The sequence below is a fragment of the Ceratosolen solmsi genome, unplaced genomic scaffold (assembly GCF_000503995.2).
Source record: "Ceratosolen solmsi marchali unplaced genomic scaffold, CerSol_1.0 scaffold30, whole genome shotgun sequence".
NCBI lineage: Eukaryota > Metazoa > Arthropoda > Insecta > Hymenoptera > Agaonidae > Ceratosolen > Ceratosolen solmsi.
In genome coordinates, this window is record NW_011948421.1 from 7,113,162 (window position 1) to 7,257,340 (window position 144,179).

Consider the following 144,179-nt stretch of genomic DNA (forward strand, 5'->3'; position numbering starts at 1 on the left):
ATCTAATAACTAATTATACTAAGTAATATAAATATAATTATAAAAAACTTCAAATTCAAGAAAACAAAAATTAATTGTAACATATACAAAATACAATGTTATATAATCATTTACCATGAAAGTATTAAATGCGTAAACAAGAGTAGAATGTTTAAAATTATTTTATATATATTTAATTGAATTATCTATATCATTTAAATTTAATAAATATAAAATAAAATATATATTTTATACTTATAATATTTATATTAATAATTCTGATTGGACACACTAATAAGGCTAAATCTCATTGGCGACGCCATGATCAACAAGACAGCTCTGATTGACAACACCAAAAGAGAGGGAATTCTCACCGACCACCGTGTGGTCGAGAGAAGGCTTTAAAAAAGGTAACACCGGCACGGCACAATCACTTATCTTATCTTATCTAACAGAATAAGAACAAGTCAATTAAACGCAAAGGTCCAAGATTAATCTATTCAACACAAGTACTAGATAATCAAATCATACACTCGCAGCAGTGTAATACAAAAAAGGGAATCGAGAACTACGAACATTAGTCCGCACAGTATACACAATTAAACTACAAGGAGCCCTACGAGGCAATACAAAGAATAAGACAAAACATAGCTATACACAACGTGCAGACTCACGAGGTAACGTTCCATTTCAAATTAATTCTTAACTATATCAAGCTATACACGCCAATCTGCAGATACGTAAAGCTATCTGCAAAACATAATACAAGCAATTCAAGCGACGCCACGTGCTCATATACAAGGAGTCGCGGGGGTTTACGACCTCGCTCTTCTGTGTGTATGATTTCATCTACACGTGTGTTACAAATAGAGGACCAGCAAGGCATCAACTTCTTCCTGTGTATGCCACGTACGTGATAGCTCAGTGACAATAAACATACAAATCAAGAAAAGCAAAACTCAATTATAAAAATAAAACTAATTAGAATTCAATTAGTGCAATCATAAAAATAAAACAAAACCAAATAACAAAACTACTCTTTATTGAATACATGTACTATCTTGTCTACTAGCCTACAATCCTCCTATCAACATCGGGAGCTCACACCTAATCTTAGTTACTTGGCCCTCCTCGCCCGGTACACTATTTTTAGACACTCATGATTTTGTAAACTTTTTGGGCGAGAATTTTCGTGTACATATTATGTTTTGGTTTTAAATAGCTTAGAATGTTATGGTGTTCGAGCAGTAACGTCGCTTGGAGTTCTCCAAACTTCTTACATCTTGTTTTTTCTACAGATTCCTTTTTAGTTTATGCCTTATTGTTTAGCGTTCTACAATATTTCCACATAGCAACAACGATTGAAAATTATTGAACTGTCCAATGTAGTATCCTTCTAGACTTCTCGAATATTCTGTAGCCTCGCTCTGACGTCATAAAGACTTTCCACTTATCCATAAATCCAAGCACTGCTAACAGCATTGCAAGCTACCACGCTAATATTTAAGGGCAGCTCGCCACGCGCCGGTGCTCACTGTATCTTTATAAATCATTTACTCAATCAATCAGTTATCAGTTATTAACTCTGCCACGTACCAATAAAGTTGTCACAATATACGCACATAATTCTGCCAAACTCTGAAATAATAATCTAATAAGCCAACAGTGAGGCCATAAGAATTTGTAATCATTTAAGCGCGCTATATATTTAAGAAGACACGAGTGCTAAGTGTAATTCAAAGGTGAATAATAAACTAGAAGAGCATCACCTACACATTCATCACAAAATTACGCAAGGCAAATATATTTACCGTGAAGTCAATTTGAAAGGAAAACCATATATTGAAAGCGCAAGAGCGCCAGCCTCGCACGACTCTACTAAGTACTTATCAGTTCGCGAAGATCCCGCGAACAGCCTTAGGCGACATACACATCACGGCTACAAGGGACAGATGTTAGCACGTCACTAACACGTGGCACTATTCAAAGAAGTACCAGAGATTTATACCTCTTACTGCTGCAGGTACTGATTACCATCACCGCGTGAAAAATACGGAAAGGATTTTACAGATTCCAGCACCACCTTAGAATCATATTCATTGTAGTCGGTAAATAAAGAGAAACCCCAAGATACGCTGTGTGTTGGCATTGAATTAATGCGCCTCCCTCTTCCACTTGCCAGCAATCCTCCCACCACACATCATTGGGGGGTTTTTTAGTCTGACCCCAAACACTCATATACTTTCATAATATCGTAGTTTATAATTTTTATACTATGGTGGTTATATACATTTTTATTATATAATTATATAGTGATATACATTTTAATTATATAATTATATAGTGATATACATTTTAATTATATACATTTTTAATATTAAAGAGAATTTTTAAACTTAAAAACGTCAATATTAGAAACCTTAATCAATGGACATAAGATATTTAAAATCCGAAAAGGCGGAAACAAAAGAAGCATTTGGTACTTTATTTATCAACTAATATATGAATTAAAGAAAAATATATATTATTATTATGATTATAATTTTGCTTTAAAATTGTATTTAAAAGGTATCTTATAATATAACTAAGCAATACCAAGTATTTATAAAGAAATAATAAAAAGTAATTAATTGATTCATATATAAAAAATACAATAAAACAAAATAATAAAAATATATTTATTATAGTTAATAAATTTGAATTTCTATAATAAGAAATAAAATGATATATAATAAAAATTAAATAATATGGCACCGTACATTTTAAATACCATTAATTAAAATGTTGTCAATTCAGTTATTTATTTAATCAAATCTTAATTTGAAAAATATTTTATAACCATTAATAATAATCAAAATATAACTATGAAAGCATATTAATATTGTGTCTTAAATAGATGAAAGTGTTCGAAACTGTTTTATTTCCTGGCTTTTCTATGACCATTCTGGCATTTTCTTGATATGAAGAAGATAGGATCAACACCTTGTAATTGCAGCACATGAGAATTGATGTGTCTTTCTTCTATCGCGATCAGCTGGTTACTGAGCGACTAGTCTTCATAGGTAAATAACATGACTGACTGCATCAATGAGTGAAAGTCTAGAAATGCGCCTCGTGGCGCGCATGTCCTAAATAGCCAAGCGACAGTTTTGTTAGCTGACAACAAAGAGCCGATCATAGCGCTAGAAACAATGGGTACGACTATGGCACAAGAAATAATGGAGGTGATTGTGCACTTGAATCATTTCGGATGTACCGACTTTTCCGAACCTCTAACGACCGTTGAAGAATTTTCCTGGAAGTTATGTCCATTGAATCATTTCCCCAAAATGATAACCGTTGCTGGTATTTTTTTATATTTATTTTGTATCATTTTGAATTTATATTACAAAGAATATAATAAGTAAAGCAAATTGGTAATCTAAATCAAAATATTTAGATAGAAGTATGTGAGTTCAGAAATAAGATACCCATTTCTATTAAATATTCTTATATTATTTTAAATGTCTTTTTATTTTATTAAATAATTCTGTTAAAGTTAAATATGTAACTATAAATTTTTAGTTTATTAAGTCATTTTGGCTATATATCGAAACATTTCTAGATGCTAAGTATTAATATATATATACAAAGTTTAAATTCGTTGTTATTTAAGACGAGCGCACTATGAGGCGCATTAGTAGACTTTCAGTCATTGACGCAGTCACTCATGCTATTCACTCACGAAGACTAGTCGCTCAGCAAGCTACTCACGATGATAGAAGGAAGACGCATCAATTCTCCTGTGCTGCAAATAAAAGTTGCTGACGCTATCTCCTTCATATCAAGAAAACGCCAGACGACACAAGATGTACTCCTTAATTCACAAGCGTGCATAATCATTGCTGATCCTTGAAAAATCAGCGATAATTCATAACAATCAACAGGGAGCATTCGTGATGGTTATCTACTCATTACAGGATCGTATCAAGGCTACTGCATCACTATGAGTAAACAAATTCTGTGCACATAATTGCTAATCCTTACAAGATTAACGAGGGTATTCTTACATACTGTAAGACACACTCCCTTATGGGTACGCGAATTTGTCTTTGTTTTGCACAGACGACACATCGTAATATTTGTGATTTTACAGCTGACCGACCTCCCAGTATCCAGTACTGTTGGCGAGTGTATGCTAACGTGATTTGGTTACCTCCGTGAAGTGTTTTGAGGTGTTCTTGATCAATATTTGTTGTCCTCTGTCATGAAGCGTTCATTAGTCTTCCACCAACTCTGACGATACCTTGTGCATCGATGTAGGCAGTGAGTCGATGGAATGCAAGTGAGGAGAGCAACTTTTTTTTGGGATTTCAGTAGTTTTAATTCATGGGAGAAGTATGTGTCTTGTATCGCTCGTATCCACTGAATTCTTGCTTGGTCTATCTTAATGTGTGTCAGCTGAGCCTTTGATGGCTGTTCCCCTTTCAAGCATGCAATGAATCTGATGCGTATTGCTGTTATTCACAATACGTTATTGAGTAATGAGTATTTGTAAATGATGTTCCAATTACAGTGGGGCTTGTCAATTGTTGCAATTAATGAGATACTTGGGCGAACTTCCTGAATGCATTTTTTATCCCATTTCTGTCGGTTGTGTTGGCCATGAGTCTGGAGTGGTTATCCATGGTGGTCCAGTCCACCATAGTGGATGATCCTTGAGTAGCTTAGTTGTTAGTCCCCTGGATGCGCAGTCTGCTGGGTTTGATGCTGCCGGCACATATCTCCATTGTGCTTCTGAGGTAAGTTCTTGAATCTGGGTGACTCTGTTGCAAACGAATTCCTTCCACCGTGACGCGTGAGATTTAATCCATGTTAGCGTTACTCGAGAGTCAGTCCATAGGTGTGTAGCCCTTACCTTCATACCTAGTGTGGTCTTGATATGTGCCATGAGCTTTGATAGTAGTAGCGCAGCTGCTAATTCTAGTTTTGGGATTGTAAGTTCTTTGAGTGGTGCTACCTTCGTTTTTGAGCATATGAATGCAACATTCGTCTTATTCTTGTTGTGCAGCATCTCACACCTACAGCTACATACGTTTTCTGATGCATCCCAATTGGAAATATCGGCAGTAATATACGTATCCGTGCACGAATCAGATAGCATTATGATTGCATTGTTATAATCCTTGCAAAATCAGCAATAATTAATCGCCATCAACAAGGAGGATTCTTGATGGTGAACTAATCATTAAAGGATCGTATCAAGGCTACTGCATCACTGTGAGTAAACAAAGTTTGTGCATTTAATTACTAATCTTTACAAGATTAGCAAAGCTATTATCATATAGCAAAAGACACACTTCCTAACAAAGAGTGTGTGTACACAGTTGTTGATTCATATAAAATCAACAATAGCAACATCTCCCTGGCCAGGAGTATATGCTTAATCAGATGTTGATCCTTACAAAATTAACAGTATCATCTCCCTAATACTGAGGGTTCACAATTATTGCTAGTCGTTACAAGACTAGTATAACGCTATTATTAATAGCACAAAACACTCACTAATAATGAGTGTGTCCACTCAGTGGTTGATTCTTACAAAATCGACAAAAAATCATCATCATCAAGGAGCATCTTTGCGTAGGTAAATCATTCACAACAGTATCAGTTCCAAGCAACTGCATCGTCATGATTGAATAGGATACACCCTTCCATCGAATAAATCCAATACAACAATAGTGTAATTATAAATATAATATATTTATCGAAGAAGCACATACTGTATTTCTACAACCTTTTCACTAAACTCCTTCCGAAGCATCCACTAGTAAATTAAATTAAAGCTATTGAAACATTGGCAGTTCGAGCCAAGAAATAAAACAGTTTCGAACAGAATACATACACTATATATTGGCAATCGTATAATTTATATAATACATATATATGTATATAAATGTACTACACATATATTATATAAACAATATTCGTAAAAATTAAATGCTAATAATAAATTTTTAGATAGTTTAAAGAGCAGTAAAAACCACTGTTATCAAAATTGTATAAATTAGTTAACTATTACATTAATAATTTATATATTGAATTAACATTATCAATATTTGAGTTTAAAAAATTTACTTTAAGTTTATTTATTGTATATATATATAATGAAATTAATTTATATTATATACCCTTTATTGCATTGATATCAATAAAATATTGGTAAACCATATACTGAATATATATACTGAAAAAATTAAAATCTTCTTTTCATAAAATTTAATAATCTATTTCTGTTTAATCAGTATTTTATCAATCAATGTTCTATATAAAAAAAAGACTGTAATTGAACATGAAGAATCAATGTAAGAATGAGGCGCGACTAAAGTAACTACCGTGATGGTAGTATACGCAATATCAGAACTAGTAGTAGTAAAGCTTTCATCACTAATAGCATCTCCCACCCCAAACATGCAACAGCGAAAATGGGCTCTAAGATGGACGGCGCCCGCGCGCTAGAGCAGTCTGTATTGAACCACCTCGGCTCGCGTAATACCTAGTGTGCGGTGGCCAATGACCGGTGCGGCACCATTGACCGCTTGATTGCCATTCCGCGCAGGCTTGGTGACAAGCAACCTGCAGAAATACATTATAGGAGAAACAGAACAAAACTGTAAGAGCACTGATGAGGTAGAGAAGAAAAAGGAAAACGAATAAAGTAAAAAAGGCTGACTACTTGTTCACACAGATGGGATTTATCGCACGAGCGCGACGAGATATCGTTACTCCCAGGTACAATCGTAGAAGGGACTACTGTATGTTCTACTATATCCATTTTTAAAAAAATTTTGCAAAAAACTGTCTTCTTTTTAAATAGAAAAAAAACAAAAGTTAACGATTTTCAAAGTCTTATAATTATTAACGATATTTTTTCTTGTTTTCTTCACTCAGTCCATAGCATTATTAATAGTGCAAATTCTTTTTGTCCATATGTAACTCTAAAATGGATATATGAAAATAAGTGTAAAGCATGTATTAAAAGAAGATTGAATGATATAGAAAGTGAAATTGATAGACAAAATAAAATCGCATATTTCTGAATAAATAAGCATATATTTCTTAACGTGTGAGATGGTTAAATATCATTAATTAAATAATGTACTTACATAAAAAATTTCAATTAACTTTTTTGAACTTAACGCATATATCGAGTTAAATTAAAATTTTTTTTTATTAATTTATTATTATTAATGATAAATATTATTAACATTAAAAAGTTTTTATACTTTTGATACCTCAATTCCTAAGACTTTTCAATGTTTTTAACGAATGTGCAGGTTGCAAGATTTATTTCAACAGTAGTATCATTATTTCATGACATATATAGAAATTATCGCTTTATGCTATTTTTTAATTTTAAATAAACAAACCACACTCATTATTCATAAAGATTTTAAAGAATTGTTAAAAAGTTTAAACTGGGTTACTTTCCTTATCTTCAAATACATGGTATGTTCGTAAAAAATATTTTATTTGAAAATTTACTATATAAGTTATCTTGATTTCTTAGTTTACTATTTAGCTAATAAAAAAGGTATTTTTATTAAACATAATAAATAATTTTATTATAATAAAAAGTTTATATTGTTATTCATTTTTTTTTAATATTTAATTATTGTGAAATTTTTAAATATTTAAATTTGTTTTATTCGCTATTTTTCTATTTGAATTCATAAGATACTATTAAATAAGAAAATATTAATAATATATTTTAGCTACATAAATGTTCATTTGAATTACATTAATTGTTTTAAAAAGTATATATTATAAAAGATATGGAGTTTTTTTTAATTAAAATTACATTTTCTTAGTAGTGAAACGATAAAATACTATTCATGTATCTGTGGAATATAGCGAAAATTTCGTCTATAATACATGAATATTAATTATCTAATATTTAATTCAGCATTCATTACTTTTTCTTTATATTCTTGAAGTTATATGAAATATTATATATGATGTGGTAACTAACCTAAATATACTTAATATAGTAATAATATAAATATTATACTATATAATACAAAAATACGCATAATACAAAAAAATACGCATTAAATTATGTACGCACTAATTCCTATATATTATACAATATAATCGACTACTATACCTAATCTAAGGCAAAAAATGATTTTATTAATAAACTATTAATACAATTTGAAGCTATTAACAAGAAATCTAAACATTAATTTATATATTTTTTATAAATTATCAATGTCTAAGCAATTTTTATTGTATTATTAAATGTCTGAATTATATTTAAAGTCTTGTTGTTAAAAAGTATTGTTATAATATTGTACATAATTCAAATTAACATTGTTTTCTGTACTGAAGTATACATTTGTGGTATAATTAAAGATTATACTTGTATATATTAAAAATCTTATCAGTTATTATTAAACATTTTACTAAGTGAATAAGTATTAAAATATAATGAAGATAGAATTCCAATTTTATTGAAATTTCATAAATTGGTGAATAGAAAATTTCATTTTATGAAATATTTAGAGTAAATAAAAGTTAATAAAGAAATATAGATAAAAGCAAAATTAAAAAATGAATAGTTTCAAAAATAAATATATTGTTTATATTTTTATTTTTATTTTATCAATAATAACATTCATTTTAATATATAAATTATCATAAAACAAAAATGAAATAGACAATACATAAATATTATATATGTATTATAACATTAAAATAAATATGTATATTACAATACTTAGTTACTATTTTATAACACTTCCAAAGATTTATTATACTTCCAAAAAAGACAACTGATTACATATGTAAAATTTACAAGTAATTATATAATACATTGATATAATCTTAATCAATTATTTAGTAGATATTTAAATTATTTAATAAATGTACTAAAATTTTATACACTTACAAAAATAATTATATAACGAATATAATATCTTCGTTCTTTTATTTTATCTTTTTTTTAAATAATAATACACGTAATTAAGATAGACAAAAATTAAAAAAAAAGAGCAAAGAGAACGTTAAGTTACTATTATTAAATGAGAGAAGACAATGTTCAAACATAATATAATTATATTAATTCTGATTTAACATAATTTACTCTAAATATATTTCAATTGATTTTTCATATTCTTTATCCTCCTCCTTTAGATTATTAGTCTCATTAAAATTTAAATTTAAATGAAATAATAAAATTATAAAAATGATTACAGCAAATTATTAAAATTTAGTTGTGCAATTGTTTTTGGAAAAATATATGTTTATTTTGAATTTGATTTCGTTTAAAATTGAGCAATATTATAAGTATCAATTATTTTAATATAAATGATATATTTATTTTTAGTACAGATTCATTACTTTCAGGTAGCAGTTATTAACTACTATGTACGAAAATTAATTAATTACTGTTGTATTATAACACTTGATTTATTTATATCATACTTATTGTAAATTTTATGAAGAGTGCTAATTTCAAGCATATATTTTTTTAATATATATCTTTTTTTCTATTAAGAATTCCTTCCACCTATTAACTTCTCTTTCAAATAATAAAATTTACTTTATCGTTAGATAAGGAACATAGTAAATCTCATCTATAATAAATGATACGTAATAATATATAAATCACATTTGATATTTTCTAATAAATATCATTTAAAACTTCAAAAAATGTTTTGTAGATTCGCGAGACCTTCGGGATATTAAAGTAAAATGGTAGAATATTATAATTTTCTTATTTCACGATCTATTTTACTATTTCTATAAATTATAACAATCGTTTAATGCAGTTACAACGAAGCTATGTACTACCCGATTGAAAATCTTATTTTTTTAAATTTCATCTGAGTTTCAAGAAATTTTTATTATACTATTAATATTTAGCTATGCATAACACTAATAAAATAATGTAATGTAATATAATATATATACAATGTAATTCCATTATATAATGAAATGTCAAATCTATTTGATTAGCACTTTTAAATTATTACAATTATATTTATTTTATATTCATTTATCGTGATCATATCATATATTACTTTAAATGCCTTTAACGACTTACAAATATTAATCATATTTCATATAATAAATGCCTGTGTTTATGTTCAAAATATTTTACTGAAAGAAAGTGGATAGGTTACGCATTTTTTTATTTACAAAAGGATATGTTTTATTTTTTAAACTGTAAAAAATAAATAAAATTTTCAAATATATAAAGAAACTTGTGTATCCACATATTTTGTATTAGTATATCTTAGTATAAATATAATTTACACTATATATTTTTTTAATTCAATCAAACACATAAGAAAAGAGGTCTTTGAATATTTAATTAGTAAATAAATAAAAGTAATTTAGTCAATGTGAATCAAATTCATCAAAGTAATGGAAACGTGCATGTTATGAAAAATGAAAAAATGATAAAAAAACTATTTTTAAATTAAATTCTAAGTTATACATTAGTCTAAAATTCTTCACTTCTAAGTGTTTTCAAATATTTACGTTTAGTGAAGATAATATTTTTCCAAAATATTAACAAATTAGAGTAATTTAATATATATATCTTTAATTTAACATCAATATAAAAGAAGTAGATTTATAAAGCTTTCAAGCAAGTTCTCTTCGAAGGTTAGAGATTACGATTTACTTTACAAGCGATATTACATAAATGTATGTATCTAATCCATTTCGATAATGGCGCATACATGTCGATATGCATGTACATAAGTACTTGAATGTCCTTGTGATGACTGCCCTACGCAATTTTCCACGTGGATATTAAAATTGCAATCAAGATGAAATATAAATCACGATTAAATCTGTTATTTAATCTACAATTACAGCCTGAGTTGCAATTAACCAATGATTAATAATTCATCGATTTAACTTATTCCATTTGCTATTTTCTATTTTTTTATCTATATAAATAAAAATTTAAAGGCGATTTATATCATATATGTCCATAAAATTATCAACTACTGTTTATTTTGAGAGACTAAAAACGTCGACAAACGTATTGGTTATTTTAAAACAATATAACTTTGTACATTCTTTATTTATGAAATATAAAGCCAATTTCAATTACAATTATTATTGATTATTGATAAATTCCATTGAAAAATGAAGTGAAAAATAAGATGTTTAAGTTAAGCATGCGTGATCAAAGACTAAGAAAAACACAAAAAATATATGCTTTTTCCTTATACTTTAAATAATGAATGCGATATAAAATAAAATTTAATTACATATATTATACTACTTTTTAAATTAGATTTCTTACTAATTTTATAAATAATCTCAATTTATAATTCCTAAATAAAAAATTCGTTCGTTGCTAAATAGTAAATAAACTTCTAGTACAAAAACTGACTTCCCAAAATTTTCCAATATGTAATTTGTTTGTTCATCGATTCATTTATTTAATTACGCTTTTTCACTATTTCAATATTGGAACATTTTGATATATCATAATAATAATATATTGTAATAGATATATAATAATATATAACAATGTATAATTTCTTTTTTTAGTCATTACCACCAACATATTATTATTATTGCTGAAAGTGTATAAATATAAAAACACTTTTAATAAAATCATTTTAAAGCATACTTAATATTTTATCATTAAAGTCATTAATTGCGTTTTAAAATAACAGGTGAAATATGGTGTTAAAAATTTTACCAATTTCTAAAATCTATATGTATATACATAGTATAAATATTATAATAGTGATACATAATTTTTTTTTATTTACATTTAAAATTAATTATGTTGTATAAATTTCTATAAAAAAATTCTATTCAAAATCGTGTTTTAAAATTTTTTAAAGATTTAAATAAAGCAAACTACATTTTTAAGTATTTGTGTTAATAGTAAATAAATCAATGTTAATGTATAATACCATTATATTGTATTGATTATGTTATATTTATATATTTTATTATGTATTACAATTTTTTATTGTAACCTTTATTATTTAATATAAAAAAACTAGGTGATTTTAAATATCGTACATTTGTTATTAATTTTCCGATAGAGTTTTAGTATTTATATATTTTATTCTTATTAGGTTATATTATATATAACATTGGAAATATATTGTCATTTTGTTCACATTAAATAAAATAAGTATTTTCAATTAATTCAAATATAAATATGAAAATGTGAATAAAAAAAATTAAGATTAAAACTATACAAATTTATATTATTTATAATGTAAAAATATTATTATTAAATTTTTCGTATTTTAGTTAAAAAATACAAAGAATTTCAAAGAAATTTTTTAATGCATAATATATGGAATAATAAGTAAATGAACTCAAAATGGATAGTGGAATTGGACAATGTAAAAAACAGATCCGTGTGGGTTTCTATGATATTGAAAGTACTATTGGTAAAGGAAATTTCGCTGTGGTCAAATTAGCAAGACATCGAATTACGAAAACAGAAGTAAGTTTAGATTAACAGTTAATTATAATTTCTTAGTTATAATTATCACAACTAATTTTGTACACAATAAAATTGTAACTACATCATATGACTTCAAAATCAGTGTACTTTATATTTATATTAGTCAAATACATAATTTTTTAATAATTATTGCTTACTTAGAGATAGTAATTTTTATGCCTATCAAATTTTTATTGAATGTTTTAAAGAATATTATTTCGAAAAAATAATTTTAAGTATACAAACAAAATTTAAGTATGCAAGATAAACATTTACAATTTTATAAATTTCTTATATATTTTAACACGATCTTACGAATAATTAAAAATAAATTAAAATTCTTGAAAAATTATATTTTTATAAGATCATTTTATTCAATAAATTATTAACCTTACATTATATATTATATGTTGATAATAAAAGTACAAATATAAAGCAACAATACAAAAAAATATAAAATGAAAGATTACACATTTGATGCTGAATCGTCCCCATTCGTAATACGTGAATTTAGCATCGTCGATAGATAAAGCAGATGAAGATAAGTATAATTGGAAACACTTATCAATAAAAATATACAACATGTAAATAAAGCAGATTTTGATGACACTTGCGTTGTAGTATAAATTTCTTAGTTAGTGAAAACATTAATTTTCAACTTTCCTTTTAATTATATTGTATATGCATCTTCCGAAAAATTATTATTTGAGAATTTATTAGATACTATAATATTATTTAAAAAAAAATTTATTTATTGAATAAAAAACATATGGTAAAACTCTAGATAATTTTTCAAAAACAAGTTATTTATTAAAAACTTTTTTATACTAGATATTTATAAGTGAAATCTTTTTATTTAAATTATTTACTGAAATTATTTTCAATTCTAATTTTATTGAGTATTTAATGTTTTAAAAACCCGTATAATACCATTTTTGTAATGATATATTTATATTAATATTAATAATATTAATTATATTATTGAAACAAACTATTAAATTTCGTATCTTCAGTTACAAATTTAAAAAGAACTCACTGTAAAAATATCTTTTTATTCTTATGCATAAAAATTTATATTTTTTTTATAATTTATTAACTACGTAAACTATTGTAATACAATAAAAATATAATTATATGTTTTTCTTAAAAAATATTTATTAATAATTAATAAATTAATATATTATGATTCCTCTAATTTTTAAAAGCTTATAAAAGTGTCATTATAAATCATCATCAAACACATTATATAATTTTTTCATTATTATAGAAAAATTATGTCTATATTTGCTTCGTTGAATGATTAAAATAATTTTTTTTTTTAATTAGCTTGTGTTTCATATTTTGTATAAGCATACCATTACGAAAAACATTTTCTTGTTTATATTCATTTGCAATAAAAAGATATTTAAACTAAAAAGGAGGCAATTACATTTATATAAGCTGTATTTTTATTTTGATTATTGGTTTAGGTGGCTATTAAAATAATTGACAAAAGTCAATTAGATTCAACCAACTTGGAGAAAGTTTACAGAGAGGTTGAAATTATGAAACAATTAGAACATCCTCATATCATTAAATTATATCAAGTAATGGAGACCAAAAATATGTTGTATATGGTAAGTTTCATTCTTTTAAATGGAAATTGAACTTCATCATATATTTTTTATTATTTTATTTATTTTTACGAAAAAAAATAATGAGATAAAATTTTTAAGTATAAATTTTAATTGAAATTGAATTAATATTGAATATTGAATAAAATTGGTTCAAACTACAGTTTTATTGCTAATCGAAGTTTCTTATTAATGCAATTTAAAAAATAAAAATGATATATATCGATTCCTATAATATACACATTTAAACTCATAATACTAAATTTATAACATTAAATTTATATAAACAACATCTATATCTAATTGCATATAAATTTTAATATTTCAAACAATATTTATAACAACAAACTTTATATTTTTTTAGTTTATATTGACCTTAATACTAGAATATATCGAATTTTTTATTTTTATTATAAAATAATATATATTCATTCAATTGTAAAAATAAAAATGTTATTATAAATGCATATTTAATATTCGTTATATTAATTTTAAATTTTCAACTATTATAATATAAATTTATTAATCTATTACTTTGCTTTAAAGGATAAATAATTATTACTTATCATATTAAAAAACAATAAATAACTTGATTAATATTGACTAATAATATAACTTCTTAAATATTATAAACATGATTAAAATATTAGTACATAGTACGATAATAATAATAATTTTTAAATTAAAATCTTTTAAAAATGACTTTCTATTCACAACCTTCAAGGTTGATAAAAAATTTTACTTTACGAATGCAAAATTAAGAAAACCGAAATCTAAAGAATCATTTAATTCATAATCAAACAAATCTATAACGTATAGATTTTATAATATTTCAAAATTTTAATCTTTTCAGAAAGTAAGTAAATAAATACAATTTTTCTGTTATACTAATAATGATTATAATTCATAAAAATTATCGTTCTTTTTTCTTTAAAAATGGTTTTACCATGTAAATATGAGCTCCAATTAACACTAACTCTATTTATTTTGCTAGGTTTGTGAATACGCAAGTCGAGGTGAGATTTTCGACTACATAGCCAGGTACGGTCGAATGAGTGAACCACGGGCTCGATCGACCTTCGCCCAAATCCTCTCAGCAGTGGAGTATTGCCATATAACAGGCATTACTCATCGAGATCTAAAAGCTGAGAACCTCTTACTCGATGCCCAAATGTGTGTAAAAATCGCAGACTTTGGATTCAGCAACCGCTTCACACCAGGCGAAAGACTGAGTACCTGGTGCGGGAGCCCGCCCTATGCGGCACCTGAGGTCTTCCGTGGCAAACACTACGCTGGGCCGGAGATTGATGTCTGGGTGAGTGTTCGATGCCACATCTGCCACGAGAATCGGGTGATAGCTTGAAAGGGTGTTGCTTTCGAAACCAGGAATGCTTTAGGTGCTTTCAACAATTTTGAACGCATTCGTAGAATACAGGCTGACTACGGTTTTTCATTTATTCGACACCACCAACAGCGAGATCACCGTTCTTAACTAATTTTTGAAAGAGGTAGATATTTCTTTATACGTTTAAACTGACAATAATTAAGTATTTATTATATTACTAATTAAATGTTTTTCGTTTTTATTAATGTATACAATATATAAAATTTCTTCATTTTTTTTTAATTAATAATTGGCTAAATAATCATAAATTTGTTTAAAAATTTAATATAGTAACGATTTTAAAATTAGACAAAGTAAGAATTAATCCATTATCGTTACCATTATAAAATTTATACTAAACAACAAAACTTAAAACTTTATTTAAATTGTGTAATAGGCATATTTTGTATTCCAAATTTTATATTATTTAAATATTGATATTGATATTACATTATTAGTAAAATTATTAGTAAAATCAATTTGTAATTAATTAATAACTGTGTAAATAATATTGAATTTAATTAAATATTATAATAAATAATATATAATATATAATATATACACACAAAATTCATGTAACCACAAAATTAGAATTACCGACAGTAAAGTTGTATTATATATATATTCTTTAATTATTAATTTACAATGAATATTACTGAATTATATTCAATTATTTTATTACATAATCATTACTTCACTATATTCCAAATTTAATGATTTATTCAATTTATGCAATCAAAACGTAAAATTTAAGTGTATTTAATTTTTCAAATTAAAAATGTATAATAATAATTTTTTAATTAAATAGAAGAAATTAACTAAACGTTTTAAACACTGCATTACGACAGAAGTAAATTAAGATAATTTATATCAATGCATAATAAAATATATAATAATAATATTTTTAAACATGAAATTCTAATTCAATAAATAATTTTAAGGCATTGCAGTTTCGATACAAATTTACATGAGATATTAGATCATTTAAAATTAAAAAATATTCAAAATAGAAAGTTTTTATACAAGGCGCATGAGTGAAATATTTAAAAAATCGAAGATCTTATTCCATTTTCAGAGTTTAGGAGTTGTTCTTTATGTCCTCGTTTGTGGTGCTCTACCATTTGATGGATCTACACTGCAATCACTGAGAGATCGAGTACTTAGTGGCAGATTTCGTATTCCATATTTCATGACTACAGGTGCACAATACAAATAATTAATTTTAATTAATTAAATAAATGTAAAGTAAGCAGAATTGTCATTGTACTGGGAATAATATAATTGAATTGTAGTTTGAACTGTTTGTTGTATTTTGTCTTAATAACTATTAAGAAAATATTAATAAAGTATCTCTGAATATTTTATAAACCGTAAAATATAAAAATTTGTTATATTTTAATTAACATTAATAAATAAAAAAAATAATAAAACTTTTAACAACGGAACAAATGTCTTGTGATTTACAGATTGTGAGAATATTATTCGCAAAATGTTAGTTTTGGAACCAAGTAAACGATATACAATATCACAAATTAAAAAACACCGATGGATGGCTGGTATTACAGACTCGTTTCGCATCGTTGTACCCACGATTTCACCTTCCCTTCAGGAACCAAATGAGCAGATACTTAAACTCATGCATAGCCTTGGCATCGACATCGGTCGGATCCGAGAGGTAAAACCCTGCATTCTTTTAACAATTATTTTTTAACAAATTAATCTGTGTGTATTTTTAAAAATATTTTATTTAAAATTCGAATCTTATTATTGTAAAGAAAAAATTTCTTTACATTATGTCAAAATTGTAATTAAATATAAACAATAAATTTTTATTTATTTTATTTTTAGTCATTGAGAAATAATAGTTATGATCATCACGCTGCTATATATTTCTTACTTCTTGAAAGACTGAAACAACATCGAAATCGTACAAAAGATGAGAAATTCAAATCAAGGTACTTTAATACCTCCATAGTTATTTTACGTATATAAGATGCGTATGATCAATAAAAGAACATTTACCATTAATATGCTCATAGATATAAAATTGAAGATTGTTGAGAATATAAAAAAAATAAAATTGAAATTAATTTTTAAAATACATAAAAAATAAATCTGACAATGATTATCCCTGTTACAATTAAGTAGAAACACGTTTTACTAAAAATAAAAAAAAATTTTAATTATACTAGAAAACCATCAATCTTCAAATTATATATACTGAAGAATTACATTTTCTCCATACACATTTTTAATTTAAATTCTTTACATTGATATCTAATTTTGCCATTAAAGTCGGTAAAACAAATTTAAGTGCATTAGTTTTAGAAAGCTGATTTTTCTAAAAATATAATATATTTAAATAACTTTGTACCACTTAACTGGAATCTTCTGACATATTAAAATATAAAATACTCATCTCACCTCTACTATTTTTGTATAACTTTTACTTTTATTTACTATTTATCTTAGGAGAAAACATTATCAACATAAAATTAAAAATTTAAAATAACAGAAAAAGTAAGAAAACCTATGGAAAAGAAACAAAGAAAATTACAAAGAAATTTTATTTTTAATCTTTTTTATTTTGATTTTTATTTGCAGTGATAGCATAGCCTAATATTGATCAGATTGGCTGAGACAAAAATAGTAATGAGGAACTAACAGATAATTGTTGAGACAAGTCAAATTTATGGAATATCGCGGATATCTAGTTCAGTTTTGTGGTAAACTCTTTTTCTTAAAATGACCATCCTACTTCCTTTTTCTTCATAATCCATTATTTTATCTTTATTACAATTTTGAATATATTTTACATAATTATTTCTCTGTTTAGTTTCTACTATATTATCATTTTGTCTTTTATATTTATGATAACAATTCAATAAATAAGAGATTAATATTAATTTAAAGAAATATACTTTTTTTCATGTGTCCTTCATTTTCTCAGAAGTGATATATTTTTTTGTTTTTATAAAATTATATTTATTTAAAAAATAAGGCATATTTAAAAATTTAGACATAAGAGTTATACTTAAAGAACATAATTACACTATATTTAAATACAAAATTTTGAACTAATAATGACAATGAACTGAAAATATATATAATTTTCATGTTATATAATGTTATTTATGAAAATTTACTTATTTATTTTTAAAATTATTCATAGTTTATACGTTTAGTTATTTTTAAATATCGCCATCAAGAATTTTATTTTCACTGAAGCTTCGATTATAAACCACTTCATTCCATTACCTATTTAATTTCATGTTTTTTAATTAATTACAATTTGCTAATAGAAGTTTCAAATTAAAAATTATAATTGAGTTCTTCAAATTTTATAATTTCTTATAAAATTATACATAAAATTTGTTGATAATTGTTATAGATAAATAATTTCATATATTCAAAAATGCGTGGATAGTACGCTTATAATACTTTCAGTTTTTTATGTATAAAAGGATGTGTATTCTTGTCAAAACAAAATTACATATAATATTTAAATTTGCGTAAATATTAAAAAATATATATAAGGACTGGATTAAACTTAGAATGGTCTAAAACATTGAAAATGATATAAACATGACCATATATGTATATTTTAAAATCTTTTTTATTTATTTCATATTTCACCAAAATATAGAATATTATTTAAAATATTATGTTTAAATACATATGATATTGTATATTATTTTATGTTTGAATATGCACATATAATATTTTTATTTATAATGATTCATGTTTTCCAGAATATAATAAAATTATCAAAAATATTTTCACATATCCTAATATCCCTACTATAAACATTATACAAACACAACGTGCCTTCAAACGTACGACTTTCACATAAACATTAGGGCAAATTAAAAAATAATAATTGCTTTAACTACCATAAAAGTAAAGTATGTACTTATTATGCACTGTTTACAGAGTTCGTGAGGAATTAAGTCGTAGCGGAAAGCGCTTTAATTCAACAAATTCATCAACGGATGAAGGTTGTTATAGCGTAGATGGTGAGTTTGAAGAGATGCCTTCCGGGGATGAACTTCGTGAAGCCCAGATAAAACTAGAGGAACATCGACTTGGTCTCGATCGTGATATCAGTCAACGTATTGATAGTCAAATTGTGAACCGACGGCTCAGTGACTACCATCACCAACATTTCAATGAATCAGATTCACCCATACTTGAGTCTATGGACCAATCAATATTAAAAACTTCGACCAATCACAATTATTACAATCATCAACAACTGCAACAAAGTCAAGGCACTGGATGTATGCGAACTGGTAGTATCTTCGGCGGAATAAATAACGATAGTAGTAATGGCGGTAGCTCCTCTTCGGAATTTTTTGAATCAAGCTTTGACTCTGGCTGCCCACCGGATTATACTACCACGTCTAGTTGTTTCACAAGTAGTTTACCATCGTGTACACCACCACTGCCAAAAACTCTTTCACCAGTAACAAGTAGGATATTAAAGATCGAATTACAAGGTAGAAGAGCTTCTGATGGAGGACCACGATTATTCGTTCAACAAGGAGGTGGCGATAGATCTGTTAAACAAAGAAGTATTCAAAGTAAATATCTATATAAAAATGTATGTAAATATCTAAGTGAAAACCATCTATTAACTCTTATTAAGACTTTTATATTCAATTTTAAATGTTAATAAGAAATCAATATAATTATTCATACATAAATATTAAATGTAACAAAAACAATATTCCTTTTGTTTCTACCAATTTTTATAAAAATGTAAATTTATGGTGATATATGTTTTGATTGTAAAAATAATTTACAGTAAACATAAACAATATTAAAAGTCTAAATATTTATTTGTAATAAATAAAAATCTAAAGCATTTTTATTATTATTAAAATTATAACACCATAGCAACCATTAATAAACACAGAATTTAAAAAATATTTTTTACAAGTTCATACTTTGAACATAGCTTAAATCATTATGATTAAAAAACTTAATAAAATATACGATCTGAATTCCAGATTCAGGAAAAGCAAAAGGACATCTAGATCTCGTTCACCTTCGCCCACCAATAGCTTCTCTCCAGTCAGAATCACAATTTAAACTTCGTAGCGTTGATTCTGGAACCCATCTACAACTTATTTTTCAGCAACGTATGCTTCAACAAAAGCGCAGTCTTTTTCACCGACATCGAAGCGGAGGTGAAAGTGGAGGTAGTCCTACACAATTTGCTGGATCGGAATATAATTCTATTTCCTCATTTTCTGTAAGAATGAGTGGTTCTGAGCATCCCCCACGTCAAGAAAATTACAATCTCATGTACCGTACTCCTGATTTTCCAATAATGCTTACCAGTCGGACACCACGCATTCCAAACAGTATAAGTCCACATAAGTATCAGCACTTTCTTCGCCATCATCACCATCGTCGCATAGATGACGATTTTGAAAATAAAGAACACGATGAAGATCGTTGGAAGAGTCTACCTTCAAAACTAGCAGCTGATTGTCAATTAGCTGAACGTACACTACTTTGGAGTCAAGAGGTAACTTTCTTTGTCTCTTTAACCAACTACTATGATTAGTATAATTACTTTTTCTATTCTTAATACTAACGCTATTAGTCAAAATATGTACAAATATTTCGCATAATAGTCACAGATGTAGTAGTCTGATATAGTCACATAGTAATTACAGAGAATTAATAGGATATTGCTACTAAGCTCTTGCTTACTAAGCTCTTATAATGTATCTAGTGAATTTGTCAGAAATTTGGAAAAATCGTCTAAAAATACTATCTCCAACAATTATCTATAATTACTAACTAGTACTATTAATAATATGTATATAATTTCTTATTTTTTTATTGCAATATGTTGTGTTTTATTTTGAAAATTACAATATTCATTTTTATTTAAATATAAAGAGAATTAGATCTACTAGTGAATTATAATGCAAGTATTTTAAATTAACTTAAAAATAAATTTATTATATTTTAAACTTACAACATAAAATCAAAATAGTTATGAAGTAATTTTTATTTATTTATTAGAAGTAATAGATTTACTTTGTTGGATAAAGTAAATAGCTACAATTATATAAAGTATTTTTTATAAACAATACTTCATAACCCATCTGTACATAAAATTGTTCCATAAATAATGATTATAAAAAATCTACCAATTTTTTTTATCAACAAATATAGCTATTATTTTCAATTTTATACAAAATACAAAATAGATATTTTGATTATTTTTTAAATAATATATAATTATCTTAAGCAATTGTAGTTAGAATGAAATTATAATCGATTGGTTTGCTATGCTTAGCAAATAATTAATATATTTAATGTTTATCAAAATATATATATATAATACAAAACACAGATGGATATATATTCGCAAATAAAATCATTTTTATACACGCTAAAGAAATTCCGAGTTTTGTTTACAATTCATCTGCGCGCGCACGCCCACATACTTTTTTTTAATTTAAATAGCTTATAAAGACATGCTTTTTAATCCAAATTATGGAAACATTTTATAAAATTAAATAACTCTTAAACAATTTATATATAATTATATTTTACATGTTTCAAAATTAAAAAATAATTTTTTGTTTACAATGATTTTACCAGTTTTAATTATAGAAATAATTATTTGTACAAATAATAAAAAATTATAAAATATAGATTTTCCATTATAAAATTAGATTTGAATTTTCATTCGAAACTTTATTACTGCTTTCAACTAAGACTATAATAAATTTATTATATAAATTATACATAGTACCTATTGCAATTAATATGCAACTTTTAGTGATCATAAAAAACTGCAAATGAGCAGGTAACAGACCTCAGTGGTGGCGCTTCGTACTTGCCGCCAGATAGTGTGGGAGGCTTTCCGTGGCCGACAAACAGCAATCCTCACTCAACAATTTTTGAAAATAGTGGAAGCGATACAATGGAGTAACTGAGAATGTCAGGGAAACTTAGTCAACTACATAATTAGTATTAGAGAAATCAACAATTCCAAGATCTGCAGATTAAAGAAGAACCTTTTACATCCATAAAATTCAATATAATTTTTAACGATAAAATAAGTAAATATAAAAATTTTATTATTATCAAACCTTAAAATTATTTATTTTACCAATAGATCTTAATATTATTCTTTACCAACTTAGTTATTTATTGCTAATCGGCAAATTGTATCTTTTTAAAAAATTGAAATGATTCTATACTATTTTTTTTTAACTTATAGTCCATATCCCGGAAATGTATTCTTAGTGAATTACTATAATTATTATGAATGTAATTTTTAATATAATATAAAAATATGTTTCAGTTTTAAAAAGAAAAATTTAGACCTAGAAATATTTAGTATTTGGTCTTTAATTATTGCTATTATTACTACAATAACGTACCATAATATCTTAATTAATCGTACATTAACTCAAGAAATATAAATAAAATCATAAATGATTTCCATTTATTAAAAGCTGATTAATTTGAAATTTTCTTAGTGAAATAAAACAAACATCAATATATTAATACGTAATAATAATATTCTGATTGTAATTTTAATTAATTATCGATATAATATTCTGTAATCATAATAAAAGAAGAATATTGTTTACATTATTCTAAAAATATGTAATCAATTATTATCATTACACTTGCTTAGTAAAAAATATGTTATTAGGAAGTTACAGTATCTTTGACGATACATTATATATTAGATACCTATAACTACATATAATTATCATGTAATCCTTATAAGAAAATTATTCAGTTGATTATTTCCAATTGTAAAAGATCAATTTCTATTACCTTAAACTCCAAAGGTGAGCAGTATTAATAAATTACTAGAAGTACAACTTCTAATCACATAATATATTTTCAAACATAAGAAATAGAGCATGTTTTAAAATATGATCAAAGTTTCAAAAGGTATAAATATAATACAAAGCACTATATAATATATAATTTAACTATTAATTTAAATGTATTTTATTTTTTTTTTTAGTACTTTATAAATATTTATTATCATGTTTATAAATATCTTTAAATTTTGCAACTTATTAAGTTCAATAATAAAAGAGATTACAGGAAAACCCATGTACTTGCTCACCTCTTCACAGTATACTATAAAATCTGTTTAATACATATATGCACAATAAAAATACTTAATGTTATAATAAAATCCTAAGCATATTTATATTTTATAATTTATAAAAGCTTCATTCTGAAGACTATTAATGCATCATTTTATAATACATGAAAAATTAATCTGTTTTAGCAATTTTATTATTTGAAAAGTTGGTTTTATTTAAAAATAACTTTAAATGAATTATATAATTGAAAATATTGTTTATAATAATATACTAACTACAATGCCAACAACCACAATTCTTATTTACAATACAGTTTCTTTATTTTAGACATAAAATAATGAAAAGGTATACAAAGCAGTTCAATTGTTTAAAATTAGATTAATAAAATTATTTGTACTAGGCATTATAAATATTTATTTACGTGAAAAATAAATTGACTCTTATTAGCATTGATTAACATTATTTTATCATAATGACTATATCTTACATTATAGAATTTGTAAGAGAGCAGATTTTTCTATGATATACATTGCTTACGTTATATATTCCATCTATTGAACAATTATATTAAATAATTTTCATATATCAATTCACAAATATTATTAACAATGTGAATTCAAATGTTATAAATAACGTTAAAATCACCTAAACATATTATAGCTATTAGTATTATACAAACTACTTATTTAATTATATTATTTTTATATATGTATTTATTATTAAATGATTGATTTATTAAATTATTTTAATGATAGGCAAAGTGTATAAAATAATTTTAACTATATTATATGAAATATTTACTTATTATGTACAATATGTATAAAATATTATATTTTTAAAATTTTAAGTGTTTGTTTTTAAAGTTGATACTGATTCAATTTTCAAGAAAAAAAATGGCAAGCGTCAAAGACTGGAAGAAAAGAATTCTTTATTTAATTACATCAAAGTTAATCCAGCGAAGTAGAAAATAAATGGAAAAGAAAATAAGAAAGCATGTTAACAAAATTCTAAAAGAGAAGGGAATATGTAGAATAAATCATTTAATATTACATTTCACATTACATTATAAATTATATATTAAAAATATTATATTATTATACATTAAAAACGTTGTTTTAGTTTTAGAATCACATATTAATATTAATCAATATTAATTTGTAGTAATCAAGGCAAGTTCATATTGTAAGTCTATAATACAAAATTGTATTATTTTTTACATGTGCATTCGTGCGTGCAAACCCATTTAATAGATTTACAATATGAATTGCAGTGGATTAATGAGATATCGACTGAGTATACTAACTTAATATAATTAATACATTTTAGAAACCATAATAATTATATCTAATAATTATTTATTCTAATAAATAATAAATATTAAAAATCATAGTTAAACATAAGATTCTATTTCTTATTTCATTTAAAGAAATTAAGGCAAATATTTATAAATTCTCTTAATTTTAGAACTTATTTATATTTTTAAATATAATTAATGACTGTATAAATTTTTGTTACATTGTATCCAGGAAATTAAGTCAAATTTAATACTATTCTAAAATAATAAAAATACATATAATATAACGGGTAAATTCAAGAGCATAATTAAATTTATAAATTTCTTTGCTTATTACTACGAACTTTATTTAAAGATATTATTTACTACAAATATAAACAAAATTATCTTAATATCAGTAAATAATATTTTTCAAAAAAAATAATTTTTAAAACTGTGTTTAAACAATATTATGGTTAATAAGTTTTAAAATCTAATAAATTTTTGTCCAAACATTGCTTTATCAATATAACTTTATTGATATAAAATAAAAAAAAATATATTAAAAATGCTATATTATGAAATATACCGTATAATGTTTTTATTTCTTTTGCATATTTATAATACCATATGTAGTTTTTCCATGCACATATAACTAGTAAAATAATAGTATAATATAATCAAATTAAAGTGATTTCAAAATTATATCAAGAGTTGAATACAATAGGAGATTCTTTTCTTGACTTCATGTGTAGCAAATAAAAGTCCCGTATACGTTTGTATTTTACTACAGCAGTGTTTCGACATTGTATCAGAAAAATTAATGAAACATAGCTTACATTAATTCAATTTCTTAAAACTATATAAAAAATGAAATTCAATATATACATTTTATTGAGTCCATGGGATATAAAGATAATGATGCACTTCAAACTTTTTAATTAAAGACTTAAAATAGGATCTAATTTCTTTTATATTTCAAGAAAAAAAAATTTTTTTTTCTATCAAATATATTTTAAAGATATATGTATATTGATAATAAATGTTTGCAACTTTGATTGATAATATATTTAACAATCGTAACATATAATAATATTTATTTTATACTTGATGAATTACGATACCTTTGAATCTTTATATACGAAATGATACTAAAATTTATATAAACACTTGATACGATTGATTATAAATTGATGTCAAAGTTACGGTAGATTATGAATGATTTGTGAACGTTTGTATTCAAAACTCGACATTGTCTCAAAACTTTTTCTTATGTATTTATTTTTAACGAAAAATTATGGAAAATTATAATTTAAGTAATACTTGAATTTAACATAAATAATTATAATAAAAATGATTTTTGTTTGATACAAATAGGCTTTTGAGCTTTTTTCTGTTTTTGTGACGATACTTGATTATTATATTAATAAAATTAATTTTTAAATAATTTGAAAAAATTTATTTTATTTTTAAAAACTATATTATTAACTTAAGAAATTAATTTATAATTTACAAAATTAGTATAAATTCTATACGTTTTCATCGGAATGCATCGTCATGTAAAATCATTACATTAACATTAACTATTAAAAAGGAGTACCACTCATGCATAATTATATAATTCATGTAAATGTAGATTATATATTAACAAACTTAAAAAATGTAATATAAAATAACTTAAATGTTTAAAAACATTTGTAGGATTACTTTTAAAAATAATATTTTATATACTTATAAAATACCATAGCAGATATAACTAAATTTATAATTTCTTATAGAACAAAGATGAAACACTGGGAAATTCAATACATTTACTTTCAATACCTGCTATTTTAAATATGTTTTTATAAATAACAATAATATTATTTATTAATATTAGTTTTTAATAATCAATTTAGTTAATTAAAATCGGCTTTACAGTAGAAAAAAAAATTATTTGTTAATTTATCATTATAACAACAATTATCTTAAATAATTATATTCAATTTATGGAAATCCATTTTTATTGTAAATAATTTATTTAAATTCTTGATATATAAATTAAAATAAAGAATTCATAATTCTGCAAGTAAATTGTTTTTATTGTGAGCAATATCATCAATAATTAATTATTGATTAGTTGTCACAGTTAAATAAATTGTAATAAATTGTCACTGTTAATTAAATAAATTGATACTATGAACACAGAAATGAAATATATTTAAAATTTTCAATGAATATTAAAATTCATTTTAATATAGGTGTCATGTAAATATTAGATTATTGATAAACAATCAGTTCTTAATTATAAATTTTTAACAATTTAATGATCTTTCAAAATATAATGATTATATAATTGTATACTGGAAACAATTATTTTTATAAAGTTTAACAGTAATAAAAAAAATGTATGCATATTTAATACATAAGTTTTTAAAATATATTAAATACATAAAAATTTTCATTGATTTATTCATAAATTAATTAAATTTGTTTATAACTGTTTTAATATTAAATTAAATGTTGATAAGTATTTATACCAATATTTTATATATCCTAAGCATATTTTTGAAATTTAATATCTGTTAATAAATTGCAGTTTTGTTTTCTTACAATAATCCAAAATACTTTTATAAATTTGTAAATATAGCTTTTCGTTTAGTAACTCATCGCTAGAAATCAATTTTTCATTTTCTTCGAAATAATTTATCAATAATGGTAAATAAAAGTACGAGAAACATGAATATTTATAATATTTCAACTAGATACTTGTATTGTAATATATGCATATTATTACGTTTAAATTAAAAATTATTTTAAATTCCAGTTGTATGTTTATATATTGTTATTATTCATAATTCTGACAAGGATTTATAATTTTACAATGACGCAATTCAATCTTAATTAATAATTGTTGGTATATTTGCTAAAATACTACTAAACTTAAAAACGATAATGAAATGTTTATACAACTTAAAATCATAAAATATAACAAAAGCTGATTCCCAAAAACATTCGTAAATTTTTAAAAATATCTCCATAATAATGTACGATGATAAGTTATCTTCAATACTTTATACATTGTAAAGTACCATCGATAATGTAAGTTAATTATAAAATGTAGCAAATATAAATATATACAATTGATAAAATTAAAAATAATGTAATTATTTACTTATGCCTCTCATGTTATAACGTAATTTCTTAATTAATTTCAAAGTTTACACAATTTTTTTATTTCATTCAAAATTATAATGTATCTTATGAATATCGTAATACACAACTTTTTAAAATCACTTTTAAGTAAATTTCTCTTTGCTAACTATTTACTTAATATTTATGTATAATTCAAATTATGTATATATTATGGAGATTGCTTAAATTCTAAATTGAAATATCTTATTTATTATAAATACAAACTAAATATAATACCAGAAACACAGTTTTATAAAATAGACAAATTTTTATTTTAATGTTTCAGATAAAAGTGTTCCTAATGGTAATGTAGAACTTGTATATATATCTGAACCAGGTTTACTTGCTATTTTTCTAGCTTCCTTTATATTAATTTGTTCCTCTTTACTAGGATTAAATGGTTGCCCCGATACATCTAATTTTTTAGTATTAAAATCTTGTATAATCTTTTCTCTATAAATAGCATTAAATAAATCTTTTGCTGTAAATTTTGACTGAGAAACATTCTCACATTTATAGCTAATGTAAGGCTTTAATTTAAAACCTTTTAAATTTGGAACAATTATTTCTGGAATCATTTCAGGAATCTGTAGAAATCGATCATCAACTTTATAACCTGTATTTTTTACTCCACGTTCTAAATTATCAGAGAAAAATATTCATTATATTAAAATTATATATTAATAAAAATGAAACTTCTTATTCTTTAATATTTATTTTTATTTTGAAATAAATTATTTCAAATGATTTGTGTTATCTATAAAATATGAAAAAGAATTGTATACATTATAAATAAAATCATCAAATAAATATTTAATGAAATAATAGTATAACTGTTATCAAAGGTAAATTAAGTATATTTTATTATTTTATAAAAATCCAATTCTTTTCAAATATTGTTTTAAAATTATTTATCAAAAAAAAAGTTACTATTTTATTCAAAATGCAAATATAATTTCTTTAAAATATTATATAAAGTATATCAATTCTTATAATAAATACAATTATTGAAGATATCTAAATTATAACAAAATAATCTTAATCAGATTCTTTGTAATATCCAATTGTTAAAACTTACTTTCGATATAAATCTTTGAATCTGGATTTACAGCTTGTTTTTGTTTGAATAATTTTGTCCCTTTTTTATTATACAATAAAAATTTCGTAAATATTCGTTTTCCATATCGAGATGATGAAGATAAAAATCCTCTTGAAATAATCAAATTTATCATAGTCATTTTGATAGATGTTAAAGACTTAATAATTCTTATTATTTATATTATATTAAATAATAATTTCTCTTGCTTTTTTACAGATATATTAAGGAATATAAATTTGAGTAATGCTTCAATTATCAAATTCTATAGTATAAACGACCTATGGTTTTTTATATTAAGTATTTTGATAGATGTTAGGTTAGAGAAATTAAAGAGATGAGTGTTTAAAAAAAACAAATGAATGAATGAAAACATTACTCTTTTCGTATCAAATTGGTGTAATATAAAATTCGAAATATGTATATATATCTTTTTAAGGGAAATACATTTTTATTATAATTAAACAGCAATACCAATAAATCAACAAATAATGTCAAGAAACACATTGCTATTATTTATTGTTGTTAAAATGCTTTGTAGAACTTGATATTTTATTTGTATTTATTTAGTCAAGTTAGATTCATGTATTAAGGCTTCATAATAATAGCGACAGATTATTTATTTAAATTTATGAAAACTTATTATTATTAAATCTATTACTGAATATTATTTAATAAATATTATATCATAATTACATTGAATATATATCTTGTATATATTTTTAATAAATTATACATTTTTTATACTATAATTTCTTTCATTTTGAATAATCAGTAATTTATATTGTAAATGTTATATTATGATTTTTACAATTTAAACGTTAGAAATACATTTTTGCCAATGCATAAATATTTATATAATATATAGCTATTTCCGTAATATTATTTTAATACATGTATTTAAACAAATATTAGTGTATGTAAAAATAATGTAATTTATAACATAATGTATTCTAATTATAAATTAGGCTCCAACAGAAATATTATTTAAGTGAAATATTAACAGAAATATCTATTAAATGATTATTGTATCATTGTATTAAAATTTTTTAGAAATTAATTTAAATTTGCAAATATTTTTCATTATTTAATAAATTTTTTATTTATTTATTATTTAACTTACAGATAAGTAGTATCTGTAGAAGAAAAAAGACTTTTGTAAAAATGAATTATATTTTTGAGCATTAATAAAATATATAGAGTTTGAGTTATTCAATATGGTTATTGTATATTATATTTGTAGTTTGTAAATGATTTCTAAATTGATTATCTACTTTATGTATACTAAACAAAGTATACTTTTATTTTACAAATTTTTAAAAGGAATATTTTCTTGTATTTTATAAATATTTACAAAACGCAAATTCTTTAGATAACTTAATAACAGAAATGTTAAAAATACCTATACCGTAAAATTAACTTATCTAAATTAGGATTGGGTTCTTTTGTTTGGATGATTTAAGTAAAATAACAATATCCCTTTAAAAAATTTAATTTTTTATCTAAGCTGATTATATATTATTTAAAGTTTTATTTTAATAATTAAAAAAAGACTATTTTTCATTTTTTCATTGAATTCAATTTATTTACGATATACTCGGTTTTCTTTTAGTTTATTGTATATATATTTTCAATGTCATAGGTATATTTAAATCAGAAAAGTTTAAATCTAGTAAGTAACATTAAAGTAACATTTAATATATAAGATAGTTGTTCGATTTTTAATTTATGGCTTATTTTAAATTTATGTTATATTTTATTAAGTAATTCCATAAGTCTCGCAGCAGATTGAACGAGAGGAGGTGTTTGATTGCCTCTTCTGATCTTTTGACCAGGTCGTCTAACGTGTCCGTGTCAACCTTTATCGTTTTTACTGGAGCGAATAGTTTAAGAAAGGCTGAGCGGATTGAGAGACGTTGATTCTTGTACTGCTGAGTAAGTAGCTCCCATGCTGGTAATTGTTATTCGTTGGTTAGTGGGAGCCCCGTGACTAATGGCAATGTTGACTCGTCCAATGAAGTGTAGAGGTAATGCAAATTCTCCACATTAGTGATGTCCTTCTTATTAATGACGAGCGCAGTGAAGAGGTCGCTAAATACATCCCAATCTTCTTGTTTTCCGGAAAAACGTGGGAGTTTAATCGTTAGTAAACGACTTGCGGTGGGTTTGAATGAAGGTGCAGTGGCCGGGTGCTCGGTGCATCCGACCATGAGTTGCTGGCGCAGCGAGCTGATTATGCCTCGAGTGTTGGTGTATTGAACGCTTTCTCTTGTGAAGGCATCTGATGAAATGTACTCGTGGTCCTTTTCATTCGCTGGCCAGATGATTTCCAAGTACGCATTTTCTTTAGCAAAGGTCGTGTGGATTTTCTTTGCTATTGATTCGGAGTTGGAGAGTTCCTCTAATGTAACAGTGGGTGCAAGTGTGGCATATCGTTCAGTGAGGGTCTGCAATAAATTAATGCGCTTAAACTGTGTTTTTACTTTCATTGAAAATTCAGTATTTATCTGTGGGGATGTGGCGCTGCGAAGAGTTTTAGCTCTCGTTGATTTGGTGTCCTTGGGTGTCTTAGTGTCCTTGGCATCTATTGTGACCCCGCTTGTATTGTTTATTTGTTCTGAACTGAGGGGGAATCTCGGATCTCCCGTATACAATTGAGCGGTTACTGGTTCGGAAGGTGATACTACGTGTTGTGTTGATGTATTGTTTTTCTCACTTCAATATAAATAAGTATGTAAATGGACAAGACAGTGAAGATTGTTTGTCATATTTGTTATTGAAGCTCAGTATCGGGCAGACCCGATGATTGCAGGTCACCGGTATGCGTGAGGAGCCGCAGCTATGCGTGGTCTGGCTTGATTCTTTAAATCTGCTATCTGGCGATGAGATTATCCGGCTCAAAGGACCAAATGTTCGATTTTTAACGTTTAAATTTATGGCTCGAACTGCCAATTTAATAGTTCAGTGGATTAATCTCTCGTCATAGTGATTTAGGAAGACAGAAGGCACCAAGGGAAGGGGTGAAAAGTATAATGTAATATATATGAGTTCGATTATTAGTTTCTGCTTATGAATTATAATATTGTAGCGTTGTTAATTACTTCTATTGAGATTGAGAATTATTCTATTGTACTGGTGTGACTTCTTTCTTGAGTTCTTGATTGTTTGAGATTTGAATTGCACTTCGCTAGTGGTGCAAGTGACACTGATGTGAGATGCACTAATCAATAATAATAATAAATACAGAATTACACTGAGCACTAAACTGAATTTATCGTAGAGAACAATACTGAGAACCAGATGTGTGGTGACTGACTAGGTGTTAAAAGTACAGTGCGTAGCGCGTCAAGAGCTGCTCTTATATATTCACGTAGGAGCCTGCGACGCCGACAGCGCACCGATGCCTGTTGCTATGCCGATCATTATGATGACGTCACTAGAATCTATCCTTGAGAATTGATCGGCATTGCTAGTCGGATTAGAGTCTAATATTCGAGTATTTAGCGTAGGGAAATTTCCCGACTTCGCTGAATTGTGTTCCGCTGAATTTAATTCCGCCTTTAACTGTTTCAATTCCGAACATTCCGCCCGCCATGATCAATTTGTTGATGATGAAATTTGTGTTTCAGGAATTGGAAGTACGACAAGTTTATGAACTGACCTCACCATGGTAGTAGCAGCAGTTTTATGTGTATCTACTCTCGTCAGTCCGTCACTACCGGGATGCAATTTGATTTGATTGATTTGAGTGGCCACTTGCTGGGTGATAAGCGTTCATCGGTAATGAGTACCAATGACCCTTCCTTGATATCATTCCGTGGGTGATGCCATTTCGATATTGATTGTTGTTGTTGTAGGTAGTGAGCTGACCAGAGGGACCAAAACTGTTGGACACGTTGTTGTATGTATTGCCATCAAGATAGTCTGGGCATGGGTATTTATTGGAGCGATGGTTCAGGGAGAGCCACTAGTGGATCACTAGTGCTTGATTGGGGCCTTGTTAAGTCTTCCACCGACTCTAATTACTTTTTGATTATCGACGTAGGCTGTCAGTCGACTGAATAGGTGTGATTTTGGCAGTTGATAACTGCGTAGCAATGTCCTCAATTCGTGCGAAAAGTAAGCTGCTTGGGTTAACTTTATCCAGTAGTTCTTGCCTCTTCACAGGCCTCAATGTTCGTTTAGCGGTAGGATAATTGTTACGGATAGCAGTAGTTTCTAAGCGAAATAAAAAGTAGGAGAGGTATGAGCGCGCAAGCATTGCTAGTCGGATTCGAGTATTCAGCATAAGGAAATTTCCCGACTTCGCTTAATTGTGTTTATACGTAAATGTCCAGGTGTTTACTCCTGTCACTTTTTAATTCCGCCTTTAACTGCTTCAATTCCGAACAATAGTAAATAAATTATATGTAGATATTTGCTAAAGAAATTAATTTTGAAAGTATAAACATTGTTTTAAAATATATTTATTTTCAGTTTTATATAATTCATATTTAATATACATTATATTTTTACATTAAATTAAATGTGTCAATTTTATATATGAATTATGGATACCTAAATTAAATGAAATTATTTACTCTTAATCTTAATAAAAAAAGGATTTATAAATTTTTATTTCATTTGATGATTGAAATTTTGAATAAAATAAATTGAATTGAATTTATTTGAATACAGATAATATGAAATTCCTTATCCATCTGTTAGTATTCTAACAATTGTTTTTATAATTTTTTTTCCATGTGGATGGTTCAAAAGATTTAATAAAGGGTCTTCCATTTTTTGTTGTAATAATTTTACCAATTCTGTTCTTGCACACTGTAAAAGTTTTGCTATCTAGAAAAATATTCATAATCATTACTAATTACTAATTATATCATAAATAAATCTTTAAAAGAAGAATTCATTTCGTACTCTATAAGATTCAACTGCAAACATGATCCATCCATCTTCCAATGAAAGTATAAAAGTATCATTATGTAACTGTATATCAATACCAGAACCAGAGAATAATATTAAGCATAATACAGGTACCATTGTTACTTCTTTAATAAATATTCTACTGGTTTTAATTTTCTCTTGGAAAATTAAATATGGACTAGTATAAAAACCTACACAGGAGTTTATTGAAGATGGATGAATATTAACTTTTCCATCTTCTTTTGTTTGATAACGTAGTTCTTCAGGCTTTGGCTGCCGTGGAATAGCTCCAGAAAATTGCATTTGAAATGATTTTTCAGGAGTAAATACTTTTACTACATTTGGATATAAAGCAGCACAAAGCAAACCCTGTAAGAGAGTATAATTGTCATTGTTAACATTAAGTTCAATACCTGTACATTCAAGAACTTTGTCCTGTCCTGTAGGATATTTTTTTATGTTAACGGGAATAAAACCTATAGAGACTAGTAATTCCAATAATTGATGCTTAATGTCAGCAAGAGTTTGCAAAGTTTGTATAGATAAACAATTTTCATGTGCAAAAATTTGTCTAGCATCATTACCTCTTGAATTTATTTCTATCCATTTCTGGAAATATGTATTTAATATTATAATAATGTTACATACATGTTATGTAAAATGTTAATTATGTTAAAATATATTTTTAGAAATATATATGAATTAATAGTTGTTTTATAATTTCATTATTTGGATCTTATTTTTGTGCAATTTACCTTATATACCTTTAAAATGGTCAAATGATCAGAATTTCCAATTGCATACTTTTTTTTTTTTACATTGACTTCACGTTTCTTCTCAAAAGAAGTAACGAAGGGATTTTTATATGATAAACAAGCTGCAATAGTAAGAGCAGAATCCACACAACAAAAAATAGCTCCAAACAATATTAATTTGCCTATTCTAACATCAACTGGTAAAGCTGCTAAATGGTGCCCCAATGGAGTTAGCATACAATTTGGATCAAGTGCACCAACATTTTGCAATATTTTGATAGCAGTTGAAATACTATTTTGGGAAGGTGGCTCTAGCATCATTTCTAAATATTAATATTAACTAAATTTCTTTATGTAATAACAATTAATAAAATATTTTTACTTAACTATTATTAATTACATAATTTAATATTTATTAATTAAACATCATTCTTCCAAGATTTTTTCAATATTATGTCATAAAATATCAATATATTTTATTTCTATTTTTTAAACATAATTTTTAAACATAATATAATGTAATAAATATTTTTAATGAAATTATAATTTTCTTTGTCCAATAAAATATATTTATAAGAAAATATTAATATTTTTCATTAAAATTAAACACAATTTAATATAATTGAAAATCAATCTAATAAATTTTTTGTATACCTAAGCTTTTATACAGATCAATATTATCAGCTTTGTATAGAATTTTAATACGAAGAAGCAATGGTTCCAATGAAATTCTCAAGATTTCAGGAATTGGTTGTGCTAGAAAACTATGCTTGAACCTTCAATTTAAATTTAAAATATTTTATTTTATAAATAACATAAACTGCATATAAGCTAAAAATATTTATACCTAAATGATGTGTAAAGATGTATACAAATTCCTGGCATTGTCCTACCAGCTCGACCCATTCGCTGAAGTGCATTCGCTTGGGAAATCCAACACATTTCAAGGCTTTCCATATTTTGATTTGAATTAAAATATGTTTCTTTCATTTTTCCAGTATCAATGACAAAAACACAATCATCTATGGTTACAGATGTTTCAGCAATATTTGTACTAAGTACTATTTTTCTAATACCATCTTTAGTTTTTTTAAATACTAAGCTTTGCTCTTCATTTGACAAAGATGAATGGAGAGGAATTATAAGGTATTTTCCTAATTTTTGAGACAGAATTCTATTGTCTTTTAAAATGTCTTTTAAGAACATTATTTCAGAAATTCCAGGTAAAAAAACCTTAACAAAATCAATAATAGAGAATTAATATGTATAGAAATTTTAAGTTTATAAATAATTTTTATTACCAATAAAGAGCCAATTTGTGGATAATTATGACAACCATCAACGATCCATTCTATTACCTTCTCTATCAATTCAAAATTTATTTTCTCATGGTCCATTATATACAGATTTTTATGAGTTATCATAGAATATTTAGAATATCGTCCAACTATTTCAGGTAATGTTAAATTTTCATCTAGAACCTTATCTTTTGGTATAATTGAAGTTAATATTTTAGGATTGGATTTTTCTACATGAATATTTAAAAGTTCAAAACTATCTTTAACTTTTCTAGTATATTTTGAATCTTCTTGAAGAACATAATTAGAAATTTCCATTATATCTTCTAAAAAGTATTGCTTTACAGGAAAAATTCTACCTGGAATATCCAAAACTGGAATTTTGCCAAAATATGTAGAAAATATATCAGTTGTTAATGTTGCGCTCATTAAAATTAATTTTAAGTTTGGTCTTTGTTGAAGAAGCTGTTTTAAAATCATTAATAAGAAATCACTGTAAAAAATTTCATGTAATTTAATTCAGAATTTTGTATTCATTTATACTTATTAATTCAATTTAATTATCCAAATGCATAAATATATTTATCTATTATACATTATTTTTAATTTTTACCTTTCTGCATTTCTTTCATGAACTTCATCAATAATTATATGAGTAACAGATTTTAACTGTGGATCGGTAGACAATCTCTGTAGCAAAATTCCTGTTGTACAGAATATTAATCTTGTATTATCTGATACTTTACTTTCCAATCTTATTTGATATCCAACCGTATCACCTACACATTCGTTTCTTTCAGCAGCCACCCTTTCAGCTACTCCGATTGCACTTATTCTACGGGGTTGAGTGCAAATAATTTCTATATGTTCATGTTCTTTAGTCGCATTGATAATCCAGTCATCAAAAATAAATTGAGGAATCTTTAAAATATAAATTATCAATAATTTTATTAATATATTGTTTTAACTAACACATAAATAACTAAAAATATATAATAAATTATTTATATGGTATTAATTTAACCTGTGTACTTTTACCACAACCAGTTTCACCTGAAACTATTGTAACTTGATTTTCATAAATAATTTTTAATACTTCTTGAATTTTCGTCCAAGCAGGTAGTTTTCTTCTTGCTTCCATCATTTTTAAATATTGCAAATTTTTTTGTTTATTGATAAATTTGATTTTAATTTGATTATTTTGTTTAATAATGTTGCTTATTGCTATTTCATTACGATTCTTTTTATTTATTGAACCTTTTTTATAATGTGAAGGTCCATCATTTTCTTTTTCTATAAATTTTGGAAATAAACATTTGTATTGATCTAAAAAATATTCTTTATTATTTTTTAGATAAGAATGAATTTCATGTTCGTTTTCTAATAAAGAAATTAATGAAAATATATATGGTATTCCATTTTCACAAAATACCAAAGCTTCATTATATAATTTTCTTGCTATTCTTAAGCAATTTAAATTTGAAAATGATGCCTCATTTGTATGTAGATAAAAATAAGGAGGCTCATATGGATATTTACAATCTGTAGAAACAAAATTAAAAGATTTTTATTTGATACATATATTAATAATTCTATTAATTATACAATATACAGAATTAAATATATTATAATATATAGAATTAAAAATATGTATTATTATTTTAATACAAAAAATACGTTATTTTTACCTAAATTTATTCTTATAAAACTTATTTTGTTAAACTATAATCTTTTATACTTTATTATTGATAAATTTCATATTTATTTTAATTATATTAGAATCAGTTATTTTAAGTTTTATACAAATATCTTGCCTTCTGGGAATCTGATCTCCAAAATAAAATAAGTATCTTTTTTTGTTTTAGATTTTTCAATAGATTGAGGCTGTTGATGAATATATCTACACTTGATTCCAAACCTACATTTTCCTTGTAAATAAAGTCGACATATATCTTTTTGAAATAAATTAGATTTATTTTTAATATTTTCTTCATTCTCATTAATTAAATAACCCAATTTCATTTTAATAATCCAAACTTGGTTTTTTATTTTTTCTATGAAAGCATCTCCATATATTGATTCAAGAGCTTCTTTTTCTTCAGTTCTTCGTTGAAGTAGATCATTTAAATCTAATTTATTTAAATTTTTGCTTTTTGGCAAATTTTCAATTTTATAATATTTACAAAATAATATTTCTAAAGCTTTTCCGATTTGACCTTCTGCATGTACCAATGCTTCAACACAGTGAGAACTATGAAAACTGTAGAATTGAATAAATATTATTAACAAAAACATCAATATTATACATAAAATAATTAACAGAAATTAAATTTACGTTTTTCTTAATTAGATACTCCATCAGAAATTGTCTTAAATAAAATGTTATTCTTATATTTACTAATTACCGTAATACTTTATCAATGCTTTTATAATATTGCATTAATTAAGTATTTTACTAAAGGTATATAAAAATATATGAAAATATACATTATTTTTGTAGTTAATGTTAATAATAAATTTATGAAAAATACGTAAGAAATTAATTTATTATAAATTAAAATGTTTTTTATATACAAATGTAAAAAGAAATTTATAAAGTAACTTTAATAAATTTAAACAAACTTGTAAGTTTCTAATTTTGATGTGGCAAAATTTCTTATAATTTGTTCATAAGTTTGCGGATCTTTCTTTTTGGATGAATAATCAGTTACACCTTTGATAACTAAATTACCACGCTGAAGCCAATATTCTTTTCCTAAATTAGTATTTTTATTTTCAAATTCATAATGGTCAGCAATTTTAAAATCCTACAAAATAAAAAAAAAAATTCTATTATTATAATTGATAAAAGTGAATAATCAATACAAATATATAAGAGTATTGTTTGTACGTACAGATCCACAAATTTGATTTAAAGTTTCATAAAGTAATTTCTCAGATCGTTCAGACAGTTGCAAAGTTTGCATTTCCACTTTCAAAGTATGATGATTTGGCTCAGATTTTAATTTATTCTTCTTACTTGAATTTGAATTTGTATCCCTTATTTGTAAAGCAGAATTTTTTATATTTGATTTTAATTTACTAACGTAAAAAATTTTCATTTAAAAAACAAATTAAATTAATAATAAAGGAATAACTATTAGAAATAAATTACAAACATATATAGTGAAAAACTAATAATAAATTTAATAAAAAATGTTATACTTTGTTTATCAATTTTTTTTAAATATAAAAAGATTAATTCAAGGAATTTTTTTGGTAGATAGTTTCATTTATTATTAAACTTTAAAGTACTATACAATTAATATTAACAACTAAAAAGTAATTTAAAAAAAAAATCAATCTAAAACTAAATTAAGAATAAAAAAAAATAAAAAAACAAATGTTTGAATATCAAACTCAATAGATTCAAAAGATTATTGTGATACGAATAATTATATTTTCACAGCAAATTCCATGGAATACTAAGATAAAGATTATTTTAAATAAACTTGAATATTGTAAAATAATTCATTTGAAAATTAAAAAAATATATATTATTTCTAATACAGTACAATTAGATAAACTTCAAGATTTAAAAAATTTAAATGAATCTACTAACTTAGGATAAATATAATATTTAAATTTTAGAAAGTTTAAAAATTAATTAATAAAGAATAGAATAAAAGTAATATATCTAAATTTCAAATTAAAAATATTTGAAAAATAAAGAAAAAAAATAAAAATTTAAAAAAGATTATAAAAAGAATTAAAAGCTTTGAGATGATAGTGAGGAAACAAATTAATATAATCAAATATTTGAAATTTATTGAAATGAAGAAATAAAATATTACTGAAAATTTACTTATAAAACATATATTCTTTTAATTTTTATTAAATCTAACGTAAATTATCACTTGTTTATTCATTAATTTCATACATTATTATACATTTTATACATTATAGTATTGTAATTTGAGTTTGAAAAACAATTTAAAATATTGTTCTAATTAATTAATTTGTATTATTACAAATATCATATAACATTTCGATATATCAATAGAAATTAATAATTTTTACATTGAACTATTCCAGAAATGAATAACCTCAAATAAATTTCACAAGAAATCCATTTATTGGTTGTATGGACAATAAAAAATAACTGATATGAAAACAATATATTAAATTTATGTTATAATTTATAAATAATAAGCCATTGCCATAATAGATATTTAAAGTATATTTTATAAGAATTTTAATGTTTTACATAATAATTATTAATTTCATTATCATGTACTTATTTTTATAATTATATATAATTCCAAATATGTGTGTGCATGTGTGTAACTATTTTCAGAAATATAGTTTTTTACAATTTTTTAGATTCTATATAGGTTTTTCTTATATAATTATTAAATTTGAAAAATAATATAATAATTTACCACTCAAATTTATAATTTATTTCTATTCCATAATTTATTATATATGTTAACGAAACCAATTAAATAATTTTAGATTCATTACATATCTATAAATTAAAATGAATTTTAGAAACAAACATTATAAAATAAATACTTTGTGAAAATATGCAACGATTTTTTGTTTTTGTTTAATTTAATCTTAAATTTAATTTTATTCTAGACTTTTATATATAACTTAAATATTTTAATGTAGTGTATTAAGAATTGAGAAAAAAAATTAAACTTACAAATTTTGTTTAGAGTCTTCTTTTGCCACCAAAACTATATCATCTATTAATTGAGCATTAGAATAATCCATGTTTATCAAATTGTCTATTTAGAAAATTTTTCAATTTTCAAAGAGTAAATCAAATTTTTTTTACGGAATTTAAGGAAACGACTTATACATTTCTACATACTGTATCAACTTTATTTTATTATTAATACTAAACTTTTATAATCTATATTAGATATATATTCTAAAGAATTCTGTACATAATTATGACAAATTGAATGTAAAGATAGGTAGTATATTACTTGTTCGTTTAATGATTAACATTTTTAAAAATTAATACATAATAATTACAATATTTAGAGAAACAATAGTAAACATTAAAAATGTTAAAAAATAATTTATTTGTTTCAATTTTTATTTAAATATTTAATAATTTTAAATCATATAATATTTTCCTTGTACAAATTATATATGTTTGTAAACACTAGCAAAGGAAAATAAATCGTTATTTTAAAATGGCCGTCGGAAGTTCATTTCATTTCCTTATCGGTTTTTGGAATACTTATGTACATAACACTTTTTTCTTTTAATATAAATATATTTCAATTCTACAAATTATTACGTTAAAGCATAAAAAGGTGTAAGAAATCGAAAATAAATATGCACATTCAAAAGTGCATGAATGCCATTTTAGGAACATTACATACACAACCTCAATCTCTCTATTGAGTTTTTCTCTTGTTATGAATTTAATCTTGTATTGAATAAAATACATTTTGATCATTTGTATATATTATATATTGTACATATTTTGTAGTAATTAAAGTGAGTTGACTGATTTGCAACATATACGTGCAATGAATGAAAGTACGAAGGTAGGTGAAACTAATAGTGGAGAAGTTGCTAATGGATTTCTAAGCTGTAGGGATCTCAGTGATATCGTACCACTTTATACTGCACAAGGAATTTATTTAAAACCAATTGCTAAAATTTGTGTATCAATTAATCTGCCGCAACTAAAAAGTCCAGGTAAACAACATAATACAGTAGTCTTGTTAAATATATTAATAAATGCCACTTTTACTTTTATTACTCGTTGACCAAATTCATTATATATTTTATTTAATTCTGCTAATCTTATGATTTGAATTCAACCTTTATATTTCTAGTTTCTTTAAAACTGAAATATTTGAATATAACTTAAAAATTTGTTAATATTAATATATTTTCAAAATGGTATTAATACCATAAAGCAAGATATTAGCAAATTCTGGGCTACGTTGCTTCAAATCACTTGAAGATTATTGAACTAAGCAAAAAAATGCAACGCAGTCTTGATTTTGATTTAATTTTTTATTCAGTAGTATCAGGTTTTACAGAGAATTACTACAATATAAATAGGAAAAACAATATCAACATGGGAGGTAAAGGAGAAGATATACTTATTGATACGACCAGACAAATTTGCTTCACTCAAAGTGATCAAGAGTACATTAGAATTTATCAAATTCGAGGGAGATCTTGGAGACAAATCCAAGCTTCAGCCAGTATTGGCAAGACTTGATGGTCAACGATTTAATTTAACAGGTTTCCCAAACGTCTTAAAGGTAATTATTATAATAAATATATAAAATTAAATAATTATGTTTCAGAAGTTTTTTTATTTTCTTAGAAATTATTTTCATTTTACTCACTTAGTTTTACAATGTTTGTAACTAGGAATAAAATATTTATATCTTTGCAATGATTTTAGAACTACTTTAAAACATTGTTTTACAAATATTGTTTTTTATCATTACTTTAACTGAACAATGTTTCTTGATCCTTTATGTAAATAGGTCATATGATCATATTTTTTTTAAAAAGTTGAATTTTATTTGAAAATAATGGAACAAAGACATATTCTTTAATGAGTTATCATTAGTTTATATATTTCATTTTCTTTTATTTAAAATAGTTTAACTGTATCAATAGATACAGTTATAGTTGATTCTTGAATTGTTATAGTTGATATAGTTTTCGATGTTTATATTAAATAATTTGAAAAATTTCCTGTTTTCAATATGATTAATTCTCTTAATGGATGGATTAATAAAATATAAATGAAACTATTTAGTTTTAAAATTTAAATAATTTATTTAAACAAAATTCACTTTCATTTCCTATGTAGCCTCATCTATTAATTGAAAATGAATAAATCTTTTAAATTTATGTATAAACTTGACTTTTAAAAATTCAACTTCAATAAAATATATTTTGAAAAGCAGAATTTTAATTAAACATAATTTTTATTAATTATTATAGATTATACGATCGATTATAAATAAATAGAATAAAATAAATTCTTTATTTAAAGGTCAAAGCCGTCGAGATGAAGGATGAATTTCCAACAAGACATTCCTGGGATTCATACTTCCGAGATGCTAAACATATGAATGAATTAAAGGCAGGTGAACGACCTGATACTATTCACATATCTGGTCTTCCTATTAAATGGTTTAGTGAAGATAATGGACAAACTCCTAGTGATATAATGATTGCTAAAATTTTTAAAAAATGGGGTATTTTAAAACGAATTGATGTTCCAGCAGCAGATCCTTACAGATCTAGAATGAGACTTGGAACAGCTATACATAAATTTAGTTATGAAGATGGTATTTTTTTTGATGCATTCATACAGTATGTAGAATATATGGATTTTGTTAAAGCCATGGATGCATTGCGAGGCATGAAGCTTCTTAAAAAAGAAAAAGAAAAAAATCATTTAGTTGCTTCTCTGAAGGTATAATTTACCATTTGATTTAAAATTATGTATAAAATAAATATTTTATTTCATTATCGTTTATATAAAAATATGCTTATCAATATGTATCAAATTATTAATAAATATGCGATGTTAAAAGTATTGAAATTAAATTTTATAATCATCATTTCGTAAATACTTTATTACTTGTTTTACTTTTTTTTATTTGTGTTAGAGAATTTATTCTCTAAATAAAAGCTAATAAAATAAGTTATTTTATTCAATATATTAAATCAATCTGTTATAGGTTGATTTTGATAAAACAAAACACATGAGTGATAATTCTGTATCTCACAGAGATTTTGAAAGAAAGCGTCTTATAGCACAAGATAATTTAGTTGCTGAAAAATTACGTCGAAAAGAAGAAGCGGAAGCTAAAAAACGAGAAGAAACACAGTAAGTTGTATTTTAATTGTAAAAAATATACTCAACACAATAAATTTATTTTATTTATTATAGAAAAAAAGAAGAATTAGATTTAAAAGGAAAATACTGTAGGCGTAGCATAAGAGAAGACAAAAGAAGGCGTAAAGCACTGACAGTATTTCGAAAACAGGAAGAAGATAAAGTCTCATTAAAAATTGCTAGAGAAGAACGGAAACTTATAAAAGCACAAAGGCAATTAGAAAGTATAAGATTATTAGATGCTTTATTTGATAAAATTAAGGTATCACAGTTTCTCTAATTAATTATTTTCAAATTATAAAAAAACTATAAGACCATTTTTTCTAGATAAAAATGGAAAAGCATGAAATTGATATTAAACCTAAAATGACCAGTGATAAAAAAAATGAAAAATCTACCGATACTCTCAAAGAAAACATAAAATCTTCAAAAAAAAAATATAAAAAGGAAAAAATAAAAAATAAAAGAAAACACAAAAAAGAAAGGAAAAAAAAAGTAATTATATCAATAAAACTAAAATATACATTAATTCTAGTATGTTAAAAACTGAAAAATATTGAATATTTTTAAAGAAATCCATTTGAAACAATTTTCATATAAATTTTTATTTAAAATATATTTTTCATAATATTTTTGGTTAATATAAAAAATATCTTGTGGTATAGTATTTATAAAAGTGTGTGTGCGTGCGTGCACAGGCAAATATATATATATGCATTCACCTATGCTCGTTTGATTGATATATTACGTATGCATGCACGCTATACATTTATTTTACATGAATATTATATATATATATTTATTTATATATACATTTTTATCTATTTTATAGAAAAAAAATACCTTCGACAATATTACAGATGATTCGGATTTCGATAAAAAGAAGTCTAAAAATGTTACAGAAAGAAATAGTATTGACAACTCCTCTAAAGGTAATTTAATGGAAAATTATTCATTTTTTCTAAAATAATTATATGTTAACTGTAATTTGTTTTAATATATAAATTAATATTTTTTAAGTCAAAATAAATTGAAAATGAAAATCAGTAAACAAGTGAACTATAAATTTAAGATAATTAAAAATATTGATCTACAAAATAATAATGTATATATAGAATATAAAATATTAGCACTAATTTAAATATATATGATTACATTTTATATTTTATTTTTACTTATATCTTTTGAATAACTAATAAAGTTAAATATTTGTTTTTAATTACATATTTCTTTTAGCATTATATTATATTAATATTTATCATAAGCAATTTTATATTGACAAGTAATATTTAATTAATATCATTTCATTTGATTTGAATGTAAAAATTATAATTATTGTTTAAATCGTATAAAATTAAAATTAATTCTGATATTCAAATGCGATATGTTATTAAAAATCAATAGAATTCCATTTTGACTTTATTCATTCTGCAATTGTTTTACACAAACCATAATATAATGTATGGATTGATTCATAATAAAATATATAAATTTTAGTATTTATAAATAAATTATTCAACATATAACTTTATGATTTGTATATACATTATTATGTATATACAAATAATATTTTATGTTATCATTTGTAGACTCATTATGAATAAATATCAATTTGTTTGGTAAACATAGTAAAATTTAAATGGTTTACATAATTGATATAGTTTAGATAGTAGTATATGGAAAGTATTGTATATTGTATTGAAAAATAATTTTCATATGCTTTATTTCAGAATCACATCTGCCTTATCCAGAAATTTACCAAAGACTGACTCCCCAAGCTTGGTATTACAATTCACCAATGCCACTTCTTTATCCTCCAGTTCGAGGCTTATCGCGTGGAGATATAGGTCATAAAAATGGTGTCCGGGGTCGTAGTCGTTGGCAAAATAACGTTGATAACCTCCAACAATTCAATCCGCACGAGTATAATGAACAATATTACAAGTATTTTGCAAATCTCGTTGGCCAAGATTACCATGCGTTTATCGAAAGCGATTACGAAAGAACTGACTCAAGCTCTCATTCAAGGAGTCGTAGAATGTCTCCCTCAAAGTCAAGATCAAGATCACATCTAAGGTGCAGTAGAAGCTGGAGTAGTTCAAGATTGTATTTGAAAAAAGAAATGGGATTGAATGCCAGGAAAAGGTACAAACGAATCTTTATCTTTTATTATTATTGTTTTAAAATGAAGTATAGAATATTTTTCAACCTACTTTCTTTGGATAACAAAGACGTTAAAATAAACGATAAAAGTATTTTTAATCACTATTATTTAATAAAAATTATTTATTGTATTATAAAAAATAGTATATTACAGATTAATTATAATATATAACTTAAAATGATTAATTCCAAATATATATGAATTATATTATTCATCTGAAATTATATATATAATAAATAGAAATTTAATACATAGTAGTACTATAAGAATAAAATAAAAAATTTTAATTTCAAGATCAAGATCCAAATCTCGATGTTATAACCGTAATTATAATCGCTCGAGATCACGCTCCAGGATATATAAGAATGGTACCAAACCAAGAGAACAATTCAAACAACGGAGACGACGACACGGAAACCTAATTAATACTGAGTCCCCTGTGCGCGTGACTCGCGCTAAATCGCGTAGCATCTCACCTCATTGGAAGTCTCGTAGCAGTTCTTGGTCATTGCCAAAATCGCCTAGACAAAGAAGTTGCTCATGGTCAAAGAACGTTGATAAAAAAGAAAAAAATATGTCAACTCCAAAAACAGTAAAAAAAGGTGTGGTCATTGTTGATACAAATTTGACAAAACCAGAATAAATATTTTTATTGCTTATTTAGTTTATTACTGTATATTAATAAGTCTAAAATTGCTTGTTTACTTTTTTATTTGTTATTTAATAATGAATTTAAATACAATGAAGGCAGACTATTTTTTTTTTAAAGTGTTTCAAATTAACTGTATATTATAAATAAGTAAGTGATGTATGTGTTTGTGTAAAATAGGAAGAAAATGAACAACAAACTTGAGTGAGAGAATACAATAAAAATGTAATAAAAAAATACTACTCTTTGTAATAAATAAAACAACGGTATATTATAGACTTATAAGAATAATAATAGTATATTGCATTTATAGTAATATTATTTTCTTTTTTTTAAGTAAAAATTAGTTTATATTATTATATTATAATTCATTTATTTTCAACACTAGTACCATCTATAGGTACCCTACTGCAATCGATAATGCCTGAACAAATTTTAACTTTTGAAAATAATTTTCTATTTAAATTTTTATTCATCATATAGTAATTTATAACGAAAATAATTATCATAAAAAATATTAAGATAATATTTAAAGATTTACAGATGTAACTGTATATCTATTAAATATAACTAAAATTATACTTCTAAGAATTCATAAAGTATTTTTATCATGTAGGCGTATTAAAGTACAGATGTTTTAAAAATTTAAGTATAGAATATTTACTATAAAAAATATAAAAATATATTATTTATATAAAGTAATTAAATAAGAATTTTTCTTTAAATAAAATAATTTCTTGTTTTCTATGATATAATATTTAAATATAATTATTTATACAACTATTCCAAATTTGTAAGTAATATTATGTGAATAAATTTTGCCTGGATATAAGTTGTTTGAAGGATAATTTTTATAATTTAATGGTTTTTGATATTCTTGAGCAATAAATGCAAAGCATCCATGTCTTTTATAAGGTATTCCATTTTTACCAATTATTTTTTTTTGTAATTTATCAACTTTATTTTGATTTTTATCCTAAAGAATTAAATACTTATTACACACTTTGAAAACAATTAATATTAATAAAAATAGTTTATTTACATATTTGTTTATATCTGGTGGGTTAATTTTCTTTGAATTTGGTAGATCATTTCCAGTGTACAAATATAATGATGGATGATTTGAATAAACTTCTAAAAACCTACCAGTTACTGGATGTAACATTCTATTACATAGAAAATAAAATTATTTTTATAAAGTATTTATTAGTTTTGTAATGATTTACCTTGCATGGAATTGATAGTACCAAGTATTGCTAGAACTAGCAATACATATATTATGACTATATCCCCCACCAGCTACCTTATGCAATCGTTTTTTACTTAGTGTTGAAGGATAATGCAAATTATATTTTTTATAAATTTTGTTAATAAAATTTATCGAAATATCTTTCACAGTATTTAACTGCAATAAGTTATTTGTATTTATTGTAACAACATGACATTTTAACTCCTTCATACCCATATCCTACAAAATAAATTTGAAATAAATATTATATTACTTAAGTGTTTGATATGTTAAATATAATAAATATAAATAATGATAAACATACATGTCCAGCTAAATTAAAAAGACAGTGGCTTTCGACATTAATATGCATTGGTTTTGTGCTCATCGCATTTATATCAACATGCAGTTGATTATCGTCTGTCCAAGTGTATTTTACCTGAATTAGCAAATCACCAATGTATTTCTTATTGCTCTCGCAATTGACATGCGTCATAACCTGTTTAAATATACCTTGTGATACATCAGTTTATATAATTATCTATCATAAAAATATGTGCAATATATTACCACTTGCTCGCCTAAAATATATGAATCCCAGTTAACTATGTCAAATAAACAATAATGGTCTGCATTTTTATTAGGTCCATATGAGAATTTGGTAAGTGGATTTAATACTTTTCCAACAATTCTACCAATATATCGGTTTTTCAAGTATCCTATATAAATCAAGTTTTTTATTTTATCTAACTTTATGACAATCATATATATTAAAGATATATACTATATATTCAATACATATTAGTATCGATACTATAATTTCCTCACATATATTATATCTAATTAATGGTTGAATTTCTATATCAATTTTCTACAAATTGTATAAATATGCTAATTTGTACACTTTAATCAAATTAAAATGTGACTAATAAATTGTTATTTTTATTCATCTTTATTTATATTAGTACAAAATTGAAAAAAAACAATATATTTATGTTTTTATAAATATTTCTATTAATAAGATATTAAAAATATACAGCTTTTCAATTATTGAAATTACAATCAGAAAATAAAAAAGAATTCATTTATTTTTAAAAAAGATTAACATAATGAAATAATACTTTTGAGTTTCATTATTCTTTTTAATTGTATTTATTTATTTATAATATTACTGACCAGTTACATTATCAAACCCAAGAACAACATCAGCGATATCACCATTTTTATTTGGAAGTGTTATAGATTGTATTCCAGCTCCCAAGGTAATTAATTGAACGCAAGCATTATTTTTATTTTTAATTGTGTATCTGTAACGAAAATTTTATTCAAGGAATCCAGTTTGGATCCTAAAAAGTTATTTTGTCATAATTATATTGTTAATTCAATATAAAGGAATTTCTTTCAATTGATGATATTAATCTCATTTTTATTTTATACTTTTTTGTATTTAATTATTTTAGTAAATTTTAACCACGAAAATATACATTTAAACATAATTATTTTCTAAAAATCTTAAGTAAATTATACTTTTATAACATCTATGATTTTATTTCTATTTTTCAATTATATAATTAAAATTATAATTAAATAAAATTAAAAATACTATGCTTCCATGAATCTGTAAAACTATTAAAAATATATTAATTTGTTTATACTATATTAAAAATTCTCTTAATTATATTCTATATATATATATATATATATATATATATATAAATGTAACCCTAATTTGTCTTTTCATCAATATAAAAATTGGTTTTGTACCTTCGTATAATTTCATGTGGCTTATCTGGTAATGTTCCAAAATTATTAACTTCAATACGAGAAAATTTTTTCATACTCATACTTGAAATTTTTAATCAACACAATAAAAGAAAATTGTAAATTTACAATTTTATATTATTTTTATGTATTATTTTTCAATTTAAATTTAAAGCGTTTGGAAACGAAATTGGAACTAGGATATATATAGTTATTAAAAATAAAATCCCTAGTTAGGAATATAAAAGGTAAAAAGGGCCAATTAGAATGTTTTAACCTCTTTTTATACGTTAGAAATTTATCAGCTGTGACATAAAACAGATTCAACTCAAAATTTTCAAACAATCTCTTTTCTATTATATTCGTGCATTTATTGTTATTTATTGGCTTAATATTATAGACCAATGTCTACTCATCATATTAATATTTTATTTAGTAAATTATATTATCATTGTGAGTACAATAAGAACAAAAAATATTTCAAACTATAGCACTTTAAGAAATAACAGGCTAGTGATGTCATTCTTTTGTTTTCCACTGTATTTTTTTTATGTTAATTATTTTTTGCATTTCTGCTGTCGTTAACGCCCCTGTATAAATTCATTGATTCAAAACAAAAAAGTATAGAGGTATCTATATGCCATTCTAACCCTTTTAAAGTATATATATGATTTAAAATATGCATATTGATTTATTTTGATATGAGTTGTAAAAACCATATGCATCAACAAGATGATAAATAAATATAACAATCATAGTATAAGATCATATAAAAAGTACTATAATGGGTTCCAGATTAAGGTAAGTTTTTTTTCATATTAATTATAAAACTTTATTCTCTTTTGAACCTAACATTCAGTTCTATAGAACTCTACCTATAGTAGAAATATTAATTATTTTTGAAAACATTTTTCTTTTAAGTAAAAAGCAAATGCTATAAAAATTATTTTATATATGTATTTTAAATATTCAGTCAATACTATAAATATTCATTATAATATACAAAGATAAGTTATTTTTATAATTTAAAATAATGAATATATATTATTGTTACAAATTATTTATAATAAAAGGTTAAACAGTTTGGATTTTTAATAGAAATCCATTTTCTATATTTCTTGAAAAATATTTTTTTTGCTATTTTATTGAATCTGTGATGAGTGTATAACAGTTTTGTTTATATACTCAGTATTATTAAATAAAAAATAATTTATGTAATAATATAAAATAATTGTTATAGTTGTAATATAAAAAATTATTATAGGGAAAATGTAAAACAGTTATTTGAGTGTTTTTGTGAAGTAGCTCAAACAAATGGAGAGAAACAAGCGTGGATAACACAAAAGTATCCTGAATCATACGATGATTTAGAAATATTAAAATCTGTTCCTAAATTTGCTTATCCATGCGAAGTAGAAAAGTAAACATTTTATTTAAAAATATAATTATATATAGATTAATATTATAATATAATATTCTTAAACAATATTTAATACATTTTTTTTAGTTTTGTAGTACAACATTTTTCATTTGTACTTACAAGTATAGATTCAAAATGGACATTTGGATTTTGTAGACATGATCCAAAAACAGAAACAGCTTTAGTTGTTCTTAGTGCTTTACCATGGCATGAAATATTTTATAAGTGAGTTTAATTATTTACAATATGTATTTTACTAGCAGTTTTCTTTTAAAGCAAAATAATATTTTATTTGATAGATTATTAAATTATATAGCAACATTAACCACTAGTAAAAATGATACAGATTTATGGAAATTTCTTAAAGATACTTATGAGGCTACTATTCCAATTTCAGGAGCATCAATCAGTATTTTATTACCAGATTCTAAAACTGTAAGTCTTATAATTTAATAAAGAATCTAAAATAATAAATATGATATAAAATTTATGGTTGGAACAATAAAAAATTATATAGATAAATTTTAAATAAACCAGTCTCTTCGTTTTAAAAATGATAAAGTTTGACATAATTAATTAGTTAAAATAAAGAAAAATAATGTACAGATATGAAAAAATAAACAACAGTAGAAACATAACTTATTAATAAAAATTAAATTATTAAAATTGATTGTATCAAATTTTGTATTTATTTGAAAATAATATTTTTAACTTTGGCATATATATATTTATAATAATATTTATTAATATATATTTACAATATTAATATTATATTCTAAGTCTTTTTCAAATCTTTATAGTTAATTTATTAATGTAAAATAATTGAAACTATAGACATTCATTTATCAAAGACCAAAACAATTCCAACTGCCAAGTATACCAGAAAATGTATGTATTTATTTAACAAATATTTTTAAAAACTTGAAAATTTTAAATAATATATTAAACATTTTTAATTGTAGAGAAATTTGACAGAGTATTTTAGTGCAGTTGATTCTCATAATATGATGATTATATTTTCCTCAATGTTATATGAAAGACGAATTATTTTCACATCTAAAAGATTGTCCAGATTAAGTGCATGTGTGCAAGCTTGTAATGCATTAATATACCCAATGATTTGGCAACATATATTTATACCAGTTTTACCTTTTTCATTAACTGATTATTTATTAGCCCCAATGCCATTTCTAATTGGAGTACCATCACCAATACTTAAGGTATTGTTCTATTATTTTTATTCATAAATATAACATAAGTAACTTAAAAATTTAATATTTCATGCATAATCCATATTCAAAAAAATTCATTTTATTATTAACATCTTTACAGTAAATATATCAGATTAATAAAGCACTATTTCATAATTTATATAAAATATCTTTATTTTTAAATTAAATTGCTTTATTTTTTTTTGTATATATAAATGCTTTGAAAAATATTTGTTAAATATACAAATAATAATTAAATAATAACTTAGTATTATTTATTAGCGTGTTCGTCAAAATGATTTAGGAGAAGTTGTTATTCTTAATGCAGATGATAATACTATTAAATCTCCTTTCCAAGACTTGGAATCTTTACCTCAAGATGTGGTTTGTATAAGATATTTGATAAATATTAAAAATTACTTCAATAATATATTATAAATAGAACATATAATAATGAAATATTTGTACAATTATCAGTTTTCATTCTACATGGAAGCTATTTTTAAATTAATGTGAATATATTTTAAAAAGAAATATAATTTGTAAAATTTAAAGTACATATTTTCAATGAATTTTTTTAAAGCAATTAACTCAATTATTTTCTATTAAACAATTCGATAATATTAAGTAAATATTCATTTTATAACGTCAGATATAATATGTTTCTTAATTTTAGATTTAAATAAATATTTGCACATAAATTATTTGAACTATTTTTGACATATTAGGTAACAAATTTAAGAAAAGCATTACGTAATCGACCTGCTCTGCTTGGCGATGGCGTTTCTAGAGCATTTTTACGAGCTTTAGTTCAATTAACAGCTGGTTATCGTGAAGCGCTTACTTTACAACAAGACCAACATAATGACCATGTACAAATAACTTTTGATCAAGAGGCTTTCGTTGAAAATCGACCTATTTCCATGCAACCTTTTCTTAGGAAAATGCTGGAATTGCAAATTTTTCAACAGGTCTTTGTTCTTTTTTATATTTATTGTAGCAAAGAAATTTTTAAATTAAACATTGTTAAATAATAATGAAAAAACATTTTTTAGTTAATAAATATAAAAAAATATGTTTTACGTTTGCTGTTTTACAATTAACATTTTTAAATTTATAATAATACTGTTTTAAATAAAAAATATATATTTATTATTTTAGTTTATTGAAGAAAGGTTACATATGCTGAATTCAGGGCTTGGTTTCTCAGATGAATTCGAAATGGAAGCTTGCAACTATTCCGATAAGTCTGGCCGCAAATTTATGCAACAATATCGAGAGTGGACTTATGCTATGCGTAAAGAAGGTTCTGCTTTCATTCGTAGTGTTAAAGATAAGGTCAGTTATAATATTAATTTAATTTGCGACTATTTTTTATTATTTATTTTATAGCAATAGAGGTATTATTTATTAGATTTAATATTAATATAATTTTAGTAGATTTAATATTTTACAAATATATTCATTTATTAAATATCATAAAAAAATATTATCATTACAAAATTTGTAAATCTAAAATTATAATATCGATCATTCATTTATTATAAATGTCAAAATAAATTTACAAAACTTCTATTTGAGTTATATATGTTTTTAATATATTTTTATTTTAATAAAAATGTGAAAATTCGCTTTATTTAAATTATACAGATAAAAATCATAATTTATATTATTAAATGAATTAAATATTTATGATTATCTGAAAATTTTAAATAATCTTTCTAAAATAAGATTTTTAATATTTAATATCAATGTATTATTAATCATATTAAAATTTCAATCAAAATAATTAATTTTGTTTATCTTAATCGATATTCTATATATTCTATTAATAAAGACTAATTTATGAACACTTTTAATAAGAAAATTAATTCTAAAAATAATAATCTTAATGTATTTCTTAAATATCCTCGACCATTTGCTTAATTGTAAACTTACCACTATAATAATGATAAGATTATTAATGCAGTATAATTATATATACCTTATACTTATATTTTAATTCTAAAAGTTATTGTTATAAATTTTAATTATTTTTAACTAAATGTGTATAAGATTATTCTAAAACCATTAGTTATAAGTGAAAATTATTTCCAATTATCATATTACATTATATTACATTATTACAAATTAATTGTTTAAATTTAAAAAAATATTTTTTCAAAGAATATAATTATATTTTTATTTTCATTCATAGGATTTTACACACATAATTTTAGATAATAATAATGAATTTAATTTTAAACCATATAGAAAATAGAAACAAGTTGGTTGAATAAAAAAATTTCTTACAAAAATTTTTAAAGTATTTTAAAAAATATCAAGTTATTCTTTTTAATCTCTATTTATTATTATTAAAATTTATAATGGAGTAATGAAAATAAATGAACAAAATTTTTCTTCCACGAGACAGTATTATCATATCTTTTAATTCAAAATTTAATTCAAAATGAATATATTATAATCATTTATTGAAATTTTTGTAGGCGAATCCTGCTGTAAAATATGCTGTAAAATCGGTAAGCTGAATAAAATCTTAAATAATTCAATCAATAGATCTAAAGTAATGTTCTTTTATAATGGTATCAGGTTAGAGATAAAGGAAAAGATATGAAGACAGTTTACAAAGGCCTTAGATGGAAAAGTACATCAAATTTTGATATAATATAATAAATATAACATAGCTGATAAGTATGAAATGTATTCATTAATAATATTATTTTAGATCGCGTTAGTAGAAACGAGAGTACTATGCGATTTCATCAACCTAGATCTGCTCCAAATTCTCCAACACTAGATAGAAGGTCCATATCTTTTTCTTCTTCAACTATATCTTCTAGTGGCCGTACGCCGATAACTAATTACCGGAAAGATCTTCGACTTCGCAGTAGTAATGTCGAAACAAGGTGATAAATGAATGTTTGATAAATAAATAATATTTATTTAAAACTTATTTATTTATTTAAATATACTCAAATAAGTTTCTTTAATTATAAATGTTTTTAAATTAATCTATATAACCTTTCGTAATTAATATTTTAAACATGAGTTCTTTTTATAACAAAATGTATTGATTAAATTTTCTATAGTAAACATATATTTATAAGCCATTAAAATTTGAATCTATATTATATGTGTACTCAATTATTTAAAATGTACTTAAAATATTTTATAGTTTATTAATGTAGTTTAACCTCTGAAGATACATTTTTATTAATTAAATAATCAAATGGTTTATAAAAATTACTTTTACTGAGTTATCTGTCTTAAAAAAGCCAAACAATAAATATTCACAAACAATAACATTTTTATTATAAAAGGATACATATTATTGTTATATATTATATATATTTATTATAAAATTTACCATGAATAGAACTTATTCCATTGAGATTATCGTTATTAATTTTATTAGTGATTCAATCTTTAATTACAAGAATAAGGTAATAGAAATACAATTATATAATTGTTTATTTTTCCATTTTATTGTACATAATTTAAATAAGTAGAAATATGATTAAAGCAAAATAAAAAGGATGGATAAAAATGTATCACACTTTTAAACATTTAAAATATTCTAAATTAAGTAAATGATTAGAAAAGATTAAGTATTAGATATTAAAGTAAATTTATTCAAATTATGTAATAACCTTAAAAAATAGAGAAAATGTCAGTTATTCCAAGACAATTTATAATTTAATATATAATGAAAATAACAGATAAATACATTTACAGTAGAAAGCAGTACACAACACTAAATCCTAATTTACTGGATGACCAGGATTCGCCACCTGAAAGAATAGAAATCGATCTTATGAATGAGTTGCATGATGTGATCTTCCCTAATATGCCTGCAGTGGACAGAGCTGTAAGTGAATATACCTTAATGACAAAGGTAGAAATATATTACTTTACTACATTCTTACAAACAATTTTATATTCAATATCTCGTAATAACCTATTATTAGTTTGTCTATCATAATCATTACTATTTCATTCTTTTTCATTTATGCTGGTTTTGTTTTACAAAGAATGCATCTTTATCACCTTGCTGTTGACGCTATTTTAATATTTTTAAATTATCATTTACACACATGTTTCTTTTTTTACAATAAAATGAATTTAAGCATGAGATATATTATTAATATACACAATTACTAGCAGAAAGAAAAAGTAGTGAGTATTGAGCATGTTATGGATAAGAATTTTATTTTTTGCTTTTTTTATAAATTTATTTTTAAGAAAAAGCTGCATTACATAGTTAACTTTGGTTCTTATGCTTATTATATATTAATATAATTTCGAAGGAACAGTAATAAGATTCATTATAACAGGCTATTTGTAACTGATAAAATCGAAAAATATCCTTTTTCATAATGCGTCAGATTTTGTACTTCGACATGAATAAGGTAATATAATGATATATAATACATGTATGGTATAATATTAGCTGTAACATCTAATATCAATACACATGTAGAACAGTATTAACAGTAACAATTACTATCAATAGTATGTAATATTATATTGTTTTTGATTATTTAAATATGGATAATTTTATTTATATTTTATTATAAAAAAAATATTTTTATATGTCGAATTTTAAAATCACGCATAGAAAGTTCAACAAACAAATCTTCAAGCTTTGAAAAGTATTTATTTTATAAATTTGTTCTCTGATTATATATATATATATGTATATATCATAGTTTTTCATAAATTATGTACATATAATTTCATTGAAACAAAGCTCCTAATATAGCTTTCATTTCTGTATAAAATACTAGATATGTGAGTAATATAAATGTTGGATTTTTCAGTCTCTTGCAATACAATAACTTGATTTAATAAAATAATTTATGTGTCCAGATTATTATTATAACAGTATCAATAGCAGTAGTAGTAGCAGTAGTAGTAGCAGTAGCAATTAATATTAATAGTAGTAATAAATATTAATAAACTTTTCAAAGTTTTAAGATTGGATATACCCGTATTTAAAATAGTTGGTATAAATCTAAAAATTATAGTTAAGTGTGCGTGTTATTACATCACCTTTCAGTTGAAACCAGTCTGCAGTTTAGAGAGTTTGAGATCTGCATGGAGTGGACATTTGCGACATGGTCCTCCACCTAATCCTATTCCTTATGAACATTATCAATTCCCAAAATGCTTTACATCTACAGTCATAGTCCCTGAAGACCTTCGTTTTCAAAACCCAACTCGTCCACTTCTCTTTTCTTCTCAAGTTGTATCAGGTAATACATCTCAATTATACAAACAAAATAATAGTAGCACGAACTCTCGAGAGATGAAATCTATCAGCTCAAACTTACTTAAAAACAAGACTCCCTTAATTCAACTCTCCTCTATTCAAATGAATAGTGATTTGAGTAAAATAAAATCTTTCAATATCTCAAATGAGTCCGTCAATCCAACCAATCTTTCTATCAAACGAGAGAATTTCAACTACGAAATGCCCAATGGCAATTCAAAGGTAAACAGGGAGTTTACGATGCATGAATACAAGAATGGCAATAAAAATACCAATAACCTTGGAATAGAAAATCCACTTGTGATATATTCAAAACCTAGTATTATAAACGACATTTTTACATATCAAAACATAAGCAATCCTTTCAGTACCAATCCATTTTTTAATTCATTTCCTGATCTCCTATTTCACATAGAAAACCATAGATTGCCTGTCGAATCACTTTCATCATTAAAACATATTGATTCCTGTTCTACACATCCAAAGGTAAATGTTCTGGCATTTTTATATTTTAAAGCACGTTTGCAATTAATTATTTTTAAAATTTTGTTTCATTCCTTTATTGTATTATTGTAGACAAAATATTTAATATATTTTATACATTTTTTAGTAATATATTTTTATGATTAAAAGTATTTTTTAAATAATACTGAGTAAAATGGAAATTGTCAAATATGTATATATGTTATTTTTAATTCAAGCATCTAATTAATTTTAATAATATAATAGTCAATTTTGGTTTCACAATAATGTAACTATAAAATATAATAATTCTTATTAACTGCAATAAAAATTAGTTTTCACTAAATTAGCGTATTAATATTTGTATTTTAATGTGTATCTAAACATCATTAATATCTGTCGAAATAGCTAAAAATATAAAATATATTTTGATATAAAACTCTCAAACGAATTCAAAATTTACTATTATGGATAAAAAAATATACTCCATTATTAATAGATATGTTTATCATGAATTTTAAGCTATAAATTTCATTTAATATTGAAATAATTCAATAGTCACTGGTAGAAATTATAGATAAAATTTTAATCTTGCAGAAAATTTGTAGTAATGTATAAGAGAATGTAACTGTCAATTATTAAAAAATTTCTATTTTATATTTATTATGTCATAACCTATTTTAAAATATGAATTTTTAAAATTATTTTAATGTAGATAAAATTTATGCTGTAAATTAAAATTTTCACAATATATATATTATTAAGATATATGTTTAAAAATATGTTGTAATAGTATTGAATTATTATTCTGACTATTTAGTATTACTATTACTTAGGATAACAAAATTAATTTTATTCTAAATAATTACATCATTATTATTAATAATAACAAAATTCCCTTTTCTGTTTTCCCTCACTAAAATATATTGGAAATGAAAGGTTCATCATCTTTTCTGATGTATACCAATAAATTAATATCAATTTATTTTAAAAGTAGAAACAACTTGTATTTCGAATTATGATATTTATAAATTTAAAAAAATTAATATTGCAGGCTATCTCATCAGATGTACAAGATTTGATTAAACTAGATTCATCAAATAATGACGATTTTGATCCATTGCTTTCAAAGTCATCAAATGACTTACCTGATAGCAATATTTCTAAAAAAATAAGCCAGTCTCTTTATGTACCGGAAATGAGCGAGGGCTTAAGCAATCCACTCTATCCATATTTTACTCCGCAACAATACAAGTCAGAGTTTACATCTTGTATTCAAGTATGTATAAAATATTGTTTGTTTCTCTCCATCGTACTTTATGCTGTTAAGAATGTGATTTCCAAAAATGCAACACAAAATATTTCCTCATTTTATACATTTTTTCATCTAACTTTGATACTTATTTTTAATGTTTTCTATAATTTAGCCTAAGGAATGTGATGTGGATCTGCTGCAAGAATATGGTCTGGATTTTAATAAATTTAATTTATCAAATGGAAATTTAAATACAGATAATACATCATCCTCAAAGATGAAGTTACAGTCAAAACAGAAGTCAAATTTCAATAATAGCATTGATAAAAAATCTTTTGACGTATCTTTTAATACATCTCAGCAAACCATAAAATCACCAAGCAATTGGACCAAATTTGATTAAACACTATGTTTGTTATATGTTTGAATTTTTTTCAAAATTTTTATTAAAAAATGCTTATAAATTAAAAAATAACTTTCTATAATTCGTTAAAATTTGAAATACATAAAATCAAGTTAAATGCAATTAATAAATATATTTTATTTTATTAGTTTTAAACAATTTTATATAAATATAGAAACAATAAAAATAAATATTCATATAATTATATTTTTAAATTAGTTATTAATTTACAAAAATATACAATTTTAATATGAATCTTAAATTAATTTAAAATTATTTTTATTGTTAATTTTTATAATTTAGAAAACATATATTCAATAAATCGTTATTACAATTTATTAATTTTATTATATTACTAAATTTCAAATTGTATCAATTTTTACATAAATTCATTTGACATTTCCAAATTAAATATCCTATTAACTTTTAAAAAGTTCAAGTGAATATTTATGTATTATTATCTTTTTAAATATTTTATCAAATGCAATATCATTAATAAAAAAAAAAAATTTCTATTAAAATAAAACATTGCTTAACTCAAGTCAGATAGTTTCATTAATATATTAATTGTAATACTTGCTGATTTATCTTTTAAAAAAATTTAGATTCAGTTAAGATAGACTAGAAAATTTATCCACCTAATAATATTCTTCTATAATTATATAATTTATTATACAAAAAATTAAATATGTATTGTTTTATTATAAAATTTAAAAAAATTATATTCTTTTAGTTTATTCTTAAATATTTATATTAATTAGCAAAAATCACAATTTTCTTATCTTTCAAAATAATTATTAATTAATATTGAATTATAATTATAATTAATGTAATACAACAGGTAAATTGTTATTAAAATATATTATAGTTTTTATAAATTTTATACTTACATACTACTTTATACGATAATAAAAATAAATACAAATTATTCATATATATATTAGTGAAATCGAATTAAAATTATAAAATAAATTATTACACCTTCTTTAGTTTAATTGCCCTTTTTACGTCAACTAGATATAATTAACTATATATAATTAAAAATATATTAATAAATTAAACAATTGTTTGCTATATACTTAGTACTAAGTTAAAGGTAAAATAGTTTTTGATATTTCTTAATTTTTAAAACAGAAACAGCATTTTTATACATCTAGTTTTTTAAAATGGATTTATTTTGACGAGTAATTTGTTTCAAAATTACAATAATATTTATTGAAATTAACATTTTATAATTACAGTACTTTATATCAAAATTTTTGTAAAAGAAATAACATGTAATTTTGAAGTTTGTATTAAAATTTTTTATGGTAAATTGATTAAAAGAAACATGGATTACAAATCACAAAAAACAACGAAAGTAAAATATTAAAATAATAGATATATTTTTTTCGTTTCAATAAATATATAGTTTAATAAAATAATTGTCTTTTTATTAGTTAAAAAATTGAGCTCCTACTGAATCAATAAACAATTCATTTATAAAGTTTTCATTAATGGTTTATAATTGAAATTATTTGTATCAATAACCTTTTACATATTAAAACAATTATTATAATTTTTATTATAAAAATATCACAATTAGTAGTATATTTATATGATTTTCAAAACAAATGAAATAAATATATAAAAAAATTAAATCAGTAATTACAAAATATGTAATATATTTTTATTTCTACTATTTACTACTACTAATTTCTACTAGCCACAATTGTACTCTTTGTTTTCGTAAATAATACTAATTAATAAGTTTTCAAAGAATAAAAATCATTTTAAAATAATTGCATAAACAATTTTTTTTACTGACTAAAATCTTTTTGTGACAATGTCATCTTAGCTTCCAATTTATATTATATCAAATAAATTTTGATACTTAATGTTATCAAATATGGATCACTATTCAAAAATGTTATTTGAAAAGAAAGTATTATATTTAATGAGAATCAATAAGACAGTACCTGATTCACAGAAAATTATATTACTGAAAATGAAATATTGAACTCGATTTTGCATTGCATTTTTCCTTTTTTTATGATAAATTTTTAAAGAATATTTAATATAGTTTATATATTTTTATAAATGTAAATTTTATATACATAAGTATATAATATACATAAATTATAAATGCATAAAATATACATAAATTTTATATATATTCATTTTAAAAACATTTTATAGCCATTTTACTCAATATTATATTTGCATATATTATTTAAATAACATGGTTTAAATTATGATTAATTTACTTAAAGAAAACAGGCCCTGAAGAAAAATAAAAAATCGAATTTGGGATGCTGACCAAGATCTTTGGTTAATAATCATAATGAACTTTATTAAAAATCGTATTAAAATGTTATTTAAAATCTTGTATTAATTTACATTGATTGTAGAGCTTGCATTGCTTCAATTAATCTCTGTATCTCGCCTTCACTGCTAGCTAATTTTTCTTTATCTATTACTTGTACATTAGTAGGAACTTTAATATTGTAATCTGTAGATAAGATAGTTTGTTTCAACTTCTGTACTGTTTTAACCAATTGTGCTTCTTTTTTTTTTAATTTATCTAGTTCCTTGATGGGATCGATTAAGCCCTATTTACATTATAAATTTAATATCCAATTTTAAATAGGAATAAAACTGTTTAATCAATACAATTTATCATTGAAATATTATTCAATTTAAATATATATCAAAAAGTATACATACATAATTCTGTAAATTTTTTATATTAAAAATTATTTACTTTAAGAATAAATTATTAATATTTACATATTAAATAATTATAAATCCTAATATAGATGTATTGAGCAACAATTTTACCAAATAATTAAATATAAATATATAATAATAAAAAATATATATATATATACTTAAATATCTATTTTTAAATTTATTTTTATTCAAATTGTTGAAATTAATTTCATTTGTAAAAAAATTTTAATTATTTGTTAAAATCTTACATTTATCAAAATAATTTTAATTACACAATTGATCTAAATATTTTGTGAATTAAACAAAGTTGGTGTTTAAATTATAAATAATATATTTTAATAATTTAGTTAAATTGTTTAATTTATATTTAAATTTTTAATTGATGACCAACTAATTTAAATAATGTTAAAAATGTTATTCTATGTAGAAAAAAAATTATGTAAGATTTCCATATATCCAATATGAAATATTTATGAATTTTCCATTAAAAAAAAAACATTACCTTTAACAATAGATGTATCTGTAATTTGTCAGAAATTGTTAGGATTACACAACCGACTGGAGGCTTTTCTAAATGGATAATTGAGTATGCCAAAATACTAATGACATCAGAATATTTAAAAATCTTCTCAGTACATTTTAGATCATGACAAGCAACATAAATTTCTGTCTTCAATTTATTTGGAACATTATAGGTACCTCGAGATGATCTAATACTTTTTATAATTTTTTGAGCAAAATCTATATCCCTTTCCAAATCTTCATTTCTCCAACAACACTGAATGATTAGATTGTATTAAAATCATTTAATGTTGACTGAAAGTATTTGTATTAGAAATTTTAAATATAATATAATTTTTGAATACTTGAAACCATATGTATATATACAAATTAATTTGATTAATGTTATTGTATAATAATTGTAGTGTAAAACAGAATTAAAAAAATTATTATATCAATTATTAAGAAGTGACAAACATGTACCTCAGTAGATGTCGGATATGGACAAATACATATACTGGGATAAACTAAATTGTTATATGGTAAACGTTGATACAGTTCTTCTGTAATAAAAGGCATAAATGGACTCAATAATCGTAAACTTACATCCAAAGTTTTAAATAAAACACGTTGAGCCGTTTTTTTCTGTGGTTCATTTTCTGTCTGAAAAACAGGCTTTAAGCATTCCTTAAAATAAAAAAATATTAAAATTTAACTAAAACATTAACTTTTCACTTTATTTAAAATATATTTCATATAATTGTATGCTACTACTATTTTTCAATATTTGAATATTCAACTTTCTCTTTTAGAAATAATACATTTAAGATAATATTTTCTTTGAATAATAATTACTTTTTTTTTTAAAGTATTAAAATAATTTAAATTATAAACAGGTAGTAAAAATTATACTTAATCTTCACTTTATAAAATTATATAGATTCAAGGAATAAAATCATATTATCATAATATTATGAAAATTGAAAAAAATTATTTTTAATCAGCTTATGTAAAATGATTATATAATATATATATATTACTTTTTAGAATTTTAATTCATAAAGATTTGAATAAAATATATCATTGTAAACCAATAAATTCATATTATTTCATTAATTTTGAATTTTAATTAAAAATACAAAAAAAATATCTTATAATTCATTAACCCAATTTTTCCAAAATTATTATGATCTAAATTTTTATTATCACTTTAGATATAAACATTAATCTCCAGTGATAAATGAAATTTTTGTTTAAGATATTGAAAATCGTACCAGATATACATCACATAAATCGTATAACCACAAATTATAACAAGCAGTAGTTGCTGCATTAAAATCATATCGTGTAAATGCATCATCGCAAATTTTAGTGGCATTGCTCACTCTTGAAAGCATCCATAAATCAATGTTTGATTCATTTCCAATAAACTGTAAATATTAAATTTCTTAATCACTTATTAATATACACTAAACAAATATAAATAAAAAGAAACCTCCAAGTTTTGTCTATTAGAAGCAAGACATATGGCATGTGAACTATTAAAGAGTTGAGAAATAATTATTAAATTAAGAAAATTATTAATTATATTTAATAAATTTAATTCAAACATAATTATTCCTGATGTTAAATTTCAGTTGATTAATTGATCGTGATTTAGTAATTTCATAATTTTTATTTTGAATAACATACTATGTATTTTACTTAAATATCAATACTATTGAAAAAATGTTAAGGTAAAATGCTAGAATGAATAAATTATAAAATATAGACAGATTAGTTAAATATGCAGCAAATTTAAACTCAAATCCATAAACACCATACCATTGATTTCATAATATTATAACTGTTGATTCCACTTGTGGAACCTCTCTATACAGTTAAAAGTTTTGAGTTAAATGTATTACATAACAAAATGCAGTTTTACCATGACATCAAATATCCTCACATCTCAATGAAACTTTACATATCTTTCGGGTGAAGATACAAGACCATTTAATTAAGTCTATTAGTGTGCTTTCTTATTTAACATAGAAAGTTTTAGGGTTTATTTGATTTTATATAAGGCAAAGCTTTTGATTAACAAATTTTTTATTAAATTTTTTTTAAAATCCAGGTACTTAATTTTTATTATATGTTTTTCATAAAAAATGATAAAATACAATTCACTTTAATTAAATACTGAATATAACCGATTAATAACGTACGCTCAAATTAATTAATAGTAGTTATATTTTTTTTTTGTATATCAAATTGATGTTAATAATTAATATTGATCAATAGTTCTCATTGAACCCATTATCTGTAACCTACAATCAATTATCAAAATATTTATAAAATAACCATTTAGTCAGAACAAAAAATTTCATATTTTTAAATTACAAAAATGAGAAGTTTGTATATATTATATAAATAAAAAAAAATATAATACATAAAAATATAATAGTAATTTTAAACCAGTATCCAGATAAATTAAAAATGTCTTTCAATTTATTTATCCACATTTATATTTTATATAAATGTTATATAAATATATATAAGAGATGTATAAAAGTGTGTCATAATAAGTAAAATACTAAATTTGAAAAACATCAAGTACGTTCTTTATACTTTTTTTAATAGATTATAAATTATATTATTGTAACCTAAGTAATTTTTTTTTATTAAGATTAGAATATGCAAATGAAAATTAAAAAATGATTTAATAACGCTATTAATAATCATTAAATATTTAAAATTTGAATTATGGGGCAAAATTAAATTTAAATGAAAATATATTAGCAGTCTTATTGTTATGGAATACATATGATTATTATATTCAACGTCATATATCGGTTAGAAATTAATATAATGTATTTTTACTTCAATAACAGAATTACATATTGTGAGGACAATCTGATGAAATTAAAAACTGAAATCAAGGATTCAATAAACCTGTCATGAAATTATTAGGACATTAAAATTATTGGTAGGTGTCCTGAAGGATTACAATGTTTCTACATAATATGTTCTTAATTCTAATTTTTTCATTTAAATTGACTTTGTTTTTGTAAAATAAAAGAAATTAGAAAAATAATTTTTTAGTATATAATACTTTTGAAAGAAATATACCTTAATATCCTCAATTTCATCATACTTGAAATTGTTACCAAAGTATGTTAAAGCAAATTTTACGGCATTCCATAGCTTGTTACAAAAAAATCTATATCCTTGCACCCTCATTATATCTAAATTAATATCCCGTCCTTGCGAAGTGTAGGCACAAAGAGCAAAGCGTAAAGCATCAGTACCGCACTCAGGTATACCTTGCGGAAAATCACGCTTTTGACTTTCAATTGCCTGTTTTAACTCCTTTGGTTCTAAATTGGACTTCATTAACTGCTTATGTAAATTCTTGATAAAGAAATAAAATACAATTTTTTAAAATAATTAAATCAATAATCAATTTTTTTTATAAAAGTTGTAGTTTCTGGATGTATACATAAATTTAAAAATATACAATCTCACTATAGCCATTATTCTAAATAAAAATAGTACAAATAACTTCAAATTAAGAAAAAACTATGATTTCTCTAATTTAAAAAAGTTCACTTGTTTAATACAAAAATAGTACAAAATTTATATTTACTATCCAAATAAAAAGCATATTAATGTATTAAACAGCTTAATAATTTACCTCTAAAGTTATGCCATGAATTACATCTATTGGATCTATTACATTTCCTAAAGATTTACTCATTTTTCGACCATGAGAATCCCTTACCATTGCATGCAAATAGATTTCTCTATGAAACAAAATAAGATTTTAATATTTAATCCTTAAATATCTAAACAAAAGCAAATTAATTCTTAATTTACTTAAATGGTAATTGCCCTAATAATTTTTGCCCTAAAAATACCATCCTTGCTACCCAAAAAAAAAGAATATCATGACCAGTTTCCAAAAGATTTCCAGGATAGAAAGTTTTAAGATCTTCAGTCTATAAAATGACAGAATTACAGATTTTTTTTAATTTTGAAACATTTATAAAAAAGTATAAAAATATATACCTGATCAGGCCAACCAAAAATTGAAAATGGAAAAAGGCCAGAAGAGAACCAAGTATCTAATACATCTGGATCTTGTTTAAGCTTAATTTGATCTTTATTAACTCCAAATTTTATGGCTGCTTTTATTTTAGCTTCTTCTTCTGAATGTGCACTGATCCATCGTTCATCGTCTGACACCTTAAAATATTTTCGTTATTTTACATGCATTAGTTTACGAGAAAATTAAAAATTACAACAATTATTTATATCTGAATTTTATTAAGTTGATTACATTTATATAATTATTAATTCAAATTAAATAAGATATTAATATATACAAAATAAAAATAAAATTACCTCTATGCAACAATTATCAATAGAAACAAAAAATGCTGGAATACGATGGCCCCACCAAAGTTGCCGTGAAATACACCAATCTCTGATACCCTCCATCCAATAATACCATTTTTTTTTGAATTGTTCAGGAATTATTTTCAATTTTCCACTTTTCACAGCTTCAGCTGCATTTTTTGCCATATTATTACATTTAATATACCTGAAATGTATTATAATATAAAATATTTAAATAATTTTATTTCGTATTTCTACTTTACCATTGAGGTTTCACAAGAGGTTCCACAATATCTTTGGATCTGCTACAAATAGGTACAATCATAGGGTTATCTTTAACTTCAACAAATAAATTTTTATCTGTTAACTCTTTTATAATTGCTTTTCTAGCATGAAAACGCTTCATTCCCTTAAATTAATTATACACAATATAGAAATAATTCAAATTAAAAAATATATTATAAAACTTTTTTTTATACCGAAAAAATTCCATAATCTCCAATAATATTGCCATCATCGTCGAAAATTGTAATAAACGATAAATTATGTTTTTTACCAATTTCATAATCATTAGGGTCATGAGCAGGAGTTATTTTTACCGCGCCTGAGTAATTAAATTATAACTTACCATAAAAGTAAGAAAAATATGATCAGTTATTTAAAAAAGTAATTTATATTTACCTGTACCGAATTCCATGTCAACATAAGTGTCGGCAATAACGGGCAACATTCTATTACAAAAAGGATGTTTAGCAAATTTACCAATTAAATGTGAGTACCGACTGTCATTTGGATGAACAGCAATAGCAGTATCTCCTAGCATCGTTTCAATCCTAGTAGTTGCTACTGTAATTCTATCAGCAGAATTATCAATTTCATAAGAAAATAATACCAAAACACCAAATTCAATTTTATCTTCATATCCAGGAACAGAAAGTAATGTTTTACAAGTCAATTCTATTTTATCTACCTTAAAATGATTAATTATGTAATTTTAGATAAATAAATTAAATTTTTAGATTTATGATAAAGTTTCAGTTTTTTTCTATTACCTCTATATCAGAAATAGCACTTCTTAATGTACATGACCAGTTAACAAGCCGGTTGCTTCTATAAATTAAATTATCATCATGGAGTTGAATAAATGCTTCAGTAACAGCTCGAGATAATTTAGGATCCATTGTAAAACAGGCTCTTTCCCAATCAAATGAACTTCCTAATTTTTTCAATTGATCATATATTCTATCACCTTTTCTAAATTTTAATATTATACATATAAATATCATTGCATACAAAGAAAAACTATGTGAATTATATGTAATTGATAATAGTAGTTAAACAAAATTTTATTTTCTTTTATTTCTAATTTTTTTAAATATACGAACATTATATTATTAACTATTATATTATAATCTATAACAAACTATAATATTAATAATCTACTATATAAATAAATTACATATAATAAGAAAAAAATACTTTTATTATAATTTTTTTTATATATAAAACACTAATTTTTTACTCGTTCTTCCAATCCCAAATTTTTTCAAGAAATTTTTCACGTCCCAAATCATGGCGTGTCTTTTTTTCTTCTCTCCATAATTTTTTTTCTACAATAACTTGTGTTGCAATACCAGCATGATCGCATCCTGGATTCCACAGAGTCATATGTCCTTTCATTCGATTCCTATGTTCAAATTTAATATTATATAAATAAAAATGTGAAAATATTATAAAAACAAGAAAAAAATAAACAACATATTTAATAATTTAAGTAAATATTCTTATACAATGTATATAATTTCAGTTTAATAGTTTAAATATTCTTAAAGTTTTAATTTACCAAAAATGAACTTTTATTTGTCAAAACAATGAATTTTAATGCTCTTACCATCTTACAATTGCATCTTGAATAGCATTTGTTAATGCATGACCAAGATGAAGGTAACCAGTAACATTAGGTGGTGGAATTACCATTACAAATTTTTTATTTGAAACCTTTCCTTCTCTTCTCCTCTAAAGGATATAAAATAACGATTAAAAATATTATATACAATATATTTTACTATATGTTACTAAAAAAAAAATAGTATTCAAATTCAAATTTCAATATATATACAATTCCAAATTTATAAAAATTTATATTATATTCATACATTATATTCAGGTTTGAAAAATCCACTTTTCTCCCACCATGAATACCAAGCTGCTTCAACATATTGTGGACTATAATTATCTGGTAATGAACATGAAACATCTTTCTTGTGGCCTGGTATGATATTCAACATATATGTAGCTGGCTGTTTAATTTCTTCCTTTTTTTCAATATTTTTCTGAATGCATAAATAAAAATTCAAATTAATTTAAATAATTTAATCAAAATGTTCAAAATAAGATACGATAAAACTAATTATATATTATACATTTTATATAACATAAATGATTGAATATCTTAAATTTACATTACTTATAATATCTATTTATTCATTTAAGATAATGAGGAAACAAAAAACAATATATAAATTAATAACTCGTTAAAAATTTATACTTTTAATCGTTTATTAATTTGAACTAAAATAAAATTATAGTTTGAAAATAAATTTTTAATTTATAATATAAATAAGATTCTAAATGATATATAAATTATAAAATTATGATAAAATTAATTACATATCTAACTATTGAAAATCTACTACTATTGAATATTTTAAAAAAGAAATTTTAATATTGTTTAGAATTAATGTATTAATGCCAATTAGCAATAAATTTAAGTAATTATTTCAATTCTAAAATTTTAAATATTTACAGAAAAAGGTAATTTATCTTAAATTAATTTTTGAAATATTAAGGTTGAATTTATAATTTAAATATAAAATGATAAATATATCACAAAATAAACGAATTTAACTAAAACCATAATGATTTTTTATAAATCGGACCATATGTTAATGTACATTAAAATACTTAGTGAATATTAACACTTCTATCTGTTATAATTTAAACATTATTAAGTACCTTTGATCTTTCTTTAAGTTTTTCATCAGAAATAATTTTTTTTTTTTCTTGTTTTTGCTTGAATTTTTCAAGTTTAGCAAGCTTTTCTTTTTCCTTTTCTAATCGTTTAACTGATTTTGAATGTGGTTCTTGAAGATTGTATACGCTCGAATTTTTCTGAGAATCCGACATTTTGTAATGACTTGTAGAGTTAAAAAATTCTCCTTTAAAAAGATAAAATACATTTATTTGAAATTTTTTCTATTATTTATAGGTAAAATTCGATTATAAATTATAATATATATATACATCTAAACTTACGAACAAAAACAGCATAAGTATAATTATTATTATTGCTTTAAATCATACAACATATTTCGTTTTAAACCATATCCAATGGTTGAATGTATTGATTTCAAAATGCTCGTAATGTTAATAAAATATTCAACATAAATTCAAAATAATAATAATAACTTACGTTAAAAGTTTATAAAATGCTTTTAATTCGTGTGTAATAAGGAATTTAGAAATTCAGTTACTTCATATTTATATTTTATATATTAAACAAAATATATATTTGATATATATTGTTTTATCAAACCCTTGATTAGTTTTTATATTTTTTATTTAGCTATAAATATAATTAACATTTTAATAATAATTTTACATAATAATTTTAATTGAATTTAAAAAATTTTCTTTTTTAAAACATACTCATCAATTGCTACATATATATATGTATGCATATAATTAGCTGGAATTTTATATTTTCCTTTGAATAATTATTTTATTAAATTAATTAAAATATTACGTCTATAAATCTTAATACATTTTATTTATATTTATAATATTCCTATGAGTCAATATCATTATTTAATTAAAATTATATTATAATTTTATATAAAAATTAATTAAATGTTTTTCATAATTTTTATATGAAATTAGATGTTAAATGTTAACAAAATGATATATGATTAATATAATGATATATATATAAATTATCATAGTTATACATAGTAGATAAAATAAATGTAAATAAAATTGTGTATTTTGAGAACGTTTTGATATAATTCTAAATTTATTTTTGGTATATTGTATATTATTAGAAATTACTTTCAAAATAGCATACAATATATATAAATTTAATACAGAATGTAATATATAACATTCTTACAATATTCTGACAATTCTTGAGCAAGTGTAATGTTATTCATTATTACTATATATGTTAAAATATCAGAAAATTATAAGGTTATCAAATTTTTAGCTAATATGTATGATATATTATATATGTAAGTAAATTAGTAAGTAAATATCACTAACTTTGTAAAAAATGTAAGAAAAGCAACACAATATAAATGTTTGATTTCCAACGTCCTTCAAAGATAATTAGCAGTTAGATTATTCTTAGATTAGTGCATTCTAGTATGCAATGGTTAAAAAACATCTTGCTCATTGGTAGCGTTAATAATATCACATTGTTTATCAATATTGTTTATCATAAAATCTGTCATTTATTATACAATTAGAGAAATGAAAAATAAATTCAATTATCCTACTTTCGTCCATTTTTTTATATATCCTCTCAGATTGAAAACTTTAGTTTTAAACATTTTGATTATTATATTCAATTATAATGAACTATTTTTAATAATTATAGTATACCTAAAAAAAATTTTACAAATATTATAATGGTAGATTTTAATTTTTTTTAATTTAAAAGTAAAAACTACATCATTAAAAATGTATTGAATTGCTATAATAAATTAATTATAAATAACTATAATTTATGAAATCTTATTGAGAACAAATAACTAACATTTTTTATTACGACAATTTTAAATAATATTAATTTTTCTAAATATTATTTTTACGTATTCATCACTTTTTTATTAATATAATTGAATTAATATAATGCATATATTTTTTTACATATATATTTCATAAAATTATTCATAAACGTTCGAAGGAAACATGTATTATAAATATAACCATGTTGAAGAAATGATAATTAATTATTGTGTAAAAATTTCAAATTCAATAAAGAGAAAATGTAAATATGTAATATTAATTTCTTTTATAACTTATAATAAACACAAAACAATGTATTGTCGATTAGCTTTATTTACAAATACTTAATTAATGTAGTTAATATATATATGCTCAGCAGTATCATAAGAGTTAAATATTTAAAAACTATGTTATTAAATGTATTTAATTCTATAAATGCTTTTCTATAAAATCATTTTAAAAATTCTAAAAATTAGAAAAATTTCATTTATATAACATTTTCAGCTTTATATATTATATTTCATTAGGTTATACGTGCTTAACGAATTCATTTTTAAGATGAGACTCCTTGCTTTTTATAATACTTTTATAAAATATAAATTCATAAAATGTTAAATTATAATAATATCACTAATCGGACAATCAGGTTTTTTGAAACGATTATTAATCCAGATATTATAAATAAATGAAATCCTATATGCATCTGCATAACAACTAATCCAAATATTTTATTCGATAGTTTAAAAAAAAAAAAATACAGTAAGATGGGTCATAAAAATATTCAACTAAATTAAATTATATTAAATTAATTGACAAATATCGATTTCAAAGTACGTGCAGATGTAGATACTAATATTTAGGATACATTAATTTAAAAGAAAAAAAATGGTGGTTACAAAATATAAGTAAACTACGTTTCATTGCACTCTCTTACAGTAATTTAATATATTTTTGAATTATTGTATAATTTTCATATTTGCATAATTATACTAAATATTTATATTAACTATATTAATATTACTATACATTGTTACATCTAATTTTTTTAAATCTTGTTATAAAATGCATTCTGATACCTACGAAATATGAATAATATTTTAGTTCAATCTTAAATAATTTTATTTCACTATAATATGATCTAGAAAAACTCAGTTCTGGAGAAAGTAGGTGAAAATTCAAGTTAATTAAATTTGAGCCCTAAGAATAAAAGGTTAAAATAATTATTTAATGTAATTCTAATACTTAATGTCAATAAATCATTCTAAATAATTATAATAACTTAAATTTTAATTAACTTAAATATTTTTAATATATACATACATTTATTTTTTATTTATATATTATTAATTTTGAAGTGTAAATGTATGTATATAACTATATAACTATAAATATAAGTAAATATATTAAAAATTCTTTTTATTTATAATTAAGCATAACATGATAGCAATATGTACATATATTTATTTATATCTATAGTTGTTATGTACATTTCCGTTTGCAAATTAATAATCAATATATACTAGCTGTAGCTATTAGGTCATATTAATGTGAGATATTAATTTCCCTTGCGTTATTTGGTTACATTATAATTATTTAAATAAATAAAGTAGGTATCTAACTACAATAATATTTTAATTAAATATTAAACTAATCATATTTCAAAATGAATGCATATTTTTTAATGTAATAAGTGCCTGTAATACATAAAAATTCGTATGCATATTATCTGATTTATATAAAAAATAATTAAAATAACAAAATTTTCAGCACTTTTTTAAAGAAAAAAATATTTAAAAAATTATATTATTCAAAAAAATAAAGATAAAAAAATAATAGAATAAATTATACATACTATTAAAGCGTTAAATTTATTATTTTAGAAAATATATCTATTACATTAAAATTTAATTTTGTTAATTAATAGTTTAAAAAATTATTTCTTAATAATATTAATATTATTTAGAAAATATAAATCACATATATTATAATTAATCAATAGGTTAGGGGATGTAGCTCAGTGGTAGAGCGTTCGCTTTGCATGTGAAAGGTCCCGGGTTCGATCCCCGGCATCTCCAATTTTTTAAATTTATCATTAATTAAAAGGAATTTTAAAGTATTATTTTTATTGCAGTTAATTTTAAATACTACGTTTAAGAGTATGAATATTTTATTTTTTTATATTTAACGCAATTCGTCTTTTTTATTTAATTATATTCATATTTAAAATTGATTAAGCTTTATTTTAAATGACTTAAAAATATGTTAACAATATATATTTTTTAATAAGTTGGATATAAATTATATTTACATATTTACATTAATTTATTTTTTCTACTTTCATTTATTTACAATTTGATCAAAAATACATACTACATTGCTAGCAACCACGTATTAGATTCATAATATTAATTTATAACAATAAATAATTATATATCAATACAAAGGTATTATTTTAAAAATTAACTTATTAATAGCAAAAGAAATTGTAATAATTGAAATGCTTGTTTTTTGTAATGGAAAAAATTAAATGTGGTTTAAAAATATTGTAAATATTGTAATAAAATTATTTTTTAATAACTGTGAATTATTGTAAATACAAATTATTCAATCTACTATTATTTCATCAGTTATACTATATCAGTTATACTATTTTAAAAGACTAATTTTTATTTTCAATATTAAATTATTTGCGACGATACTTGATATGAAAACTCCATTAATAAATCAATAATTATATGCACTTATAAAAGATTAATTTTTTTACAATTATAATGAAAACTGAATTTAAGATTTTAGTTTGTTATTACCTTTTAAAAATTTTAAACTGAATATTGATTAATTGAAATTGATTTTTAGATGATGGAGATGCTTTTGTTATTATAAGTAATATAGTTATAGTATTATATATTGTAAATTAAATACAGCTACATATATGTATTTGATTTAATAAAAATATAATATAACAAAAATTTTTAGTTATAGTTAATAAAATATTTTTAATAAAAATCAAAAGTAACAAGATAGCAGGAATCAATAAAATAAAATTTTTTCAATGTAATTAGAAAAATATGAAATACTGAAATTAAAAATAAGGATTATAAATAATAAAAATAATTTATCATAGAAAGAAGATTCAAATCAATTTTAAATATTCAGAAATAAAAAATTTATATAGGTTTACAGATGAAGAATGATAAATTTTATTAAAACATTGACTTATAAAATTATAAATAGTGGGTTAGCTCTCAAGTAATATAATCTTTGTATTTCTAAAAAATGATACAACTAATTAACATTAAAATTTATGGAATTAAAAATAAGCCTTTTACAAGAACCATGTTCTTATAAAAAAAGTGGTATCATAGATTATTTACATAAAAATAAGTAAAAAGAATGCAATATAATTTGAGTTTTATGATCATATAACAAAACTTTTTTAAGTGTCAAATGTAATCCATATATGGTCAAAAATATGTCAAGTTACAAATTTTCCAATTGCTTGCAATTTAAATAAGTTAGAAGTGTGACGATATTTTAAATGTGAAGTTCCCATAAACAGAACTGTCACATTTTACCAAAAAAAGTTTTTCTTCAGTTTTTCTTTATATAATCATGAACTGGAATCAATCGCTTCGGAAGGTCAACTGGTATGCAAAGCAAGATTATTGTTTGTAATGACCGGTTTTCATAGTAAAATTAAAATACTTAAATAAACATCCAATTACCAACTTCATACTGACCAACTGGATTTTTAAAAAGAGCGACACAGCGACAGCGACGTATTCATTATCGTTACGTTTTTATCGCAACCTGAAAACAGTGAACGAGGGCTAAGATCGGTCATATATTAGAAGCAAAAGAATCAGTTTTATTCATAGACATCTATTACCATGTATTTTCGATTTTTTAGCCCAATGGATTTAGAAAAGATAGAAGTCTATCACCAAATGATTTTCATTTATTAATTTTAATTTTTTTTCGAGTTTAAATTTCTTTTTAAAATATCATTTCAACTAGTTTGAAATAGTTTCAATAATTTAGTCATATTAAACGTATTTATCTGTATCAATAATAATGTATTTAGAATAAATATTTACTATATATATATTATATCTTTTATGAATATATTATTATTACTATCCCTTTAATGTAATATATACATATTGTTCGGAAAATAATCCCACAATTTGACTAGTCAGCCAAACGTGCAATAATTAACGTAGAAGAATAAAACCCACTAGATGTTATGTGGGGTTGCCGGGCAAGTAAAGGGTGAATGCACTGATTAATAATTAACACATGTCTTTATTATTTCTATTTATTTGAATTGATTTACAAAAGGGTGAATTACAGACGAACTTTATATTTCTTGATAATCTTGTGGTGTTGAAATATATTTACGATGAATGAAGCAGGTTATAATCTATTGAATATTATCGCTAAGAGGTTATCATGATTGTAGTGCTCTGATCAAACACTGGAATGCCATTGTGTTTATCTTAACACGTGTGTAGTTGCCTTTAAATATCGGTCGTAAGAGAGCCGAGATGGAGCGCAAATTATTCTTAATTTTAGACTGAAAATTTGTTATTGCTTGATTCGAAATTTATCTTATCAATTTAAAAAAATATCAACAAATATTGACATTTCTTATTGGCTTTTTATTTTATGTTATAAAAATTACTTCAAACTATTATTCAATTATTAAATATTATTTTACTATCAGATATTATTTGCTTCATGCTTTTCTTCATTAGGATAATTGACATTGTCCTTATTGCGATATAATTTTTTCTGTTAAATAATTAAAATACACAACGGATTAATAATATATCTTAATAATAAATGTGATACACAAATATAGCAAGCTTTGCAATTATCTACACATCCAATTAAAAAATTTTTCTCTACAATGTTATCTTGCTTCTTTCATTTCTCTTACCCATTAAAATAAAGAAAAATAAGATTTTTATTAAATTGTGGATCGTGTGCGTTAGCTGTTATATAAATTTCGTGCTCCGAAAAATCATTTTATTTCAGCTTATAACGAATATTCATTAGATATATGATTCCTTTGCCTTTCAAGGAACCTTCAAAATCCTTATTTATAACGTCTTTACCTCTATCACTATCTAGCATTGTTTTATATTGTATTTTAATTACGTTTCAATCACTAATTGCTCTGCTTTCAATCATTTTGGTTCTTGAAAAACCGAAAAACTTTGATAAACTATCGGTGAAAGTAAAATGTTGTTTCTTGATGAGGTATTTCAACTCGTCACACATAAAATTCGAATTCATCATAAATTATTAGTGTTATAAAATTAAATTTAATATTTGAATTTTTCTGAAAATTTTTGAAGTACTTATTGCCATGACGATTAATTTATTTTCCATAATATTTAAGTATTTAAATTATTAGCATTTTATTTCGATTAACTATCATATTGAAATTCCAGTTTTTTGTTATTTGAACATGTGTGTGTGTATGCGCGCGCGCGCGCGTGTGCATACATATAACGGTAGTCGAAATCCGTAGCTTTAATCATATTATTGCATGTGAATAAATATCGGTTCCCGTTATCTGAACCGAAAAATCTTTTCCTATTTAGCAGTTACTTTAAGTAAAAATAAATTTTATTTTAAGCTTGGTATTAACAACACGCTATTTATGGTTATTAATATTCCTATTTTTCTCTTACTAAGCTTTCTATCTGCGTATTATATATATATGTAATATATCTATTACTAATAATATGTAATAATAGTGTCTTAAATTACAAGATTTAACTGTGATTTAAAAATTTACAGAATCGCGTAGAGCAATATGAAATAAACAGTTATATTAAAGTATTGACGGTTTATTTAAAACATTTGACTTTAAATAAAATTAATAAAATAGAACATTTATAGTTCAAATAATTGAATAATATACAATTTATAATTTAAAAATTCATTCATATTAATATTAATTTTGATATAAATAATTTTGATTGATTTAAGCAAATTCGTCATTTACTAACTAATTTTAATAAATATTTCAAATAATAGAAATCAAAAAATTTAAGTAGGAATTAAAAATTATTAGTATATTGAATAAATTATATATTCAATTTTTTATAAATACTTTATAATAATGTTATTAAAATTAAAGAAGTTAAATTCTTTTCAATATATTTATATTTGTTAATGATTTAATGTAACGTAAATTGTTAATAGATATATAATAAATTTATGATTCTTGAAAGATTATTAATAATAATGACAATATACATTTTAAATACCCACCCTTATTCAGTCAATAAATTCACCAAATAAAAATTTATTAATGAATATTTATAAATGAATATTCACAATAATAATTATATTTCATTACAAAATATTGTAATATTTATAATAATCTCACTTCAAGAAAAATGAGAAATAATGCTTTTTTATTTATTATAATATAATTAAAAGAATGAAATTGCAATTATTATATTTATTAACCAAATATTATATAGATATACATTTCTTTAGTTAATTTGTATTTAAAATTATAAGTTAAAAACTGAATATGAAATATTAAATATATATTTACGAATAAATTTTTTTATCTATTGTACATCATTAAAATAATTGTAAAAAGTTGTAAAATAAATGTAAAATAAGAAAATTATATTATTACATATAAATTATTACAAGAGATATTTTTAAATATTATGATTTATTTTAATACTATTTATTATTATATTATTATGAGTGTTATTTAATTTTAAGATCTTAACATTTTCTGTTTAATATTAAGATAAAACATTTATTTTTATTGTAATAAACAATACCAAATAATGATTATAACAAATAAAATTTATACAATAAACAAATTATTATATTTATAAAATTCAGATTATTTTAAAATTAATCTTATTTTAGTATATTTTAATCCATATTATTTATCTAAATAAATTACAGAGTTATTTCTAATATTTAATTCTAAACTATTTATTTCCGTGCTATTATAACTTTCATAGAACATTTATTTAATAAACAATCATTTGTAAAAATATTATTGTTAATATTAAAAAGAAAGAATTTGATAAATTTTAATGTTTCTATCACTTTATATTTTCATTGCTTAAATTAAAAAAAAAATTAAAATATTTAAAAGTAAATTTTTTAAATACAAGAATTGATTTTAATAAAAAGTTAAATTAGGTAAAATAGTTTTAACAAATGTTTAAAAGTACTTAAATATGCTTCAATAAATTTGCAAGTGCATCGTAGATGCTGCCACCTCTGGACTGTTCATTAAAGTCCAACTTTAATTATCCACTACTAGATTTCAAGATTTTTAACATTATTTATTAATGTTAACTCAATCTACATAAATATGTGGCTGTATTCTATATTTTAATTTTCGTACTCTCCGGAGCATTATCGTTGAAATATGAACGAAAAAATGTGTAAGATTATTGTATATAAAAATGTGTAATTATTATTTTCTATGTAATAAAGTGATATAAACATGAACCACAGCAAATGATCTATTCGCATAAAAAATAAACTATAGTAAACATGAATAAAAATATGAATTCCCCATCAAAACTCACAGAATTTGCACCATTAAGTCCCGAGGAGAGTAAACCTGTTGTTGTATCTATATTCAACAAAATATTTAACCTCACCAAAAGTAAATATTTTTATCAAATAATTACTTATTCGTGCGATTTAGATAATTAATAACAATAGTAATTTAAACAATTATACAAAAAAAAAATGTATTATGAAATTTATTTTAGAATCATATATTTTTACATTATAATTTGATGTATTCCTTATGGTATTACATTTATAAATGTTATAAATTTAATTTCTTTTATAACTTTACTGAGTTTATAATAAATATATATATTAGTTTCAATTGCAAGTAAGGATCGAACTACTAATTCCAATAACGATATTCAGAATTTATCAGAAGATTCTGAATCATGTAAGCAATTAAGAAGTAAAGAAAAATTACCTTCAGAGGAATCTACTGGTACAAGGTTTTCAGTTGATGCAAGTGAAGGTCGAAGTCTACCAAATGTTTTGAAAAGGATTAGTAATATCGTGGCTTTAAAAAATAATGTAAATAATATTTTTGAATTTTATTTATATTATATTATTTATATTATAAAATTTTAATCGTAAATATTTAATTTATAATATTTAATGCTTAAATATTTCTTATAGAATCTTAAATCTTATAAAGATTCACAACTCAGAAGTTATTGGATGCCTGACAGTGTCAGTAAGCAATGCTATGAATGCGGTGAAAGATTTACAACATTCAAAAGAAGACACCATTGCAGAGTTTGTGGACAAATTTTTTGTTCAAAATGTTGCTGTGATGAAATTCCAGGAAAAATTATGGGATGTATTGGTAATACTTATATATAATTTAATGTAAAAAAATATTTGTAATTTATTAGTAAATATTAATAAAAAAATGATAAATATATTTTATTATAACATTCACATATAAATTATATGTTATAGGAGATTTAAGAGTTTGTACTTATTGCTGTAAAGTAGTTTTATCATATTTACAATCTTCAGATATTGGAAGTGTTCTTTCTGCAGATTTAAAAGCTTTACAAGAAGATTTAGAAGAAAAATATGGTAATAATTTGCCACAACAAAAATGTGCTAATGAAATATTAGAAAATGAAAAACTTGCTCGCCGAAAACTAAGTGTTGGCTATATGGAAGAAAAATATGCTTTTGGACGGTAGATTATTAATAATAAAAATATTGTTTTGTATTATTGTATTTATGAAATTTATTATTTCCATATTATAGATCATCACAAAATTATGTAATATCTCAAGAACGAACGTTTGCTTTACAAAATTCATCATCACTACGAATGATTTATGAAGAAATGTTTCATTCTAATCAAGCAATTAATTTGCAAACTCATAGAATTCGTTTAAATCGTTATTATAATTGCTTTTTTGGTAATGAATTAGTAAATTGGATGATAACTCAAAAAAAAGCCACTACTAGGTAAAAAAATTCGTCTTATAGCAGTGTGATGAAATTATATGAGAATCTTAGAATGTTTAACAAAATTAAAAAACGCTATAAGCTAAAATAACGATCATAATTTTGTTTTTTGGTTATACTATAAAAAAATTTGTCAGTTAATTTTTTAAATTTTGTATTACTTTTTAAAATAAAATATTTTTGTATATCTACGAATACTTCTTTGTATTAATAATTATCTTTAATTTTTTTTTTTAATATGTGAGAAATAAATAATGTGGTATCTTTATTTTTTATTAAAATATAAAATATGGAAATAATTTTATAGAATCCAAGCAACTGCAATAGGACAGGCTCTGTTTGAAGTTGGTTTTATTGAATCTGTTCTATTAGATAATGTTTTTTGTGATTCTACTACATTATTCAAACCTGTAAGACTATCCCAAGTACAATGCAAACATGTTTTGATTGAAAGCCAAACTTCCTGTGATGCACAAGAACCTGCTTGGGTTAAAACAATTCCACAACATGATTTAAATACTCGTATATATATATATATATATATAATTTAATCTCAATAGATTCTAAAATTTACAATGCATTGTTATTATTATATACGTGTGTAATTATTGGTAAATTATTTTTATAGATTCTGAAAAGGAAAGTAAGCAATTAACTGGAATATCCACTTGTATTTCATCATCTTGTTCAAGTTTTTATCTGGATTTAAATATTGAGGCTTCGACTGTTACTCTTAAAAGACCAATATCTGTAGATAGAATATCTTCTTCAATTGACTGCAATGATCAATTAATGGAGCAAAAAAAAATTAATTATATAAAAGAAAGCAATTCAGAAGATGTTTTAAATGATACACTTCTAGTTCAAGAAATAAAAAATAGAGAAGCATGGCATCAAACGACGAATTTAAAGAATGGTTATGGTGAATCCAATATTTACAATAGTCTATTGTATGTATAAATATTTAAAAATATATTACAAATTATATCTTATACATATTAATTTAAAGTACATGTCGAAATTCTTAATAATAGCAATTTAATTTATAACAATAGGAAAGTTTTTAATTTGAATGTATTGTACTTAAAATAATTTAGAATTTTTGTTCATTGATGAGCAACTGTATATAATATACCTTCTTTAATAATTAAAATCTCAAAATATTAATTAATATTTTATTAATAATATTTTCAAATATACTATTTTAATTAAGAAAATATTAAGAGACATTATTTATGTAAATAGAAAAATTAATATGTTTAAATTAGTACAAGATCATTGAAATTGTATAATTAAAAAAATGGTTTTTAAAAAGATTTGCATACAAGCAGCATGAAGATTCTCTTCTTCGACAGCTTCTTAACACAGAAGGCTTACAACAAAATTGGTCTAAAGTTATTCTTGAAATAGTTCATCAAATAGTGGATCATGTGAGTCCTGATCTCCATCACGACGTTGATGATATGGACATTAGACAATATGTACAAATTAAAAAATCTCCTGGTGGTAATAAAAATGATTGCGAGATTGTATCTGGAATTGTGTGCAGTAAAAATGTTGCTCATAAAGGAATGAATGCTATGATTGCAAATCCTAAGATTTTGTTACTTCATTGTGGTCTTATGTATCAGAGGGTTGAAGGAAAACTGCTTAGTTTAGAACCTGTAATGTTACAAGTATGTTAATTGAAAAATTGTTAATTTATTATACTTTGATTTATTAAATTAAAAAATATACCAATTTCTTTGATTGTTAATGATATTATTTAATGCAAGTCTTCTAATTGAAACAATTATTCGATAATAATAAGACTGTAATGTAATTATTTATTCTTAAGTAACTGAGAACTTTATTGAAAATATTTAACATTCTTTTTATTCTGTATTTCATTAAAAATTTAAGTATTTTGTATTACTGCATTAATTGTTTAATGATTCAGTAGTATCGAGTGCAACCCAATTCTTACTTTATAATTTTATTTGGTTTTTGTATATTAACTTTATTGAACGTTTTAAATCAATAAGTTACTCTAAAATTTAAAAAGAATAATTCAATTATTTTTATAATTACAAATAGTGTTAATTTCATTAAATTTAATTTTAATTTTAAAAGTATGTTTTTAGTAACGACCAACTAAATTATCTTTCAACTAATATAATACAGATATATATTTATAGGAAAATGAATATTTGGGACATGCAGTGGCAAGAATAACTGCTTTAGGTCCTGATATAGTTTTAGCACATCGATCTGTATCCAGATTAGCTCAAGATAGACTAAGAGAAAGTGGTGTAACTTTAGTATTAAATGTAAAACTCACTATACTTGAGAGATTAGCAAGATGCACTGGTGCTAATATTATTGATACTATTGACGCTCATATATCTGCAAGATATAAGCTTGGAACATGTAAAAAATTTTATTTAAGGAACTTCCCTAGTAATACAAGTTAGTAGTATATATATTTATATTACTAATATAAAATAAATGAATATATATTATTAAAATTATTATCTGATATATACATTTGAATAGATATTTTTGAAAAATTATAATACTGAATATAATTTAATTTTAATTTATCAATTTGTTTAATTTTAAAAATTCTAAAAAAAATTTTATATTATAATGAAATAACAAAATATAAAACTTAACTGCAAAAAAGTGAAATTTTTCAGCTGGCATGAAAACATTAATGTATTTTGAGGGATGTGCCAAGCCTCATCTTGGCGCAACAATACTGCTTCGTGGTGATTCACAAACTGAATTAAGAAAAGTAAAAAAAGTGACATCGACAATGATCTTTGCAGCATATTCAAATCGCCTTGAAAAGTCCTTTCTAGTAGATGAATTTGCAAGACCACCATCGCCCAAAAATAATTCTTTCTTAGATGAAACATCTCAACATACTTCACCGAACAAAACTGAAGTGTCTACAAGTAGCCAAAGTAACTTTTACATGCTATTACATTTTTTATATTTTAGATTTTTACTTGCAATTAAAAAGGTTATAATGTGAAATTAATACAAAAACATATTTTGACATTAGACAAATTTTTGTTTCATTTTTACTTAGATAATTACATATAGTATCTTAAGAATATAAGATTATTAAATATTTTGGTTTTTAACAAAATAATAATAGAAATATTACAAATATTTTTATAAATAATTTTACAATTGAACATAGCTTTACAATTGAAAAAATATTCTACTACTGTTTTATATGATTGAATAAAATTTTTTTAACAATGACAAAATACAATATATTATACATAATTTATAAACTTATATTTTAACCCAAGTGATTGGTATAATTTTTTATTTTAATAATAGTATACTTGACTTACTAAATTTTCTAAACTTAGGTCTAAAATATGTAATATATGTAACAATTTAAAAGTAAATAATTTATATAAAAAATATATAATATTAATTGTTTATACTTATTACTTTGATTATAATTTATTTAGAAAATCAAAAAGATGATGTGATTATTCTTGAAAAAACGTTTGAGAATGATGAAAGTATCTCAGATGACCAAGAGAATTTTGAAGCTCTTTTACCAATATATAAAAGTACACCTGTGAAAAATAATAATAATGAAGATGAAGCAAATATTGAAAATGTTAGTAATAAAAAAAATTTCAATCAAGTTTCTGCATCATTAATCAAAGCTATCAATTCTTATGATGCAATTAAGTTATTTAAAACTAAATCAAAATTAAATTTTGAAGAATCAAAAATTAATAATAAAGTATGTTAAAATTATTGTTATAAATATAACTAAATATATTTATCTGAAATTGAAGGCAAATCTGAATTAAGAATTTTATTGTAATTAAAATTTAATTATTTGTCCTCTTTGGTACTTAACATTTAGTAATAAAAATTTTAAATATTATATTTTATAATCATAATATTTATTTGAATTCGCATTTCATATTTTATAGTAAAAAGAAATTATTTTTAATGTTTTAATGTTTTAGTTTTAAAATTTATAATGAATATTCATACATCATAAATTTTAATTATTGAATAAAAAAATAAAAAGTGTTTACTGTTACTAAATTTCAGAGACATTTTTAATATTATTATTAGCATTTTATATTGATTTTTTTTTATTTTCTTAGTCAAATATACCGAAAGTTTTGACAATACCTCAAGCTATAAGCAATGATATATCAAGTTTTGATATATCCTCTGATTGCAATTGCACCTATGAATTCTTTGGTAAGGATAGTAGCTTCTACAGCAATGACGATCAATTGGAAAATCTCGAGGTCAATAATAGACACAAGTTAATGTCAGACGAGAAACGCGTATGTGGTGAGTCAGTGAGCGATAAGAGTGATCCATTGCATCAATACTTAAATGAAGATGATGAAGAGGTATTTCTCAGAGCTAGTCCAAATGGACAATGTCTCAATGTAGCAGATTTACCCTTACTCAACAAATTCAAGAAGGCACTAGAGGGTACAATTCTTAGCATCTCACCATACATGAAGTTCTCTATACCATACCTAGAAACTGAGACAGGCAGAAATTGTGTGCTCAGAAGTTTTTTTCCCACAGAACTCTATTATTCAACATATTTTTCTGAAAAAATTGAAAGTTAGTATTTAAAAATTTCTGTTTATTTTTTATGATTTATTTAACAATATTATTATATCAAGAAAATATAATCAGTCTTAAAATGTTTCATTACATAATAAACAAATTTTTTGAAGTATGAAAATTTTAAATAAATAGGAATTTAAATTACAGTATTAGTACCTTACTAATTTATACATATTTAAATAACGTAAGCAATTGTATTTATAAATTGTTGAGTTCAAAATTTTAAGAAAAAAAAATGTCTAAAAATTATTTAAATTTAATTAAAAAAGAAATTTACTCAAAAAAATACTTATGAAAATATTATATACCTTCAATTTTCGATTATAAGTAAATGAAATTATAAAATTGCAAATCGGAATAGATAAATTTAAAACATTGAGTAACTTTATATGCATATTTATATATATTTTTTTTTATTTAAATTTAAATTTTTTAAAAATATTGAAATTTTTTGGTTTATAAAATATATCTGTATATTCATCAATTTTCAAATTATTTTTAATTTACATTTTAATATATATATTTTTTATTATATGAAAATTTATTATTAACTTATTATTAGGAGCAAAATTGAACAATTCTATTGGAGAAGTTTCAAAGATTGACTATTCTGCAAAGAATGTAACATTCAAACCAGAACATCCTTTCATACAGACAAAATTAACAATGAATGCAGATAGTCGCGAAGTACAAACATTGATTTCCCATTTTCGTGCGTGTGGAAGCCAACTATTACCCATGGACAATGTATCTCAAGAAAGGAAGCAAATCTTACATCAAAATAAACCAATGGATCAAATAATATGGCCTGATTGTTTAGATTCAGCAAGTCACCAAGGGTTGTCAGTTCTATTTTGTAGTTTTCTTCACAACAACAATACGTAATTTTACACTCTAAATTTTTGTGTTTGAGCATAACTTAAACATTATGGATATTTTAGCGATTAAGTTAAAAAAGTACAATTTAAAAAATAAAATGATCTTTATTAAATTTATATTTATTGTATTTGATTTTAACAAAAATATTATTGGTCCATTGAATGTTTTCTTTTTTAAGAACTTTATTTTTTATTTTAATAAATGTCATAATATTGTTAAAACAATATATTTTTAACATTTTACAGAAACATTTCATTGAATGATTTATTATACAATACTAAATATTGTTTGGTTTATTTTAATAATAATATTTTCTGTCTAATTTTAATAATAATAATAAAATTGATATTATATAACTTATATGCTAGTTCATTATTACATTATATGTATACATATCTACATATAAGTTTAAATGCATAAAGTTTAGTAGTAAAATATTACTACAAATTACAATTAATTACTAAAATCTTGTATATTATTTTATAACAATATATAATATAAAATTTTTCAATATTGATCAGTTTTAAAATTTCATTAAATTTTTAATCATTTCTTACTTAGTAATACAAAGTTCTATTTTTGAATTCATAAATTTTCTATAACTATCTCTGTTTTTTCTTTTATGTACTATATATATATATATAAATTTTATAATTGCTTAAAATACACTATAATATTTTTAGGAAATATTAAAAATTTAAATTAAAATAATTTTTTTAAATAATAATATTAAAAGTATAAATATTTTTTTCTCAAAAAATTAGTAACAATGCTCCAGCGTTTTGTGTGAATCCATGGGTGGTAAATATGGATCTGTATGGACGTAACGATATAGCATTGGGCCGTTTCTTGGAGCGTTATTGTTTGACAACAGAATATAAATGTCCAGCTCAAAATTGCAGAGCACAAATAGTACAACACGTACGACGTTTTGCCCACGACGGTGGTTGTGTACACATAAGCCTTTATGAGATGAGTGCCAATCCATTCGGTAATATAGGTATGGTAGGCATAATAATTTTTTTAATTAATCATAAAATTTTTATTTATTAATTAAAATTAAATTTATTAATTAAATTTTTAAAAACTGCATTATAAAGATTATATCAATTTTAATATAGTTAGTTGATTTGTTATTAGTTAGTTTTCAATAAATTCTAGTAAAGAATTGTAAAATAGAAATTGTGTAATATTGCACAGGCCAAGAAAGCTCGAATCAGATATTTATGTGGAGTAAGTGTAACAAATGTAAGAAGGTTTCTCCAGTTGTTCCGATTTCTGATGACACCTGGTCTCTGTCATTTGCAAAATATTTAGAGCTACGATTTCATGGTGGTGTATATACTCGACACGATACCGAGAATTCGTGTCAACATTCACTTCATCATGATCACCAGCAGTATTTCTCGAAGAATAATATGCTTGCAGTTATGAGGTATAGCAAGATCTCGTTATGGGAAATTTCTCTACCACCACCACTCATCTCTGTTATCTATGATCCTTACATGCACACCCACGTAATTGAAGAAATAAAAGTGTTAACGCTTAAGGGTGATGAAGTATTTTCTAATATCAGAGAAAAGATCGGTAACGTGCAAGATGAATCAATAATGAATGTAATGAAAGTACAATTTGCTAAAGATCAACAATATTTCAAAAACAAAATTGAAGAGCTGCAATTAATCGCTACTTCATCTTCCCCAGAGAACAACGAAATTTTAAGTGAGTTATATATACGTTTAATGTTATATAATTCAAAATTATAATTTAGCGACCCTATTCATTGTATTAGAAATGAATTTTATATTATTTTTAAGTTTAGTATATGTGTTATTAGGTATTATTATATTATTTATGATATATATTTACTGATTTTAATGTATCTGATACATTAAATATTATAAATAATAAATTAAATATTATATATTTATACAAATTATATATTTATTATAAATAATAATTAACAAAATAATTTATTAAATATTTGATTATGCAATATTTGAGTATATTATACAATTTAATTGAATTTAAAGATTTATACGTTTAGTGTAAACTTCATTTTAGAAAATAAGAATATTAGTTAAGCTATAAACTTTAAATATCAAAATTTAGGAAATTTGAAATAATATTTAAATTTATTATAATATAAAACTACTACATAAGCCATTGATATGTTATTTTTTTAAATCTTATAAAATTTAACGCTTTGTTTTTGTTATGATTCATTGACAATTTGATTACAGGTAAACAATTAGATAATGATGCACGTAATTTCATATACAGAATTGAGGATGGCCTTGTGATACTTCAACGTCTGATATCTGATGCAGTGTTTAACTGGAATGTTAGATTCGCTGAAACAAATTCCAAAAAGAAAGACGAGCGTCAAAGTCGCAAACAATCTGAGCGTAGTTACATCGCTAATAACACTAATGGTAACGTCAGCGAAATAATAGATAGCGATGGTTACATTACCGAAGGCATAGCATTAGAATCTCAAATTGAGGGCCCAAATCCTATATTAGCAGATTACAATGCCGTTGATGCTATTACATCAATACAAACAGAAAAACAAATTGCTGAATTAACAGTCATGGAGAATTCGATTGATAATATGCCAAAAGTACCCATCATCACCAATCCAGAGGAAATTGTCATAATTCAAGGTTAGCACAATAAATTAGCTTAATTTAAGAGAGAAAGATGAAAAATTATTTTCTAAATAATAATTTATGTTATTTTTAAAAAACTGTACATTGTTTCATGTATTGCATCAAGTATTTACAATTTTTATATAAAAATATTTAAGATCTTAATATAATTAATGATTTTTTAATTATTAAATATGAAATTTTATAATATACTATTTATAATATATTATGTAATGTATTTTATAGTAACAAATCATACATATTTTTAATATAAGAAGAGTAGAAAATTATCTACATTTAAATAAAATAAATTATCATTCAATTTTGTAAACATGATAATTTGACAAAAAATAATTTTATAAGGTTCACCAAAAATTCATCAAAAATCATTTTCTGATATATTGGCTTCAAATTTGGAAGAATTACCTGACAAAAAGAAAAAAAAGAAAACTATTTTATCTCAGTTGTTGCCATCAACACCTATAATAAATATTATACCAAATCCACTTGGACCTCTGGAACATCACTTACTACCACTCGGGTAATCTATAATTTTAATATTTTTTAATAAAAATTTTTTGTAATCTTTAATTAAAGTTTACAGATTTAATTTTTATTTTTTAATAAAATAAGTATATTTTATTGAAACTGAATTAAACATCATTTAAAATATATTGTTTGATTTACATAAAAGCAAATATAATTCATATATGAACGTGTTCAAGATACATAATCTAACAAAATCAAATTAATAAATTATACACATTTCAAAAATTATACAAGTTTTGATAAGTATATAATATTATATAAATTAAATTATAGATCAGTTGTGCCAATTGTTGTGAACGAAGCAGAGCCATCCTCTATCATAGCTTATGCTCTGGATTCACATGATTATAAACATGTGCTGCAGGAACAGTTGCGAAGTATAAAGGGCTCAGAATTCATTTCAAGTCCACTTAATAGAAGAAAGTTACAAGAAAATAGGGAAAATGTAATTTAATTATCTAAATAATGAATTAAAAATATCGTTTGTTTTATTTTACATACATAGATATAGTCCAAATACCAATACTTTGCTTAGATTAATAATCAAATATATATTTTATCTATAAGCTCATCGATAAAAAAGTCTATACATAAAAATTACTGATATATATTCACATTAAAATATTAATAATATGGAATATTTATATATATAAGTTGAAAAACAAAATTTTTAATTGTATTAACAAAATTAATGATCGATATGGAAGTTTTATTTACCGGATAAAACGAATGTGTGTAATTGAATTTTTTGTGACAAAAAGTAACTAATCAAATTTTATTTAAAATAATGTTTTTAAAATTATGCATTTTATTTAATTTTGATATGCTTTACTTAATGCATCAGTTTATTAACTAATGCTATTGATCCATTATACATTTATAGTTTAATCATATAATTAAAATAATTATTTTAATTTCGTTGATTATTAAAACTTTTATTTATTAACGTTTTTAGATCAGCCCAATGGAAATAGATAAAGTGGTTCAAGCTGTTGAAACAATCGTCAATGTAAATAATACTGAAATTGATGAAGAGAAAAAAGTTGCTAAACAGCTACAAAATTATATAGAAGTTCAATTTACAGACTCTACTACTAATTTTTATTGCAGAATATACTTTGCAGCACAATTTGCTACTTTAAGAGAAAATATTTTATCTTATGGAGAAGAAGGATACATTAGAAGTTTAAGTCATAGTATTCAGTGGGCTGCTCGAGGTGGAAAAAGTGGAAGTGCTTTTTGTAAAACAAGAGGCAAGTTTGTACTTTATAATATTGTTATATATATATATATATATATATATATATTATTATTATTACTAAGAATTTAGTATATTTTTAGATGATAGATTTGTTTTGAAAGAAATGACTCGTATGGATGTGCAAATTTTCCTGGATTTTGCTCCAAATTATTTTGCTTACATGGATAAATGTCAAAAAGCTAAACAACCTACGTTGCTAGGAAAAATAGTTGGAATTTATCGTGTATCTTTCAAAAATAATACAACTAATGCTGCACTCCGTACAAGTGTACTTGTTATGGAAAATTTATTTTATAACAGAAGTATCACTGACAAATTCGATTTGAAAGGTTCGGTCAGAAATAGACTAGTAAACTTGGATGATGTTGATCATGAAGGGGAATTAGTTTTATTAGATGAAAATTTATTAAATAGTAAGTTACAACATATAAATATTCAAATACAATATATTTAAAAGTTATTTAATTTTATATTAAAAATAGTAATACCAATTATTTTTTTATAAATTAGATCTATTCTTAACTCCTTAAAATATTAATTATTATTATTGTTAATTAGCAATGATTACATAAAATATGTTAAAACGTATTATATATAGTCAAAGTTACATATTTATTTGGAGATATAGATTTACGTATATATTTACAATTGATTTCATACATCAATTATTACCTTCAATAAATTCAACTATAATAATCATTTTACATTTTATTATCACAAATATTTATAATATTTACTCATTGTCTTCATTAATTTTATTTATTTCAGTGAGCTGTGACTCGCCTTTATATATACGACCACATGCCAAGGACGTTTTAAACAAAGCTATTGAAGAAGATACTAAATTCTTAGCAGATAACTGTGTAATGGATTATTCACTATTGGTAGGCCTCGAGCCAAATTCAGATGAACTTGTGTTGGGCATAATTGGTAAAAATTTAGTTATGTATTAAGATTATTATGCACATACATATATATGTATAATATTTTATATTTTTTAAATGTATATATTTATTAGAAAAATATTATTTTTAAAATTAATTAAGTTGCAAAACTTTGCTTAATAAATAAAAAATATATATAATAAATAAATATTTTATATAAATAGATATAAAAAGTAAATGGGTAATTTAAAAATTAAATATTGAAAAATGAATTTTATTAATTATTAAATTAATAAATCTATTTCTTTTCAATATAGATTATTTACGAACCTTTACGTGGGATAAAAAGATAGAAACCATCGTGAAAAAATCCGGAATTTTAGGAGGTCAAGGCAAATTGCCGACAATTGTCTCGCCTGTAGAATACCGTGCGCGCTTCATTGCCGCAATGCATAAATATTTCCTGCCAGTACCCGATAGATGGACTGGTCTTAGTCGTGGTGTCATCACAACGTAAAATGAAAAATAGTATATTTGAAATGTGGAACATCTGATGATAGAATATAAAACCAGTATTATTAAAATATATTTTTATAAAATAATGAAAATACTTTTGGTTATAAGTTGGTGTAAATTACTTCCAGAAAATAATCGTTGTTTTATTTATTCAAAAATTATCTTTATTAGCAGCTTAATATTTGTTTTTTGTATTTTGATCTTATTTTGGTGAAAAATTATAGTTCTATTTTTGATGTAATACTTTGAAAGCATACTGAACTGTAATTTCGGATTTTGTAAATATTCTTTTTGATTTGAATTTATGAATTACATATATTTACTATTATATGTTACGTAGTTTTTTTTATAATATATATACCATAGTAAACCTAATGTTTTAAAAATGATTGTTGCATAATTTTAAATTAAAAATTACATGTACATGATGTAAATCATCAGTTATTTTATTAATTATATAAATAAATTTATTTTCAATGTTTTTTTTTAAAATGAAGTTTAAAGAACTAATTTTTTAGCAGATATATCGAACTTTTTAAGAAAGTCCTGTGATGAAAAGTATTATTATTTAGGTAATAATACATATTATTTTAAATATGGAGAACAGTAATTTCTATTCATAAATTTCTTGTTATTAATATAATTAATATAATAAACGAATTCATAAATATTTTAATATTGATAATGAAATTTATATAGTGTACAAAATGTATTCGCCGCTCCGGCTCGTTTTACCAAGACTAGTTCGAGGGATACAAATTGATGCCGTTGACAACTCAGAGACCACGGGATATTGTGTGATAGCGATGTAAGGTCAAATGGAAGGAGTATAATAAAATCAGTGAAAATACATCTGGTTATTATGCTATTTATTCTGTTAATTTCCAATTACAGGGATGACTAGAATTACTGTTATCAATTGTTGAACTGTTGTTGGCTACGGAGACAAACGTAATCTTCCTATAGTAAACTGCGTGTTGTTTCTGCTATGAGCACCGAATGGTGCGAGGATTGCTTTGTCGAATGCTCTCCGTGCGCATGGGCACATGCTTTGTTGAGGTTATGGTCGACAAGGTGGGCGCTAAATACGCGGAGTTTGTAATAAGAGGTCGCAAGATTCTTACATCTTTAGGGACAATGCCATGTATTTCAACTGTTAGTAAGCGTTGAGTGGCGCGTAGATTGGATTAATGAGCAGCGGACTCGAGCTAAGGTGAGGGTAGGTCGGCAAGGTACGAGCGAATCGGCGCGAAGACTTGGCGACGAATGCTGTATGTTATTACGCACTGAATTCTCCTATGAGAAATTCCGCCTCAATTCCTTATGGATGTTCGATGATGGCTTTATACTCTGAATCTTAGATGTTAGTTATAATAATTGAATAGTTGATACTACTTATGAAGACACAAAAACGGGGAAGGGATCCCAAATGAAAATCATCGTCAGTAATGTATTTAAGAGAGACAACTTCGAGATTTAATTACTCTCAATACAATTCTTACCCAATTAGAAAGTAAGGGTTCCTACGCGTAGTTCAAGATCATACGTAACACGTCCTTCAAGAAAGAAGTAAAAATTCACTTATCGGAGTCCGAAGACAAGTACCAGATGAAGTCCTCATCAAAGAAGGAAGCGGTAAGTCCATCGACTGAGTCTACAATTAAATACATTAATGATGATGGTTTGTCCTTCGATACTTCTAGAATATTCTAGAGCTTCGTTTTCTGACGTCATTAAGATTTTGGGCCTAGCAACACGGCCAAGCGCTGTTGTCAGCGTCGGCAAACTGCTACACAAATATTTAAGAGCAGCTCGCCACGCACCGCGCTCACTGTACTTTTAACATCTACTTAGTCACCACGCACCAGTTTCAATCATTTGTTCATTCATTTGTTATCGCGCACGGCATTATTAATTAATCAAGTATTACGTCAAGATTTTACGTGACAAATACCACAGAGACATTGGTATACCTCCCCCTGCCCCTTTGAGAATGGTTAATTCTACCTGCTACTGATTACCATTACCATTACCATCTTCCTATCCTCACCTCATGAGCATGGTCGACTGCCCAATATTCAACATACTTACCAATCTCCATAACATTAACGACATCGCCACCATCACGAAGAAGCAACCTCACCACTGCAATAGAATTATTCTCTCTCTCTCTCTCTCTCACCTTAAGCAATCATAAAGCTGCAATACTGTAATGATTAATAAACCAGAATAAACGATGTCTTAATTCAAGAACATAGATTGTACATATTTTCAGTCCTTCCACTTGTGTTTTTCCTACTAATCGCTACGGCGAGAGACTAATCCACTGAACTATTGAATTGGCAATTCTTGTCAGGTAGCATGAGAAGATGGTAGTTGAATCAAGTATGCTTGATAAATGAATAATTATACTTGATGTGGTGTAAGATGTTTAATGGAATGTGTTGAGTAATCAATTGTGTCTTTAATTATTTAAGGAAACAGTAGAAGAGCTAGTCACACATAAGTGTCATTGATTACAAACCTTAGAAATCTAAAGGATTTCTTGAAAATGTCCTTATTATTGATCAGTCGATATAATGTAGTCTGGCCTTGAGGATGATCTTGACTTGTTGCGCCATTGAGTCAACTGTTTCAGGGAATGCACGACCACGTGCTCATCACCTGCTGACTATTTCAGAGCACGCACGACCACGTGCTTATCACCTGTCGACTGCTTCAGGGGATGCGAAATTACCCGTTGTTTCTTGTGCGAAGTGTGACTAGCTTATTTTATTAATATAAAATAGGTACCTAGTAATTTGCTGACAAAGTCTGTTGATTGCTGTTTAATTAATGTTCCCTTTGATTACTATTCCATTGGCTTCACTGTAATCACTATTTAATCTTCCGATTTCTTATTCTTATGCACGCGTGTATTCTTAACTATGCTGCCGAATATATGGCTACGTGTCGAATTCACAGTATACTAAAACACTGAGCGGCAGTTACACTTGAGTGAGCGCGAAGTGATATTACAATGAGCGTCGCCACATGGCGAGCTGCGCTTAAATATACATGCAGCGGATGCAGCGCCGGCAACAGTGCCGATGCGAGTCTTTTCCAGAAAATTCCTTGTGGCGTTAGAAAACGAAGCTTCTAGAAGTTTCGTAGACGTTCTTTCTTTGTGAGATCTGATAGTATATTATATTTCATGTCGTAAAACTTGCTCGGACTTGCCAAGTTCTGTTTGTAAACATTCACTCGAGTGCGCGTGCCGGTCCGAACGTGCGGGCCGGTCTAGGCGCGCATGACCATTTTTTTTTTAAATTCATGGAACTGCATCAATCCCGAACATATGCATATAAAGATAATTATTATGAAATAATTTCTGAATTTACGTTTAAAATTAGAACCTTCGTTGAAATTTTTTTTATATGATTGTGTTCGAGAATGTAAGAATACTCTCAGCTCATTAGACATCTGGAAAACTCGAGTTAAGAGTTCCGGAAAAAGCAAACCCTTGATTACCTAAAGAAAAAACAATTCATACGCGCCCTGGCTTATCTAAAGAAAAATAACTCAGCAAACCTTCGACTATCTAAAGATAAACAATTCATAAACACATCTGGCAAGAACATGCGATCATCAAGTGTCTAGCCAAAACACGTCATAAAACTAATGCGACGAGAAATTCGACGCGACCACGCCATAAAGCATCCCTCGACGACAAGCTATAATACATCTGGCGTAAACAAGTCATAAAGACATTCAAATAACACAAGCCAGTTGATCCACTTAAAAAACACGCTACACCTAACTTTCACAACACTGACCGAACGCAACGCGCATGATTATGAGAATTACATTCGACGTTACTAGGATGGAGAGGGAAAAGCGCGGCATCAAGTCCCCCGTTATGGAGGGGAGTTGAGCAAGACCCGCTCTCATTGTAGCCTCCATCATGAAAAGACGCACTGGAGACTCCACCACTCAAGAAGTACCTTAATTAGAAATACCATAAACTAAAGAAGACTTCTGATTGGACATACTAAGAAGACAAAATCTCATAGGCGACGCCATAATCGACAAAACAGCTCTGATTGGAGACGCCAAAAGGGAGGGAATTCTCGCCGACCACCGCGTGGCCGAGAGCAATCAACAATCCAAGTAGAGATAATCCCGCAAAGGTTATTCTATTCACCACAAGTGTTAGATAATTAAACTTACACAATCAGAAGTGAAAAAACGAAACGAAAACTAAGAATATCAGTTCGCACAGTATACACAATCATAACTACTAAGAAGCCGTTCGAGGCAAACTCAACAAACAATACGAAGCATAGCAAAACACAACGTGTAGAACTAAGAGGTAAAGTTCCAAACATAATTAATACATAACTATAACGATCCATACGCGGCCAATATGCAGATACGTAAAGCTACCAGCAGAACACAAAACCCTAGCAATTCAAGCTAACGCCACGTGCCTATATACAAGGAAGCGCAGGGGTTTACGACTTCGCTCTTCTGCGTGTATTATTCCATCAACACGTGCATTACATATAGAGGACCAGGAAGACCGTCAACTTTTTCATGTACATGCAACGTACGTGATCGCTCAGTGGCAATAACAAATAAAAAATCAAGAAACGCAAGCACTGAAACATCATTAAAATTCATTATAATACAACTAGTGCAATCTTAGCAATAAAACATAACTAAATAACAAAACTACTCTTTATTGAATACATGTACTATCTTATCCAGTAGCCTGCAATCCTCCTATCAACACCTGGGAGTTCACGTCTAACTTTAGATATTTGGCGCTCCTCGCCCGGTACTCTATTTTTAGACAGATTGATATGAAAAATAATGAAATTATTTTATGATATTTATTACCTTGATGATGATTCTTGTAAATTGTTATTTTAATTCAATTATTAAAATATTAGGAGATATTTTTAAATTAATATAAAGTTGAAATATTAGTTTCAATTAAAAAATAAATTATAAAATTTACATTGAAAGTAATGTTTTTTAGAAAATTTTCATATTACATTATATTTTTGATTACTTTTATTAATAGAATGACTTTAGTTAAAATTGAGTAGAAATTCGATAGTCAATGATATGTACATTATTTCTATATGAATTTGTATCAACGTTTATACTAATTACCATTAATAATTATTATATATGTATTTCAATATATTAAAATATATTAAGTTTGTGTTTAATAACTCAATTAATTATATTATTATTTCAATTCAACATTCAATAACTTATAATTTGTGTTCATTCAAATCTCAATTAGCAGTTTAAGATAATCATAAGTTTCATAGTACGAAATGTATTCCTTTAAATAATAGATTTCTATAGAAGGAATTTATTTTTGAGCTTTTCTCTAAATTCATTATGGAATACAATTCTACGGATTAAATATATTTGTATTAAATATATTGATATATTTACTTTATATTTTGGTTCATCCTAATACCAATACAATTGAAATCACGATATAATATTAAATAATTTTTAAAATGTATCTAACAGAAATAGTATTAAGTATATACTTAAATTGAATAATATGATATAAAACATATTTCTCTTCAATAGCTTAATTTGCCGTCTGCCTTAGCAAACGCTCTGGAGAGAGTTAGGTAGAAGGGTTGTATGAGTCGTGAGAGCTGTCAAATTATACATTTGGGTGCTATAAAATCTTCTTGAATCTAATGTGAAGACGCGATTTCTTGAACGGCTTCTTGTATAGGAGGTGTCACTACACGAGATGCTCTTGAAATCGTTTAATTATGAAGTTTGTGTCGATCATTGCCATCGGCGAGCAAAAACGTAATGAGGCTGCGCGGACAGTGTACTCACCTGTGATGCAGTATCTAGATCTGATCGTGGGTTGAGTGATTTACCACAAAGCATGCGGCAAAGCACTAGCGTGTGTGGTCGCCGCTCCTCTAGTAAGTGAAGTGATAGCATCAAGTTGACCACAAGGTGCACGCGATAACTCAAGCGTGCGTGATCGGTGTCCCGTCGACGGAAAATACTAAGATTGATGTATCTTCTTCTAGTCAGTAGATCTCCGCAAGTACTTTGGTCACTAACATACCATTTCGTACGAGAGCGTAAAGTTCCTTCCTGACCTAGTGCTTCTCTGTAGAATAGCTCCTTTCGAACTGAACTTTTCTTGAGATAGCCCTTGGCTGCCCCCGCTAGTCGTTGCTTCAATGTTTCTATTCACTCTCGAACAATATTGACAACATAAAATTTATTACAAACAAAAATAGTATCATTATTAATTATTTAATATTGTTCTTGTAATTCCCGTGTAACTGTTAATTGTCATCTCTTAAATTAGCCCGGATATTAAAAATATACAATGTAATATTCTAAATTATATTTAAAGTTAAAAATGTTTTGATGATATTTACGCAATGCTTAATTTAACGAAGTAATATTTATATTTTGTTATGTTTGGTGTATGATAATATATAAACTGTAAAATTAAACAGTGAACAGGTACAAAAAAGTGTAAAGTGTACACTTAGAAAAGTGGCTGAGAGATAGAAAGATGTAAGAAAATATTATTTGTAACTATAATACTGTTGTTCGGGATTGATGCAGTCCCATGAATTTCAAACAAAAGAAAGGTCATACGCGCTGTCCGGCGTACAGCATGTGCGCCTAGATTGGCACGCACGTGCGGACCGGGACGCGCACTTCAGCGAATGTTTCCAAACAAAACTCGGCAAGTCCAAGCAAGTTTACGACCCGAAATATAATATACTATAAGATCACCCAAGGGTATTACTCCTACTTTTCTCTCGTCGAACATTCTCGAAGGTTCTAGATTTTTCCTTCGACGCCTCGTGTAAAAATTAGTGCAACAACGATGATGCCTTGTTGCCAGCTAAGTGAGCCGCCACGTGGCTATATAAAGGACGCACGCGGCGTGCCTCGACCTCTTCCTGAAACACCCTCGCTCAACTGCGCTTGCGGCTAACATCTTGCCGTGACCCGACCGCAATGACCGACCATAGTGAACCGATTCAATCATCTACCAAAAGAAGCCATGGCACACGGGTCACGATCTGCCCTCAGCAGGACCGCCATGGAACGGTCGGTATTTTCAGCAGAGCCGCCACGGAACGATCAAGCCTTCGGTTCGTGTGCGTATTCAAAGGGCTCATTTGTAATATCACTTCACGCTCACTCAAGCATAACTGCCGCTCAGTGTTTTTAGTATACTGTGAAGACGACGCATGGCCATATTTTCGGCAGCCTAGTTAAAAATACACGTGCATCATTAAAAAGAAATCAGCGGGTTAGGCAGTGATTTTACAGTCAAGCCAATGGAATAGTAATCAAGGGGGACATCAATTACACAGCAACTAATACACCTTGCCTGCATTTCACCGGGTACACCTTTATATTAATAAATAAACAAGTCACATCTCGCGCTATAGTCGATTGAGCACACTTACGCTCTCTCGAACTGATCCCTCGACATCGTACAGGCCCGCTAGCACAAACAGGGCACACTTACGCTCTCTCGAACTAACCCTCGACAGCTGACGCAAGAGTCACTGTGGTTCACACACATTGTCAAAGAAGGACAACAACAGATCGACTAATAGATTATAAATACAGATTATTAAATCCTTCACGAGTTAGAAATCTTACCATTAATTACTCTTACCTGTGACTAGATTCTTCTACTGTCCCCTTGCATAATTCAAGACACAAATGATTACTAAATAAATTCCATTAAACATCTTACACCACATCAAGTATAATTATTCATTCATCAAGCATACTTGATTCAACTACCATCTTCTCATGCTACCTCATAAGCATGATTGATTGACTATACCAGTTGATATTTACAACATCAGCATTACTTCAACTTCAAGATACTGAGTCATATCCATAGAACTACAATAATCAAGTATACAAGAACACACCCTCATTACTTCGATAGAATCATCTCTCTCTACACAACGGTGCAATATTATTATAATCATTTACAAACAATAAACATTGTTTTTACTAAATACATAATATTTTTCAGCCTTATCACTTATAATTTCCTTTGAAGTTATCCTGCCGAGAGACTAATCCACTGAACTATTTAATTGGTAGTTCGAGCCATAAACTAAACCTTTAAAATCGAACAACTGTTATATTAAATATAATATACTAAATATCTACTTAAATCTCGTTCCTTTATCATATTATTAAAATTAGAGAATAACTAACATCAAAAAGAATTTTTTAAATATGCTATTGCAATTTTGATGATTTTACATATATATATTCAACCGATTAAATTTAAATTATTCACTTCTGAAAATAATCGTTTGTCTAAGAATATTTTTATGTACATTATTTCAATGATAAAATTGATTGTCCTCTATTTAATAAATTTATCAAAATATACAAATTTCGTCAAAAGATTTTGCAATAAATGTATATTTTAATTATTTTTAAGACTAATTTTATTTATATAACATATTTGTTTTCATTAAAAAGATTTTTATTTATTATTAAAATACACCTTTATTTAAACTTAATACCTACCTTTTAATAATTTTGTTCCAATACAATGAATAATAAAACATTGTTTTTTTATTATAATATTTAAATGTTTTTATTATTTAGTAGTTAATGAAATTTGATGACATTCTTTAAATTTTTGTGTTTAAATAATTAATTTATTAAGAAAAAAGAAACTTATTTTGCATACTATGTGTTTGATAACATATGTTAACCATTATGTAAAAATGTTATTATATTGTATAAATTGTAAAAGAATTTTATTACTTATATTCAATATTTTATTAGTTTATTTATAAAATCGCATTCATATTTTTTTAATAATTCGAAGTTAACATACTGTAAAACTCCTGAAGTTTAAAAAATAATTTTTTCATTTGTATTAAATTAGGAGCATAAATATTTCTAAACATAAATAATTTTGAAAGTAAAGTTATTTTTATGAAATGATCAATGAAAAACTTATTACATATATTTAAAGAAAATCATAAACTTTAAAATTTTTAATAATAACACATCAAAATTATTTAAAAAACATCCTTCATATTTGTTAATTAAAAAGCAACTGTTCATACCATAAAGATTTACGACAAGATATGTGCTTTTATCGTGTTATGTGCATATACATAACTATATGTAAATCATACATAAAGTATATGTAAATCCTTCATCTGGAATTAGCAATAACGGTTTCTCGTAAAACTTTTCACAACGTAACATTCGTATGGTTCATGTTACCACGAGTAACATTTATTTTTTAAAAACAGGGCGGATATTCTCAAGATAATTTATTCTTTAGTAACAATAAACATTTATTCTGAGTTCGTTTAATATGAAAATTTTTTTGAATAACTTATTTATCAATGCATATCTTAATTTCATAAAAAAAAATACATTGTATAAGATTAAGTATATATTGAAATAAAACTTGATTTTTAACAAAATCAAATATGAATAGAATTCCTTATTAAATTTGTTTTAACCTGGCAATTTAAATACAATAATTGTTTTTATTTTATATTAAAACAAATAAAGAAATAAACCAATTAATACTTTATATTTTAAGATTAATTTTAGTTCGGTACAATAAAAAAACTTTACCATGTATATTATAAATTTGTAAATTTTTATACATATTTTTATTTATGACTCATTATGATTATTCGTTTATTTGTGACCAAAAATCTCATTCAAACCATCAAATTTTCAAAAGTCGTCAATGTACTTATATAAAATACAGAAATTTGTGTAATGACGAAAAATTTATAACAATAACTTTTTGAATGATTTTCTTTTTCAACCAATAAGAAAATTTCAAATTAATTATTCAGGGATTAAAATAGCTTATTCGTTTAAAAACAAAATTTTATTAACAATTTGACGTTTACTTAATGACCAAAGCCTTTAGAAGTCAAAATATAAACATAAATATTTCAAATTGAATTCAAACAATTTATCTTATAGTAACAAAATATATAATAATTGCAGACATTTGTATTTCATAACTTTATTTTTCAAAACTTAATCTTTATTTTTCTATTTTAAATTTAATATATTGCAATTATTTGTAAAACAATAAACTTTCGAGAAAATTCAGTATCACTATCTATTTTAAATTTTAAGTCGTGTAATAAGAGTATGTAAAATAATTTTAAACTGCATAATAATAGAGATGTACAGTATTATAAAAAGCATTTTCATTTAACATAAACGAAAATAATCTATAATTCATTACTAGTTATGCTGTGCTATTTATTAATAAAAACATTATTTCAAGGGTGAATCTTTGTCATTTGATTAAAATAATAGTAATGTTAACCGATAATCAAACAACTTTATCATTATTACAAATGAAGAAATGTTTATTACACTCACTCCAAAAATTTATCATAAACTCTAGGACATGATACATTGCATTTATCACATTTTTTTCTTCTCATGATTCTATCACCGGTTTAAAAGGAAACATTATATCCTTTTAAGTCGCAATATGATAGAAGCCATGAATAAACAAACAAATGTGTATTTAAGACATTGGTTTACTGTATATTTCAATTGTCTATTGGGGACTAGCGCTTTTCAGCATAGAATAAAAAATCAATACATTATGTAAGCAAGATAATGAAAACATTAAATAAAAACTTTTATAAAAGGGGAATCATTGTTGCATTCATTTTTATCGTTCTTGGTCAATAAGATACATGGCACGAATTGCGTAGGTGATCTTATTGTGATATATACATTGTTGATATTCAACAAAAAATTTGTGTAATATATGTTTACTGCGTGTAGAATGAGTGAGTGAATATATACTTTGTATAAGTATTGTTATTGATCTACGATTTTGTATATACCGATAGAACAGATGTCGTGATAATTCCTTAGAACGGAGCTTCAATGTTAAGCGCTACCACCAAAATGAAGATGTACAAAGAATTAAGCACCCGCTCATTCACACTGTACTTTTTGAGCGCTTGGACTTGGCCAATTTTTCAGGTAATTAACGCAAGATAACTTTACTTCAGATGGCCATTGCTAGCAGATCAGCTACATTCATCGTGATTACAACTATAATTACACCCTTGATCATGATAACGATGATGGCGATATTAATAATGCTCATAATGATATGCAGGCGAGTGGTGCTCCCTCGCCATGATGAGTAACCTTATCTCTGAGGCTCACCCATGCCGAATTGTTGCTGAGCAGCAGGTGACTGTTGGTGATGGTGATGGTGTTGCATATGATTGCTTGACATGCTACTACACCGCTGAACTGCTGAGGAAGCTGTTTGTGTCTGCTGCTGACTCAAGTGAAGTCCATTTTGAATCGGTGACAAATCTGCAAATAAAATCAACGTAAACAAGTTATTATTACCAATGTATATATATATATATATATATATATACACACATACATATAAACATATATACATACACATATACAAGTATACGTAAATAACAAATGAAATAATATAATTAAAATAAAATCTATCTATAAAAATATCTATATAGATTTTAATTTATTTACTACTTCGTTAAAAACTAAAATTTTCAATAAAAATGACTAATATTAAGAGTTATTTGAATTTTATAATAATTATATATTCCAAAAAAGGAAACATTTTTTTAAATGAAAATTTATTTTGAAATAATGTACTTTACTGTTTTTAATATTTGAACTATTATATAAATAATATAATTAATAAATTCACTTTCGAATAAAAAATAGAAAGAAGATGTTTGATTACCTATCAATATCAACTACTTTTCTATATGAATGACAATTTATTTATTTATTAAAATATAGATATGTATAAATATATATTTCTAACTCACATTTAAAATTTTTTTTGTTGATACAATTGCTAGTAGTCTCAACATGTAAAATATATAATCTGTAATTTTTCAAAACCAAAAATAAAAAATTAAGAAATTAGTAATATTAATTTACTTAACTATTAAAGAAAGCAAAGTAAGGAAATCAATAACAATTAATTACGGTATAATTTCCTTAAATATTTAAATAAATCATATATTTTATAAAGCCATAATTTTATTAAAATTCTATAAATAATGTGAAGACACGAATCTTAACATTTTTATACAAAGAAATTTTATTAATTAACAAATAATGAATGTGTTGGAAAAGTTAAAAATATGGAACAAAATTTAATTTCTTAATTTTAAATATTTAATTTTTAATTAAAATTACAAGTAAAAATCAAGTTCTTAATTCAACATAAATACAAAAATTTTAAACATCTATATTACGTAAAGTAGAATAATAATAAGATTTTTGTATTAAAGCACGACTTTTGTGTATATATATATATATTACATCAATTACTGTAGTTGCAGCATAAATATGTAGACATTTTCTTTGGATCAATATATTGAATAAAATATATTATTTGCAACTTATATTTTTTATTTATAATACATCATATATAATAACTATAAACAAATTATGTAATTTTCTGTCAATTAACGCAAATTATAAGTGAAAAATTTAAATATTTTTAATCTGATAATATATGTAAGCAAAAATGCAATAATATTGTTTCCAGTACTGAATAAATATTATGTATAAATAATAATTATAATTTAAATTGTGTTTAAAAATGATTGAACAGAAATGAATACAATGTTTCAATAGTAGAAAGAATTTTTTACATTAAAAACTGATTTATTAAATCTAAATTTAGCGTATGTAGCAATTATCAGAAAAATAATCTACATCGTTATTCATTCTTATTAGGTTGTAAGTTAAAGGATAATACAGAAAAGATTTTTATATTTTGAATAATAGTAGAACAAACTTTACATTACGTAATGACACGAATAAAAAAATTAAAATGTTCATGTTAATTATAAATATTTTTATATAAGCTTTGTAAGCACATTTCTTACCTTCAAATATTTTTTTATGTATTTTGGAATATGTAGTTAATGTTTTTTAACGGATTCTGCATTTTAATATTTACTTTAACAACGCTGTTTAAGTTTATACTAAAAATTATCTATTAAGTATATACTATACAATGATTTTTTTAAGTATTAATACTTTTCAAATTTCAATAATTTCAAACTGTATTGTACAATAATACAGTTTTGTAATTACTAAAAAATAAAAATAATTTATAAATATATATATATATATATATATATAATTCTTAATATATAGCATATATTACTAAATTAATATAATATAATTGCAAGCTATGATTAATATTTTTATTTTATTGTATAAAGATACAATTATTGATACGTGTATTTAATTTTAAGTTTGGATCACTTACCAGATGGTGTCTTTTCTCCGGCTGACATTTTCGAAAAAGCGAGTAAAGCGTCAGGAAAATTTGGTGGAGTTGCAGGTGTATTGCATGGCGTTATCTGAAAACGAATTTGTTAACAACTTTAGAGCACCATGAATGAACTATAAAAATAATTACATTGTCAATATATAAGTAATGGACATATAAATAACTTCCTTTTATTTATTTAATTCTCGAGTTTACTATTATATATCATTCATTATACATATTCTATTAGATTATTAAACAGAATTTGAACATGTGATACCTTTAAAATATCAACTAATGTTATTCGCTAAAATCTAGAATTTAATCAAGTAGAACTGGTCTTTTTATGATAATATATTATTTAAAATCTAATATAAAACATATCTTCTTATACATCAAAGTAAAGGATATTACATATCTATGTCAAGAAATTTTTCAAAATCGAAAATAATAATATTGTATAGTCGAAATATTAGAATTATCAACAAGTGTATATTACAAATTTCAAACAATAAACTGAAAAATGATACGTACAGAAAATACAGACAATATATTGATAAATAAAAAAAAATGATTAGTCAAAAACAGCTTCGCCAATCGTATTAATAGGATGTCTTAAGTAGTAAATAAAAAAAAATAAAATATACAAAAGTTTGAGGGAAAAAAAAACGTTCAAAATGCATTTAATATTTGATACTGATAATTACGTAAGCGCAATAATAATCCAAATATAAACAAAAAAATGATGAACATGAAAGTCGTATAATAGAAACCCCTCAATGCATGAAAGGTTATTCAGCTTCCGATTTAGTTGGTTTTACTTTATGATTGTCAATTGTAAGTCGATCATATCTATGAAAACGACGAATCTGCACACAAATATGCATAAATTTCTAGTCGTAACTTGTTGTCAAATTAAGTACTCCACAATTTACAATTGTTGCATTCGATCTTTTATTTCAGAATGAAAATATTTAATAAAACAGGTATAATAACGGGCGAACTTTTTGTACAATCTACTTCGAGCAAAAGTTTAGTATAATAGAATACAATAAAATACATAATTTAAATAGAATAACAAAACAATATTTATGGTGTATTAGAATAAAAATAAGCATGAGGAATGAGCACGAAGTTCACACATAATTTTAAGTTAAAAATGTATAATGGACATATATGAAATAACATAAAAGATAGGCAAAAATATGATTTTATTCAGTTAAAGATGTTACAATTAATTATATATAATTTTATGTATTAAAATTAAGATTTAAATGAATAAAATAGTGAATACAATACTGTATTACTTTTTCCATTTATTAGATAAATTTATTACATTATTATATTTATATAAGAAATATAAAATAGAAGTTAATAACAACAATATGAACAATATATAAAAGAAAATAATTAATTACAATATTATTTTATCTTTAAAAATTATCAAATTTCATATACACTTAATATTTATTATTATATATAGTAATGGTTTATATAATTCAGTCTTAAAAGCTTATATAAAAATATTGTAAATCAAAATATAATTGACTATAACTACTGGAAAAGCTTTCGTAAAAAAAAATTAATTTAATTCTAACCAATTTTTTTACTCACCTGTCCAAAATGTGTACCTTGACCACACGAAGGAATCGCGGCCTCTTGAAAAAAGATACTAAGAGCTGTCTAAAAGGACAAACAAAAATTAAAATTTGAATCTTGAAATACTCATCACAATCTTTAAGTGAAAATAAATCGCATGAAACACCGTAATGCAGATATAAAATATTTATATTGTAATTTTATAGCGTCTGATAAAATAGAATAAAAGTCATTTAGGAAATGATTAAAAAGATTAAGTTACTAGTTTAAATTAATCTTAAAATAGTTATGTTTTATCAAGATAAATAATAATAACTATTATTATTATTTTAAATACATCTATCAGAAATCAAGATTGTTCAAGAATTTATTATCATAATATTATCATAATATACAATTAATTTATATATTATGAAGATGAATTTATAAGATGTATACTATATATTTCGTACTATACAATAAATTTCACCATTTAACAAAATATTGTTTATAATATTGTTGAAAAGATACAATAAGTAAGCATGATTAAAAATTGTTAATATATGATTTTTTAATATATCTAAACACTTATCATTTTATTAATAGCATATTCATTTTAAAACGATGCAATTTATTTGATAATCTTATATTTTGGAATTAAAATATAAGTAAAATAAATTTTATTTAATTAATGATGAACATTTTTAAATGACATGTATTATATATTTTGGTTATGAGATCGAAGGTTAAAAATTAATTGAAAGTATCTAATGAATATTTATAAATTTCATTTATCATTCTTTCTCAAATTGTAAATTATCTTTAAAAGAAGAATGAATTCATTGTTCAGTACTTCCGTTTGATAATGTTAGAAAAATAAATATATATAAATAAATAACAGAGAATTCATCACATATTTAAATATTTTCAAGTCGTCAACAAGGAGAGTCAGCCAAATATGAGAAACAAAGGTTTTAAATTTTTCAATAGAAAATGGAAACAATATTAAAATTATTTTTATTAATATGTATCATTAATAGCTTAGCTAAATTTCATTAATAAGGAAAATCAACATACATAAAAAAACATCGCTTTATCCCATTTTAAATATCGTGATATAAGAGGACACTTAAAAAATTTTATCTTATTCAAGTTGTCTATAATGACTTAACAATTTTCAAATGTACCTTCTACTATAAGTAACATATATTTGTCTTTAAACACTAAGAAAATGTATCCTAAGAGATCAGATATCTAGCAACGTCGCGCACACTTCTATATTATTCTCTTATGACTTTCATCAAAAGGAAGTATGTTTCGTAGTTATTGTATATTATGCAAACGTATGTAATGCAAAGTGTACTAAGTAACTATATTAATAATAGTAAAAAATATTTTAAGTGTACGATTAACATTGTGCATTACACCTATTAGATACACTATTATGTATTATATCAATGTAAAATGTATACCAAAAATTAAACAATATATGTAGTTATATAATCTAATTTATTTAATATTTAAATACACACAAACGGTTGTGTGATAATGATAAAGTAGAAATTTTTAAATTCAAGGAAAATATATGATTGCAGTGTGAATAATGAAATAAAGGAAATTTTTTACGAAATTTATTTTCATTAGTTTTCATCAGTTAAATCACATGAGCATTTTTTCGTTTCGACTGTAATATATTTACTTAATTATATAAACATTATTCTACTTTATACGATAAATATAATAGATATTTTGATCGATAATGGAACTTAAAAATACAATTGATGTACATATAAAAATACAGATATAATTAATGCATAATAAAATTAATTAGATACATAATTGTAAAGTAAAATTGTTTAAGCTATAATAAACTTATTACTTATAGTATTCCACTAATAAATCTTGTAGACGCAAAATCTTTAAATTATAAAAAATAATTTTTATATTTTGGAAGTTAAAGAGTATTTATTCTTTAATATAGATCTACGTTCTAAAAAAAAACATTAAAAGAGTGAAAATAAAAAAAAGTAATTTTCTTTCAATATTTGTGTATTAAAATATAAAATTATATGACAAAATAATTGTTATGAGTCCTATCACAGATGCAACATTTTATTTTATAAATAAATTGTATATCAATTAATCTTAATTAAATAATATAATTTAACGTTAACTGTATTTAATTACATTAATAATATTTTTATTGTACTATATATTTCATTAAATATATACAATAAATTTCTATATAAAATATATAAAATCTTCTATTTAAAATAAATATCTATATAAAATAAATATTAATATTATAGAAAAAATAGATAAAGTATAAGATAACATAAGTGGACAGATTAATCATATATAGATAATATGTATATTCATAATATCAGAATAATAAATTTGGTATTTATGTAATCTTTTGAAAAATATATTTTTATTTGTAAATTAACTGTCATAAATGTAATTGTACCTTTGAATAGTATTAACAGCTTTTAATTCAGGACATCTAAAATATTAACAGGAATTTCGAGGTGATAGATATCATAACTTAAATATTGTCTTGTCAGAAACCAAGATCACTTCAATATAGAATTAGACAAATTACATTTAACATTATAATCTCAGTTTTTTTAGCTAAAATTTAAGTAATTATTGAATACAAGTATTTGGCTACATTGTATAATTACTTAATAATAAAATATTCAGTATATAAATAGACTTAAAAAATTTCATTATAAAAATATACTATAATTTTTTAGATTTTATGATTCGTTTCTTATAAGATTAAATTTTTAATAATATAAAAGCAAATGGTCTTTCCAGTCAGTAATTATATATTGAATTTTTTTTATTAAATTTATATTAAGTTTAAACATCCCTAATCATAAATTATGTCAGCATCGACAAATTTCTTTAAATAAGTTAATATGTTTGAATAAACTAGTACTTTATTGCATGTTATTTTATACAAATATCTCAAACATGTTTGAGATCCCATATTGAAAAAGTTCATATCATAAATATATGTTTAAACGATATGTTACTTAAATGCTTTTAAGTTAATGATCATACAAAAAATTAATATAATTACACGGATAATCGATGACGGTGTTCTACAGAAAAATATTTGAAGTAAAAAACTATATAACTCGCAGATCTTTCACATATTATTACGTGCGAATATATGCTTGCATTTGTATGCTTGAATACCTTCAAACAATTCAGTGCAGACAGCACAAATAACTTAATGAATTGGTTTTACAATTCTTTCTTTTTTTTTAATGATCAATCGAATAATCTTTCCTATTGTTCTTTTCTTAAAAAAAAAGTAAAGTATCCCAATTTTATTATAAAGGTGTAGAATAATAGACAAAAATTTGTTCAACGCTTATAGATATTTATAGGGTTCCATTTGTCTTAAGTAGTAAAATAACTAAGTACTTGGTACATATTCTTTATATTTTTAAGAAAACACAAAAACATCACATATTTGTAATCTTACTTATAAATTTGTATATAACTTATAAACAAATTTTATATTGCAAAGATTGCTCACATTTACAACCGAAAAATACTTTTCTGTAATAAACTATTTTAATTTTAATAAATTAAATGATTTTATATAATTTAAATAGTTATAATAATACATTTTAGATTAACCATAAAGTAAATCATTTATTGTAGTTAATAAATGTTCGTATTATTAAGTAATTAACAAAAAGTTCAATTATTAATTGACACTCCTGCAATATACAACGTAATATATAACGTATAAGCTAAAAATGTATTTCGAAAAATTTCACATATTTAAATTTCTAAAAATTCATTGGTGAATCATGAAAATTATTAAAAAATAGAGAATAGTTTACAAAAAAGAATTATTAATTTAATAACATCTGCATTATTTTTGTTTTTTTATTTACACAAACATTTATACTCATAATTTCCTTTTAAAGATAAAAATAAATAAATAATTTTAATAATAAATTTATTTCTATTCATTTAAATTAATTTTTATAATGAAAATTAAAAAAGAAGAATGAATAAGATAGATCAAGTGTTACGAAAATTAAAAAAAAATTTATTTTTTAAATTTAATTAAATATACGATTTAATAACAGAAAATGCTAAATCTATTGGATCATTGAGTTAAAATAATCATTAAGTAAAATATATTGTGTTATAATAAAATAATTTTATTGTAATTGTAACTTTTATATTAAATTAATATATAATATATGATTATCACAAATCTGAAAATAAAGAAAATAAGCATAATTCATATTTTTCACTCTATTAGTTATATTGTCTCTAATATTACATTATTGATTAATTACTATAAAATCTTCATTAAAATTACGAAGAAATTAAATAATTTGATAAATTAACGAAGTATATAATTTCTGTAAAAATACATCAACAAATTATTGAAAGTGTATTTGTATCACAAATAATCCATTACTTTAAAATTTAAGTTTTCATAAATAAATTTTGTGAAAAAATTAAAAATATATTTATAGAATATAATAATACATTTCTATTTTGATTGACATTTCTATAAAAAATAATTTTAAACGAGTATAATATATTCTTAAATCATAGAATCTATAAAATTATATCTTATTAAATTATGATGAAAGGAAAAATGTATAAAAATGTTTAAAAATTAATACTTTACTAATTGTCAAAATTTTATAATATTAAGTGTATCAAAGAAAGGTAAGATAATTCAAGTATTGGTAATTAAAATTAATAAAGATACATTTAAAACAAGTTAAAACAATATACAACATAGCCACACCAGATGAATGGCAAACAAGGCAAGCACAATGAATTTTTAGTAATTTCACATTTGAGCATCATCCATTTTATCCTGGCATTGTTATATGAAAACACAATTGACAACAACATACATAAAAAAAGGCACAAGCAACTTCATATGCAGTCGGTTTCATAATGACATTCAATTTAACACAGCAGAAACAAAACAATAATTATAAAACACTAAACAAAATAGTAAATATTAAAGAATTCTAAATAATAGATAAAAAGTATATTACCTTAATTATCATTGCGAGGTAAAACAATAAAATTTAAAACATACTAACAAACAAAAAATAAAATAATGGATTAAAAATTTACACTAGTAATTTAATAAAATATATTTATATATTTGTTTTAAATTGAATTAATAATGATTAAAGAAAGAAATATGTATTGGCTTGTTTTTAACACTAAATATTATTCTATCTAGTATAATATTAATTTTGGTCTGATATAACTATATACATATATATATATATATATATATATATATGCAATGCATTCTCGAATACTGTATATACGTGCGTATATGGAAATAAATTAATGAAAGTAAATATTATTTTATAATTTATTCATACATAATAAAGTAATAATGAACTAGCATGTTACTATTATTGCAAATAAAGGAAAAAACGTATGAAATAACATTATCAATAGGTTTTTGAGAATCGTGAGTGATAAATATAAACCAACTTACCTCAAATTGCCAATGTGCTGCCTGCAACAATTGTTTGGCTTGTTCCCTAGCACAACCGGCAGCCAGCATAAATTGATTGATCATCACCTGCTCACGCAAGGCGTCCATTTTGCCTTTGCTTCGCTTTTCACTACTTGGCACACTATTCTTGTTAGCGACGCCAACGAGAACGATGACGATCACATCAAACTTTACTTATTCCGTAATTATTCAGAATCTTTTCTTGCCTTTCATAAAATCGACATATTATTGTAATGAATAATTTCTACAAATATTAATGTATATTCTCAGGCTCTTGTTTATATTGTTTCCGTCTGGTCATATAGTAAGTAGAACTTTAACGTCTTGTATTATTCAATTATTATTGCAATCGGCATAAGTTTTGTCAATAATATCGCATAATAACCAACGACTTTGAGTTATATTTTTATTGTGCGATCGTTTCTAATGCATAAGATATATATCGGGACAAACAAAAACGATACTATACATATAGAAGATAAACGTACCAAGCGAATGAAAACACCTCGTTATGATGAATGCGATGTTAGTGATTATAGATATTAACTTTGTGTGCACTACAGCAAAAAAATTAACACATGCGCATGGCAATGGTTCTATATTTCTCTTGCTTTCTGAAATAGAAGGAACAAAAATTTGATTGAGATTAAAATACGTTATCGAATAAAATGTTATATCTACATAACAATATGATAATTCAATTTATTTTCTGATATGAAAATGCGAGAGATATTATGTAATGGTTTGTTTGCAACTAAAAAGCAAAAGTTACAATAACGAAAATGACAATGATGATGATGTTGCCGAACAAATCAAGTATATACAGAATATGCGCATATAATCGGAAAGAACAATGTAGTGTAGTGTAACCTTCCAAGAACGTGCGCATTTTACCGTGTTTAGGTTTACATTTTTACATTGTTTTTTTAATTTAAATTTAAATAAATTTAAACTGGTTAAATTTACATACTAAGAACATCATTAATATTATATTTTCTACATAATAAAATAATGGATAAATAATTGAATATTGTTATGTTATAAGTTTTACTTATTTCATACAAATGTATTTTTGTCGGAAAACGTGCGATAAATACAATCTATTTTTGTAAATCTTCCATTTTTTTAATTATTAGTTTATTATTAACATCATAATTAAGAAAGGGATAACAGAGAAAAATTTTACCTTAATAAAATCTTAAAAAAAAATTTTCAATATTTAAATACATGAAGATATAAAAAATGAAGCACAACTGGTGCAAAATCATGATTTATATAGGAATAAATGTACAAAACTGATGGTGAAAGCTGTATTCTCTTAATGAAACTTAATGTATTCACTAATCTCATTTAAATTCTCGATGGCATTTTTCATTTGTTGCTAGTAGTTTTGAAGACTTGTTTCATAGTTACTTTGAAAACAGTGTTTATTAAAAAATACTTGAAATAGTATAACTACAGAGGGCACGGAACAAGCAGAAAAAATGTCTAATTTCATATTATTTAATTAATATGACCTCTATAAAGAATGTGTATAATAAAAATAATAAATAAAAATTGAAATATTTTAACTAAATTTAGATAAAATATATGTATGAAACAATAGAAATATAAATCATAAAATTATTTTTTTTAAACTGGAGTAACAAAAAAGTTTATAAAATTTAATTTTCCTAAAATTAACATCTTCGTTTTAAATGAAAATAAAAACAATGATGGTCAGTTACTATTGTGAACTTTTAAAGATGAATAATAGACTCCACAAGGTTTGGTATAATATTTCAAGATTTATACAATCGCAATACGGTTACGTGTTGACAGAAAATATCAATATAAGGAATACAAATTTTAGGGAATATATTAGTTTTAATATCTTGATTGAAAATGAATACAATAAAAGCATTGATATATCATTAATACGTATAGATATTAAATTAGATATAGATATAGATTTAGATCAGACAGAAACAATTGATCTCAGTGCAGGCCAATATATCTTTGTACAACATTGAATATGCGTACACTAGACTAATGACTAGAATAAAAAATATAAGTAGTCTTTATTACATGGACGAATACATTTAATATTACAGATTCCTAGTATACAGAATGGATTTAATTTCTATATTTTTATTTTCGATAAAATTGTGTTGATTTAATATTTCTATTTATTTGTAAATCACAATTCCTGCAATTTATATATTATAATTAGAAAATCAATAATATTGTAGTTTGAGTTCTTGATAATAAATTACTTACTATTATCATAATTAAAAACATTCATTGTATTTCTGTATAATTTTAGAACAGGGTTTTTTTTTATTAAATTAATACTTTCAACAGTAAAAATTTATAATATTACCCTGATTTGAAAGAGCTTAAACTTAGCTTTTTATTGTTCATGCCTGAACGGGTGTACTATGAATATTGCTTTGTCAAACATAAAGCAAGACCAAAGAATAGTTGGATATTTTGTTAAACATCGTCTTGGATTAATTTTTTAATTATGTAAATTTATATTTTCTTTATTCTAGAAATATAAATAAAATAGTTATAAAATATAAAAGAAATATATTCTTTTATTTTACTTAATATAAGAATATTCTGAAATATATCAAATAGCTGTGAGTAAAATATTTTTTGAACAAATATTAAAATTTTTATATTCATATTATTTTTAATTTTAATTAGTTTATAAAGATGGGTAAACATGAAGTTGGAACACCTAAATATATTGCAAATAAGATTAAAGCAAAGGGTCTTCAGAAATTAAGATGGTATTGTCAAATGTGTCAAAAACAATGTAGAGATGAGAATGGTTTCAAATGTCATACACTGTCTGAATCTCATCATAGGCAATTACTACTTTTTGCTGATAATGCAAATAAATATATGGATCAATTTTCTAAAGAATTTTCTCATGGTTATTTAAATTTATTAAAACGACAATTTGGAACAAAACGTGTTCCTGCTAATAGAGTTTATCAAGAATATATTGCTGATAGAAATCATGTACATATGAATGCAACTATGTGGCTGACATTAACAGCTTATGTTAAATGGTTGGGTAGATCTGGAAAATGTGTTGTAGATGAGACAGAAAAAGGTTGGTTTATTACTTATATTGATCGTGATCCTGAAACAATAGCAGCCCAAGAAAAAAAAATGAAAAAGGATAAAATGGATAGAGATGATCAAGAAAGAATGATGGATTTTATTAATAAACAAGTACGTGATGGTAAATCAAATAGTGAAACAACAGATGAATTAAAGCCACTTGAAAGACTAGGAAATAATTCACCTATTGTTCTAGATATAAAAATGAAACCAAAAAAATTATTCTTAATAAATTCAAATCTACCAATCAACAGATGTTTAAATATTAAGGAAATTAAATTAAATAATGAAGTTTCAACTCATAAAAAAAGTATAAGTAGTTCTGAAAAAGATAAATCAAAATTAAAACGTAAAGTATTATTAGAAATTAAAAAAAATTTAACAAAAAAGGGAAGATATTACAGTGATAACGAAGATGAGAATGATAAAAATAATAGTTGGTTAAGGGTGGGTTTATCTGTAAAAATTATTTCTAAATCTCATGGAGAAAAATATTATAATGCAAAAGGAGTAGTACAAGAATTAAAAGATTTAAATAAATTTGTTGGTAAGATTAAATTAAAATCACCCAATAATGTAAAAGAAGATTTGATAATGATAGATCAGAAGTGTTTGGAAACAGTAATTCCATCAATTGGTAGAGAAGTTATGGTTTTGTGGGGAAAATATAGTGATAAAATAGCAATTATAAAAAATCTTCGAATAAATGATTTTTGTGTTGATATTGAATTAAAAAATGAAAGAAAACTTTTAAAAAAGATTCCTTATGAACAAGTTTGCAAATATATTGGTTAATTATTTGATCAAAATTTAAAAATGAACTTGCATAAGAATATATAATAGAATCGAAAATATTTTATAAATAATTAATATAGAAAAGTTAATTTTATATTTATATATATGTATATAAAATATATTGACAATTACACTTGAAATATCTTTATTTTAATTTTTTTTTTTAAGGTAAAATATTTTTATTCTTTATCAAATATAAAATATAATATCAAATATAAAAAATTGTTTTTAATAATGTTGTAAATATTTATTAATAAAATAAATACATTAACTGAATATTATAAATGTTTTTGTAATTATCTAGAAAGAATTGAATAAAAACTATTATTTGTATATTAACATTAAAATGTAATTATCAGAAAATATTACACATACTTTATTATTTATACTTTATATTTAGAATAATAAAAAAAAATAGATGAAACATTATATATATTGTACATGATAAAATAAACATTTTATAATTTTAAGTTTTTTTACTTTCGTATGTAGATACTATACATATTTATAGTTAACAGTTTTTGAATTTTAACATTTTATAAAAATCATTGTATGTTTTAAAATTATCTTCTACTAAATAAATTCTACGATTATTTATGTTAAATGAAAGATTATGCCATGGCAATTTAGTTTCTTTGTATGCTCGTATAAGAGAATTTGAAGAAAATTCATAATATTCTGAAGTAAATGGTATTTTACCAATAAAAATTGCTTTATTTTTTTTATTTTTACTACAGTAATAAATTCTAATTGGGAAGCCATGCTGTATTTTTTGTGCCATTAAAAATATAAATCCTGTGAAGAAAATTATTACAAAGCATTGAAAATTTGATTCTATTACATCTGAAAAAGAACCATTGTAATACATATTTGCAAAGTGTGATACTGTCATAAATGTCATAAAGTTAACTGAATGGTACATTAAGGACAGAGTTGTCACAGTTGAATGTCTATAAATGAGTTCACATGACTGTGGTATTTTATCTGATTGTTTTAAAAGTATTTCCATTTTTTCGGAAATTTTCATATATCGACGACAAATGCTTGTTGTAAAGTATACATGGTGTATTTTATTTTTAAAGCATTTTAATATACTTAGCATTATGATTTTTCTAAAAAATTAAAGATAAATTAATATAAAATTAATTTTTTTTTAAATAAAAATATTTTATTGTTATATCTACTTTGATTCATATTAATCACATAATTTAAAAACAAATTTTTTTTATATCCAATTATTCATTTTTTCAAAAATTGAAATCAGAACCTCTAATCTTAGTACCTTATTTTCTTACTTCTTACGCAAGTTTCTTCTTCAGTCAGAACCTCTAATAATAGTATCTTATTTTCTTACTTCTTATGGAATTCTTTAAAAACAATTGTACAGCTTAGTAAATTTAACGAAGTATGAAGAAAGTGTGAGATAAGGAGAGTGGAAATGTTCATATGCGCACATATCCTACAGAACAAACACATAGATAAGTATGGACAAAACAATATATAAATTAAAGAGATCGACTATTCGGTAGACGATATTGTTTCTCTATAATATATTATTTCAATTTTCTTTTGAATGATATGACTATATTTATTTTGATTGATTATATTTTTTATGGGTATGATAAATTTTTTTTTTGTATAATATTTAATACAATAAATGTTTTGTTTAATTATACTACAAAATTATTATAAATAATTTTATGTGTGATATTTGTAAATATCTATATTAATAATTGTTTCTCATAAAATTTTAAGTTAAGGATAAAGTAGCGATGCCATATATTTAATGATTATGTAGGAATTGTTTATAGAGATAAATTTATAAATTATCATCTAGTTGAATACAGACTTTTTCACAAACAATTGGATATGTTATCAATTTTATTTTTATTTCCATTTATATATATTTAATTTTGAATCATAGATCAGTTTAATTTATAGATTATAAAATTTGAACAAGTGTTTTTTATAAATAATTGAAACAAGATGTTTTCCAATGTAAAAATTTAAAATGAAGATATCTTATTCATATATGTATGTACAATTACATACATATTGTACAATTACAAACAATATTGTATGATGGTGTAATTTTTTAATTTATTTTATAAAAAATTATTATACACATGTGGTTAATGTCCTAATTTTATTTATTTGAACCCCAGTGGATTAATAAATGAAACTATAATCGACATCAATAAGCGATTACTTTTTAATTCTACTAAAATAATGCTAAAAATATGCTTTCAAGTTCAGGAAATTATTTATATTCATTGATAAAATTTTAACCTACATGGTTTATTTATTTGTGTCATTTGCTTTATAAAATGAAAAAAGATTAATAAGTTTAAAGATATTCAATACTTTAAATGAAGTAAATATAGAAACGAAACATTAGTTTTTTATTTTCATTATAAATTCTCATAGCTACAATAATATATTTAATATACTTAAACATTATAAAAAGGTAATAATACATTTTTTGCTTTAAAGCTTATTTGTTTGCCGATTACATATGTACTGTATGTATATACCATACATATCTTTTATAAATTTGATTTCCACACTAGATATCCATTTGTAATCGAAAGATTTTCAGATAATTTCCTTTTTTGAATTGTAATTATATATAAAATATTGAAAATTTATTTTAAATTTCTGTACTGAATGATAATACACACTCATTTCAAACTTTAGAAAATATACAAGTGAGGGTTAATTATTGAAAATAATTCTATAATATATAGAATTGATTTTCAAGATGTATTAAAAAATTTGATAAAAATATATAAATTCTTTGAAAAGTGATCTATATAATATATAAGGAAAATGTCCTATGAAAATTTTAAATAAATTAAGAAATAATATCAATATATACAACCCCTTTAACTATTGGGAGAAATAGAAAAAGGATATAAATTTTTAATAAAGAATACAGATTGCACAGTGTAAAATAGAATATTAAAATAATTGAGCTTATAATATAATAAACTGATTGAACTTATAAAAATGATTAATCAAAATCAATAGTCTCATGTAGAAAAATAAATATTGCTATATGCAATGAAGATAATGCATATAAACATTAATCATGTGAATATTAAAAAATTCAAGAATGATGTGAATATTAAAAATTTCATGAATAACGTGAATATTAAATTCAAGACTAATGATAAATCAACTAATTTTTTAATAAAATATGTGAATCTTTGAGAGTATTGATAGTATCTACGTCTATAAAATTACATTGAGTTTTTAGAAGAAAATTATATTATACGAAACCCTAAATAAAATGTTATGACGTTGAGACATTTATGTTTTTTACTTTAATTTTTTCTTTTCTCTTTCTCAAATTTCTTTTGAAATCTTGAAATAATTATTTAGATTATTACAATTTTAAATATATTATATTACATTTTATTAAATTTTATTAAAAATATAATAATATAAATGTGTAAGTATGCTAATAATATTTTTATTATAAAATAGTATATTATTATTATTAAAATTAGTAATGATAAAATAATAATGCTGAGATTTGTAAAATATTGTCAATTAACAAAGACTTGTATTGCATATATTTGAATTATGTGTTTTGATCTAACACTGTGATGTATGCAGAATATGTCTTTATTATGAAATTGAATTTCATTTGGTTTAACAAATATAAGAATATCAATAATTATATATTGTTTTAATAATTAATATAATATAATTTTGAACAATGAAATATTATATCTCTAGAAAAATTTTATTTCTATTTTTATCAAATTTATTACAATATCAAATACTGTTCATATAAAGTCTAATTAAAACAAAAAAATTATTAATTTTAATATTTAAAATATAAAATAAAATATAATACATAAATATTAAAACAATAGAGAAATTATTTTAAATTAACTTTACTATTAAATGAATAAATATTTTATAAATTTTTATATCACTTATAATTAGGAAATATCAGTCAAACTTCTTTTCGTATTTGAATTATCTCAAATTTTTCATGTCTTTCAATTACGTGGCTTTTATTGGTCAGCGCCGTTAAGGGATAGAACAGCTGCCTTTATTGTTCTTTCTCTTTTTTAACCTAATGTTTCCAATTCTACTGGCTTACATTTATTGAATAGATTGCCAATCAACTAAATATAATGTAATGTAAAACTTATTAAAATTTGTGTGTACTAAATATTCACCGTATATAATTAAAATGAGTGCGCTATTTACTTTTGTTTATATTCTCTAAATTTATTGTTTTAGACTGACGAGTACGATTGATTTCATTACTCATCTAATACGAATAGTATGTCTTAAGCATCAACATAAATAAAAATATATACTTCCATTTGTTATATGTACTGTTTCAAATAAAGTTAAAATTGTGTCTGAAAAAGTTTGTTCATAATAATGTCAAAATTATTTAAAATCGAAAATTTTGATTCAGATGCCCAAATAAATATAAATACCAATTACGCTAATAATTATAGCAATTGGCGACAGAAAGAAGAATTACATAAATGTAAATATATCTTGTATTTGCATTTGTTTTATTCAATTTTAATTATTTTCATTACAATTTACAGTAAAAGCTTGGTATGGAGAAGATATAGAGTTTTCGGTTAAGTCATCCGAAGAATTTAACGAGTCATCTGAAGATGATGAAGGAAATGTAAATAAATATTGTTTTTAAAATGAAATATTGGTAAAATTTATTGCTTTCGGTTACCAGACTTTTAAAGTAATATATATGATAATATATAAAGTAGAAATAGTACAAATTATAAATTTACTTAATTTATTAAGTATACCCAAATTAATTTTTTTTCTAATCTTATAAGTATATACATAAATAATTTTTAATGATTAATATATTTATATTAATTATTTTATTAAGGAAATACCGGAACAAGTGGAAAAAAATTTTTATAAAACTCTGGCATATCTTAAAAATAAAGATCCAAAAATTTATGATAAGAATGTACAGTTTTTTACAGAACAAAACAATATTTTATCAAATGAACTACGGGTTAAAGAGAAGAAAGAAAAATCAATATTTTTACGAGATTATGAACGTAAAATGATAATTGAAAGAGGTGGAAATTTTAGTGATAGTGAGCATGAAATTGAAAATTTATACAATGAATCTTGTGATGTAACATATGTAAAGGAGCAAGAGAAAATAAAAGAAACTTTTAAAAAAGTATTGCAAGTAGATAATGAAATAGAAGATGTTTTGTTGAAACCGAAAATTAAAACTAAGGAAGAATCTCAAAACGTAATTAATTTTTCACTATTTAAAATTATAATTATCCAATTTTTACTTGTTTCTTTTTTGTAAATTCGAAGATTTCAAGTATTTATTTTTATTCCTTAATGATATTTTCAATTGCCTTCTAAGGTAGTAAATAATGTATTAAATCTTAGATTTAAACATTTTTATGGTAATCATTGTTTTTAAAAATTACATAAAATAATATAAAATAAATATATTTATAAAGTGATCTAAAGAGAATGTGGGTTGGTGTTTAAAGTATAAATGTAAATACTTGTTGATCTTTCATTCTAGGTCTCTTAAATTAAAATTATTCTATTTTTAGGAAAAAAGAGACTATAAAGAATGGTTAGAAGGTCAGGAAAAAAAAATAAATGAAGAGGAAAAAAAAGTTTTAAAACCTCTTAGAGATTTTTGGACTAATCCAAATTTAGATGAAAATGAAAAATTCTTAAGAGATTATGTTTTACATAAACGGTTTTTAGATAAAGGATCAAAAGATTTTGACTTGAGTTGTGAAAATATAAATCATAACTTAGATGAAGATTTATCCGAAGATGAGCATTGTATTACCGAACAAGAAGAATTTGAATATAAATATAATTTTCGATTTGAAGAACCAGATCAAGAATTTATAAAAAGGTATGATTAAGATTTAGAATAACATATTTTTATTATAATTTATTTTTCCAATTTTTAAAGATATCCACGTACATTAGAAAATTCATTAAGAAAAAAAAATACACGAAGAGCAGAGAAAAGAGTAGAACTTAAAATTCGAAAGCGACAAAAGAATGTTAAAAATCAAGAAGAATTGAAACAATTAAAAGCTCTTAAAAGAAAAGAAATTGAAGCAAAGTTAAAAAAGTTAAAAGAAATTACAGGTATTTATCTTATACCATTAAAAATAATAAGTTGTAATATAAAAATCTCATTATTATAACATTTAATAATTATAATAGGAAACAATGATTTGCAATTTAATAAATTGGATTTAGAAGAAGATTTTGATCCTGATGAATATGATATGAAAATGAGTCAAATATTTAATGATGAATATTATACTGAACAGACAGATACAAAAAAACCAGAATTTCCTGACCTTGATAGAGAATTAAATATAGACTTTAATTGTAATTTAACAACTACAGAAATTATACAAGACCAAATTCCATATAATAAAGCACCTCATTGTGAAGATGCAAAATTTAATGTCAGTATTATACATATTTATATTTTTACATTTATGTTTATTTCATTTTAATTGAGATTATAGAATTGTATGAATAGATGGATGCTGATTATGATGATAATGAAAAAATACAAACAAAATTAGTGCTATGTAATAAAAAAAAGAGAAAAAGACGTGGAAAATTTTTTGAAATGATTTCAAAAGAAAAACCGAAATTTGATCCTACCCAATATTCTTCATATAAACAATATTATGATCAATATTATGCTCTTGATTATGAAGATATTATAGGAGACTTACCTTGCAGATTTAAGTATCGACAAGTAATACCGAATGATTATGGATTAACCATTGAAGAGGTATTTTTTTGAAGTATTGATCTGTATTTTATATGGCTTATTATTTAAAATAGACCAATTCTAAAAAGATATTTTGTAATTTAATTGATCTTTCTGTATACTATTATAAAAAGTAAAAATTTTCTAAATGTTATTAGTAAATAATATAGAACTTATTTACATTAACATCTTATATTAATTATCATAGAAAGAAATAAAAAGTTGATATTAAAACTAAATATTAATTTTGAATATAATTGCTGATATTACTAGAGCTAAAACCAGACAATCTATTAAAAAATCAGATTTTCGAAAATAATAAATTGAACACAATATTATTTCCTTATTTTTAAAAATGCAAGTATCAATTATATTTTCGTGCCTTTAGAATTATTGAATCGCAAATCAATGATATTTTATTTAAAAATGAGATTTTATTACTTTTATTATTTTTACACAGATTTTAATGGCTGATGATAAAGAGTTGAATAAATGGTGTCCCTTAAGAAAAGCTTTTGAGTATAAACCTGAGTATAAAGAATTGAATGACGTAAAAATATACAAACAGAAGTCTAATAATGAAGTTTTAAAAAGAAAAATTTTGACAAGTTTATATAAGTAAACAAATAAAATATTTGTAATTTATTATTATAAAAATGTTCATAAAACATATCTATTGTTTTGTATATCTGCAGGAATTCCAAAGTAGAAAAAGAAATTCCAGTAGCACACCAAAGGGAAGAGCAAGATATTTCAAGGAAATATAAATGTAAAAGAGAAACTCAGAAAATTGATAAAGAGGTACAATAATAAATTATAATTAATTAAAATAACTATTATTCATTAAAATGTATAGAAATTATAAATCTATTATGCTTATTTTTAGATAATATCAAATGTAATTAAAAAGGAAGACAATTTTAATATTAAAAACATATCTAAAAACAGAATTGAACCAGATAAATTAAATAAATACAATAATATACAGAATTGTGAACTTGAAGAAATATTTGATGAGAGTCTTAAATTAAAATTATCATTAAAGAAAAATCAGATAAATAATAAAGGACAAAGTAGTAATAAAGGAAATAAATGTTTTACACAACATTTACAAAGTACTATTGATCAGAAACAATTAAATGTAAAGGGAATCGAAAATTTTACAGAACAATTAAATAACGTGCATCAAAATAACTTATATAAAAAAAAATCTGAAAATGAAAGCACGAAAAACGATAAATTAAAAAAAAGAAAGAAAAGATCACAACAAATTAAAAAGTTTAATAAGAAACTAAAATTGAATAATAGTAATAATATTTCTTTGTTGAGTATAGAAAGGTTCAAAGCTTATGGAGTAAATCCAAAGAAGTTTATAAATAAAATTAAATACTTAAAAAAAAATTAATTTTTTTAATTTTTTATGTTTTATATTAATATAAATATACTTTATATTTAATTAAAATATTTGAAAATGTTTATTTTCAATGTATTAAATATAAAACGAGTTATGTATTTATCTTATGTAATAAAAAGTCTTAAAATTCAAAATAAATTTTTCTTTAATATTTTGATATAATATTTAAATATTGTATTGCAATAACATATACTTATAAAAGAATTTATAAAAAATTTTAAATAGCTTTTGCTTAAAATATATTTTTTAGTATATAAATTAAAATAGAAAGTATAAAATACATATTAACAATTTTGTATTTTTTAATTATTTAACTATTTATTTATGTAATTACTGTCCATTTTCATTATTTAAAATAGTTTTTTAAATTGAAATGATTGATTTGTATTTTAAATTATTGCATTGATTAAAATTCTGTATAAAATAATTTTATTAATGAATAATTTAATTTATTACTTGATTTTTTAAATATTGGACTGCAATAACCCCTTTAACAACAGTTCATAAACAATATAAACCGTCTTTTTAATGATAAAATAATTATAAATATATATAAATAAAACATTTTACCGAGGAATATGCAGTATGTTTCTTTTTTATATACTCTTTAAACATTGGAGAGTATCTTTAAAAGAATATTGTATACAAATAAATTTTTAATATAATTAATTTATTTCTATATAATATTATATACTCAATTATTTTGTAATAAGAATTGATTATTGAATATTTATCATTTGTATTAAAATATTTAAGCATAAAAAATTTTAATAATATAAAAATATAATGTTTATATTTGTTATAAAAAAAAAGAAATGATAAACTATGATAATACTAAACATAAAAAAAATCTTTCAAAATAAGTCTGTATTTCAGATGTGCAGATAAAATAAAATTTGTATAATGATATATGATGTTTGAGGATTATGATAATGCAAACTATAATTTAGGTTCATACAATGTTTCGTTTCTAATCCAACCCGTATGTCATGTTCCACCCCCAGAATATCCCTTTTGATGGTTTACATCGCTTTATATTTAACTATAAATTGTATATAATTTTAAAAATAAGTTTTCACTTTGCTTTCCTGTATGTTATGTAAAGCGAGTATGTTTATACTTATGGTTAAATTGTTATTTTATTCAAAACTTAGTTAAATGTTTTTATGCAAAAATTTTATGCTTTTTTACTATTAATTCGATAGTTACTTTTAACTATATTATATGAAATAATTAAATAAATTAGTAAAATTATAGTACAAGTTTGATTAAATAATATAAATAATTGAATTTTATTTAACTAAATTTATTATAAAAACTTTTAACATAGTTAAAATTAGAGCCACAAACAAACTTTTAACTACATAATATTTTAATGATTTACTATACTGAGAAAAAATATTAATAATTACATCATAAGTTGAAATTTATAAAATTATTTCGTTGTTAATTACGTAGATAAATTGCAGTATTTAAATTCTAATATAGTTCAGAATTAGTAATTTAATAAAAAAAATTTCAGTACTAATTTCCAAATTATTAAGTCTGAATTAAAATAAATCAATATGTTTAATAAAAATAATTTTTAAATAGACTTTTAATAAATATTTCAAGATTTTAAAATATTAAATATGTCGCTGTGGTATTGTTTTTTAAATTTTTTTTTTTGAGTTATTTTGTTACCGATTAATTGAGTAAGGTATAATTATCATACATACTTTGTAAGCAATAATATGTAAATTTATCTTGTATTTTTCAGATTAGATTTTCATTGATCAGATTTTTTTCATGTGATATGCTAATATATTTATCCCAATTTTTTTATGTAATAAATTATTATCAATAAGCCTATCGATAGAAATTTACAAGTCCTTAGTAATTTACAAGTCTTTAGTAAATAAATGATTTTGTAAATTGAAGACCGTATTTTAGAAGAATAGTAGGAAAATGTTACTTATAATTTCACATCATTTATTTTGTAAATTAAAATTTTGTAATCATAATTTATTTTTCATAAACGATGACCTGTAAAAGCTGCACCGAGCATTCCCTTTTTCGATAACAAAGAGATTGCACTCTGAATAATTTACCACATCTAAAAGGTGTTGAGTCGTCTGCATAAAAAGATGAATGTAAAGAAAGCAGTGAAGCAGGAGGAGAGGGTATTTGAGTGTAGGGATGATACAGGCGCGCGTTACACCCCTTGGGTGCAATAAATCAATTCTCCCTAAATGATTCGCTTGAGACTCCAACGAAGCACAAGTAGCAGGTGGCCAACTTGCTTACTTCGGCTCACGGTTCTAATTCCCAATTAATGCATCTTTTCCACTTCTTTACCTCTCTCAACCATTGAATGAAACTACCTTTCTGGTTTCGTTAAAGTAACACACTCCATGCAGATTATTTAAATACATCTTAATTGTATTTATAGACAAATTTCATACTTTGACAGAATATGTTATAAATTCGAAGTAGAACATATTTTTCAAAAACTTTAAACAGTATTTTTAATATATTTAAAATAAATGCTATATATAATTAATGAATAATGTTTAAACTGTATGCTTAGAAAAATGAAAAATAATTACTTATAAATTATCATATTAAATGTATTCTTTAAATTAAATATTTATATATTTTGTATGTATTCTTGTAATATATATATTTTTATACAGTGGATTTATTCGATATATTTGTTTATATTTGGAAAATTTTAAGTCTTGAATATTTTTAGTATAAAATATATTTTGTAAAATTATTGATTAATTTCAAGAATATATTTTTTAAAACATTCTTTACTTTAAGAATCTTAATCGAACATTTAATTTAATTAAATTTAAAATAACATTATAATTAATTATGATATAATATATATAATAACATTTCGCATACTACTTATTATAAGACATGTGTTAGTTTGTTTTCAAATTGAAATATAAAATAGATTTTATTTTATAATTATAATTTGAATTAATATTTTATTAAATTAATATCTGAAGATATTATTAAATTTATATAATAAGAATAAAAAATTTATAATAAGAATATATATGTTTTAGTTATATTTAAATAAATATTGTTTTAACATTATTTTATTATGAAATGTATATTTAAATTAATTATAGCTTAAGCAAAAATTTTATACGTTGAATGAATCTCAATCATATATAGTGCAGTAAGAGTATATAAAAAACAGATTAGCAATAATGGGTAAATTTCACGGATCGACACTACTAATAGGGAGAAAATCAATTGGGTGTTTGCGATTTGCAATTGGGATTTACAATTGATCTGGTACCCTTCATACAAATTATCGAAACGAAATTAATTTTTAATTAATGTTCAACTATCTCTATAGGTACTGTTTTAGAATATTATTATAAATTAAATATTACTCGGTGAATTGCTTCACCTGCAAGTTTTAAAAAATAAATAATATTTTATTTTTGCATGATTTAAATATATTACTTAATTTTTTTCATAATGTATTACTTACGGTATTCTTTAGATAAAAAAAAGTAATATCTATTTGGTATTAGTCACAATTCATGAAAAGATATATAAAATTAGAACATTATTAATATTTATAGCTTTTGTTATTATATTATACAATTTCATTACATATATATACTTATATATTTTTAATACAATTAATTTTAATATTATTTTAATATATAACATATTTTTAATTTCGAAAAGTTGTATTACGGAACATTTTGAAAAGATTTCTGCTAATGCCTGTTGATGTAGAAATATTTCGGAGTTGTATTAAAATCATTAGGTACGTCGTTATAGTATATATCATCTATAATAAAAACACTTATCAATTAATTATTAATAAAACTATTAATACGAGTTATTAGTATGTACTAGTAGTACTACTGTATGTACGAGTTATTATCATGTAGATTAATACCCTTTGAATTAAAGTTAAATCTAGTGGAATGAAACCATAAGCGGTGAATTTCAGAGAGGTTTGTATTAACTGAATATTAAATTCTCGTATCTACAATAAATATTTTAAAAAATATATTTATTAATTTAAGTGTTTGTATTCGTATAATCTTTTATTCTCTTACCTTACATTGAGTTTCTTCATCAATTATAGGGTCATCGTATAATTCATTTATTATATCACCTGTTTTAATAGCCTAGAATCATTATACATATATACAAATTTATAATATTATCTATAATATAAAAAAAAAATATATATAAATAAATTCAATTAATTTTGCTATTAAATATTGTAATTTAAAATATATTGTATAAGCAATTATTAATAGAATCTTTCAATATAAATGTATAAATATAAGTATAATTTTTATATAAATATTTTGCTAAATAAATGCTATGTATAGTAAACAAGATTATTATATGCATTAAAACAATTAATATAGTTTAAATATATAGTTAACACAATACGTAATTTGCATTGTTATTTAAATTCTTAAGTATTTCACTAACGATAATGAAATATTACTATTTAAAAATATATAACAGGAATGTAGTTTTTTTATTTATGAGTACCTGGTCAATACAGTTGCTGCAAGTAGAACTGAATATACTAATTTTTGCAGCATAGAAAATATTCCAAATTGTGACGATTATAGTTGTATCGAAAATATCTTCATGCAATAGATCTTTACTAATTACTTCAGTATAAAGTATATAGAGATTTGCAGTTATTACCGCAAATGCCATTATAATCGATAAAAGCATTTGCAATGCAAAAGCGGCATCTGCTTCTTGGCATACTTTAATTAATTGTAAATGTATTTTTCTATTAAAAAACAAGTGTAGTTTAATGATAATTTAGTAAAAGTTTTCTTTAGTTATTTAATATTTCATTAAAACTTTTTAAAAATAATTTTATTTTTTTAAATATTATAATTTATAAACTATAAAATAATAAAATGATTAAGTATTAGAAAATGAAATATATAAATGTAATAATGTGTATTATTTTTAATAAATACAAAACACAGTAAACATATAAAATTAATAATTCGTTTATAAATAAAATGCATTATTACTTTGCCGTATTTATGATAAACGCATTGTTGACTGACAATTGTCTGTTAGTATAATATATCCAAGAATTATATGGTTCGATCGAAGATTTTATAATTCTTCTATGTTGAGGAAAATTATTTGTGCTCGTTAGCATACATTTTAATAATTTATTTAATTCCATAAATCTGTAACGCTCGCAACTATTAATATAAATATATTTAATGTTAAGCTGCTGGTTGGATAATAACAATATTTAATTACTATTATGATAATCTTATTTGTTATACAGGCACTCGCGTGAGCGTACAAACACACACATACATACACAAATTAAATAATGATATATACTTTATTTTATTTAAAAATTAAAATATACTAAATGAAGATTAATCAATAAATAATTTTAAATCTATAAGTATTAAATATATATATTTCATATTCATAGTACATATAAATTACGATTGAATTTTTAATTCAGAAATTAGTAAAGATCAATTTTAATACTTTTTTCATTAATGTTTAAACTTATTTTTGATATTTTATAATAATATATAATATAAAAGTTTAATACTTTCCTTATAATATTTACAAATGTTATATCAGCAATAAACATTGTAATAATAGGATAAGACATCGTAATTGCTAAGAAAATTCTTGTTTTAACGGGTAAACTATCCATTACAATTAATACACTATTGATTATAATTATAATTAATATATATATTAAACCACCAATTATTTTTCTTATTTCAGTTTTAAGTAGATTTGCATAATTTATTGTTATGCCAATATCTTCCATTAAAGTATTCGTTAATACTGCTTTTGTGATGCAGTTGTCTACTGCCTGTAAATAATAAGTAAATAATATTCAACAAATTTATAAATTTTTATGAATAATCTAACATTTGATTAATTTTATATTTTTAACGTGGAAAAATTTTATCTTTAAAATTAAAGAAATTTTTATCTTATATTTTTAGTATTTTATTTTATTTGTGAAAGTATAAAGGTTATAGAAAAATGAATTTTATTATTTTCAAATATGACTGGGTAAATTGGTAAAATATTGTACTATTTTATTTTAATAAATACTTTATAAAAATTTTTATGTTCAACATAGATTCAATATATAAACATAAATTCAACATAGATTATAGTAATTGTTACCTTATAGCGATACCATCCTAAACAAATGGTACTGATACTAAGAAAAACGTGAGAGAAATACAGAATCTGTCGTGGCATAGTAACTTGAGAAGGATCTGATATTTGTATAATATCATTATACGTAATAATACTAAATGAACAATAAATTATTAAATGAGTTAATGAATAAAAAAAGCTTATAATCGGGTGTGGTTTGCCTAAAGGATATTGGATTATTCCTATTCCAAATATCCAATTAAATATAAATATGTATAGAAAATGTTTTGAAGTTTGATTGGAATTGTACATTTTTATTAAAATATGCGTAATGTAATAGTATAAATAAGTTAGTGTAAGAAATGATGTTTAGATAACTAAACATTAAGCTTGTTTTAGTATTTCGTTACATTAGTATTAGAAAATAAATTTTTATTTTAGTGAAATACAAAAATTATTTATATCATATACCTATTTTGACACAAAATTAAAATTAAATACGTTAAAGTACAATATAAAATAAGATAGAATAAATCAGTTGTGTCTATTTATATTTACTACATTAATTTATATGTGATATTCTTTTATCTTAATCAGTATGCTAGATTTAATTATATCTGCGTGAGCTCAAATAATAGATAATAAAAAGTGGTAGTTAGTAATTTTCATTTATTAATATAAAGAAACATAAATAAATATGATTCAGGTTCATAAAATAATTTCACATGTAAGCTAATATTAAGGGTAACAGTAATAAATATTTCATTTATACAAAAGCAAATAGAATTATTAGATTCTTTGCACATTTGTACAACAATAAATTTTTATTATAAAATTATATGTATACAGTATTTAAGTAAACCCTTAAATTTTCTAATTTATTAATATTGAAATTTTTTATCGACTTACATTTTTAAATTTTCTCTATCTTTAATTAAACAAATCAATTAACAAATGTAAAGATTTAAAATAGGAATTAAATTACTGTAATAACTTGTAATATAATTTTTCATAGTATATAGTATAATGTATGCATTATTAGTCCATATGCCATAAGTACTATATGTCAAGATTTATTGGGCATAAAAAGCAATAAGTAGTACAAAATATGAAAAAATATACAAATCACATTAACGTGATTCGTAGATTGAAAATATATTCAGACTACAATCTATTTAATTAACGATTTTCGCAAGCATGGTTATTTATTAAAATTATTAAATTATATTCTATATTACATATTACCAAAGAATAATTAAACATATTTAAAGCCTATATAGTCTTGTATAAGCAGTGATGACATGATTGTTTAAATTTCGTAAGCTATTTAAATAATTTTAACTAATTATATTAATGCTTAAAACGATATTTATAATTATTTATAAAACGTTTATATAATAACTTTGCACAACCGTATTTGTATAAATTAAACTATTTTAAAAGTTATTTTAAAGAAAAATTACAGAATATTTTTCCGTAAATTTCCATTTGAAGCATGATTATCATTATATAATACATATAACCATATATATATAGTAAGATATACAATGATATTTAAGATAATATGTATAATAATATATAAGAAAGAAGTATGCAAATATATAAGATGTAAGATCAGTAATCTTAATTAATATGTACATGTATGCATAAATACAACCAGTAAAATCTTTAAAAACTTCTATAGAATTATAAATTTTACCGAGTTTATGTTAACTTAATTAATATACTAAAAAACACAATTGCTTTTTTTGAAAAATAGTAACAACAAAAGTGTATAACGAATAATTTTGTAATTAAAAAATTTATTTTTAATTTAATTTTAATATTCGTCTATTATAAAAATCATTAAATTATACTTGATTTTATTTAGTCTTATAACACTATTCTCTAATATCCATAGTATTTCATGAAATCAATATTTTTTATAAAAAAAAAATAAATATTTTATATTATACTTATTCAATTAATAAATTTTATATTTAATTATAATTACTTTTGAAATTTATAAAAATGATTAATTACTAATTTATTTAGCTTATTAAATAAAGTTTTTCAAATAAAGTATTATTTATTTGTAATGTTTCATACTTAAGTTATCTTTTATGATATTTTTAAAAATTAGGACGAAGTCTATCAAATATAATTATAATTATGTTAAAATAGATATTATGCAAATATAATAAAAATACATAAATATAACCGAATAATTTATTCTTTAGAATATTTATAACTATTAAAACAAATATATATACAATATTGTTGTCATAAGGTTTTTATGTAAATGCTTATAATTACATGCCTTTTTCTTATTAATAATATGGCAATACTTTATGTCAAAATATTATTGCTCTAAATTTAAAATTTAAAACATCTTTAAATTGATTATTGAAAAAAGAAAGTATTTTTTCATAAATATTACTATTTATTTTAGAAATTTAACAGAACTTTGGTTTTTATAATTTTATATATTTCTATACTTAGTAGAATCAATTTAATATACTTAGAATACAATGATTCATATTTACATTCAAACATCAAATTTTTTTAAGAAAAATTTTAAGTTTTTAAATTTTTAATTATTGCATTAATTAGTATAATAACTATTTATAATATTAATCTCTAATTTTACACATTTTTGTGTTTTAATATAGATTCATAATTATGTATTTGTTAATATGAAATTAAATTAAAAAAAGAATACATTTACAAGAAATTGTGTTGACTGTATTATCATTAATGTTAATTAGTTAACGAATGCTAAGGTATAACGTCTTTTGTTAAACTGATTTGATATTATAAAAATACTTTTTTATTTTTATGTATTTATCAAATTTTACATACTATACTTTTTTTTTATCTATACACTTTGGAAATATTATACTTTAAAATTAAGATAATAGTTGTAATGTTAATTGTTTTTCTTTTAAATTTTTTTTTTAGAAATTTTTTTCGATTAGACTTTACTGAATTTTCTATTAGTGATTTCTATACGCACAATGTGTTTACATATAAAAAGGAAAATTTATTATATTTGTAAAGAAAACAATTTTGCTGTAACTCAATTCAGAACTTAATTTAGGATTTAATGATTTAACAAGATTTAACAACAACAAATTAATTAATTGATTTACCTACAGATTGCAAGGTAGGTTATATTGATCAAAAATATGTTTGCTATTTTAAAAATTTTATAATTTTCTAAAAAAGTACGTTAGCAAGTGCTTTCAATGGATAAAGACTAGTTTCTTCTCAATTTATTACATAAAATGTACCTGAATTTATTTTTAATTAATTATGTATGTAATATTTTATCAAATTTCAATGATTAGTTTGAATCGAGCATATGTTTTTAGCTATTATAAAATCTAAAGTTTTAAACAAAAGTATTAAATTCTAGATGTTTTTGTCCGATATCATTATTTTATTTTTTATACAATATGCCAGTGAAGTGAGTATACATTCTATCAAATATTATTACGTTTATAATATTTAATTATTCATTTTTCATATAAATATATAAATAGTCATAAAATTTAAATAAAGAATTATGCTTTTTATTTATGAATTCAAAGTTTAAATCTAAATAGAATTATATAAAGATTAATAAAGGAACGTTGAACAAAAAGGTGTCCATATCGATAGATAAAAATAAATTGCTCGATTGATTCCAAGAAAATAAATATTGAACAATATTTTTCTGACAGTAAAAATGTTCGAATTATTTTGTAAACAAAAATATAATACAACAAAAAATATAACTGAATTGTAATGGAGAATTAAAAAAAGATTATTATAACTTATTTAAATGGGCAATAAAATAAGCGTGATCTTATAAATGAGATACTTTCAAGTAATGATTTGCCTTTATTGGATTGTTAGCAAAAATGTCATTATAATTTTATTTGTTCCATGTGACATACATACTTGGAATAATCATTATGATTAACAGCTAGAGTATTGATAATTAATTAAACTAAAATTTTTGTTTACAAATAAAGTTAGTTGATCAATGATTATTATATATATTGAAGTTTACCTGTAATGATTAAATATATTCTTTTTCTTTTATATTCATTCATTTTATATGCTTTGAACAATCTTTATTATATAAAAGACATATATTTATATATTTTTGCGAAAAATAAAATAATTAAAATCGTAGTCAAATACAATTTTCATGTTGTTTTAAAGTTGTTGTTTTACATTAGTTTTATGTTGAAGTATAAATTATAATATCTGATAATAAAACTATAAGAACTTAGTTGAAGTTTCTTTAAATTGAATTTAAATGTTGAGTGGTCCTTTAAAAGATTATAATTAACTTTTTTAAATATTTATAGAAAAATATTTTTTGTTTTTTTTTTTAATGAAAAGTCCAAGAAATTATTTTAATTATTTTAATTAAAAGACTGAGAAAACTATTATATTTTAACGAGCAAAGACATACATTATATAGAATGAATAAATTATAATACTTGAAGAAACGATTGAGATAATTATTTCGATTTTATTTAGATTTTAACCAGAATTTATCTAAATATTCAGTGCTTATAGTACAAAATTATATTCTGTAATTATAGATTCTTATGAACATAAAAATGAAATTATGTTGAATATGCTGAATATTAATATATCCCTTAAAATATGTGGGCTAAATAAACAGTAATTAAATAAATAATTTTTATTAACACACTTTATGTTGGCTGAAGTATGTATACTGAAGTATATATATATATTAAATTTACATTTATATAATTTGAATTTTTTATTATAAAACAATAAATTTTTAAAAAATTCATGTAGAATTATATATTAAAACTATAATAACATACCTTACCTATTATGTTATAGCGTGCACACATCTCATACGATGTGACGATTATTTATTTTTACTTTTTAATGTTATTGTTCAATCTCATTATTTTATCTTCATTTGAATTATTTAATTTATTATTTTAATTGATGGTTCTATCAACAAGTACGATTAGTTCAAATTGGTCTTATATAGTGTGTGTGTATAACTTCAAATAAAATAGATAACAAATAATAAAATATGTTAATTTTATTATAGATTTGAATGTCAAATAATATTATTGATATCTAGAAAAATTTGACAAATATATAAATTTGATATTTGGATTGTATAACAATAAATAATGGATAAATAAATGATAAAAGAATAAGAGAATACAGTTAATATAGGATATATTAAAATACAAATTAATCTATAAGTAAAACTCCGAATATTTTCTTATTATATTCTTCCGGATATTTTATTAGTTTAATTTTTGAATCTATTTTAATTTTTTAAATAATTTCAGATGTTTTTATAGTTTAGCCATTATATAAATCATTAAAATCATTAGATTATTTGTCATATAATAATAATTACAATTAAATTTTTAATTTATAATAGATAAATACAATATTATTAATATATATCTTTTTGGTTTATTGAAAAAAATAAATATTATTTAAGTTATTTTCGTATCTTCATATTCTTATAATATAAATATCAAATATTTTAATACCTAGAATGATTAATAATTGCAATTAAAATTATTTCTAAAATTTTTTTTGTTAAAAATTTAGATCTTTTATAATACATTTGGAATGTTACAATATTGTTACTGATTACAGAATAGAACTCAAGTCGAGCTATATGGGAAGACCGCGACTACACTGTCTTAATCGATAAAACAAATTTATTACAGTTTTTGAACACATTGAAATTTTGTGTACAACTATAAAATTATTGTGAAATAAGTAGTTTTACGTGGTATTGGTTAAAGTTAAACGTTTTTATTTATTTTAGTAATTATCAACTGTATAGCTTTAAATATTAACAATTAAATTTTGTTAAAAAATCTTCTCACAATATTCTGTGAGATACTTGTTTGATTCATTAGTGAGCAGTAACGGTTTTTATTAGATTGAGTTAAACATATTTTTAGTAAGAATAATTGTTTGACAATACTTATAGATAAAAATATTAATTTAAACTTTCATTTCATTAAAATCAGTTATGTTTAGATTTAAAAGATATATAAATAAAAAATATAAGGATTAGAGCATAAAATTTTTTAAATTATGCTACAATATAATTTTATACAATACAATACAATACAATACAATACAATATAATACAATACAATACAATACAATACAATACAATAACAATACAATACAATAACAATATATGTGTGGGTGTGACGAACAACAAAAGGCAATGAATATGGATAAATTAATATAAAAACATATTATATACACAAAGAATGGAATATTAATTCCATTCTTGTTTAAGAGATTTCGGGAATTCACTGTTACGAATTATCATGATTATTCTGCAAATTAATGGTTTTAATTAGCTTTAATAATTCTTTTACCAATTTTTGTTAAAAATTTTTTTAAGTTTCTATTAATATCATCTAAAAATTCTATTAATAATAAAAACATTTATGCAAATCCCAGAATAAAAATATAATTTCGTCTGTTCCATATAGCTAGGATATTCCATTCGTTTAACCGTTTTTATAATAAAATCTTTTACAATAACAAATTATTTTTTGAAAAAAATAAAATAATAATTGAAGAAACTGAAAATGACATAATCTTAATTGTAATAATTAAAAATAGTCTTTAACCAATTTAGAATACATTATATTATATTTTTATTAAAGCTTAAATTTTATTCTTAGATAAATTTTACATTTAATGATCATATTTAGAAAAACATGTATTTAGTTATAAGTAAAGTGTGTTATTAAATTCTTCTAAGGTAAGTGAGAATATTTTAGGCTATACATATATATGATTTTTAATAAATGAAACTAATTTTCTTAATAAGTAAATTGCAGTAAAAGTAAATTTTTATTTAATACATTAAAATATTATTTAAACATAATATGAATTTACTTCACTTATGTGTTTTTTTTCATATACATATTAATTTTTTTTAATAATCAGATGTGATAAATTTTTCTTGTTGATACTCAAATATAATTTAACAAAAATATTAAAATATGTATAATTACATTTTTAATTAAAAATTGTAATATGTTTTATATATTGAATATTTATGGATATCAATAACTGGCACATCAATTAATACAACGATATTAATAAAATATTTGTATATAAACTTAAAAAAGTATTAGAGAAAAATTGAATATTAAATTAAAAAATCAATCGGTGTGTAATTTTTTGAAACAGACAGGCGTAATTAATTTTATTTATACTATAATACCATCTAGAATGTTTTTGTATAATATCATACATTTACTGCAATATAAATAATTATACATCATAAATTACATGTTCATCATTATATTAGATGAATACGATATGAATAACATACGAATTTTAATTTATACCTCAATTGAAAATTAAAATTAATAAAATTTAAATCTTTATTATACAATTATATATTATTAAATAAAATTAACACTATTATAACAATCATTAAAAACTATTATTTCAATAGTTGAAAATAAATTATATTTTGTTTAATATAAATCAATAAAATTAACAATTTTAGACCAATTTACTAAAACAATTTATGATTTATGGCTTTCATATCTATTATATGATAATTAATTGTTATGTGAACACACATTTTGAAATAATTAGAGAAAATACTATAAGCTATATGATTCTGCTTTAAAGTTAATACTTATTGTGCTCCACTTCTCCTATTTATATAGAGGAGGACGCACAACAAATATGACATAGGATATCAATTATTAACTAATATGATTTGATTTCATTGAAATATGATTTAATAGTGCCATATTTACTAACATAATGGAAAAATGTATATTCATGTAAAGAAGTAATTACATATTTTATCTGAATTTCATTATTTACTATTTAGAATAAGTTATTGATACTAATTGGAATATATAAATTACAATAAATTGTTAATGAGATTAAATAAATAATGATCAGATATAATATCTATAAATAGTTGTTAATAAGACAAAAACTTTGAACTGATTAAAATTTCAAGATAATTGAGTCCACTTCAAAAATTAGAAATATTGTTAAAATCTTTCAAATATTATTTTTAAATACAAATTATCTTTTTATTATATAATATAATCTATGATGTTTATTTATAATATAATATAATAAACTTTATATGGTGAATTATAATATAATATAATAAAATCTTTTAATGTTTCAATAACGAACAGATTTTTCTTTTTACTACTACTGTAAGAATTAATTCCATATGCAGTGGGACAACAATTAGAAAAGTTTTAAACTATAATTATTTGATCAAATCAAATGTTAAACTATAATTATATGATATCAATCAGAATATATATTCTACATAGCAACAATAGTATTAACTACTTATCTAATATAACTGTAAAATCATTGTATTGTATAAATTTGTTTTATGCTATTATTCAAATTAATTTTGTTTAATTAAAAAAAAAAGTATATATAAAAAATAGTTAAAAAAATATTGGATATTGTTCATATAGCATATTTTAATTTGTATAATAGTTCGATTAAAAAACGATTGATTTCTTTAAAATGAATTTTATTTAAAATTTATAAAATTTTCATTTTATTAAACAGATAAAAATAATTTATAATTTTTTTATTCTTTGTGCGATATGTGGTTCGATACTTAAACTTATATATAAAATCATTATCTATTAAAATTGTAATGATTTAATTGTAGTGTAAGAAAGAAAGTTAGTTTACTTTCAGACAAAAATTAAAAAGTAACAAGTTTTGTTACATACTTATTTATAGTTTAATAAAATTTAGTATTGTATTAATTATTTAATATTTAAATAATGAATAAGTTTAAAAAGAATAAATTAAATTAAAATAATTAAAAAATTATAAATTATACTATTTATGTAGATTATTATTAAAAATATAATTTTATTTAAATCAATATTATAAATATTAAAAATTTCTTTTTAACTATATTTAGAAAAAATATCAATAATAAACATAAAATTGAAAGGTTCAAGCATATTTATTCATTTTAATTGCAAGTACTTTTCGAAATAATTTTAAATATTAAGCCAATAATATGATCTTGCTTTATAAAACATCCATAAATGTTACTATCATAATAATTGAAAATACATTTTTATCTTCTTTTTGATAGGATTTGGAAACAAATACATTTCAGAATTTAGATACATACTTTTTAACAAAGTAAACATATTTTCAAAATATTTAAAAATATTGATGTAAGAATTCAAAATATTATAAAACTACATTTTTCAATTTATTTTCTTTTAAAAATTAAAATATCATTGATAATAAAAAATGTTTTTGATACTATAAATTATAATTACAAATCCAATAATTCTTACTTATTTATTAATTTAAATATTAAAGTAAAAAACTCAGTGTTTAATTTTTAAGTAAATTTTAAATATTTTAAATATTTTAAATAAAATGGATTTACATATTTTATATTATATGAAATTTACACATTTTGATAAATATTTAGCTTATGAAATTTTAATTATTCTATTAAATAAATCGATGAGTTTATATTAAATGTAGTATAATTTTCGATGGGCATAGTAACTACTTTCATCATGTCTGGTTCATTTTGTATTAAAATCATTAAGTACGTCGTTACGGATCCAACAACCTAAATAAACAAAAATCCATTTTACTAATATCATTCATATTAATTCATGCAAATTAATTTTTTATAATTTTAAACAAAAATAAGTAAACATATAGCAATTTCACTAACCCCACGTATACATCCAAAATCTAATATAATTAAACCTGAAGCAGTAAAACACAGGGGGTGTTGCATTATTTGCAGAGAAAGCTGATGAATCTATAAAAATATCATCTAAATATGAAAGCAGCAAATACTTGTATTTCAAAAGTTTAATAACTACTTTATTTTGATAAATAACTAGATTTTTTTCTTATTTTCACCTCATTTATTAATTTTTTTTTTAATTGTGATACTTGAATTTCATGTGCTATTTGACTTGTCTTTTGGGCCTAAAATAATATTTATTAACAAAATATTAACATTCTGTATGGAAGGTCATAGAATATACATCCATATATGAACCTCCGTAGTAACTTGTACAGATGTTCGAACGACATGAATTATTCTAGATATACTAATAATTATCCAGATTCCAAATGATGTGTAATATTGTATTGTATAAGATAAAGGTATTGACAATTCATTATATACAAGATAAAAACAGTAGCTGAATCCAGTCAACAGTATGAACGTAGCTGCCATTTGACTAGATAGTTGTATTCTATAAATGTCATTTACTTCACGGGAAGTTGCACACAAATCCAAATGAAGTTGTCTTAACGAATAAATTATATTATCAAATACTTTATAGTAATTAATTAAAAAAATATCAACTATAAATATCTCATTATTATACATTTGAGTACAGGATATATTTATTGTTCTAATATTCAATTGTTATATTTATTAAAGAAAATAATAATTAGTACTTTTTGAAAATAAAATTAATTTTATATTTATATTCGATATTGGACTTTAAAATATTAAAATATTGCTATAAATATAATGTTAATAAAGAAAAAAAGCATTTAGAGAGAGGAAGAGAGAGAGAAATAGTATTAATATTTAAATATAGTTACTTAATATATTCAAAGCATGCAATTATTTTTTTGTTTTATAAAGCCAAATCATCATAATACATTTATATATTTTGTAGACACCCATTAATTTTAAAATACATATATTGCATACATACATATTATTTATAAATTTAATTTATATTTCAAATTATAATAAATTGTATATAATATATATAAATTGTATATATATAATAAATATATATATGCATGTTAATATATATATAAGGTATATATGGTTCATTTTAACTTTGGATAAATAAAGTATAATTTCATAAAATATTTTTTTTAAGATTTTACTTTATTGTACGCAATCATAATATATTAAATGCAGTTATATGTATGCGCTAAATTAATATTTATGTGCACGCCTATATATGTATGTATGTTTAGATATAAGTGATATATTTTTACTTACGTAATAAGAGAATTTAAATGAAATGAAAGTATAACTAAATACCTGACAGTTTTTAAAAAAAGTTGAATATTATGTCTAGTTTTTATATATTGCTTAGATTTCATAGCTTGATTGTGTTTCAAAATACGTTGATATTTATTATAATCTCTTGAATTCATAGATCCTAATGAATTTGTAGTTAAACTTTGGATTAGCGCATTCAATCGTTCAAATCTCTTTCCTAATATACTTAAAAATGTGATAAAAATTTATTAGGAGTGCCATTATTGATCAAATTGATTAATAATAAATATATAAACTATCAAATAAATGTTAAAACAAATCTTTTTTACCCTTATTAAAATTATAAATAAATGAATTTAATTTCCTTTTTTACATGTGCTTATAGTAAATAATAAAACATTTAAAAAGATATTGATTGTTAACTTATTTTATAAAAATTAAGTAAAAATATTTTTTTATTATACCACTTAATATAATGTTAACGACATCAAATTAATTTGCTCAAATATTTTGAATTTAAATCGACCAATTTACTAACTTAATATAATTTTCAAAATGCTGGCCAAGCAAAAAATATTTTATTGTTAAAACTTTAAAATATTATTGATTACTGTATAAAATAATACATACTATAATACAAAATATTGCAATAAATATTATAATACTCACGATATTTTTACTGCAAAGTTCAATTCGACAACGGTATTTATTAAAAGTGGATATTCAAATACAATAACATTTGTGAGAACATAATAAATATTATGAAAAACGTAATAAGCTACTGCTAGATCACTGCTAAATATAATCAGTCCTCCAAAACACCAAAAAACCACTATTTGTATATTTTCTTTAAATGTTAATACATATTCTGGATTTATTCCAAAGATCTTCATTGTTTCATCCACCAAAGTTATCTTTTTAAAAAATCTTTTTATTTTCTTACATAATAATAAAATATAAATTAATATTGATAATAATGAATATGATTAAGATTATTAATTAGTTATTTTAATATTGAATGAGCTGTATATTATTATTTAATTTAATTATTTAAACTAGAATAAATAGAATATTTATTGATGCTTAAAGTTACAAAATATTTAATATTTTAAGATTTTTGCATTGTAAAAAACAAATATCACCTTATAATTGATTAATCCTAAAATAGTTGAAACGGCAGCTATACTAATATTGAAAAAAAGGATAACTTGATATACTCGTGTTATAATGGAGTTACTATATTGCTTAGGTGGTATAAGAAATACATTATACCAAACTAAAATTCCATAAATAATAGATCGCCCCATAGCATAAAATATGCTTAATTTCATCCAGGGATTTTCAGATGGCATTTCAAATATTGTTAAACCCAAGACTCCATTAAGCCAAAATATTGGACAGAAAGTAGCTGCCATGTTGGTTACAGTCCTGGATATTATACTATTGATCCATTTAATCATTCTGTTTTTCTATTTTGGTAATTCTTTATTAATATTTATAAACTATTATAACTTATTATATAACTTTAATTAGTATGTGAAAATTATTGTTTTAATTATACATTGTAAATAAGAAATTAAATAAATTATATCGAATTATATTCGAAAAAAATTTTTTTATTAATTTTTTCGAAAATTGTTCATTAGTTTAAAGAATTAGTTAAAAAATATTATCAAAACAATGTTCTAATGTCAATAATACAGTTATCTTTAGTTTATCTATCTGAAATAACATTCAATTATTCTTTATTTTCTAGTCAACAAGGTAACTCAGTTTTCTTTGTAATTTATAATTAAAACCGTACTTAATAATATTTTAGAA

At 23.0% G+C, this 144,179-nt stretch overlaps 14 protein-coding genes and 1 non-coding gene across 19 annotated transcripts; 7 read left to right on the forward strand and 8 right to left on the reverse strand.

Moving 5' to 3' along the window:
- Positions 1 to 4,594: 4,594 nt before the first annotated feature.
- Positions 4,595 to 5,122, reverse strand: LOC105361688 (uncharacterized). The gene is made up of 3 exons (XM_011498940.1): positions 5,054 to 5,122; positions 4,877 to 4,978; positions 4,595 to 4,801 (listed from the first exon to the last, which is right to left on the reverse strand). The coding sequence occupies exons 1-3, from the start codon at positions 5,120 to 5,122 to the stop codon at positions 4,595 to 4,597; spliced, it is 378 nt and encodes a 125-aa protein (XP_011497242.1).
- A 7,144-nt stretch (positions 5,123 to 12,266) lies between these two features.
- LOC105361493 (serine/threonine-protein kinase SIK2) lies at positions 12,267 to 24,573 on the forward strand. Its single transcript, XM_011498690.1, has 10 exons — positions 12,267 to 12,457; positions 13,927 to 14,073; positions 15,065 to 15,385; positions 16,530 to 16,653; positions 16,921 to 17,129; positions 17,303 to 17,409; positions 19,388 to 20,037; positions 20,467 to 20,990; positions 22,290 to 22,545; positions 24,423 to 24,573. Exons 1-9 carry the CDS (start codon positions 12,332 to 12,334, stop codon positions 22,413 to 22,415), a joined length of 2,334 nt encoding a protein of 777 aa, XP_011496992.1. The 5' UTR covers positions 12,267 to 12,331; the 3' UTR covers positions 22,416 to 22,545; positions 24,423 to 24,573.
- Positions 24,574 to 28,229: 3,656 nt separating this feature from the next.
- Positions 28,230 to 29,262, reverse strand: mRpL41 (mitochondrial ribosomal protein L41). Its single transcript, XM_011498691.1, has 2 exons — positions 29,085 to 29,262; positions 28,230 to 28,643 (listed from the first exon to the last, which is right to left on the reverse strand). The coding sequence occupies exons 1-2, from the start codon at positions 29,242 to 29,244 to the stop codon at positions 28,276 to 28,278; spliced, it is 528 nt and encodes a 175-aa protein (XP_011496993.1). The 5' UTR covers positions 29,245 to 29,262; the 3' UTR covers positions 28,230 to 28,275.
- A 4,481-nt stretch (positions 29,263 to 33,743) lies between these two features.
- On the reverse strand, positions 33,744 to 40,909 carry LOC105361495 (putative ATP-dependent RNA helicase DHX57). Of its 2 annotated transcripts, XM_011498693.1 has the most exons (12): positions 40,763 to 40,909; positions 38,970 to 39,114; positions 38,698 to 38,882; positions 37,890 to 38,335; positions 37,100 to 37,617; positions 36,689 to 36,996; positions 36,079 to 36,568; positions 35,625 to 36,010; positions 35,432 to 35,553; positions 34,778 to 35,100; positions 34,017 to 34,631; positions 33,744 to 33,938 (listed from the first exon to the last, which is right to left on the reverse strand). In XM_011498693.1, the coding sequence occupies exons 1-12, from the start codon at positions 40,831 to 40,833 to the stop codon at positions 33,795 to 33,797; spliced, it is 3,753 nt and encodes a 1,250-aa protein (XP_011496995.1). In that variant the 5' UTR covers positions 40,834 to 40,909; the 3' UTR covers positions 33,744 to 33,794. The 2 variants fall into 2 exon arrangements, with proteins under 2 accessions (XP_011496995.1, XP_011496994.1); XM_011498692.1 differs by lacking the exons at positions 38,698 to 38,882; positions 38,970 to 39,114 and having other exon boundaries at positions 40,763 to 40,908.
- A 376-nt stretch (positions 40,910 to 41,285) lies between these two features.
- On the forward strand, positions 41,286 to 46,817 carry LOC105361496 (A-kinase anchor protein 17A). Of its 2 annotated transcripts, XM_011498696.1 has the most exons (9): positions 41,286 to 41,315; positions 41,567 to 41,778; positions 42,151 to 42,356; positions 43,106 to 43,531; positions 43,800 to 43,948; positions 44,012 to 44,219; positions 44,790 to 44,889; positions 45,688 to 46,102; positions 46,416 to 46,817. In XM_011498696.1, the coding sequence occupies exons 2-9, from the start codon at positions 41,607 to 41,609 to the stop codon at positions 46,762 to 46,764; spliced, it is 2,025 nt and encodes a 674-aa protein (XP_011496998.1). In that variant the 5' UTR covers positions 41,286 to 41,315; positions 41,567 to 41,606; the 3' UTR covers positions 46,765 to 46,817. The 2 variants fall into 2 exon arrangements, with proteins under 2 accessions (XP_011496998.1, XP_011496997.1); XM_011498695.1 differs by lacking the exon at positions 41,286 to 41,315 and having other exon boundaries at positions 41,550 to 41,778.
- Positions 46,818 to 47,533: 716 nt separating this feature from the next.
- On the reverse strand, positions 47,534 to 49,848 carry LOC105361689 (aldose 1-epimerase). Its single transcript, XM_011498941.1, has 7 exons — positions 49,763 to 49,848; positions 49,175 to 49,305; positions 48,539 to 48,717; positions 48,324 to 48,497; positions 47,997 to 48,238; positions 47,813 to 47,936; positions 47,534 to 47,746 (listed from the first exon to the last, which is right to left on the reverse strand). Exons 1-7 carry the CDS (start codon positions 49,840 to 49,842, stop codon positions 47,543 to 47,545), a joined length of 1,134 nt encoding a protein of 377 aa, XP_011497243.1. The 5' UTR covers positions 49,843 to 49,848; the 3' UTR covers positions 47,534 to 47,542.
- Positions 49,849 to 50,329: 481 nt separating this feature from the next.
- LOC105361497 (DENN domain-containing protein 1A) lies at positions 50,330 to 59,810 on the forward strand. Its single transcript, XM_011498697.1, has 16 exons — positions 50,330 to 50,560; positions 51,024 to 51,179; positions 51,267 to 51,404; positions 51,479 to 51,614; positions 52,014 to 52,067; positions 52,142 to 52,399; positions 52,673 to 52,774; positions 53,119 to 53,361; positions 53,552 to 53,728; positions 54,877 to 54,909; positions 54,980 to 55,034; positions 55,116 to 55,296; positions 56,126 to 56,258; positions 57,450 to 58,148; positions 59,179 to 59,403; positions 59,552 to 59,810. Exons 1-16 carry the CDS (start codon positions 50,544 to 50,546, stop codon positions 59,780 to 59,782), a joined length of 2,838 nt encoding a protein of 945 aa, XP_011496999.1. The 5' UTR covers positions 50,330 to 50,543; the 3' UTR covers positions 59,783 to 59,810.
- A 2,261-nt stretch (positions 59,811 to 62,071) lies between these two features.
- Positions 62,072 to 70,720, reverse strand: ValRS (Valyl-tRNA synthetase). Of its 3 annotated transcripts, none has more exons than XM_011498700.1 (18): positions 70,691 to 70,720; positions 70,391 to 70,593; positions 69,532 to 69,708; positions 69,267 to 69,388; positions 68,898 to 69,062; positions 68,428 to 68,629; positions 68,057 to 68,345; positions 67,855 to 67,979; positions 67,639 to 67,784; positions 67,382 to 67,580; positions 67,046 to 67,222; positions 66,854 to 66,975; positions 66,672 to 66,780; positions 66,107 to 66,388; positions 64,270 to 64,425; positions 63,479 to 63,682; positions 62,997 to 63,272; positions 62,072 to 62,373 (listed from the first exon to the last, which is right to left on the reverse strand). In XM_011498700.1, exons 2-18 carry the CDS (start codon positions 70,559 to 70,561, stop codon positions 62,158 to 62,160), a joined length of 3,138 nt encoding a protein of 1,045 aa, XP_011497002.1. In that variant the 5' UTR covers positions 70,562 to 70,593; positions 70,691 to 70,720; the 3' UTR covers positions 62,072 to 62,157. The 3 variants fall into 3 exon arrangements, with proteins under 3 accessions (XP_011497002.1, XP_011497000.1, XP_011497003.1); XM_011498698.1 differs by having other exon boundaries at positions 69,267 to 69,391; XM_011498701.1 differs by lacking the exon at positions 64,270 to 64,425 and having other exon boundaries at positions 69,267 to 69,391.
- A 3,443-nt stretch (positions 70,721 to 74,163) lies between these two features.
- On the forward strand, positions 74,164 to 74,235 carry TRNAA-UGC (transfer RNA alanine (anticodon UGC)). Its single transcript has one exon. It is a non-coding gene; the product is annotated as a tRNA-Ala (tRNA).
- A 5,217-nt stretch (positions 74,236 to 79,452) lies between these two features.
- Positions 79,453 to 92,707, forward strand: fab1 (1-phosphatidylinositol 3-phosphate 5-kinase fab1). Its single transcript, XM_011498702.1, has 22 exons — positions 79,453 to 79,829; positions 80,055 to 80,266; positions 80,372 to 80,561; positions 80,678 to 80,909; positions 80,981 to 81,187; positions 81,495 to 81,709; positions 81,816 to 82,137; positions 82,503 to 82,863; positions 83,365 to 83,635; positions 83,866 to 84,135; positions 84,661 to 84,944; positions 85,321 to 85,801; positions 86,370 to 86,688; positions 87,451 to 87,686; positions 87,887 to 88,408; positions 88,930 to 89,352; positions 89,701 to 89,878; positions 90,160 to 90,331; positions 90,842 to 91,139; positions 91,228 to 91,560; positions 91,916 to 92,077; positions 92,349 to 92,707. Exons 1-22 carry the CDS (start codon positions 79,715 to 79,717, stop codon positions 92,546 to 92,548), a joined length of 6,003 nt encoding a protein of 2,000 aa, XP_011497004.1. The 5' UTR covers positions 79,453 to 79,714; the 3' UTR covers positions 92,549 to 92,707.
- Positions 92,708 to 103,481: 10,774 nt separating this feature from the next.
- LOC105361500 (UBA-like domain-containing protein 2-A) lies at positions 103,482 to 113,544 on the reverse strand. The gene is made up of 4 exons (XM_011498703.1): positions 112,998 to 113,544; positions 107,516 to 107,584; positions 105,899 to 105,992; positions 103,482 to 103,938 (listed from the first exon to the last, which is right to left on the reverse strand). The coding sequence occupies exons 1-4, from the start codon at positions 113,103 to 113,105 to the stop codon at positions 103,766 to 103,768; spliced, it is 444 nt and encodes a 147-aa protein (XP_011497005.1). The 5' UTR covers positions 113,106 to 113,544; the 3' UTR covers positions 103,482 to 103,765.
- Positions 113,545 to 115,605: 2,061 nt separating this feature from the next.
- kin17 (kin17 DNA and RNA binding protein) lies at positions 115,606 to 116,945 on the forward strand. The gene is made up of 2 exons (XM_011498704.1): positions 115,606 to 115,642; positions 115,710 to 116,945. Exon 2 carries the CDS (start codon positions 115,719 to 115,721, stop codon positions 116,928 to 116,930), a length of 1,212 nt encoding a protein of 403 aa, XP_011497006.1. The 5' UTR covers positions 115,606 to 115,642; positions 115,710 to 115,718; the 3' UTR covers positions 116,931 to 116,945.
- Positions 116,946 to 117,396: 451 nt separating this feature from the next.
- On the reverse strand, positions 117,397 to 118,290 carry LOC105361691 (uncharacterized). Its single transcript, XM_011498942.1, has 3 exons — positions 118,213 to 118,290; positions 117,489 to 118,042; positions 117,397 to 117,425 (listed from the first exon to the last, which is right to left on the reverse strand). The coding sequence occupies exons 2-3, from the start codon at positions 118,030 to 118,032 to the stop codon at positions 117,397 to 117,399; spliced, it is 573 nt and encodes a 190-aa protein (XP_011497244.1). The 5' UTR covers positions 118,033 to 118,042; positions 118,213 to 118,290.
- Positions 118,291 to 118,350: 60 nt separating this feature from the next.
- Positions 118,351 to 124,453, forward strand: LOC105361502 (protein KRI1 homolog). The gene is made up of 9 exons (XM_011498705.1): positions 118,351 to 118,412; positions 121,191 to 121,449; positions 121,514 to 121,599; positions 121,825 to 122,205; positions 122,528 to 122,844; positions 122,905 to 123,086; positions 123,165 to 123,415; positions 123,493 to 123,753; positions 124,193 to 124,453. Exons 2-9 carry the CDS (start codon positions 121,338 to 121,340, stop codon positions 124,352 to 124,354), a joined length of 1,752 nt encoding a protein of 583 aa, XP_011497007.1. The 5' UTR covers positions 118,351 to 118,412; positions 121,191 to 121,337; the 3' UTR covers positions 124,355 to 124,453.
- A 4,378-nt stretch (positions 124,454 to 128,831) lies between these two features.
- LOC105361692 (putative gustatory receptor 28a) lies at positions 128,832 to 143,773 on the reverse strand. The gene is made up of 10 exons (XM_011498943.1): positions 143,501 to 143,773; positions 143,028 to 143,296; positions 142,398 to 142,583; positions 141,396 to 141,636; positions 141,242 to 141,310; positions 141,048 to 141,137; positions 140,844 to 140,939; positions 129,226 to 129,297; positions 129,063 to 129,152; positions 128,832 to 128,951 (listed from the first exon to the last, which is right to left on the reverse strand). The coding sequence occupies exons 1-10, from the start codon at positions 143,771 to 143,773 to the stop codon at positions 128,832 to 128,834; spliced, it is 1,506 nt and encodes a 501-aa protein (XP_011497245.1).
- Between the last annotated feature and the right edge of the window lie 406 nt (positions 143,774 to 144,179).

What these genes read in the sequence shown, in the direction of transcription:
- kin17 (XM_011498704.1), top strand. Translation starts at nt 115,719, where the DNA reads ATGGGTAAACATGAAGTTGGAACACCTAAATATATTGCAAATAAGATT.
- LOC105361493 (XM_011498690.1), top strand. Translation starts at nt 12,332, where the DNA reads ATGGATAGTGGAATTGGACAATGTAAAAAACAGATCCGTGTGGGTTTC. An exon ending in TCCATATTTCATGACTACAG is followed by an intron (nt 16,654 to 16,920) that starts GTGCACAATACA and finishes TGTGATTTACAG; the next exon opens with ATTGTGAGAATATTATTCGC. An exon ending in CACTACTTTGGAGTCAAGAG is followed by an intron (nt 20,991 to 22,289) that starts GTAACTTTCTTT and finishes GCAAATGAGCAG; the next exon opens with GTAACAGACCTCAGTGGTGG.
- LOC105361502 (XM_011498705.1), top strand. Translation starts at nt 121,338, where the DNA reads ATGTCAAAATTATTTAAAATCGAAAATTTTGATTCAGATGCCCAAATA. An exon ending in GATCAAGAATTTATAAAAAG is followed by an intron (nt 122,845 to 122,904) that starts GTATGATTAAGA and finishes CAATTTTTAAAG; the next exon opens with ATATCCACGTACATTAGAAA. An exon ending in ATGGATTAACCATTGAAGAG is followed by an intron (nt 123,754 to 124,192) that starts GTATTTTTTTGA and finishes ATTTTTACACAG; the next exon opens with ATTTTAATGGCTGATGATAA.
- mRpL41 (XM_011498691.1), bottom strand. Translation starts at nt 29,244, where the DNA reads ATGACTATGATAAATTTGATTATTTCAAGAGGATTTTTATCTTCATCA. An exon ending in TTCAAAGATTTATATCGAAA is followed by an intron (nt 28,644 to 29,084) that starts GTAAGTTTTAAC and finishes CTGATAATTTAG; the next exon opens with AACGTGGAGTAAAAAATACA.
- LOC105361691 (XM_011498942.1), bottom strand. Translation starts at nt 118,032, where the DNA reads ATGCTAAGTATATTAAAATGCTTTAAAAATAAAATACACCATGTATAC. An exon ending in TTTAGTAGAAGATAATTTTA is followed by an intron (nt 117,426 to 117,488) that starts AAACATACAATG and finishes AAATATGTATAG; the next exon opens with TATCTACATACGAAAGTAAA.
- ValRS (XM_011498698.1), bottom strand. Translation starts at nt 70,561, where the DNA reads ATGTCGGATTCTCAGAAAAATTCGAGCGTATACAATCTTCAAGAACCA. An exon ending in TTGATAATTGTTGCATAGAG is followed by an intron (nt 67,223 to 67,381) that starts GTAATTTTATTT and finishes AAATATTTTAAG; the next exon opens with GTGTCAGACGATGAACGATG. An exon ending in ATTTATGTGATGTATATCTG is followed by an intron (nt 63,683 to 64,269) that starts GTACGATTTTCA and finishes TTTTATTTTAAG; the next exon opens with GAATGCTTAAAGCCTGTTTT.
- LOC105361692 (XM_011498943.1), bottom strand. Translation starts at nt 143,773, where the DNA reads ATGGCAGCTACTTTCTGTCCAATATTTTGGCTTAATGGAGTCTTGGGT. An exon ending in CTTTTTTTAAAAACTGTCAG is followed by an intron (nt 141,637 to 142,397) that starts GTATTTAGTTAT and finishes TTATTCGTTAAG; the next exon opens with ACAACTTCATTTGGATTTGT. An exon ending in TCGTTCGAACATCTGTACAA is followed by an intron (nt 141,311 to 141,395) that starts GTTACTACGGAG and finishes ATATTATTTTAG; the next exon opens with GCCCAAAAGACAAGTCAAAT.
- LOC105361495 (XM_011498693.1), bottom strand. Translation starts at nt 40,833, where the DNA reads ATGGATTATTCTAATGCTCAATTAATAGATGATATAGTTTTGGTGGCA. An exon ending in CATGAAAGAAATGCAGAAAG is followed by an intron (nt 36,569 to 36,688) that starts GTAAAAATTAAA and finishes AATTTTTTACAG; the next exon opens with TGATTTCTTATTAATGATTT. An exon ending in CACAAATTGGCTCTTTATTG is followed by an intron (nt 36,011 to 36,078) that starts GTAATAAAAATT and finishes GATTTTGTTAAG; the next exon opens with GTTTTTTTACCTGGAATTTC.
- fab1 (XM_011498702.1), top strand. Translation starts at nt 79,715, where the DNA reads ATGAATAAAAATATGAATTCCCCATCAAAACTCACAGAATTTGCACCA. An exon ending in ACAACATGATTTAAATACTC is followed by an intron (nt 81,710 to 81,815) that starts GTATATATATAT and finishes TTATTTTTATAG; the next exon opens with ATTCTGAAAAGGAAAGTAAG. An exon ending in CATCACTTACTACCACTCGG is followed by an intron (nt 89,879 to 90,159) that starts GTAATCTATAAT and finishes ATTAAATTATAG; the next exon opens with ATCAGTTGTGCCAATTGTTG.
- LOC105361497 (XM_011498697.1), top strand. An exon ending in AATTGCAAATTTTTCAACAG is followed by an intron (nt 53,362 to 53,551) that starts GTCTTTGTTCTT and finishes TTATTATTTTAG; the next exon opens with TTTATTGAAGAAAGGTTACA. An exon ending in TTCGTAGTGTTAAAGATAAG is followed by an intron (nt 53,729 to 54,876) that starts GTCAGTTATAAT and finishes AAATTTTTGTAG; the next exon opens with GCGAATCCTGCTGTAAAATA.
- LOC105361688 (XM_011498940.1), bottom strand. Translation starts at nt 5,122, where the DNA reads ATGCTATCTGATTCGTGCACGGATACGTATATTACTGCCGATATTTCC. An exon ending in ATTGGGATGCATCAGAAAAC is followed by an intron (nt 4,979 to 5,053) that starts GTATGTAGCTGT and finishes TCAAAAACGAAG; the next exon opens with GTAGCACCACTCAAAGAACT. An exon ending in AGACCACACTAGGTATGAAG is followed by an intron (nt 4,802 to 4,876) that starts GTAAGGGCTACA and finishes TCACGGTGGAAG; the next exon opens with GAATTCGTTTGCAACAGAGT.
- LOC105361496 (XM_011498696.1), top strand. Translation starts at nt 41,607, where the DNA reads ATGAATGAAAGTACGAAGGTAGGTGAAACTAATAGTGGAGAAGTTGCT. An exon ending in AAAAAACGAGAAGAAACACA is followed by an intron (nt 43,949 to 44,011) that starts GTAAGTTGTATT and finishes TATTTATTATAG; the next exon opens with AAAAAAAGAAGAATTAGATT. An exon ending in TATTGACAACTCCTCTAAAG is followed by an intron (nt 44,890 to 45,687) that starts GTAATTTAATGG and finishes GCTTTATTTCAG; the next exon opens with AATCACATCTGCCTTATCCA.
- LOC105361689 (XM_011498941.1), bottom strand. Translation starts at nt 49,842, where the DNA reads ATGAGTATGAAAAAATTTTCTCGTATTGAAGTTAATAATTTTGGAACA. An exon ending in TGGGTTTGATAATGTAACTG is followed by an intron (nt 48,718 to 49,174) that starts GTCAGTAATATT and finishes TGATTTATATAG; the next exon opens with GATACTTGAAAAACCGATAT. An exon ending in TTTTTAATTTAGCTGGACAT is followed by an intron (nt 48,239 to 48,323) that starts GTATGTTTATCA and finishes TTTATTTTGTAG; the next exon opens with GATATGGGTATGAAGGAGTT.
- LOC105361500 (XM_011498703.1), bottom strand. Translation starts at nt 113,105, where the DNA reads ATGGACGCCTTGCGTGAGCAGGTGATGATCAATCAATTTATGCTGGCT. An exon ending in AAGGTACACATTTTGGACAG is followed by an intron (nt 105,993 to 107,515) that starts GTGAGTAAAAAA and finishes ATTCGTTTTCAG; the next exon opens with ATAACGCCATGCAATACACC. An exon ending in CGGAGAAAAGACACCATCTG is followed by an intron (nt 103,939 to 105,898) that starts GTAAGTGATCCA and finishes TTTTATTTGCAG; the next exon opens with ATTTGTCACCGATTCAAAAT.